The sequence below is a fragment of the Amphiura filiformis genome, chromosome 6, assembly GCF_039555335.1.
Source record: "Amphiura filiformis chromosome 6, Afil_fr2py, whole genome shotgun sequence".
Lineage (NCBI taxonomy): Eukaryota > Metazoa > Echinodermata > Ophiuroidea > Amphilepidida > Amphiuridae > Amphiura > Amphiura filiformis.
The window spans coordinates 16,877,343-17,021,521 of record NC_092633.1 but is presented as its reverse complement, the minus strand read 5'-3'; the positions used below and the strand labels follow the sequence as shown (position 1 = coordinate 17,021,521).

Genomic DNA, 144,179 nt, shown 5'->3' with positions numbered 1-144,179 from the left:
TGACCATGGCTTGACATTCCCTGAACAAGGAACTTACTGCCAATTGTGTCATTGTAACACGTACAAAACTCGGGTAGTTGATCCTGGCTGCGAATGTCTAGTGGAATGTGTGTGTTTAATGTATTGTGGAATACCTATGGTGCGTGCTTCTTAGCTGCAAGTTCCTGTGTTCTTGTTTAATGGTTTATGGAATGATGCGGGCCGTAGTGGTCAGTGACAACCTGTAACATACTGCAGTTACTGTCCATTTTCCTATACACAATACACAGTGCTCTCACCATTGACGCGTGACCTCTACAAACAGTGTATGTTAGAGGTATAGGGCATTGCCTAGTTACCGTCACTGTGTGAAAACTTACCGGCAAATATTTTTTGTATTCTCTGAAATTCTAGAAAATATAGTTTTATAACATGTCTTAAATATTTAGCTAATTAAGATGTTTGGAAATATTCGTACTTTTGTGTTTTAGTAAGGAAGGGCACGGCATGGCCTGCGAAATTCCCTGTGTAAATCGAATGCAACTTTTAGTGACTATCACTCGTTTTGTGGACCGCTCTCTTCCGAAGGGCATTAAAACTAAACCACTTGACGGGTATTTTTGGTACTTGCTGTCAATCAAGAATAATGTATACATTACATGTAGGCTAAAACTGAGTAGGTGGGGCATCTGCAAATGGTCGTACCTCCCTGAAATGTAAATGTCAGATAACAGCAAATATAACTCCTAAATCTGTCCATAATTTTGGTCAGTGGAGAGAGTCAGGGGATTTCAAGTAGGTGATTATTGATTGGCAAGTGACGTATTTGGGCATAAGTGCAGCCTACCATTCAATATGGAGGATGGACTAGACTTTATCGATTGATTTTGCTGGAGTAATTTCCTGTTAACCAGGTTTAAATACTGCAAAGGTCGAATCATGTTTGCTGTGCAGCATAACTGCACTATGGAGTGTGCAACGACTAACGTTGTGGCTGTGCGTAGCGCACTATAAATCACTACGCTTTTCTTCGTCTTTTTAAGGTTCGCTGGTCTGAAATGTTTGTTAGTACCCTAACCTACCCCTAAACCTTATCATAACCTCTAGCCTCACTTTCGCACTAGTAAACCCTTTTTATGTTTATGACTATCGAAACCTTTTTTCGGACTAGCGAACCATATTCCCGACCTTTAGTGCCTCATAACTACATCCCAGCAAACACAAAACGTTTTCGACATCATTCGCAAAAGGTTATAAAAGGTTGTCAGAAAACGTTTAAATGTCGGGTTATATAAAGGGTATATTAAGAGTATAAAACGTTTTCGTAACCTTAAAAAACTTTTTTGATAATCTACTGCTCAGCAAACAAAAATGTTTTACAGAAAACGTTACAATGTCGGGTTATATAAAGGGTATAAAAACGTTTTAATAACATTCTAAAAACATTCTTGAAAACTTGATACAAAACATTTTAAACAGAATGTTATTTTGAGGTTGAAAAAATATTTTGCGAAAAATGTTTGCCCAAAATATTTTCAATAACGTTTTAAAAACATTTTCATGACCTTTGTATAACCCGACATTTAAATGTTATTAAAAGGTTTTGAAAAAAAACATTTTAAGAACATTAAGCTAATGGTTTTTTTTGGAGCATACTTATTTGCATAATAGTTGGGTTCAGCGAAGTAAGAAAAGGAGGAAAATAGTTATACGAGCTACAAAGCTGAAAATAGCAGTAACAGAAAATCCCGAGAAATATCAGCTATACTCCAAGCCTTGATCGACCAGGCAATTGACACAATACTTGCATCAACATCATCAGCAATCTATAGTTGCAAGGGCACAAGTTTTTAACTGTCTGGTGCAGAGCCCTGGTCCATGACACAGAAGATGGAGCAACAACTGAGAGTAGCACAACACATTAGGAAAATGCATGTTGGGGATTACCAAGCAAAGCCATCTTTACGATTGGATTCATTAAGGTGTCATAGACTTTCAACTCGAACTGACAGACGTTTGCCTCAACAATAAAGCAGCCAAATTCGCAATAAATAGGCATATTGAACAGTCCTTTTATTGAAGTAAATCCCCGATGACCCGTCCTCATTTTAGCCTAGACGTGTAATACTTGGTCTGCACACGACGACGAGGAGACGGACTTCCCATTTGACGTCGGTAATAATTCCTGGAGCGCGTTTGTAAAACCAATACTTCCTTCACAAAAATCTGATTTATTGGCTCCTTATCAAGTAGTATAACGAAAATTAGGTTCACAAAAATTACCATCTTCAAATGCTCTGATTCTTCATTTCCATATTAATATTAGCTGCTCTTAGGAACTCTTAAAAACCATCTCCATCTAATCAAAATATGATATGTAACACTCACTAAACATCAGATAATGACGTATTTTTTCTTTTGACATTGAGTGAAATATGCCCGGGGAAATATGCAGTGAAACTAGAAATGTTTCCTACAAGAGGCATTTGCTTTACCATAATCAAAAGGCATGTTTGCATATTAAAGTACATTTATATATTTAAGACTTACATGTATGCGCGGTGTAAAGGCATTAGTTGATACAGCTAATACCAAGTATTAAAGAATAAGATAAGCATTTTAAGTTCATTCCCATAATTATGGTAGATCCTATTTTCGGCCAATTGACGTAGAATTACGCATCTATTTGCCCTATTTCCTTAGGCTGCACATTAATTCATTGTTGAACTCATTCAGGCCGTTGGAAAAGCCTCTAATTGCCGTGAATAATAAAATATGTAATTGTTCAAATACATTGTAAGATAATGCAACATCAATGCCAATGCAACATGTTGTTTACGAAAGAAATTGTGTTTTAATGTTTGAATTGTCGTGTACAATTCATAGAAATAATAAAGACTTGAAAAAGACATAAGCGAGACAATTAATTCAGATGCTTTGAGTATTTAGCAACACGTTATGCACCAACTTTTACAGTCTTGTTATTGAGGAGTCGACTCACGCGTCCTCTCATGGTAATGATGGTATACACATAAAGTGATGCGATCAAGCAAAATCAGTCGGAACTCGGCAATAATAAATTTTCAGTTTCCTATAGGATTGTAAAAAGTATTTATAAAGCTGGATTTTGCAGAAAATCCCATTGAAATTGAACAGCCAGTTCCAAAGATATGAGCAATTAAAGAGTTTCCAAAACAATAGGAAACATAAGGAAACATTTCCTTTGCTTGGCTATATCTCAAAATCAATATTTCCGAGTTCCGACTGATTTGGCTTGATCGCATCACAAATATCAACGTTGTACTTTTAATGTCAAAGAAAACCTGTCAAAGGCCGTACTGTACGTGATATTGTAAATGTATCGATTGATTACAAATTAAATACAATACTTACTAGTATATTCACGAGATACTATAGTTTATTCCGATGTTTATCCATTTGCTTCCTGCTCTCTTATCTCTTCTCCCTCTTCATCATCTCAATATGTCCCTCCCTTCTTCCCCCTCCCTTCCTTCCTTCCTTCCTTCCTTCCTTCCTCCCTCCATTCCTTCCATCCACCTTCCCTCCTTCTCCCTATCTCCCTCTCTTCCTCAGTTTTCGTCACTCGTTGGCATGCCTTCTTGCAGTCTCTCCAACACTTGTTTATAATATGATTACAGTTTGTATTTGGGTTAATAACAGTTGTTGAATAGCTATTTACTATGATTGTACAGTTTATTTACCATGTTTATCTATAATCTAATGATGAAATCATGTTATGAGGGTTTGATTTATTTTACGATAGCAAAGTACGGTAACTCGGCACGAAGAGATGAAAGAGATGGTTTATTACTGGAAAGAACATATTCACTCTTGTTCCAGTGCAATGAGCATATTAATATTAGCTGCTCTTAGGAACTCTTAAAAACCATCTCCATCTAATCAAAATATGATATGTAACACTCACTAAACATCAGATAATGACGTATTTTTTCTTTTGACATTGAGTGAAATATGCCCGGGGAAATATGGAGTGAAACTAGAAATGTTTCCTACAAGAGGCATTTGCTTTACCATAATCAAAAGGCATGTTTGCATATTAAAGTACATTTATATATTTAAGACTTACATGTATGCGCGGTGTAAAGGCATTAGTTGATACAGCTAATACCAAGTATTAAAGAATAAGATAAGCATTTTTAAGTTCATTCCCATAATTATGGTAGATCCTATTTTCGGCCAATTGACGTAGAATTACGCATCTATTTGCCCTATTTCCTTAGGCTGCACATTAATTCATTGTTGAACTCATTCAGGCCGTTGGAAAAGCCTCTAATTGCCGTGAATAATAAAATATGTAATTGTTCAAATACATTGTAAGATAATGCAACATCAATGCCAATGCAACATGTTGTTTACGAAAGAAATTGTGTTTTAATGTTTGAATTGTCGTGTACAATTCATAGAAATAATAAAGACTTGAAAAAGACATAAGCGAGACAATTAATTCAGATGCTTTGAGTATTTAGCAACACGTTATGCACCAACTTTTACAGTCTTGTTATTGAGGAGTCGACTCACGCGTCCTCTCATGGTAATGATGGTATACACATAAAGTGATGCGATCAAGCAAAATCAGTCGGAACTCGGCAATAATAAATTTTCAGTTTCCTATAGGATTGTAAAAAGTATTTATAAAGCTGGATTTTGCAGAAAATCCCATTGAAATTGAACAGCCAGTTCCAAAGATATGAGCAATTAAAGAGTTTCCAAAACAATAGGAAACATAAGGAAACATTTCCTTTGCTTGGCTATATCTCAAAATCAATATTTCCGAGTTCCGACTGATTTGGCTTGATCGCATCACAAATATCAACGTTGTACTTTTAATGTCAAAGAAAACCTGTCAAAGGCCGTACTGTACGTGATATTGTAAATGTATCGATTGATTACAAATTAAATACAATACTTACTAGTATATTCACGAGATACTATAGTTTATTCCGATGTTTATCCATTTGCTTCCTGCTCTCTTATCTCTTCTCCCTCTTCATCATCTCAATATGTCCCTCCTTCTTCCCTCTCCTTCCTTCCTTCCTTCCTTCCTTCCTTCCTCCTCCTCCATTCCTTCCATCCACCTTCCCTCCTTCTCCCTATCTCCCTCTCTTCCTCAGTTTTCGTCACTCGTTGGCATGCCTTCTTGCAGTCTCTCCAACACTTGTTTATAATATGATTACAGTTTGTATTTGGGTTAATAACAGTTGTTGAATAGCTATTTACTTTGATTGTACAGTTTATTTACCATGTTTATCTATAATCTAATGATGAAATCATGTTATGAGGGTTTGATTTATTTTACGATAGCAAAGTACGGTAACTCGGCACGAAGAGATGAAAGAGATGGTTTATTACTGGAAAGAACATATTCACTCTTGTTCCAGTGCAATGAGCATAACGAGAAAATATCTTCTTTATTTATCATATTTTTCAATAGGCGCTTAAACACTTATGACAGAGGAAGGCAGTAGTAATTTGCTTGAGTGATCTTATGGAATTATTGATTCTTTTCGGTGAGTGCACTGGAATTAATATATAAAAGGAAATGGTTACGCTATAATGATAATATAACACATTTTACAAGAATCGCACAATCACAAACCCGACTTGCGGAGAGGGCTTTTATACGAACTTCTACTATTATCTTAACAATAGTGATTTCCACAATGTGCAAAACATCGCTTCTCTTATTATGTTTATCCAAAATATACTAATTTACATGTATATTCAGTGTAGTGTATGAATTAAATAATGAAATGCTAGTTTGACATCGGATTACGGACGAGCTATGTCATGTCGCCCCTTTAAGCTACCGAAAATATTAAAATGTTCTCCACCAAAATTGATTATTACAATCAGTGTTACATTACACAACGTATGTTATGCTACACTTGATATTAAACATTATGACGAAGTATTATACATTATTTATAATCAAATCTTGTAATACATGCATTATGAATCGCTGTCCTAATTGCAATTCCTGGAGTGTATTTTGATCTAAATTGACCCAAATGGGAAATAAAATGTTGACATTTTTTATGACATTTTATATGTTAAAGCTAATTGACACGTGCATAATTATTTACAGTAGCAGTGTGACATATATGTTGATAGGCCCCACCCTATTATTCGGCAAAACTCAAAGGATCTCGTATTACTATAAAATGTAACTGGGCTCAAAAGGAAACTTATAATTTTTCACAAGGTCATATCTTCAAATCCTGTTCATCAAAATCCTGAAACAAAATTACACACATGATTACTTTAATACTCTACTCTAAACACCATTGCAGTAACCAAACAGTTGCCCAACAGCAAAATGCATTGACATGGAACAGCTTCCTGGACCACATGTCACAACCCATTTCATGTGTGTGTAAAAGCAATTGTGATAGCAATGTGGACTTTACTGTCTCAGGACTACGTCACAAGAACAACAATCGTACCCAACGAACATAAACACACCCCGACATAGACGAACACGGACACATACCACATACACCCCCTTGCGCCCCAACACTCTCTCACGAATACATACCTTCATTTGTTTTCACTACTTTCAGCCTGATTTACATCCTGTCAATTAGGACAATACCCTATTGTCCTGTGATGCTGCTTATTTACATATTGCTCCACAGTTTTCTCTCTGTAGTGAACTTGCTTTCATAGAGTCCAGTTGATCAGTTTTATAAGTCCAATTCAATAAAATGTTCTGGTATGTTTGAACGGGGTCGCATAAACAACCGTTTAGTCATAAAAAAATATATGAATGAACTCCTAAATCATGACGCTCTGGGCTACCTTTTATTCTATTTGATCAATTTCCAGCAAACTGCTGGGATAAGTTTTAAAGATAAAGTGCATTTATTTATAAGTGGTTATCCTGATTTGGCTACACATTTGATGTTGTTCAGTTATAATCTGCTAGCATAATTATGCATCGAGCCGATCTGGTAAGAAGGATACACACATATTTTCATTGAAATATTTTACGACTTTTTACCGTTTCCGGTATATCAAACATTTGGAAATGAATTTGGAGAAAACCTTCTGTTAATAAAATACTATGCAGAGCCACCAGCCTGGGTGACTCACGCTCCAGTAATTTCAGATGATTGAGCTCAGTAATACATCAAAGAATGTCTTCCAATTCATGAAAACAAATAGATAATCAGCTTATCGGATTAAAAGCTTAGAGGGAAGGTCTTGCTGCTCAGCGAGTGTTTGTAATTATCAGAAGGTTTTCTCCAAATTCATGCTCTAATGAATCTGATATTCATTCTGAGATCACCTACAAAAATCTGGAAAAGGTATAATATAAATTTTTAAGCAAGTAGGGGACATTCCATTGTATAATTACGCCAAGTTTGAAGAATCTACCATTTACAGAACCGAACTTATAAAGAGTGGAGGTAGAACCAATTAAATTACCCTCGTATATATTACAACGCCCACAATTACTTACATTATTGTTCAACACGCTTTCATAACTTATTTTCCACCCATAGAACTTGAATTTTGTATTGTCTTCAATATATTTTTAATAATCTCCTGACTATATATCATTATATCTCCTGACTATTTTGACTGATAACGAGGAATAATACCATGACATATGTAGGGCACAGAAAGGACTTATAAATGTGATGTATATTGCTTGCTTCTGGGTACATTTTCTGATTGCTAAAAAATGGACAATGCTTGGGGCAGTTATCATGATGAAATATATCACCCAAGCCTGCAACAAAAATAGTGTAATTTATAAACCCAGATAAAAATGAGATGTAAACATTTCAAATAGTTCCCACTCCCTCTTTATGAATCCTATCATCTTGGTCCTCCTGTTGTTTCTTCTCATCTTTCCTCTCTCTCTCCGTAGTGGTCGTCGTCATGATAATTGTCATCATCATTATCATCATCATTGTTTTCGTCGTCGCCATCCTCAATATTAATACCAATGTGCCGTGCTTATAAAATGTATAACATCCCCCATTCTTATACTCCTCATCAAAAGGAACATCAACTTCGCTCTGGGTATTATCACCTCCAAACGTCATGACAAACCACATCGAACTAAATAGACACCACATTGCTACATGAATCAATCGGGCATCTCGTATTACCGCCAATTGTGTTTTGAAAGAAGCGTTTGCAAATAACTGTTCCGTTTGTTGAGACAAGAATATACATTTCTTGACATTGGCATAGCTACAGGGTGTTTCGAATAGACATCCACAAAATTATTGCACATAAGAGGCCATAAAGATAACTATGTGTCGCCTGATAAAGGAATCCGATATTTTTAAGTGATACGGAGCCCTTAGTCGTGATTCAGTAAATGTGGTCAAGTAACCAGCATCATAATTTGTATGGTTAATACACAAGTAGCCGCAAGTGTGATCCTGAATACTAATGGATTGCAATGCATGCTGAAATTCCGTCGCCCATTAAACTGGTTCTATAGAGAGACATTTCACAGAAATGTTGCACGAAACGGTCTTTTGTTTATTTTGCATCAAAGAAAGATAATAGGAAATTAAATAGCGATTCTAGTCACTAACCACAAAGACCTTATTATATATACGGTACCCTTTGTCAATACGATTCATTACCTTGTCACAGACTTTCAAACTCGGGCACACACACACGTTTTGCCTCAACAATAAAGCAGCCAAATTCGCAATAAAAAGCCACATACATTAGTCCTTTTATTGAAGTAAATCGCTGGTGACCCGTCCTCATTTTTAGCCTAGACATTTAATACTTCGTCTGAAAATTACGACGAAGAAAATAAAGACAGGTTTCTTTATAATTTGTTTAATCGTCTTTCTATTTGATGTCGGTAATAAAGTTGTGGATAGAGTCGCTTTTGCGCCTTAAAATAAAGTAGGTATTTTTGAAATGAAACATTTGGCATAAAGTAAGGAAAACTGCAGTACTGACAAAGAAGTCTTATCCAAATGCACGTAGCTGATTTTTCTACTTCAGGGCTCTGGTATGAAAGTTTGGAAAGTATTTTTGTGGCACATGAGAGCACATTAGACATATCGAATCGCATTCTGAATACGAAGAATGTCCTTCTGATATCAAATAATTTTGATTTTTTTGTGTTGAAATTCGCAATGTAATGCACATTTTATGGCAAAAATTGACATTTTTGATATTTAACAGTCCTCGAACTTTATAAATCTAATGATATGTACTTCAAGTGTATGTAGCTGGGATGAAAAGCCGGCTATCAATTGAAAATGTGTTGGCCAATTAACTCATCTGCACACAATATGCAGGCTATTGGATAGTCCCTTAATGGTTGTGAATGTGTCGTGACAGGCTAATAAGACAATGTAATTGATTAAATACCCTTATGATACTTTATACATTTCATCTTGCGTCTGAAAAAAGTCCACTCGGGATAGCTATTCATTCTGTCCAAAAGTGTGCGGACCACACACCCAGGCAGCTTGTAATAAATGGGGTGATGAGAAGTGAAATTTAAATAGTTGTCTGTGTGTGCGACCAGTAGCTTAGAACCATCGGCTCTATCCAAAAAACTGTACGGATCATTGCTTTTCCAAAGCTGCAGTATACAGTCTAAGGGTGCTGTGGGTATAGCGTTTTGCTCCAGAAAAACCAGATACAGGTTCTCGACCAATGATAATGTCAACAATATGGTCACATATACGATCTTCTTCTGGGTGCTAGTGTGCCCTATATGTTGGTGTACAGAGTTGGATCGAAAAACATCACTCGGAAGAAAGCTATCGCCCAGGATGGTCAAAACTATGAATAGCACATAAATTGGAATATTCTATGCCTGTGCCCTCCAAACGTAGCCTACTTGAATTCAGCTGACGCCGGTACAGTGTTCGGACCTGGCGACCTCGGTCATCCGAGCATACACCCCAGCGTTCAACTTGTCAACGCTTACGCGCGAACTCTCTTTTGTGTACGCTCGCGCTATTTGCGCTATTTTTGAGTTTCAACAAACCTAATGAACCTCTTCAAGAAAACTTTGTAGCTATGTACTATGATTTATCTATAATGATGAATTGATGTTTCGGAGGATTGATTTATTTTTTCCGAGTACGGCAACTCAGCACGAAGAGATGAAAGAGTTTGTTATTATTTGAAAGAACATAATCACTCTTGTTTGTTCAAGTGCAATGAGCATAACGGAACAACATCTTCTTTATGCACCGTGCTTTTTGAAAGGTGCTTCAATACTTACAGCGTATGATACAGGAAGTGACTAGTGATTGGCTGAATGATCTTATGTAATTGAATATATGTATACAAAACCCACCCAAGTCCATACATTGGCCCAATTGAGTTAAGCACGGGAAAATGTTGCTATACATAGGCCTGTTATATGTATGAAAGAACAACTCAAATTCATCCTCTGTGTCTATTGAGCATGTGAAAAATAGCATGTTTGAAAGAACCACCCAAGTCCAGGATTTGAGTCTTGTAACACATTGATTGAAATCCAGTATGTATAAAAGTCCACTTGTAAAACATTTATTGCTGGAGAGTGACTTTTGAGAAAAAAATGGGCTTAATCGAGGAAAGTGTGTGGTTTATATTACATGGCATTATGCTTATCAACATTTTACATACCTGTGTGCTTAATTTTGTATTATCTTACTAGTGGTAATCTCATTCCAACATTGTTGTCTTTGTATATGATTAAAAAAAAACCCACACAAGTCCAGCATTTAAAATTAACCCCCACATAGTCCCTGAAATGCTAATCGTCATACCTAATACAGTTTAACCCACTCATTTGCACGTGAAACTTACCATATTGACCAGGTAAATCTAACTGAAGGAATTAAAATGATACACAGGTTTTTTTCTCAAAATCACTTCCCATGTACTTGGGTGGGTTTTGAATTAATGTATTCAATTGTTGAAATGAAAGTACACTGAACCTAATGTCTCTTCGGTGAGTGCACTGGCACCAAAAATGTAACGGTTAATATTACATATTTACAAGGCTCGCACAATAACAAACACGACTGGCATGGCGGAGATGGATTCTACGAAATACTATTACTTCATTATCTTAAAACCATAATGTACGATCTTACAATATGAACTTGGTAATTATGTTTTTAAACCTGATTTGTTGGAATCTTTGTAATATTTGCACATAATGTTCCAACTTTTATCTAAATGGAATCAGCTAAATTCGTTGTGTTTATCTGGTCAACAAAGCATAATGTCATATTCTGACAAAAAACGTTAAAGGTCCAATACAGTCAGAGGGGTTTCTTTCACTTGTTATTTCGGCAGAAATCTTTCCTGACAGTTATTACTAATATCATATCAACATTTTGAGTAAAGAATAACAAAATTAAGATGAAAATTGTCGTTATGACTTTTACAACTATAAATTCCACAATGTACAAAACGTCGCTTCTCTTACATGTTTATTCAAGTTGTACTAATTTACACGTAAACTCATTAGAGTATATAAAAGATATTATTTTGATATCGGATTTTCTTGGAGCTGTTTGTACTGAACCATGAAATGGTATCAGCCTATATAGTATTTACTTTACTCGCTCACGTTTTGGTCTTAAATGGACATATCTCCAAATGCCAAGAAAGTATATCACCAGCGTGATGTCAAATGAAAGAGAAAAAGTAAAGAATATAATTTAAAAAAAATATTTTCCCACCGAAGTGTGACACTCCTCATAATACCCAAGTCAATGTTCCTTTCAAAGTCCCGTCTCATATTTTCTACATTAAATATCTCGAAAACAAAACAAAAGCGTTGGTGTAACATGAAAGAGAAAAATTCGCCACTTTAAACTATCGCAAACATTAAAATGTAAACAACTCCATCATAATGAATCATTATATTCTAAATTACACAACGTATGTTATGCTACAATTTGATATTAAATATATTGTATCACATGAATCATGACAAAGAATGTATCCATTTTACAACCATATATTATATCACATGCATTATGAATCGTTATTATTCTGATTGCAATGCCTGTAATATATTCTAATCTAATTGACCCAAATAGGATACAATTATGTTGACTGACATTTTTATTATAAATCACATTTTGTTAAAGCTAAATGACACTTACATCTCACGATTTCAATTTACATACATGTATATTGAGGTAGGCATGAGTGTGACAATATTATTCGGCAAAAGTCAAAGGATCTCATATTAAGTAATACGAGATCCTTTGACTTTATATAGATAATACAAGAATCGGGCGCGTTACGTCAAGGCTGGGGTATATCAAGGCATACTTCTTAGTTACACTTGGATAATAATTATCTGAAAAAGACTGGTACAATTAATTCTTTAGTACATTATGATAAATTCTCATATGCCCTCAAATCAAAGTACCTTCTGAGGCAGTTACAAGAGCCTTTAAAAGAACAGTGAGCAGTGGTGTGTGTTGCCAGTTTGAGTAAACAAGCAATTTTTTTGCTACTAAAATAGTACAAAGAACCTTTCGAAATAATAATGTATAAAGACCAAGCCATATGAACTCGTTCAAAGATACAAATGTCGTTTAATGCTTCCATACCGTATAAGCTTTAAGTATCTGTTAATTAAATCTTGTTGTTTTAAATGTTGTCAGATGACGTGAAAACGTAAAAGGCACAAAATGGTCCCAAATTTATTTGTGCCCATCCATGTACCTGTTTTCATGGGATAGTATCTTGAGTGTTTACTTTATTCTCAACAAAATTGGGAAACAAATCAGTGGTATAAATGTATTGCAATCTTACACATTTTGGCTTCTGTACTGTTAGTCCCAGATTCTGTCGACATCATGTTCAAGTGGTCGAGTGAAGATGGGAGAACTCACTATATGCTGCTGGGTGTTTTAGTTTTCGTTAGTGTGCGGCAAATTCTTTCGTGTGATTTGTTAGTCGAAGTACAATCAACCAGATGCCTCCACAAGCACTGACAAACCAAAACGAATGATTCAGCTAATCTTGCCGTAATCTCACCGAAACAGGATCACGCTTCTATGCGCTATAATGGATAATCATGTCAATCTAATATCGGAAAGTGTAGTAAATCAGGGCAACTGAAAGTTAGGATATACGCAATATGAAAAATACTGATACTGGGATGTCTTTGAGGAAAAAAAGTTGTGGAGTGAACCGATATATCTGTTATTGTTGGGATCATTGTGAGATACCCTATATAATACTACCCGCAAAGAAAGCGCAAATAAACGCCGCTGTTTATTATAGCTATCAAAATCGGCTCATTTCCTTCTTGAGTGCAATAACCCTGTGCAATCTTGACGCACATCATGTCTGTATTTAATGTATATTCAAACAACACTGGGACGAATTTGAACAATCAGTGGATAACACACTAATCTGTTGATACTGATTGCGAACACGTTCATAACACATTAATAACGTTTTAAAAACATTCTTTTTGTTTAATGGGTACGTTGTGTATTATCCTAATTCATTAATCAAAATATCTTGGATGATGTTCTCTTTGACATTGAAAGTGTAAACCGTTGAAATGAAAAAAATAATAGTAAAATGGTTTTATTACATAACAACATTTATTAGGTTTATTGTGATTAGAAATAAGAATATCATTTTTTTAAATAAAATGTTAGAGTGAACAATGAGGAGTGACACAGGTCAAGAACTTATATAGGCACCTATACACTATAAAAGAAAACCACATGAATCAATCAGTCAGTGATTCACAGCAGCAGCCGAACAACAAGAGTGAAGGGGTGCAGTAAAGCATCAGACACATGAAATAAGATGCTTATGCACTCTACTCTTGAAAGATGTTGCGCCGTTGTCAGATATGTATCTGACCACTTTATCTGGTAGGGTATTCCAAACGTGAACTGCTGTGTGGGTGAAGGTTCTGCCAGTAGATATGGTTCTAGAAACTGGTACTGTGAGAGCATGACAAGACATGGACAAGCTGGAGCAGTTAGCTCCTCTGACTACATGAAGTCTTTGGTGGAGAAATGTGATGTTCAGCTCTGCACTTGCTTCCTCTTTGCTCACGCCTATGATTCGAATTACCTTCCTCGGGAGTTTAGTAATCCTAGAGTGGTGGCGCTGAGTGGTGACTCATTCAAGAGAGTGAGGCGTATTCCATCACACTGCGAACTTGTTGCTCAGCCTCTGATATCAAGTTTATTTGCAACTCTCCTCATAGCGCCCAGCTTCTGCCCTGCTCTGCTCTGGATTACTGGCCAGGTAAGACAATTGATGGAACGATCTGTCAGGTACCTCCTAATCCAGGATACTCCTGGGTAATCAGACGTACTTTGTTGTCTCGAATGGTAAGAATGTCGGCTGTGCTGTTGTGGGATTTAAATCCAAACTGTCTATCTGATATCAGCTGGTTTCCAAGGAGGTACTGAAGTACAAGAGCTGCAGAATAGAGGTACTGCAGAACAAAGATATGGGACGGTACATAAATAAATTAGACTTCGAATCTCTCTTGTGAATAGGGATGACAGATGCAATCTTCCATTGGGTTGGGAAAACTCCTTCGTAGAAGCAAAGCTCAAAGCTCCTTTGTAAAAGCAAGGCTGAGTGGTCTTGCAAGTTCTGTGCTGTACTCTGGTTGCAGATTCCTGAGAAGCTTCCTGACATCTTTGACCTTGAAGGATATCCTTTCTATTGAGCATGTTGGTGAATGCTGAACTTCATTAGCAGATTCCTCTGCCCTGGTAAGCTGACGTTTAGCGGCAAAGGTCTGGCAAAATTGTTCAGCTTTGTCTTTTGGTGTAGTGTAGACTTGACGGCACTCTATTGGACAGGCTGTTAAGAGTGTTCCACCATTTTGTTGATGAGGCTGCTATCTGAGTGTTCTTTTCTCAACTTGTTGTTATTGCTCATTCTTCTGCATGGTTGTACTCCTTTTGTAAACTTATCCTTATTTTCCTTGGTGAAGTTCTTTTTTAGCTTCTTGAATTAGCGGCGCTTCTTGGTTACTGCTAGTTTGCAGTGGTCATCAAGCCATACCTTGTCACCAGTCAAAATCTCCATTGCATCACTGATAATAGTGGTGATGTACTGCAAGCTTCTTCTGGGTCATCAGATTGGAGTGCAAGAGACCAGTCAGCAGATGCAAGAAAACCTCTCATTCCCCAGTAGTCGGCCTTTTCGTACTGCCACACTTTGCGATTGTAGGGTTCATCTCTGTACAGCGGCACGTTCAGTCTAACATGAACTGGACCGTGGTCTGAAGTATCTAGTGTTAGATTAGTGATGACCAAGTCAAGAATATGGTCTTCCCAGGTAGGTTATTTGACAAATTGCGTTAGACCAAGAACATTACACATCTCAAGTGTGAGGTCGTCCAGCAGCATCTGCTGTACAGCTGCCAAGCCATTCCTTGTGGTGGACATTAAAGTCGCCAAAAAGAACTACTGATTGTGCATTGAATTCAGAGAGCTTTGACAAGGTGGTGGAGTTCAAATAGCTGACATTACTATCAGCACTAGGTGGTCTATTATAGGCAGCAGCAAAGAGTATTTTCTGTGACTGAGATAAATTATCTAAATAAATTACAATATTTTATTTAGTTTGTTGTATTCACAACCATTAGGAGTCTATCCAACTGCTTGAGTATTTTGTTTGAGTTCAATAATGAGGTAGGCCTAAATATGTAGCCTAGGGAAATAGGGCAAACAGTTGAGTAATTCTAGGTTAATTGACCGAAAATAGGATCTACCTTAAAGGATTAAACTTAATGAAAGCTTATCGTAGTCTTTAGTACTTCGTATAAGATGTATATCTAATGCCTTTACACACTCATAGTCATATTGTAAGAATAATAGCATGCGATACTTTAAAATGTAAACATACATAAGAAAAGTGCCCTTGTTGGAAACAATTCCCGTATCACCGCATATCTTACTCAATATCAGTAGGGTTTGTGGACTTTGCTTGTGGCTGAGTTACGGCACTCTTGAACTGTGAAAGAATTACTTGAAGTTGGGTAAAGTGGCATATTTGTTAATATTCTAACACAACAATATCCAAGACTTATAAGATGTTCAATGGTAATGATCATAATTAGCATTTTCTAGAAGTTGACTACGCCCTTGATTTGACTTGATTTTTAAATACTACATGAAATTTGTAGGTCAGTTAAAATCTGATGTTTATTGAGCGTTACATAACATAAATGGACGGATCAAATGATAAACTTGTGAAGGTGTTTTAATCCTTAGAGCAGCTAATACGAAGGATCGGAGAATCTGACTAGTTTTCTTGAGTATGTATTTCATTGGCCATACTTTATCAACAGCCAATAAATCACGTTTTCGTAAGCTGGTAAGGAAGGATTTTTTTACAAACCCGCAAAAGAGATAGTGGTCCAGGAATTATTACTGACGTCAAATGGAAAGATAGACGATGTGCGAACTTATAAAGAAATCCGTCTTTATTTCTCCTCATCGTAATGTGTAGACCAAGTATTACAGTCTAGGCTAAAATGAGGACGGGTCACCGGCGAATAATCACAATAAAAAGACTGTTTTATGTGACTATATTTGGTTGCTCATTAATTTTATTGTTGCGGCAAATGTGTGTCTGTTCGAGTTTGAAAGTCTGTGACACGGTAATGAATCGTATTGACAAAGGGTAGTCCGTATTATAATAACGTATTTGTAGTCGGTGAGATTTAATTTCCTATTCTTCTTTGAGAATATGGCTGTTCCTCTTTACGTGTAATATTTTTTGTGAGCGACCTCTCTATAGAATCGCTATAATGGTCGGCAGAATTCAGGACCACACTTGCGGCTACACACATTATGATATTGGTGACCGCATTTACGGAAACATACCTAAAGGGCTCATACCCGATTGTTTCATCTGATAACACGTATTTGTCTTAATACAATATATGGCCCCAGCAATTCTAGGGCTTTTTATTTGAAACACCCTGTAGCTATCATGTATGTCGATGTCATGAAATGCATAGACTTGTTTCAACAAACGAAACAGTTATTTGCAAACGTTTTTTTTTTTTGCCTGTAATATGACGCCCGAAGTAATGTGCTGTCCTTAGTTCAATATAGTTTACGACGATGTCCGGATAGGTACAATACCTAACGCAAAACCAATGTTATTTTTGATGCGTATAAAATGTACTTTGCGTCAAATACAGAGCGTTTTATAGAAAACGTTTAAATGTTATAAAGTTGTAAAGGGTATAATAAAACGTTGTAATAACATGCAGAAAATAGTTCTGAACATTCTAACAAATTATGTAATCAGGTGCTACAAACGATAATAACCTTTGACAACAATTAAGAAAGTTGTTGTACTGTTTTTCGTATAAAGCATTTTAAAATGTTTTCATGACCTTATTGTAACCCGAGATTTAATTATCATTTAAATGTCTTGACCAAAAACGCGTATATCACGTTAATATAACGTTTGTTTTTAATGTTTGTGCTTGCTGGTTTGGTAGTGATATTCCTTTATTACGTAATATGACTCTGAAAATAAGGGTAATATCCATTCTATAAGCATGACACTAGACCTGGTGAAAATTTGATGATATCCACTACCATCACCACGACAATGACGATAATGATGATGATGATGATGATGATGATGATGATGATGATGATGATGATGATGATGATGATGATAAATGATGATGATGGTGATGCTGATGATGATAAGGATGATGATGATGATAAATGATGATGATGGTGATGCTGATGATGATAAGGAGGATGATGATGATGATAAATGATGATGATGGTGATGCTGATGATGATAAGGATGATGATGATGATAATGACGATAAGAACATTGGAAAAGGGTTAAGTAATAAAATTCAACATTACTTTGTCATCTCATATCTTATCTTGGTTTATAAATTAAGATATTTTTTGTTCACCCATTGGTGATATATTTCATCATGACAACTGCTCCAAGCATTGTCCAATTGTCTATAATTCCTTATAAACCCTTGTTGTGTCCTACATACGTCATGGCATTATTCTTCCTTATCAGTCAAAATAGTCAGGAGATGATTGAAAGCAATTGCTGTTTTGCAGACAATACGAACCTTTCTGTAAATCAATAATTGTGAAATAATAATGAATTTTACGGCCATAAGAAGCACAAATAATACACACAAACAAACCCAGCACACCCCCACATACACACCCCACCACACCTTCGTAGCGCACACTATCAAACCTTTAAGTTAAATAAATATATTGGTATGGTTTTTGACACAATTTGCCGGGGGGAGGTCTTCAAAAAATTTTGTACGGGGATGTGCCACGTAGACCTTCGGATGCTGACTTTCTCTATCTACTTTCTGCTGTTTTTGCTACCCATCAGTATAACAATTTAAAAAAACTACCCAAAAATCACCCAAATTTGCCGTAATTGGGCGCTTTTAAGGGCACTTTGGCCAAATTGGTCTTCACTAAAAACCTACTCATCGATAATCTAAAATCGCTGAGAAGGCATCGCAACACCGTGGCACATCCCCGTATACCTTCAACCAGAGAGAGAGAGAGAGAGAGAGAGAGGGGGTGTAATTTGTAATGTGACCCTGTAAAGTTAGATGAACTTTTTCCGCCAAACGTTACTCCGTTTCAATTGCTATTATCGATTTTTGTGTACCCCATGATGTCATTTACTGCTAGTACCAGTGCAGCTTTATCCTCCCTGTAGTACCTCACAACCCGGGCTCACAACCTCCATGGCTCACTCACTAATACGGGTTTGGTCAGAATAAATCTGAGAAGCAACATGAGGGTGCTGAAGGTGTTTCTCAAATTCTTTAAAAGCATCTGTTTTATTGAAACCCTTCGAGCCTAAATATCCATTTCATGATTTAGAGAGTCAAATGGTTAACGTTTGCCCATCCATAATCATATATCGAATACTTCGCAAGTGTCAAATACCTTACACGTGTCACTTGAACTACTGAAATATAAAGACAAGACATTTTTGTCAAGATGTTGCTACCTGTCCTTTGCTCAAACTTTATTTTACTTGAAATTGGCCAAATAGAATAAAAAGTAGCCTAGAGCGTTAAATATGATCAGAATGTTATGTATCCCTTAAGTTGATATCGGATGGCTGAGACTTCGATAATCTAGACGAGTGTGATAACAGTTTCCATAATATTGAATCTGAGCCACCAGTGGTCATTATGAAACCCCTCCAGGATTGATTGATTGATTGATTGATTTTATTCGATTAAAGTGAATGTCAAAAACCGGCTAATATTAAATAAGACATTTGTTTTAAATCACCCCTTCATCAATATAGAAGAGAGATAGCCTACATCGTACTGTATCATAATCAAATGAAGAGAGACACTACAATCATATGTCAAGTAGTAAATAATTGCGCCTTTGAAAGAGTCGTTGACATTTCAACTTCTTGCGACATTTCAATATTACACAAATTTAGTCAGGAGATTATTGTCAATAAACCTGTTAAGGTTATACTAAACTTTGCAATGATCGATCCAGAATGAGACTGCATGTAGCCCCCTTTAAAATTATCTATTTCTGGAAATAAATATCGTAGAGAGAAAACGCAAACTACGTCTAAAAGCTGAAAGTGTAAGGGTTATTATTATGCTTGAATTTTCCACTTGGCTCAAAAAGAAATGTACTTTTCAAACATTTCAATTTTTTTTCAATATCCGGAGCATCAAGATTTTTGGGAATACGGCCATAATTTCTCAGTGGAAGTGGCGATTTTGTTGGGAACTACGACGCACATTACAAACAAGTCAATAAAAGAATGTGCATATTCATTCTTGATATTGCTTGTCTCGATTTGTTTTAGTAAGCTTACATGTTTGCCGAATTTGAAGTAAAATGGCCTCCACTTGTATGTCGTTTTGTAACCAGTAATAACAATTCCGTGCACGATTTCATAGACAAAATTCTGACCTACATTATTTCTATAAACCCTCATCTATATGCAGGTGCTATTTAAATTTTTATTTCGATAGCAGAAAATTGAGATATTTGCTATTTTTCCGACTCGCTGCTGTCAAATTGTCTAGTTTCGCGATAAAAAGATACAGCGAAATCAATTTTTTTAGAACCATTTCACCTCGTTTCGGCTTGTGCTTTGAAGTACAAACTTCAAAATTGATATAGTGATTCTATATTTCAAGCTGCGTCATACTGTGTTTTTCTTACCTCTGATTGTCGCTGCTCAAGGCCAAAATTCGAAATTTTTGGACAAAAGTGACACTCTCATTTTTTTTTAAACACGCTGTTTACGTATACGACGGGCTCTATTTGCCCGATAAAGTGGTGTTGCCGAGTTTGGATTTTAAAATATTTAGGTATTTTCTAGCTTAAAATCTAGCGCCAATGAACCTGGTGCATGGGAGGGGAAAATGTTGGGGGGGGTAGTTAGGGCGCGAAAAAAATGTGCACATTTTCATGCTTGCTGCGCTTGCAACAGGTAGATATTTAGAAATCCATTTAAGGTATGGGTATGAAAATTGGGGATCCCAAAAAATTGGCATATAGGCCTAGGCCTAGGCCTATGCAAAGGGGGTGGGGCATTTTCGGCAGGCCAAGGGGGAGGGGCCACAAAAATTTGGCAGTCCAGGGGGGGTGCGGACAAGTGATTTTTGGCTGGCCGAGACGGGAGGCAAGCGATTTTTAGCGAGTCGCTTGGAAATTTTGGCTTATAATTAGTAGGCTAATACCGGTACTGATTGCACAGCCTTTTGATTTCGAGAACGCAATTTTTTGGCAAGCCGGGGCCGGGGAGGGAATAAATTTTGGCATGTCGAAAGGGAGGAAGAATGACTTTACCTAGCACACATTAAATGAGCATTTCGTGATCCACAACCTCATACAACCCCATAGGCCTACGTCCTTTCTCACAAGTTAAGATTTTTATACCACTCATCCCGCTCTGGCCACATGTTTAGGAATTTTCACGCAGATCAATTCGTTAAGCAATGGAAAATATTGCCAAATTTGAATTTCGTTTTAAAAGCCTACTCCCCATTAAAAAAAACCCACTAATTTTGGGGGATTAAAAAAAGTTCTGTAAAATGAAACAAAAGGCTGCCTCAATCTTAATTATTCATTTAAGGCCAGGCCTTCATTTCTGAAAATAGCGGGAGCTTAGTTAGTCCCTGTACTCAGGAGCTTGACAAGGAGCTCAATTATATAATATCAATATTAAACCATAGGAGCAGCTCAATAAATGCCATTGGTAAAATTATTAGGCCTACGATATTTTATTTGACTGTGATCCGTTTTAATAGGCTATATACACTGTATATACCTTTAAAATTTCTAAAATTGGTGGAATTGAACAAGCTCTAAATTTCTCATACGTCCAGCATAACCAAGGGCAACTGGGGGTGGGTGGGAAAGCCCCCTAGCTATGGCCATACCCGTAGTGGCGGAACCAGAATTTTTTTCGCGGGGCATGGGGGGGGGAAGTGAATTTGAGACGGGGCACTTGGAAATCATTGCACTAAATTGCCGCAAAAAGTGGAAAATTACATAATTGTGGGGATTTTGCCTAAAAACTGGGTGGGAAAGAAAAAATATTGGGGGAAATACTGCCCCCCCCTAGCAGCGCCACTGCATATCCATCCATGATGCTAGAATGACGGAAGTTCTGGCGCTGAAATTCAATTTCAATATCACGAGTTTTTATCAGGGATTTTACCAAGGGAAGGCGATAGGTGTAGGATTTTGCTGATATACCAGGCAACCCGAGAAAGGAACTGAGGTGTGGCTAAATAAGGGAGTGTTCATTATAAATATTTGCCATTATCATACTTTCGACGCCGAGAGCATAATTATTTGAAGCGTACATCGTGTCAGTCACATGGTCACATATTTTCTGTTGAAAGAGAAACGCACATGTCTCTGATTAGCTCGGGGATTCAGCTACTGCGCGCTGCGTGCTGGCCTGTTGTTGTCCCGGGTTGTTGTCGAGTGGAAATGGAAAATTTATGAAAGCTTATGAATGAACTTCCGCAACTTTGCAACATCATCACGCAGCGGCGTAGCTGGGATTTTTTCCAGGAGGGGCAAGACTGTAGGCCCTATCGGGGCGGGGCCCAAATCCACCAAATTTCCCACTGGGGGCGGGGGCCCAAATAGACAATTTTTTGCCAGGCTTATTGATAATAATCGTATATGGTAGGCCTCTTGAGCTGTATTTCATCTCGTTTGGATTCCCCATCTCTCTGCCCCTCTCACCCTCTCTTTTTTTCCTCTTCCCGCCCCTCTTTCCCTCTTTTTTTCCTTGCACTAGGGGGCGGGGGCCCAAATAGGCAATTTTTGGTTTTGGTAGGCCTACCCCAAAACTGTGGCACATCCACGAACCCGAGGGAGAGACCTCCGCGGGTAAAAACACACCTCTAGCGGGACCAGATTTATAATTTAAAATAGGCCTACATTTTGGAAGCCAGTCATCACGACAAAACGGGCCATGGTAGTGTTAATGGTATTAACACTTTGATTTTAGGCTTAAATGATGAGTGTAGGCCTATAAATTGCAAATTTGCACACACCCCGGGGAACATACTCAAGTTGGTTTGGGTAAGGATGTGAGGCTGTGACTCCGAAAAACTACGGTACGATTTTAAACCAAATTTGAATAAAACAGACCCAAAATTGTATCAACTTTTGGACTGAAAGTTTTCGCAAATTTTACTTTTTCGAGAAAATCATTGAAAAATACCCTTCTTAAACCTAATTTTCAAGACACCGAGGGTCAATAAAATCATGGCTAAAAATACAACAGAGTCTAAACTAAATGGCTGAAAATGCACCCCAAATCTGCCGCACATCACGACACCGTATTTCACCTTATAGATTTTGAAAATTGTCGCAATAAAATAGGCCCGAACTTATCCCAAATTAAAAAAAAAAAAATATTTTTTTGCAGGTGAGGTTGGAGTCTTATTATTTTTATTCTCAGAGAGGATAGGGGTTGATATTTTTAGCAGGGTACAGTTTGTCTTGTTTTTGTTTTTTTTTTTGACGTTGAAGTTCCAGATTCTTTTTTTTTTTTTTTATTATTCATTTATTATTTATACCCTGTACGTGGGGAAAAAGACACACGACAGCTACAGAGAAGCCACGAAAAAACTCCTGTGAAGTGCATGAAAATGACCCGAAAATGTGCCAACCGAAACACCCGAACAGGAAGATAAAATAAAAAAACAAAACCAAAAACCCAGGAAATTTCCCGAAATGCCCCCACTAAAATATATTATGAACACTCCCTTATGAAGTCTGCCCTCTTCCGGCTATTCTGGTAGTAGGCGTTGACAATTACCTTACGCGATTACCATATTTTTGAAGCATGTTTGAACCCGATTTGTTCTCTATTCACATTTTTAACGTTGCAAGTAACATTTCAAGACCTCTATTTGTGACAGGTATTTAATTATCTTGCTAGAGATGTGCCTAAAGTTGAAATTCAATATTTCGGATCGCAAAGATCGAGAGATATAAAGTTGCTGAATATCAGTTTAACACCATGGATCATATGGGCGTCGTATATGAACGATTATGATAGCTAAGCAAAATGGCTGGGATACAGGTTGTATAAATACTACATGAATATTCATGAACTATACAGATTCCATTCTTCTCTAATAATAAAGATGTCAATCACTCTCCTAGACGACAGTTGCTTGGCGCTTGTAAACAAATCGAATAATAGTGCTTGACAAGAGCTAAAAAATAGGCTAAAACACATTTTCACACATTTTTTTCCGGATTTTTTTATTTCACATGATAAGTAGACATATTTTCTTACGTATAAGGTAATAATATATTTTTTCTGGAGGTAAAGCCCTTCAACACTTTGTTTAACCTTAACAATGAACAAATAGTAATAAAAATGATCGTTGTAATTTAAACTGTTCAAATATCCACTGTTTCAAATACCCATTGTTCATCCTGTTCAAATACCCATTGTTTTAAATACCCATTGTTCATCCTGTTCAAATACCCATTGTTTCAAATACCCTTGTTGGTAAAGAAAGCGTATCAGCATCAATCTTCAGTAAGGTGAATGTCACCAATGTTCTCATGTAATTACAAACTCACGGAAAGATGGAAATACGGTAGCGGTCTCTAAGGAACTCTAAATTGTTTTTTTCAATTCACTACAAAAAAAGCTTCTTTTATTGTCAAAGCTATTATATGGGTTGGAGCTGATTTACTTTAGCATTCATGGTATACACGGCAATGGGTTTGATTGGCATGTGCTATTGAATGCATCTTTCTACATCTGTTAATATTGTATTTACTGGTTACCAGGGTGCATAGAGCTACTAGCCTCGTTGCTCTGGATTGTAAAATTATGTTAAGTATCTCCAGATAAATATTTTCTTCCTCATTTTTCTTCCATGTTTGGCTCCTTCTTTACTCTTTTTACTTCATTATGTGTTCATTTATTACTTCTTTTTTAAAACCACTCATCCTTAATAAATCACTTAGCCTGATTCCTTACCCTAGCCTCAAACTTGCCTTACCCACATGATGCGAATGGTATGACACATTTATTCTTATTCTAACTGGGGGAAGCTCAAGATTAGGAGGGTAAATGTCCCCAAAGTCCTCCCTGGCACTTAGCATCTACTTAGTATTAACTTAAATGGCTACATTTGGATGAAAAGCAAAGAATTCAGACCGATATTTCAAAATGGCTTTCGTCCTATCCTATACCTTTGCCTGATTCTTCTATTTGTAAATCACTCTGATGTAACCTGGTTTAGAGCCTTAATATACGATATCAGCCAAATTTTAATTTGGTTATTCTTTGCCAAATATTACACAATATTATTAATAACAACTGTCAGGAAAGCTTTCTGGTCATTTTAAGCCAAAGAATGAGGCAAAATAAAAGAAAACTCATTTACTATCGTAACCGCTTAACTGTGGTGTTCTATGGACATGGGGGGTTTAAAGTCATAAGTATTACTTGCTCTGTTGCAGTGGCGTAACTAGGGGCAGGGGGCAATGTGCCCCGGGCGCCACCCTTAGGGGGGGCCAAATTGACCAATTCAGCCGATTCTGCGCCCTCCAAGCGATGAAAGTCTAAATTTTCTGTTGCCCTAAAACACAATGAATTTGGCTATATCCAATTTGGTGTAACATTGTGACATGTGTAAACATTACAAATATGCCAAAAAATCAGGTTTGAAAAAAAATTAACAAACTGATTTTAAGTAAATTCAAGGCGTGAGACATTATTATTGAGAAACTACTGACAATTTGAGTACCACCCTTCCAGTATCTGTACAGTATCTGCACTTGAACGGTGCATTTTGATACACGTTTTTACTTCTAACATCCAAACTACTGGATCTTCAATGAAGGTCTTTGATTTAATTGAAAGCTTGGAACCAGACCGATTTGGTATGTTAGTGATAAATTGGTTCTGGCTTTATGTCTCCAGACAATATTCCTAGAGTGACATATCTTCTGTCTTCGCATATACTTCACCATCCTCTTCATAGAGTTCAGAGACAAATTAATCCAATTATATCTTCCTTTGTTATTTATCATACCACAGAGGAGATTGTATTAGATATTAAGATGCAGCTGTATGATTACATAGATACCACTCTCTCCCCTTTATTTTGGCGCGACAATCATTCAACTCGGACTTGCGATCATTTGGAATAGAAAGATATCAATTTTAACGTTGAGAATGAAATTTGAAGAATTTATTTTCTCACCATAGCAACATGGATTTTGAAGTGAATTAAGGGGGTACTACACCCCTGCCCAATTTTGTGCCTGTTTTTGCATTTTTCTCAAAAATTATAGCGCATTGGTGACAAGTAAGATATGTATATTATAGGGGCAAGGACTACAACTACTGCACTGGACATTTTATTTCAGTTACAATCAAAAATGCCCGCAAAAATGACGGAAAACCAATATTTGATCAATAAATCAACAACTGCTTGCCTTGAGTTGCTGAATTTTCAGGGGTGTAGTACCCCCTTAAGCAGGGACGAATAGCGAGATTCATTAGATAGGTTGAGCTGTTTCATGTTTCATGCGCCTAACGCCCATTCATACGTACGTACGTATCTCATGAGGCTGTACCGTAGCGATAGGTGAAAACAATTCTTGAATGTATTGCCCTGGACTAGATGTTGTAACTCTCCATTGCACCATTGAGACATAAAGACAGTGTATGTTTCACTCGCACCTGTACGATCAGACTATGCCATAGTCGATTTTTGATAAATAAAAATATGGTATTAATCATGATTAACGCATTCAGTTGAACTCGAAATTATACTGATATTTATTACATCAAAATACTCGTATAAAATGGTTATGAAAAAGTTTATATAATTCTATTTGTGACAGTAAAAGTAAAGTATACGTAGGCTTATATTATTCAATGCAACATATCATAATGGCATAACTACAATGGCACTTCAATACTGAACAAAATTATTATCCGAGTTAAAAATCGGAAGCTAACAAACAGAGGGGGTACGGTGACTGATAAGATCAGTTGTGAAAATCTATCAATTGTGCACACATTAATTAAATCAGAGTTTTAAGCTTAAATGTAATAGCCAGAGTATGCACAATTGGCAAGTGGACTACGGAGAAGTCTACTGTACGATTAGTGTCTTTCTCACACATACACAGAAATAACAGGTGACGAGTAGGCCTACAGCGTACTTATAGTGCAGGGTAATACATTCAAAAATTGTTTTCACCTATTGCTATGACAATTAATCCTGTTACATCAATTCTTCTGCGGGGAATGCAACCAATGATTTTGCATACGGCGTTCAAGATCTAAAAAAAGTCTATTATATAGTCGCCCTCTTATGAACCCAAATGCTGTGACAGGATGGCGACTATACAATTATTCAGCGGTTTCTACTATAGCTTTTAATTAGTCGCGTTGCAGGAACCGCGTGACGCAGTACAAAACTGTCCATGCGTTACACGTGGCAGTTTGTATCAAAGATGCAAATCGAAGTCTTTTTATACAGTCAATCTCACAATCTGCACGTATGAACCACACGTATGAACCAAGTCAAATTTTCACACCTCACTGTTTATTTTAATGATTTCTTACAAACAAAGTGGATCATATTAATAGTTAGACTTTCTTTTGTATGTTCTATATCCTTGACTGTCTTTAAAATATTATAAAACGAATAATTTCTACGTTGTCAGCGCGTTCATTTTATACGTGCAGAATATTAAATACTAGCTAAATAAGAGACATCGCTCCGTCACAGGAAAGTGACTTTTTATAGTTCAACGGGCGTACGATCACAGCGTTTTGGAATCACTACCTCTCCCTTGCTCCGGGTAGGCAATATTATGTACATTTTCTATTTAGTGTTATTTATTTATTTATTTTTTATTTTTTATTTTTTTTTTTTTATTTATTTATTTATTTATTTATTTATTTATTTATTTATTTATTTATTTATTTTTTTTTTTATTTATATTTAGAAAACCGAATATGTATCATTATTTATTCATTTATTTTTTTATTTACTCATTCATTTATTTATTTACCATAATTAAACAGGGCAATATACTCAACAAATATTTTAAATATTGATTTTCAGTAGACCCATCACCCCAAAATTTATTTGGTTGCTAGTCTGAAGAAACTGATAGATTATCCGAGAAACGTCACTGAAAACATGTGTAAACACGGCATTTTTGCTGACATCTTTAATAATGATTTATTAGTGCCAATCCATGTCACTGTTGTCATATGATTATTATCTTGAAGTTTACTCTTTATCCCGCCTCAACATGATCGGGAAACAAATTAGTGCTGTAAACGTATCGCAAACCTTACACATTGGACCTTTTCAAGTTTCAATTCTGCTTAACAGTGATTTTGGCTTCTGCACTATTAAGTCAAAGATTTGATTGACATATTCAAATGATGGAGTGAAGGTGTGAAAGCTCCTTTTGTGCTGCTGAGAATGAGATGTTCACGTCTCAATTATATGACGTATTGATTCCTGTTTCTCGGTTGCATCACAACTTAGCTAGGTAACCAATCAACGCAATAGATATTTCCTTCACAAACCAAAACGAATAAGCCACGACTAAGCTGACTGATCTGATTCTCATCTCGGCAAGGGGAGTCTGTAAAACGGGGCCACCTAAAACGGGGACTCCAAAAACAGAGGGTCCCCGTTTTGGGGGTCCCCGTTTTCGAGGTTCCCGTTTTCGAAAAGAGAGGATTTCACGCTTGCTTAAAGGATAATCATTTCAATCTAATATCAGAACACTTACAAGGAAGGTATATGCAATACAAAAAAGATTTATTTTTTTAAAGCCATGTATTGGACGTCACTGATAGTTATTTATCATTCTGAGACACCCTGTATAATAATACACGTCATAAGCACGCAAGCAAGTGCGGGTGGGTGCCGACCTGCGCAGTACGGCATTTTCTGTCTTGTTGTCAGAATTTCAGACGCGAACTAGTCCTTTTATCTCTGTCTTTCATCATGTTTGTTATAAGCCAGTACATACTTTTTGACATTGTGAAATTCCTTTTGCAAAGAGAAGAATCATACAAATAAAAAGCAAATAAAAAATCTTTTGAACGCATAGATTGTAGGAAGTAATTTAATAAATTATAGACCACCCTATATTATCTTATAGAAAAGCGCAATGATGACAAAACTCAGAGTACTATCAAGTAGATGCTTTCTAAACCAAACAAAGTATATCATTATAGATAAAGCACTGTAGCGTATGTCGAAAATAGATTTTAAAGACAGACATATGATCAACTTTGAATAATAAGTGATGCTATCAATACCGTGGTTTAGATTTCGGTAGTCGACTGCCTTTAGGATCATTTTTCCAACGGTTAGCATAGCTTTCTTATGGTACTTGTTAAGTAGGTCTACATAAACACGATCAAGGGAATCTTACAATAAGTACCTTCTGATCTATTATACTTCTTAATATAATTCCTTTAGCGCATTTAAAAAGGTGTTAAAATAACATAACCTAAATTTGCAAGGCTTTGAACGCTGCTATACGCTTATGGCTAGTTTTATCTTGTTATGAAATTTGATTAGCGCATTACAAGAATTAATTTCAAGAAGTCGATAAATTTCAGGGGAAAGGTTTGTGTACAAAATACCACGTTTGAACAAGGCATTCATATCAATATCATGAGCAGAGGTACTTTAATTTCGTGTTTGTAATTCAGTAAAATGGGCCATGATTTCCTTGATCACATCATATAAAGACGACTTTCGAAATTATCTTCAGAAGTGAAATATGATCTTTCAGTTATTACGCACATTTTACACATGACATGCGCTTCTGACGCTAATGTCGGACCTTTTATTGGTAACTGCATATCACTCCTGGCTCCTCTGGGCTAGCCTGCATTTTCATTTCTTGCTTACTGTGTTGTTCAATATTTCTCTCATTTCTGTGTCAGCCCCGTAGTTTGTAAATAAAATAAAATAAACAAATATATGAATTAAATAAATAAATAAATAAGTAAATAAATAAATAAATAAATAAATAAATAAATAAATAAATAAATAAATAAATAAATAAATAAATAAATAAATAAATAAATAAATAAATAAATACTTCGATCCCGGAGCAATGAGTCTCTATACATCTCTGCTTATTTCACTTATTCCAAAAACCATATTAATTTGGAGAAAAAGAACGGCCTTAAAGTTTGACTGCTTCATATTTCATGATCAACGTTAGAATTAATATTCATCTATTTGATATTCAACTTGTCACAAGTCTGATTTGAGTGACTGTCGCGCCAAAAATAAAGGAAAGACAGTGATATTTATGTAATCATAAACCTGAATTTTAATATCTAATACCATCTCCTCTTAGGTATGATAAATAACAAAGGAAGATATAATTGGATTAGTTTGTCTCTGAAGTCTTTGAAGTGAATATAAAAGTATAAAGGAAATCAGAAGAGATATCAGTCTAAGAATATTATCTAGAGATATCAAATTGAAAACAATACAACACATTCAAATGAATTGAAAGGGAGATTTGTGTATAACAATATGCTGATAACGTCCTTATATGGAAATGTGCTTAAGGATCCCATATAAATAATAGGGCTGATAATTTTTATGTTTTGATTTTGTAAGCCAGAATATATCTAACTAGAGCGGTTCTCGGCTTGCGCGGTTCTCGACGCAAAGCGTCGGCCGCAATGCCTCCACCTTGAGGCGTATCATTTTAACCGGTGCAATTTCACTAGGAGATGGCATTCTGTAGATAACAGTGTAGGTTTTTAGGAAAAGTGTAACAAATGAAAGATCCTTGACCCGATCGATAGCCTCGATAGTGGAATGTAAGGCCAGAAATATTTATCGTTGTAATGGTGGGAACAAAAATGTAGTGATTTGTGGTCACCACACCGGAAGTGTATGTACTATCCTATGGGGCATTGTTATACACGGTTTTGCTTTTATTTGACTTCAGATGGCCCCTGGGTGACCCCAGATGACCCTAAAATGACCTTCAAACAATTTGGTTCTAAATGTTTACAGTACCCACCAAGGTTCATGCCCATATGACGGTTTTTGCTAATTTGACCTCGGATGACCCCGAGATGACCTTGGGTGACCTTGACCCACTAACCAAACCTACTGGTGACCCCGGATTACCCCCAAATGACCAACAATTTAACTCTAAAATGTTGACTGTACCCACCAAGTTTCATGCCCATACGACAGTTTCCTGGGTGACCGCGGATGACCCCAAAATGACCTTCCAAGAATTTAACTCTAAATGTTGACTGTACTCACCAAGTTTCATGCCCATACGACAGTTTTAAGTTATTTGACCTCAGATGACCCCTGTGTGACCCCAGATGACCCCAAAATCACCTTCAAAAAATGTGGTTCTAAATGTTTACAGTACCCACCAAGGTTCATGCCCATACGACGGTTTTTGCTAATTTGACCTCAGATGACCCCTAGATGACCTACCTTGGGTGACCTTGACCCCCTAACCAAACCTCCTGGTATTTGAAGACTGCCAACGACCATCCTTCCACCAAATTGCATCACTGTACACCAAGGTTCATGCCCATACGACGGTTTTTGCTAATTTGACCTCATATGACCCCTAGATGACCTTGGGTGACTTGACCGCACCAAATTGCATCACTGTACATATTACCAGTTCCGAGAAATTGCACCCGCAAGCTCGGACGGACAGATGGACGGACGGACGGGCGGACAACCAGGAAACAATACCTCCGGTGGAGGCATAATAATAATAAACTCATTTATTATGTGATTCCTCTTTTAATTCTGCGTATGTCACTTAAAATACAACTCTTGCCGATGTCTTCCACTCGTCTGTTACAAATCCTGTTTTTGAACTCGATTGTGCACATTATATTCATTGTATATACTAGTATTTGCTTTTACCAATTTTTATCTGTTGTTGTTTTTAAAATTGATGTTTTTTAAATCTTGCCATGCTGTTAATGCTTTTTATCCACTGCCTCGATCCACTTGTGTCTTTTGCTCGTTTCTTGAGACTGTTGGTTTTTAAATCATTATCATTTATTTTGTTTGTTCTTTTATAATTTACTCTTTTATGCATATTGTAGTGTAAGTTAAGTGTAATGTAAGTTGTTCAGCGAATAGAAACCTTTCAGTATTATGCGCTATATAAATGCATTTTATTATTATTATTATTATTATTATTATTATTATTATTATTATTATTATTATTATTATTATTATTATTATTATTATTATTATTATTATTATTGTAGTTATACTATATTTCATATCATAAAAAGGCAATGATGTGTTTCTCCTTTGTTGGCATACCTTTTTCTCAAAACAAATAACATTTTCATTCATGACATTTAATGCATTGCCACTTTTGATGAAAATAGTCACAGTTTAGCTGGCATAAGGAAGCTAACCTTGAACGTTTGTTTTCATTTTGTAAATTATGTCTACAAAAAGATATGGAAAATGTTGCGTTAAAGAAAATAAATTTAAGTCCGTGGGTGTATCGAACAAATATTTGACACGAGGGCGCTATTCAGTTTGCGCACCACAGCAGGGCTGCACCACAGCTTGTTATAATCCAAGACCGATTTAAAAAGACTAGTTTGCGTGTGACGTCAGGACAAAGGCGTGGTGTAATTGGTTGCTGACCTGCGCATTACGGCATTTTTATTCGGTCTGTGATTATATCTTCTAGTCAAACTTCCAGATACAGTCACAGTTCCATTGAAATAATCTGATACCCATTGATATCATAGAGCAAACGAGTAGACTGTATTTGTTAATAACAAAATCTAATAAAGCAATAAACCATTTGAAGGCCCTATTATTGTTAGAATGAGATTTGGTAATCAAAATGTCTGATGGTCGACTTTTCCAAATAACAGAATGCAGATTGGCTCTGAATAATTGTCGTATTCCTCTCGGTGGGTCTTTTCATGATATAATTACTTTGAATTCAATGAAACAACCTCAAAATTTACCTCTGAATTCAGGTTTTGTGGCTGCGTTTTAGCGCAGAAAGGTAGTTGGTTCAGTGGTTCTATCCCGTAAGGTACTGGGTTCGATTCCCGGCTATGCCAATTTTTTTTTTCAAGACTGGTAAAATTATTGCTGTAAGTTTATTTGGCGCGCGATCTCAGTTAGTCCTTTTCTGATGGCGTGCCTTTAACAGACACCCTCCCTCTGGAATCCAAGCTACAATTCGCTCTATTTACAGCCCTATGTGGTAAGAGCCATGCTTAAATAGATTACGGTATCCATCCACAAGCCAACTATCATGGGGCACATAAGTATACTTTACCCTTGTCGTTTCAGGCAGGCACAAAAACTCTCAACTCAAGTGATCAAATGCTTCGGTTAATTTAAGAACTATCTCTCGCGCTCATTTTAGCGATTTTTTGACCTTCCACCAGGGTGGACAATCAAACTTCAAGGGTGGTGCCTCCTCTGCAACCTGGCTGGGAACATATATGGCGCAGTTCTGACCCAACCACCTTTTTTTAATTTTTTTTAAATAGGGGGAATTGGGTGCCGATAGTCTCGTCTTCCCTTAATTCCCTGTGCGAAATTTCATTTCAACAAAATTGATACGAGCAAGGGTAAAACGAAATTTTTTGTGTGAATATTTTTTCTTCAAAACTGTATATTCATCGTCGACATGAGTTGCCACAGTTGCCTGAAAGTCTGAACAAGTTTCGTTAATTCAATCTCTGGTAAATCTTGCTCTATATTTCGATTCAGATTAATGTATAAACATGAATTAGACAAGAATCACCCGAAGCAAAACTTGCTTATAAATCAAATTGTTTCTCTATTTACTCATTAGTTGTTTGCATTATCTCCTACTTCTCTTGACTATACTCGCGGGTTCAGTAAATATTTATCATGTTAATGAATACATAATATTCGTTCGCATGTATAAAGTCAATTCATTAAATAAATAATAATCCTACTCACAGCAATTCATCTAACATAATAACGTGATGTTATTGCAATCTGTCTAATGGTGACCTATCCCTAATTGAACTACTTTTGACTATTTTTAATCCTGTCTTAACCTTTCTCGACGGTGGATATATAAATGTGTAAAATGAAATGTCTTCAACATTTTTGTAAACAGGTTTTGGAGCAAATGACCACAATCTGCAGCCCCTGTGATCTTCTCTTTCCTTTTCATGGCAATAAACTTTTAAGTAAATCTTCTTATGCTTCTTATGCTACTCGTATTAAACTGAAACAAGATGTTAAACCTCAATATTAAAATTATTTAATCATTTTCTATTATTCGTATTGAAGGTACCTTAAGTGCATTTGATAGTTACATAAGAGCAATTGATTGGCCTATTGGGTCTGGTCTATTACTTGTAGTTAACTTTTTTGAAGTCGTGAGAAGGAGCGCACGCGGAACTGTCAATCCAAGTTCCGGATGTTATTGGGTCACTCGTTAAGTGTCGGATAACTATTTATATTACACAATTTACATTGATAAGTTGTTGAAAATGAACTAACAAAGACCTTGATCGTAAGATTTTATGTGACATGTTGGAAAGGTAAAGGTCGTCATGTAACTTACCCGGGTAACTTACATGCCGGAGTGTAAAACACATATTATGTGTCCCGTTGTTGAACCAAACTCGGAACATGGCCGTATGCTTTTGAGATAAAGACCATTAAAAGATACATATCCCATAAAAATTTTTGAATATTTTTGAAATGAATCTTTTAGGGTCATTGGTCGAGATACCCGAAGTAAAGTAGGTAATCATGGAGCTACGTATCCCGCACAAGAACAAATAAACACAATGGGGAACGATTGCTCGTTACCAGAGGAAACTGAATATAACTAGTAAGAAAGAAAGAATAGTAACCACCCTAGACTATGCCATAGTCGAATTTTGATTTAAATAAAAATATGTTATTATTAATAATGATGAACGCATCCTGTTGGAGCTCAAAATTTTACTGATGTGTATTATAATTAATAGTAAAATGGTCATAAAGAGTTTATATAATTAGTGACAGTAAACGTAAGTATACTTATGTTATTGAATGCAACATATCTTGAATAATGGCTCATTTTAATACTAAACAATTCTGATTTTGGAATCTACCCGTTTATTCGCGATCGCGAGCGCGAAGGCCTGATTAAAAAATTGGGAAGCTAACAAACAGAGGGAGTACGGTGACTGAACTAAAGATCAGATGTGAAAATCTATCAATTGTGCACAAATTAAATATTTTGGTTTTGTTCAAATGAAATCATTTATAATGTTTACCAACAAACCTGATGAATCTATTTAGTGAATTAAATCATAGTTTTAAGCTTAAATGCAATAGCCAGCATATGCACAATGGGCAAGTGGACACTACGGAGAAGTATATAACCAACGCTCTGCAGGGTCTATTGTTCTATTGTTTCCGATTAGAGCGCTGACATATTGGAAAATGTTGCCAATCAATATTCATGAGAGCAAATGTTTGTCATGGAATCAACTTGATTCCAACCAAATATTTAATGAATCCTTGACAATTATACCATGTCTCCAAAAATATACAATTGTAAGGCCAATTCCAAGAATACGTGTGGTCCAAAATGATGCAACTTGAAAAAAAATGGAATCTTTGAGTGTACAAAACAACACCACCACCACCATTGACATAAGGCATAAAAATATGCAAAATGACATTTTTAGGCCGATTTGATTTCATCTTTAAAATGTGTTCAGAAGCTCATCCTGCATCAAATAAGCTGGAGCCTTGCGGAATCTAAAACACCACCCTTCTTACCCCTGTATATAGCTTACCACTATAGTACAGACATCAAAAGAATAAGGTACCAGTTGTGTTTTACCTCTGAATACCCTCGATATAGACATATATGTCATAATTAGTGCAAACAGACAATACCTGTATCTTTTATTTAAGACCTCATTCGTTGAAATCGGTCAAGAAATAAAGACACGGTGATCCAAAATCCCAAGGAAAATGCAAGTTCAAAAGTTGCAGATTGCTCCATTGATGCCCCAAAATACTACGCGTTCTCGAACAACCGTACTTTTTATTTATTACAACATTAAAATGCAACTTTGATTTCGTTCCTTCCTTTTCGATCACCGTTTCTGTAATTCTCAACAAATTTCAACACATTTTTAGATATTTGTCTTTGTTTGTTTAGGGGTGAACATAACTGATATCTTAATTCTTTTGCCGTCTGTGTATAGTCGAATCCAATTTCACGCATTCCTACACCTCAATAGCAGCCATAGCTGGGTCCCCGCCGGGTATATCCCACCTAAAATATGTTACACATAGTAATAGAATGATGCAAGTAGTACAACACAATACCACATAACAGCGGCTTTAATCCACCCAATTGGACAGACACAACACCAGTTTGGTGCGCCGGGGACCCAGTCATGGCCGACTAAATTCTGACCATCACTTGGCTATATCAAGATTGAGATGTTGGTGTCAGGAGACTGCTGTTTTTTTACATCAAAACGCCTGTAGCAATTTAATTCCAAACTTCTAGTAAGCAAGCTTGGGTCATGGATCGTTACTTCAGATCAGGATCTTTTCAGGATATTTTCATCATTACAAGAGGTAGACACTGGTATGATGCCATTAAAACATTAGAAAAAGAGTAACAAATAGCAACGAAATTTTCAAAAAATGTTAGGAACAACTTATATCACTTGACTAAATTATATTTAAAAAATATGTAAATAGCGCCCTCAATTTTCACACAAATATACAGTTTATAGAATTAAAAATGTCACAAAAATCAGAAAAAAGATACAAAAGTCTGTGTTAAAAAGAGCTGGAAATATATGTACATACTAGTGTGATAGTTGTTGGTAGTTGTTCCAGTTCTAGAATTAAACATTAAATAATGTTTGATTAGAAAATGTAATAATGATCACATCATATTATATTGTTTCATTCATTTATGCATTTATTAAACAAGTGGACAGTCTTGTCCGTGGACGCACGTCTGTACTCAGATTGTGTATATCCATACAGCACCATGGGTTAAAACTGGGGTTAAACTCTTCTGTTTTCGCAACTGTCTGCGAGCTAAATGTAGAAGTACATGGGGCCGACGGCTTTCCTAATAATCAACTGTGTATGTACCATGGGACATGCAGCGGACTTCCAAGTCAATACCCCCAGCTAGTGTCCACCCTCAGGAATTGAAGCGAGTATTCTGACCGTTGAACCTCGCTCTTTATTTCTTTACAATGCGATCCAATCGCGTTAGCACCAGGCCCTTACCAGGGACATTTTGTATACTTTTGCAAAATTGGGGTGCGGCCGGGCCTGGTCAGTACTATTTCTGTGGATTAATGCAACTGTTCAAAAATAAACAGTATAAATCCACATTTAGAGGGATGTCCTTTATCTGAGGCAGTAAGCTCCATGGTGTGTATGTTTCCAAGTTGATAATAATGAAAATATAAATGAAAATTCGGCAGAAATTAACATAAATATTTACTTAATAAATTCACAACATTACCCTACTAATGTAATAATGTTTACTCACACTTAGATAATATAGTTCTCAATAGACTATTTCGCCTTATTCTAAGTTAATATATAGTTCTGGTAATAACACTGGTAATAACAAAAATAGAAATTATTGTAATACAGTTCTTTTTCTTTTTCTCCTTCTATCATCTTCAACTCTTCTTCATTTTGTGTCTGTTCCGAGTTTACTCAGACTCATTACAGTGTGTGATTAGTTTCTGAATTAAATAGTAAACAAAGCATGAAACTTGAAAGCAATTCAAGTAGGCTAGCTTTAACTACTTTTGAGTCTAATGAACTCGCATAATAACTCTTTAATGCTGGCTCTTTGGTAGCTATATCGCCCACATGCATTATTTTAATGTAAATAATAATAAATACAGCTTGTCAAAAGCAGATGATATTAATACATGCATTTAATTCGAAAAATTGTAAATTTAAGAAATACGAGTGTACATATGAATTAATATTTAGACACGGAATAAAACTCGTAGCAAATTATGGTTGAGTTGGCATTTTTAGTGTATCAATTGAATACCTAAGAGGAAGAAGCGCCCAACTCCATCAAATCTGTTTTTGAGATATTAAGAAAAAACTTTATATATTTGAAAAAGGTTTTATAGACATAATGATTTCATCGTCAGGGGACCTTTAATATATTAATATATATTAGGCTAAAAAACAAGTGTGTTGGCCGTAATTTTTGATATTTGCAGTATCGTAGAGTCTTCCTTATTTGCAGTTTGGTTGTTGTTTTTTGTACACATTTCGCCATGATTGTAAGAGTTAGAATTCTAAAAGAAGGGGTAGTTTTATTCCGAAACTAGGCTTTACAAAGTGCAGGGAGTGGTAACTATGTTTCTGTTTTTGATACTACAAAGTACATAAACATTGTGCCTTGACTGTAAAAAAATCCCATATCGCATAGCTCATATTCTAAAAAAAGAATAGCACTTTTTTGGCCTTATTACATACATTCGAAATGATAGGTGATGTTTTCATGGCCACGGCTCAGGTCTTAATACGAGCCGGTGTTGGGCCCTTCTCCCACTATTAGACTATACTGGAAGTACCAGTTCCGTACGTAAATGTGTTTTATAAAATAGCTACAGAAATTTGGTGATTATCTATTATTTGCAAAAGTAGAAGCATGTAATGTAATATGTTTAGTGTAGTGTGGTGAAAAGCAGCTTTCAAGGATAAACAAAACCATGATTAAGTGTACTTTGGAGAGATGATTTTACCCGGGTGATTTTAGCCCTTCTTTCACACACAAGGAAGAACAGTCTGCTGGCAATAAAATGCTGGGTCTAACTCATTTGTGTAAAATGGTGGAGTTCGGCCCTTCTTCCACTTAGGAATTTAATTGTTATGGTTGTAAATGGCTCTCCATAGGAAAGTATATTTTGTGGAATCAGGAAAAAATTGATTTGTTTCTGTTATTCAAGCGTTGCAGTCAGTAGCGTAGCCACCGGGGGAGTGTCCCTCTGACACAAAATGAAAGAATAAAGTGTCCCTCTGACAAAAATGAGAGAGGAAATCGGGAAGGGAAAGAAAAAGAAAATGGGCAAATAAACTGGTTTAACCAAAATTCATCTCGCCTATCATGAAACAATTCAGAACATGAGTTTTGACATTACTGTCGGATGTTCACTGAACAGTTTCATCTGTAGGATTGGTTTGGTTATCAAAAGATTATTAGGTAGATAAATCCAGAATAATGGCTTTCTCAACCTTGATTTCTCAATCAATTATTACATGATCTATCGTGAAACTACCTACGTCCCGATTCATGGTGTCAGCCCTCTTTCACCTGATCCACATTGCATCCCAGACTTTTCTTTGGAACTGGTTTGATTGGGATGGAGCTACCATACTTGACAAGGAGGCAAGCCAGTTCAAAATAAAAAGTTAGGGGGGCAATATGGATCAGGAGAAAGGGGGCCGACACAATGAACCGAGACGTAGGTAGTTTCACGTTAGATCACGTATTGGATTCACTGCTTGCACCATCTCACTCTAGAATGAGGCTGCAGCGAACCAAGCAGTGATCCAAACCACTTTTGAGAACGCCATCATCCTAGATAGCGAAAGCTAAAGATATGAGTAGGCTAATGTTCGGGATTTGTCTAGCTAATAATGTTCTGATATAGGATGTTTTTTTCTAAGCTTTAACACCCACTTTAATCCATGTAACCATATCTCCACTCACGGAGACACTGCCTGTCTAAAACAAGACCCACCTCAAATAACTAGGCTTAATTGTTTTAGTAGGATTCATCATAGCACATATTTTCTTAGGGTGTCGAGTATCCCATTGACACTTTTATCAATATCTTCATCTTGTAATTCAAGTCAGCTTCCGTTTTATATTTTTTAAACTGTTTGGTGTCATTATATCTGAAAGAAGAAGATTTCTGTACATGATGATACCTAGCTTGATAAAGTTGGTGGGATTTCTGAAATGTGTTTTTTTCTACCAACATTTGGAATAAAGGAATACTATATAGGGCTCTTTAAAACTGGTATTCATGACCTTTATAAAGGAAACGTGTTCATGACCTTTATAATCCGACATTTAATTTTATTAAAACGTTATACCCAAAATCCCAAAATATGATCTGTTTAAAACGTTTTAAAAACGTTTTGTGTTTGCTGGGAAGTAAACCCATTCAGGATATTAAAACACCTTAACCGCCAAACGACTTGGGGGTAATTATGCGACCATCTTTTGCATTCATTTTAGCGATATATAATTGACCTGCCATCTTACTTGGAGTAAGGGTGACCATCTTCCCGAAATTGTAGAGGGGAAGGTTGGTGCAACTTCAGCATAAGCCGTGTTACTCTTATGAAAATATGTTATTGGTTTCAAATTTGGTATTTAGATTAGAAAATAGTGATTTCCTTTCATATTTGGTCAAAATTTGGTAACAATTGCATGTTTGTAAGATTTGCTTAGTCACAAATCAATTTTGGCCCGTGTACAAATGGGGTTTTATTTTCAATATTTCTGGAGGGCGCACTAACATAATGACGTCATAATAACATAATATGGGAACTATTGGCTTAAATTTCTGTGTGAAACACAACAAGATAATATGATTACTATAAAAATTCAGAGAGATGTTGCAACAACCGAGATCATGACAAAACCTTTGGCCCTTTTCTTGAGACTAAATCGAGTAGTGAACCTCTTATACGAAATTTGAACCTGAGTTTTTCTACCCTTAACTTTAATTAATCACAGACATTGACCACGTCAGGCGTGAGTGCTTGACGGTTTCTCTGTAATCCTGGTATGGAATTTAGCTTGTATTGATTTAACTCAAGTATTACCTTTCTTATGGTCATTTTGGTGCATATTACTGGAACAAGGACAAGGTTCTGATTTGAGTCACGTTTGTAACGTGCTTAGCCATATCGTGAAACGATATCAATCTGATTGTTTGAGAAAAAATGGTTATCCTACATCCATCAAAAATGGGTTTGTTTTAATAGCTTGTTGCTCCCAATATTTTGTTTCGATGTATAATTTCTGATCTTGTTAACATACCGTAGTATAAAAACACGTAAAAATATTTCTTTCTTTTTAAATTGCTTCGAGTTTGGTTACTTTACATTTTTGATATTTTACCGAGCATTTTCGTTTCTTCGTTTAAAAAAGGAGTTGAAGTAGGGCGGAGTTTGGAATATTTTGATCAAAATCCCCGCTTTGGTTTCATACTTCGTTGATAAATAGGCGATGCTGTGTTGATAAATAAGTTTACCCCAAACTAAAGCATGGATGGTCAAATACCGTATTTTAAAAATCTATGGGCCATTCAAAATCTTCATTTTGATGGAAAACAGTTGCAATGAATGATTTGGGATGAGGCTTTTAGGGACCGTTCACAAACACTTGTTAGGGGGGCCTGATGCAAAAAGGGGGGCCCTGAAATTTTTTGACCCTCCAAAGGGGGGGGCCTGAAAAAATGACCACAAATTTTCCTGGAAAAATTAAGTTTATATGCTTTTCTATGGGATAGGATTTAGACCAGAATTATTATAATATTCAGCCAGAGAGATGACAAAGCAGGAGAACAGCTGCATGAAGAAGGAAGTCGGTTTGACAGGAAAAGTATGGAATCAAGAAGTTAAAAGTTATGGTGCCGGTACTGGTTAGAGATATGTATTAAAAGCAGCAATCTTTGCACAATGAGGAGACAATAGTGGTTCTATTTGTCCCCAGTGACACCAAGCGTTCTTGGCAGGGAGTGTTATTGGGTAGTCTTATTTCCTGTCTTTGATAACCATGATATTAGCATTGATGTAATCACTCGCAAGAAGCAATCAAAATTACTAGATCAATGGATTTTTTTAAATGAGGTTAGCATATCCAAGCTGTAATGTAAACTCGTGACAAATCTAAATCGCAAGTTAAAGGGTAAATGTATAAAGTTCAAAATCACATAAATGGAATGAAAATTAACTGTACCAATCTTATGGCATGAACGCACAAGTTTAGATGAAAACAGAACTGAAAAAATATTGTAGGTGGGCTTTAAAGCATGTTTAGATAGATCAACCCTTGGGCTTTTTTACGCGAGAAGATCTAGAATAGACATTGTTAATAAATTGGTGAGAATTCCCAGGCCCATTATATTGTGATATATGAGAGAAGTGCTAATTCTGTAAACTAAAGATTCATTTGATTAATTCATCGCCATAGAGCGAATTGTCGGTTGTATTCCCTTAAGGAGTAATCAGTTGATCTTTAAGTGTTATATTTAGAGATAAATGTAACTGATACTCAAAGAGCTGTTTAAAATATAAGCTAACAACGAACGACTCTAGATAACAGATACTGCGACGCTCCTTTCTTTAAAAATCTAATAACGCTTTAAAAGTTCAAGCATTGTGGCTCTCTTACAAAAATGCTCAACATCCTGAGTGACAAGCCAAGGTTGTCGGAGATTTCTGAATGGCCAGTAAGGTTATCATCGAAGATACGCAATCTTACACAAATGCACACAGCTTGCAACCGTCTTTCTATTTTTATTCGAATACACAAGTTTAAATTAACCAAGCAATTTAGTTTTATATTCTTTAGATCTTCAGTTTGCTGTTTTTATTTGACACATGATATAGAAAGATTTTGACAGTTCTCGTATTCAAGTTACCAATCAAATTATGTCTCTAGTCTGGTCATACACTCTCTAAAACAACACGCTAATCATATTTGATAGAAATAATGTCACTGAACTGCTGCAAGGCAGATGATTTGTTGAAATAAAACCAAATTTGACCCATTTTAGTCACGTTTTTTGATAAATTTGCAGATTAAGTTTCACACTGACAATCCATTGCAAAAACAAATCAGTCAACCTTTTCCAATAAATCAATACTTCATAACTTTTAAGAGACGTTTAGACAAATAACAATTAGAAACTAGAAATGACAATGACATAAACAGTGTGTCAAAAGAAGAAATTAATGTCCGAATTGTGTTGGTTCGTAAAAATGAAAAAGTAAATAAATCAGCCACCGCCGGCCAAACACATTTTTTCTACACAAACTCTACTCGTTAGTAAGACGTAGCTTGTGAATTATAGCCTATATAGAAGGAAAGATAACAAAACAGACCACATACACATATCCTACGTAGCCAAGATTATACAGATATGGTAAACATTTGTCCGAATTCGCAGTTGTGAATTCGAAGTAGTAATATAACAGGATTAATTGCCATAGCGATGAGCCAAACAATTTTAAGGTATTGCCCTGCACTATAAGCACTGTTTAAGAAGCAGGCTGCACTCATCACCTGTCAACCATGCATGTGTATGTATGTAATCATACCGCTCTTTTCAAAGACACTAATCGTACAGGTGCGAGTAGCGTTGTTGTGGCTCCTGCGTATGGCAGGCCGAGTGTCCAATATCCTCTTGGATTTTTAGCAAAAATCTTGGATTTTCGATAATCAAAGATTTTCGAATAAAACTTCGACTTTCATCTTAGATTTTCACTTTGATAATCCAAGATTTTCGAACTATTGTACATTCCAAAGTGTTTCAGCTTATTTTGAAAATCTTGGATTATCAAATTGAAAAACTTAAATTTTCACTTTGATAATACAAGATTTTCGAGTTATTGGACTTAACAAGTCGAAAATCCAAGATTTTCCGTCGAAAATCCATGTTTTTCTACGCCAAATGTCCAATAACTCGAAAATCCAAGATTTTCAATATCGATCTATCGGAACTTCGGCGAATGAATACTGGTGTTTTAAAAACTGGGCCGGGAGGCGGAAACGGCAAGTTTAACACAGGTGGTAATGTGCGTTTGTACACCAACACCTTTGTCATTGTTGCTGTTGTTTGAAAACTTCAACGTTGTTTAAAGTAACAAACAAGAAGTAGAGGGCCCCTACTAATTTCTATTTTGTAATTGATGTTGATCACATCGAGGATTACTTATATCTTCAAGTTCCACACCACACCATCGCGACAAGGACGAAAGGTTACAGGTCACACAACAATATAATTGATCGATAAAGTAGTTCCGTCGATAATCCAAGATTTTCGACTTGAAAATCCAAGATTGTCGAGTTATTGGACATCGGCGCGTGAAAAACTTGGATTTTCGACCGATCATCCAAGAATTTCGAGGTTATTGGACACTCGGCCTGCCATACCTAGTAACGGTTACCAGCTGTATGGTGTTTTTACTTTTTGAGAAATTAAGTTATCGAAAAACTTTTCAGAGAACGCTCCTTTAATGCGCCCATTCCATATGAAGAAACTTTCATAAATGGTACCAAGTTTAAAAGGGAATGACACGATATAATGTATAACCAAGGAGGTTTAGTGTATGACAGAGGCTCATAAATAACAATACCATTAGTCTCTAATTCAACGGCCGCCGGTTCAAAGGATTTGCGCTACAATCTCTGAATCTCATCACATCACTTCAATACGTTACCAATGGTTACTTATATTATTCACTGGTTATATTGACACCGCTGAGTCAAGATGAAGAGAATTTTAGATTTTTGTTTTGCTTATTATTTATGATAGCGGATAACAACATTGAACTCACGAGGGCACAAAGACTTATAAAAGATTAGAAATGGAATACACTGAATGCGAAATATATCTTTAACGATCTTCACCTTTACACCTTGCAAACAAGCAGTGATAATAACAATCTGATAATATGAATCAATACTTTCATATCTCACATTCAATACTTTCATTTCCTGCTTCTCCACTTTATTGTCCAGTGGTTTTCAGCAATCAAATAAAACGGAAATGTACCTTGATTAACATCAGTCGGACATGGAGTTGATTATATAGACGTTATTAACTGAGTGCAAATGAATCAATCCAATTTATCTGAGACAGTTGGTCGTATCATATAAACTGAGCTTTCAAAGAAACTTATAATTTTTCACAACTTGTGAAGTAAGGGTCATATCTTAAAATCCTGTCCATCAAAATGAACTAAAATTACACACATGATTACTTCAATACTCCACTCAAAATACATGTCAGTAACCAAGCAGTTGTTCAACTGACACAACAGCAAAATGCAATGACACGGAATAGCTTCCTGTACCACTTTCACAGCACAATATTTGGCACCCAGCATAAGAAATCTGTAAGAATGCATTCATGATCCTTGCATATATGATGAAACGGTGTTGCGTTCTGCTTTTCACGCACTTTCTTCAAGAAAGAGGTCTTGTTCCTTACTATTCCACTTACTCTTTGGGAATTATCACCTGTGCAAGGATCTTGTAATCATTCTCACAGATTTCTTGTGCTGGGTGCCAATTATTGGGCTGTGAACGTGGTCCAGGAAGCTATTCCATGTCAGTGCATTTTGCTGTTGTGTCAGTTGGATAACTGCTTGGTTACTGACATGTGTTTAGAGTAGAGTATTGAAGTAAACCTGTGCGTAATTTTGGTTCATTTTGATGGACAGATACGACCTTGTGAAAAATTATAAGTTTCTTTTTGAGCTCAGTTTAGATTGTCAAAAAACATTGCCAATCTATCATGGTCGTACGTTTCATTTGATTTATTCTGGTTTGTTTGTTTGCTTACCTAGGTTGGCTCGTTGGGCCCATTGGTGGCAGACCTATGTAAAGCTAGGCTAACTATAACCTATAAAAAGCATGCTGGCCCATATTGGTAAAAGGAACAAAAATAGCAACAAATAGAAAGAAACAAAGAAGGCACTCCCAACAATGAATATAATAATAATAATTGTTCTTCGCTCTTGGGTCGAGAGATACGAAATTGGAAATTCTTATTCTTTTGCGAAACTTATTTCCATCAGTGTTCATTTGAACATCTAGTTTGGCGGGTTGTGACAGTTATTACTCTACTCTTCTCGAACCTGACTGCGAGCTGCAAGTACAGGTACGGCCTACCGACGGTTTAACGTCCCCTCCGCAGACTGGAATTCTCTTATGGTTTATTTATCCTCCTCTAAATGCACCACACCCCAACCCACTACCCCCATCACACCCTACCCCCATGCTATTGCTATACCCTTTTCCCACATCACCACGCACATTCGCAAATCTATACCATGTTTACTCCACCCTTACCACACCCTACCCTACCCTACTCCTAACCCTAATACTCCTACGTCAGACACGTGTAACCCTTACCCCCACCTCACCACTGCCCTTTCAGTGTGATAGATATGATGGTTTGTTGTGGTACGTTGTATTTAGTCATGGTAGTGGAGACTTCAGATTGAAATTCTTACAATCATCTACTAGTGTTAAATATATTTTAATGTATTCGCAAACTCTCCCAAATGAAATTTCCATTTTGAAACTTTGTCCAGTATGAAATAGGTTAATAAAATGCAGATCTTTTGTTGTTCAAGAGATTGGACACAATAATGCACTTGCGCTGAATGTACATGCGTCCAATGCACTCCCCCTGTGGGCTTGTATATTTGCCGCATCAACATCTCAGCGCCCATGTACTATTGAGTCCAATTTCCTTTTTAAAAAGTGATACGCATATATTAATCTATATAAAATTGTACTTGTTTAAAAATATGTAGCTATCTAAAAGGGGTCATTTTGAAGACGGTTTCAGAGAATATCACATTATTAAACTCAAGCAAACAACACTAACAAAATAAGCTTAAATATTAGTACAGGTAAAGCCAAGAATTGAACGGCAATTGCTGCGTGGGTAAGTTAAAGGCCCATTCAGTGATTTGCTCATCCGGACAATCGTAAAAATCATCAAAATTCAGATTTTGGTACCTTTGTCATTGTCAAAGATGTGCTAACATAGCCTACTATAGCGGTACAGCCGAAAGCGGTGCATTTTTAAATACACGGCTTAAAAGCCAAAAAAGGCATTTACACGTATTTGTAATTTATATACTGATAAATTAGCTACATGTATTTGGCTTCAACGTCGTCAATACTGCTGTTTTCTTTGTTTTTTGCCAAATTTTCACAAATACCAAATGACAATTTGAATGACTTATCCTTCACTTTTAAGCAATTTATAAACATTTTAATTCTTTTACACTTGCGCTGGGATCACTGAATGGGTCTCTAGCATGCAAATAATCCGCATATTTGAAGTATTTTGTCGCGGGAAGCTCGGAGATGACCTCCCGTATTTCACGTTATTAACCTATGTCAGTACCGAAAGCAAGTATTTTTCATTAGTGTTTAAAATGGACCCAAAGCAAGTACTATGCGGTCGTTTTCCTACAGAAAGTAAAAATTTTGTTGTAAGTCACAATGATTCAAAAAGTTTTGAGGATTTTTTGAGTACAATTTTTGAGTTTAGCTAGCCTCTTCGAGTAACATCTGTACGATTAAGGTCTTGCTGTTTTTGATACTCGTCTATCGCGCCCGGCCGTGGAAAAAGACCCTATAACTTGTTTTGTACGCAACTTTATGTCTCCAACCATATTTTGTATGGTGTGGTATAGTGAAAACAACACTCATGCCAGCAAGTTCTTTACTTGGAAATTCATCGAAAAGACAGATAATTGCAGTGGCTATGCTATAGTACTGATATCACAGAAAGCGCGGACAGAAAGCTGCACCAAAATATTTCACTATCAATGGCATCTATAGCGGCAATTATAGTGTCTGTGAGCAGTGTAGCGAAATCACCTAATCATTCTTAAAATAACTACATTGGCATGTATAATGTAATCAAATAAGCAGACAACAATATCGTTTGTTCTTATGTAACCCTTGGCTGAGGAAAATTGCACTTAATTGATAGTTTGAGGCAAAATTTAAATCTCCGCGTGAAATGCAACAGAAATAAATGTCACTTTACCTGTTTATTTATTCTTCATAAAACTATATGTGCATAAAGAAGCCAATTTGCAGTAGTATGGCGTCACCTGGCTGCAAAATCTTCCGAGATATACATTTCCTCAACAATCTGAACGAGGTGGTAATTTACTGGGATTTCATCTTGCTTTTGTTTTAAGAGGGTTATCAGAAAAATCAATTAGCCTCTGAAATAAATTATTTTCAGTATATCCCCTTTTAAGCTGATACCCAGCACACATATAAATATTTTTAAAACATGAATGTGTCATAAACATTAATGTCTTTAACACATTCGGGTTATATTAAGGTCATGAAAACGTTTTAAATGTTACTTTAAACAAAAAAAAACGTTTTAAAAATCACTACGACAACATTTTTAAACAACATTTTTACATTACATCAACCAATACTTGATAAAGCACCTTAACCCGGGGAATGAAAGCGCTAAATATAAAAAACAAAGCAAGGTATTCTGAAACAAGTATGTACTTGAAATGCTCAGCAGTGGGACCATTGCGTATATAAATTGGGAAAGTGTTCCATAACCCTGGGGCCGGCCACTGAGAAGGCTCTGTCTCCAGCACATTTACGTGTCTTAGAACCTGAAGGTTCAGACCGTAACCTGAACTGGTGTTTATCCAAACAGACGAGAGTTTTGAACTTGAACTCGATCTTCCATACGAAGCCAGTGTAAGTCAGAGAGCAGAGGGGTGGTATGACATGATTTTGTTTGTTGTTAAATCAGCCAAGCATATTTTGCTTCAGACGGTTCAGTTCTATTCGTTTGATACCATTGAACAGAATATTTCAGCAGTCTTGACGGGAGATGATGAGAGTCAATCATAAGAGATGTAACAATGTTGACACACGTGTCAACATCTATGAGTCTGCGAATCCTGAAGATATTACGAATTTGCCAGTTAATGTATTGACTCAGGCTAGTGACATGTTGACACATACTGCAGTTAACGCAATGTTATTGTAAAATATTTATGCCATTAAACATTTTCGCAAAATATTCTGTCAACACTTTCACAACATTATCTTAGTTTTGCAGCCAGTTCTCAAAAATGTTTTGAACGTTATAAAAACATTTTATTATAATCATTTACAAAGTTCTAAAATAAATCCAATACAAAATAGATGATGTTGACATACCTCAATGACGTTTCGTGCTGTAACACAGCACTTTCTCAAATTGAATGACCAGCTTTGACCTTGGACGTCTGTTGCTTCCTGTTGGTAGCTGACGTAGTTGGCGCTGTTAGTAACTGGTCATAGATGTGCGGAAGGAAGTATATAGTTACCACAATCCCTGTTGAGTGTATTAGCCTGCCCCTCTTTCTTATCCAAATAGATTCCTTTATGTGCCTTCTTTTCCTGTTGGTTTCAATGTCTCTTATTTTGGGTTCTTCCCATCCGATCACGTGGTTGTCTTCGGCGACATGGTCCGTATGAGCGGATTTCATAGGGGCGGTTTTTACAGATGTTTTTCTTTGTGCCCTGGTGTAGGGTTTTTCCGAAGCTACATCTGATTCAGATTTGTGCTCTTTCATTCTCGAAACCAAAGAGTCTTGAGGTTTCACCGATGTAAGATTTGGGGCAATCAAAGCATGGAATTTCATCAACACAATCTGCTGTAGTTTGTATAATGTATACATATTGTTGTATATATCGCAACGTATAAATCCTCAGGAATACAGACTTTATAGTCTCGTGCACATAGAAATGCCTTTTATGATATCAGTCACTGTCTAATTATTTTTTAGCAATGCACGGCCACAGAACATTAGTTTATTTCACATACTTTGAACAATTGGAGACAAAGGCGTTGATTGTCATAGTCGAATCCGGGAGTCGAATACCATCAGAATAGCAAAATATCGAAACATCTCGGAAGAGCAAATAGATATTGTTGAATTATTTAAATATCGGGTTATATAAAGACCACAAAAAAACTTTTATATAAAAAACACTTAAACAACAGTTTAAACAACATTATAAAAATTAACATTACATTACATCAACCAATACTTGATAAAACGCCTTTAGTTGGGGAATGAAAGTATTTGATGGTCGAAGCAGTCAAAAAAATCGATTTCCATTATCTAAATTAATGTATTATTGAAAAATAATTCTACAAAAAGTTCATTCTACAAATCATATACTTGCTCGATTTATTGTTGTTAATGAGTTATGTGCGTTTTACAAAAGTGTTGTTGTTTCAGCCCTCGTTACAAAATGATTCAAGAACCACAGGACCTACAATAGTATATGTGACCCGGCAGCACAAACGAGCCGTAAATTCCCTAAATTGTATTCTGTGTTACGGTGTAAAATGTGTACGAAGGTCGTATTCATCGATAACTTAAGCTGGTCCGACATCCGTCTGATTTTGATAGTCAAAAGCTAATCAATAATCCTATTGTTGAAGTGGATAATAAGCTTCTACCTTAGATGGCCGGCTATAGAACTTTTAATAGCTCTGGTCTTTGTTTGCTTTTGCTAAATCCTGTCCAAGTGGTGGGTTACCAGGCATTGTATTTTGTACAGGTATGCATAACCAACAATTAACAATGAGAGAACTTTCTTAAACCTCGTTGACTTGGTGATGATTTGAAATGACCGCCAATTATGACTGTTTGATGTGGAAAAAGCCACTGCCAGCAATGTGGAAAAAGAGACACATGTAAAAACGTAAAAAGCTATAATTTTATTGAAGGAGCAAAGTTTAACAAACCATAACCCCGCTTCTGGATATCGTTTGAAGTCAAATGATATACCATTTTTAAGTTTATGATGTTTATTTGTTGAACACGAAATAAAACAAAATGGACCGGGGGAGGAATTTACGGCTCATTCGCCGTGGACGGTCACATATTTGAATTCTTCTATAAATCTATGAATCTGCGAATCCTGAAGATATTACGAATTTGCCTGTTAATGTATTGACTCAGGCTAGTGACATGTTGACACATACTGCAGTCAACGCAATGTTATTGTAAAATATTTATGCCATTAAACATTTTCGCAAAATATTCTGTCAACACTTTCACAACATTATGTTAGTTTTGCAGCCAGTTCTCAAAAATGTTTTGAACGTTATAAAAACGTTTTATTATAATCATTTACAAAGTTCTAAAATAAATCCAATACAAAATAGATGATGTTGACATACCTCAATGACGTTTCGTGCTGTAAGACAGCACTTTCTCAAATTAAATGACCAGCTTTGACCTTGGACGTCCTGTTGGTAGCTGACGTAGTTGGCGCTGTTAGTAACTGGTCATAGATGTGCGGAAGGAAGTATATAGTTACCACAATCCCTGTTGAGTGTATTAGCCTGCCCCCTCTTTCTTATCCAAATAGATTCCTTTATGTGCCTGAACGGTCCGTATGAGCGGATTTCCTAGGGGCGGTTTTTACAGATGTTTTTCTTTGTGCCCTGGTGTAGGGTTTTTCCGAAGCTATGATCTGATTCAGATTTGTGCTCTTTCATTCTCGAAACTAAAGAGTCTTGAGGTTTCACCGATGCAATCAAAGCATGGAATTTCATAAACACAATCTGCTGTAGTTTGTATACATATTGTTGTATATATCGCAACGTATAAATCCTCAGGAATACAGACTTTATAGTCTCGTGCACATAGAAATGCCTTTTATGATACCAGTCATTGTCCAATTATTTTTTAGCAATGCACGGCTACGGAACATTAGTTTATTTCACATACTTTGAACAACTGGAGACAAAGGCGTTGATTGTCATAGTCGAATCCGGGAGTCGAATACCATCAGAATAGCAAAATATCGAAACATCTCGGAAGAGCAAATAGATATTGTTGAATTATTTAAATATCGGGTTATATAAAGACCACAAAAACTTTTATATAAAAAACACTTCAATAACAGTTTAAACAACATTATAAAAATTAACATTACATTACATCAACCAATACTTGATAAAACGCCTTTAGTTGGGGAATGAAAGTATTTGATGGTCGAAGCAGTCAAAAAAATCGATTTCCATTATCTAAATTAATGTATTATTGAAAAATAATTCTACAAAAAGTTCATTCTACAAATCATATACTTGCTCGATTTATTGTTGTTAATGAGTTATGTGCGTTTTACAAAAGTGTTGTTGTTTCAGCCCTCGTTACAAAATGATTCAAGAACCACAGGACCTACAATAGTATATGTGACCCGGCAGCACAAACGAGCCGTAAATTCCCTAAATTGTATTCTGTGTTACGGTGTAAAATGTGTACGAAGGTCGTATTCATCGATAACTTAAGCTGGTCCGACATCCGTCTGATTTTGATAGTCAAAAGCTAATCAATAATCCTATTGTTGAAGTGGATAATAAGCTTCTACCTTAGATGGCCGGCTATAGAACTTTTAATAGCTCTGGTCTTTGTTTGCTTTTGCTAAATCCTGTCCAAGTGGTGGGTTACCAGGCATTGTATTTTGTACAGGTATGCATAACCAACAATTAACAATGAGAGAACTTTCTTAAACCTCGTTGACTTGGTGATGATTTGAAATGACCGCCAATTATGACTGTTTGATGTGGAAAAATTTACTGCCAACAATGTGGAAAAGAGACACATGTAAAAACGTAAAAGCTATAATTTTATTGAAGGAGCAAAGTTTAACAAACCATAACCCCGCTTCTGGATATCGTTTGAAGTCAAATGATATACCATTTTTAAGTTTATGATGTTTATTTTTAAACACGAAATAAAACAAAATGGACCGGGGGAGGAATTTACGGCTCATTCGCCGTGGACGGTCACATATTTGAATTCTTCTATAAACTCGCTTTGAAATGATCAATCCAATTTTTGCCAAAGCTCACTACCATTCGCAAAATGCTGTGAACTACCAAATTGCAACAGTTTAAAATAGTTGCTAACCTTAATATAAACAAACAAGCAATTCTGAAACAATTATGTACTTTAAACTCTGAACAGTGGGACCATTGCGTATATAAATTGGGAAAGTGTTCTATAACCCTTGGGCCAGCCACTGAAAAGGCTCTGTCTCCAGCATATTTACGTGTCTTGGAACCTGAAGGTTCAGACCGTGAACTGTTCAGACTGTGATTATTAAGCAAAGACAGAGTCTCTGCACCACAAGACAGTCTTTCACGTACTATTATAGGGACAGGCCCCATTCACTAAGTTGTACAAACAGAAGTTTTGCACTTCAACTTAATGCGATCTTCCATACGAAGCCAGTGTAAGTCAGAGATCAGAGGAGTGGTATGGCATGATTTTGGTTGTTGTTAAATCAGCCAAACATATTTCTTTTGACGCTTTTGCAGACGGTTCAGTTCTATTCGTTTGATACCATGAACAGAATATTACAGTAGTCTAGACGGGAGATGATGATAGATGTAACAATGTTGGCACACATGTCAACATCTATGAATCTGCTAATCCTGTAGATAATAGTCATATTGTAGTCAATCAGGCAAGAGAATACATTTCAATGAAAAAAAGGAAAATTCACGGAAATGCAATGTTTTATATATTGCAAAATATTTTTACCAAACATTTTCGCAAAATATTTCGTCAACACTTAAAGAAAATTATTTTAGTTCTCACTTCCAACTTGGTAACAAAACATATCCCATGCAGCAGCACATGAATAATTATTTTCCTTATTTTGTAACCTTCTTCGTATTCAGAGCGATAAATTGAACAAATAAACCACCAAATGGCTTGACATAATCGTAGAACCAATGGCAATCCATTTTACTCATTTTAATCAAACTACCGACCATGAAGCCTTGATATTGGTATGTGGAATTTGGCCTATAGCCTACTTTGTGTATCTGTTATTTCAAACTTTGATCAGGCGCACTGACATTATGACGCAATAGCCACATCATATGCATAATGTTGGTACTTAATTTGGTATCACTGGATAGATGAGACCCATATCTATACATTGGAATTTTCACTGTAGAAAACACAATAAGTGACAATAGGTGGTTGTGGCAATAATGCCAGACAATTTTACCATCAGAGTCTTTTTTCCATGTGACACGAATTTCTTTGCATCGTCTCAGTACAAAGTAGCAAATTAATATGTACCGATGCATGTTGATAGATGTGGCCCTTCTGGCTTTGCCACAAGTCACTGCAGGTTTTGCCACACAGATTCCAGCAAGTTTGATTTCTAAACCCCTTGCATTTATGTCCCCTCTTTCCTGGTCTCCTCGTTGTATTGTAGTTCTACAAGAACTTCTTTTTCTGTCATGTGGTGATATGTACAGACGGGTGGTCACGTTAATGATCTCAACCCGTTCACATGAGGGTTCTACTTACCTCCTTCTTATATACGTGCTGTACCTCAATGTTTGAGTATTAACGCATGGGCTTTACGTGCACAATTTACTTATGCGCGATCACGGAACCTATATGATTTATTGTTGCAGATATCAGAACCGGGGATGGTCCCCTTTTTCTTTTCGATCAGCTCTGACACTTAAAGCCATATTGTAACATTTGCTGAGGAGGCGCCCTCGAAATTATTAATCTAATATACCCTGCATCTATCAAGACTTTAGGTGCTGTGGTTTTGTCAATACATGTATCTGAGATTTTGAACAAAGCGCAGGAACCGTCGTTAAATAATTATGATAGAAGTAATATTGGAACGCGTACGCTATGTTCATACACAGTACGTACATAGCGTGCGGGACGGTTATGTAACACATCAAAGGACCGTGTCGTAGCATAACCGACGGAGTGACACGCATTGGCGGCATCGGAGCTAAAAGTAAATTCTCATTTTCTTTGCTTTACCTGTTGTTCGGCTCGAAATCAAAAGGGGACATCTGACAGTAAAAGCTAACATTTTATGGAAAAGAAATACTAATGCATTTTATATGGAAATGTTGGCTTTACTTGCGTAGGTGTGACTCTTCCTGAACACAAGTTCATTAGTTTTACGTGACTTACGAAGTTGCAAACCACGAGACGTCGCACATACACTACCTATATATAATTGCAGGAATCTGCAGGACAATTTTGGAAAAGGAAGAAAATTCTCGAAATCTCGCAAATTATTTTCTCCCAACCAATAGCGCAACGCCTTTTAAACCGCTCGGCCACCTCCCTTTAGTTTTACCGAATTCATTACTATTTTGCCTCTTTTATTAAAATCTGATGTTACAAATCTTAACCTGTATTGTTATCAAAATGGCTGGCAGACATAAATTGTAAAAAATATTAACATGATTAATGTGATGATTTGCAGGAAATACTGTGAAATAAGGGGAGTATTGGCTCTATTTGACTGTTATTTAACTTGAGCTATACTATTTAAAAGCTTAATATCCTTGACATAACAATGACACCATTAAATTCGACAATCAAGTACTACTAAATTATGTATGACTAACTTGAGACTTTAAATTATTGATTTTACAGCAAAATATATGCCAGCTATAACTGGGTAACAAACGCCTACAATTTACAAATACAATGAAATGCTGCGAATTTTACTTCTATTACACTCTTATTTCTACTGGGTCAAATTTCCAATTAATGACTCCGGGCGTAAAACACTCGGATTTCCGAGTCAAGTGCTCAAATGTACAAATTGTATTCTAGTGTATTTTTACGGTATTCTGTAAAACTGATATGCATTTGTTGGCCACTTGTTACTTTAAATCCGGGACATACATGCGTTGACAAACAAGTAAATCAGGATAAGATCCCAGCTTTGGATTATATCTAAACCAATCCAGGGTTCAGAGGACGGGTAAGTAGGCATTATAAGACTTCTCTTTTAAGACGCAGTAAAGTTGATTTATTTTCCAAGAAATATCAATACAAGGGCAATGCCGTTATTTCCTAAACCCAATTCACGTAGAATACAATTTAAATCCCTTTCCATGTAACCACGAGGGAATAAAGAATGGGAATATATAGTGTCTGCGTTGGAAATCAACTTGACATTACGTGGATTACCATGGTAAACGTAAATCCCAGCTAAGATTACCAACAGCAGAGAAACGACTTGTTGAATTAATAGTACAGATAATGAAAACAACACAGACCTATATAATTTTATATGATGCAGTGTGTACAAGGAAAGAGAAATTAGCACATCTATACTGCGCCAATAAGTATCCTTACACTTGGAAAAATAATCACAATTTCAAAACTGAACAATATTGGGGTAAATTTGTTTTTTTAATAGATGCATTATCTAATCCAGCACATTATGACACCACATTGAATCCGATGTGACCTCAAGAAGTAAAGTTACAAGCAATTGAATTGACGAAGGTCCAGTTTTAAAAGTGACAAACTGGCCTATACAAGACGCAAACAAGCGAAACAAAGACACAACACAGTTTCTTCAATGAAGCGTTATTTAAAGCAGTTTTTTCAGTTTTTACTTCTCTGTACTTTTCATAACTTTCATTTTATTTGTCAGTTCTTTTGTTTCAGTTTTCTTTTGTTCCTTTTGTTTTAAATCAAAGCCAAACGCATAAATCAGCCATTCACCACTCTCAAACCAGATGTCTAGTCTGTGGAGTTTTGAATAGGCCAGTTTGTCACTTTTAAAACTGGACCTTCGTCTGATCAAATGTTTGTAACTTTGCTTTTTTGAAGTCACATTGGATTCAATGTGGTGTCATAATGTGCAGCATTATAGAGTGCACGTATGTACTACTCAAATTACAGACACGAAGTCATGTCTCCTCTCTTACTTGAAACAATGAGAAGAGTAAAAATCACTCCATATAGAGTACAAATCACAGTAAAAGACTAAAACCCACTCCCAAATTTGGTATAATATAAGGGACATTACACTTTACACTCTTATAGGAATGGTTTTGACCCCGAGGGGTTCTTCCAATATATTTTTGCCTAAATTGGGTGTTTTAACTAGGGCACTTAATTAGTCGCCATATAGACCCACACATTTATATACCAAAATCGCCGAAAAGGTACCCAAAACTGTGGCATAACTCTATACATCACCCACAACCACACCACACCCCCATCCCCGTACACAATCACATCCAGCCACAAGTTTTCATAGCATTTTTCCAACGCTCTCTATAATAATTCAGTTGCGCTACTTTAAGGTACACTTTTAAGGTATATATAAAATGTAACAATCGCATGTCTCATACATGCCCAGGTATATCCCTTATTTCCTACGACCCCGTAGCAGCTATAATTGAAGACAGAATTAAAAAGAGCAGTTTGCGTATGACATCCTGTCAACCAGACCAAAAATGCCGTACTGCGCTGGTCAGCAACCAATCACGTCGCGGCTTTGCCCTGACGGCAATGTAGACTTTCCAAGGTGTGGATCGCCTCGGGGGATCGCCTACCCTGATAGGTCTCATACCAATATGTTCAGCATCGATATAGTTTGGGCACAGGGAAATACCGTGCACTGACCGCATATGTCACATACCATATCGACGTTGAACCCAATGACGTTATATCATTCATCCAAGTGACATTCGGCAGGATTCAATACAATTGACATTTGTGAATTGAGATTTTGATGAATTTTAAAAGAGCACATGAAAGCATAAATTTTAATTTCAAATCATATTTTAATTTGTTTAGTTGATTACTTATGTTTTAATTAATACAATAATATCGCTAGCACAGTTTAACCAGTGTAGTTTTAATGTTGCCTGCATCTAATCTAAACTGTCTACAATAATTCAATCCTGCCACTAAATGTAGACTTTACAAATTACGGATCACTTTGCGCGAACATAACATATTCTTCATACACAACATTAACATCATACATATACATTCAATCGACCTCTCTTTCGCTAACAAATATCCCCATTCACCCCCCCCCCCCACACACACACACACCCCGCACATATCCCCACCCTTCACGTACATACAGCGTCTAATCCAAACGCAACATTGTCTCTAATGATTAATTTCTGCTACTAAAGTAGACTTTCAAGGTCACGAATCTCTTAGTACAATGTAACAAACGTAGCAGAGTGTCATCGCCCCGATATCTTCATGGCAGAAATCGCCATGGTAGGTTGAATCCACAGCCACGCATTGCCATTTTGTTCCGACCTTTCAGACGCATAATGAGCCTAGGGACATCCCGACTAAGGCTACTGTCAATACCTCGGTAATTCACTTCTCTAGTGTGTAAGTGAGCTTGTATACGCCATGTGAGTGAGTGCTCACACTACGCTGTGTGTGACCTCTGTGTGGGGGGCAACCTGCCCACGCCATGTGAGTGAGTGCTCACATCAGAAAATCATAATATTTTTGTCAGTTTATGAGTTCAAGACGCACGCTTTTTTCTCAAGAAGCAAGCTAACGACTATCATATCCATTGAACATCTGGTTTCTTTATACGAAATCATTTACGGGAGATATTCATCATTTTCTACCCCGGTATCCAAAGATTTATCGTCTGAATATCAATGTCTCTGGCTGTATAATGTAATTATTAACCGGGCGATGTCGGTGTGCGTAGTACACAACTGCGCCCACACCTCCTCTCACACACATCCCACATACGCATTATACACCCCACACCTCATACCCCCACCCCTGCATATAGCATCTAATCCAAATACAACGCTGTCTATAATAGTTCAATTCTGTTACCAATGTAAACTTTCCAAGTTACAGATCTCCTTGCACAAATGTAACAATCACGTGCCTCATACATGCCCATGCATATTTCTATAAGGATCACGTACATATACATACACACACCCCAACACCCCCTACACACTAACCTCCCCCCCCCATCCCAAAGCATCAAATGCAAACGCTGCACTATCTATACATTCGATCCTGCTAGTCATCACGACGGTGTGGGTGTATTATTTGGTGCTTTATTTGTATAGACACGTTATAGCTTACTTAAGGCAGCTGTGTACTCTAGACATTGTTTCTTTCGCAAAATTGAGGTTTTTTTGATATATTTGTACTTTGTTATGTTTTTTATAAATACAAGGAATGAAAATCCAGATTTGTAAACTCCAATTGCAATATTTTAAGGATTTTATTTCACTATTCCACTCGTGTTTGAAATTTAAAAGGAAAGAAAATCTTTGTTGTACCAGCAAAAAACCAGCACAAAAACCTAGTGGTCAAATGGCTCCGTTTTAGCTTATAAAATGTGGGTTTTTCAAGTTCTTTCCCCCGATTTAAATATCAAGTTATGAATGGATTTCGCTCAAACTTCTCAAGGGGCCGTGGATTTACCCGATGTTTATGTAATGTAAGGTAGAAAAATAAAAACTGCCGCATTCTCCTGCGAGGTTCGATGAAAGTGCAAAATGTGACCACTTTAAACTTCAACGGCCATTATTTCAATGTTCATTTTCTCGGTAAAATGACGATTTAGGTACACGATAACTCAATAAATACAGCATCTATAGGTAAGCAAATATGATCATCGTAAAAAGCATGATCGACTCAAGAAACGGTTTTCTCATTTTTTTTATATTTTGATCTATTTCCGATTTTAGGCATCATTTTGTGCAAATAGACGTTTGTGAATTTTAAAAAGTTCAATTTGATGCTTTATATGGTCAATATCTCAAAAAATAAGGCCAATATCAAAAAATAAAAAACCGTTTTTGGAATGGAGCCTCAAGATTGAGCTAAAACAAAATAAAATATTTTGGAAAGAGTATTTTTTGTTATGATGTACCTAACAAATATTGCCAAAAACTCACTTTTTGTGATTTTCTTCATAATTGTTGTTTTTACCCCAAATCTGTATTTATATTAAGATTTATTGATGTCTTGCCTTCATAAAATGTATACTTTTATATGTCTTGCGCGAATAATTACAAAGTTATTGCACTTTTACTACATGCATGTCTGAGAGTACACAGCCTCCTTAATTAATTAAACGATTTGGGAAAACAATTTCAGAGCATCGAAATACTATTATCTTAACATTCTTCGGAGGATTAAGGTAACTAAAAATAAAAATTTATCTTTGCAAGAAAATAATGAAAAACCTGCTACTTCGCTGAATCATTACTTCGAAGAGAACAGCTACTGTTAGTGTGCGCTATAACAAGTGAGCCCTCATGGAAATAATTTGTACTCTTAATGCGAAATGTTGGCGACATTTTAGATCAGATTATTTGTAAATCAGGGAGCCGACACTTCTGTCCGCTGTTGCTCATACAACTCCAGTGAAGGGAAATTATTCCATTGGAAAATTAACACTCGAACTCAATACAAAAGGAGTGTCACGTCACTATATACCACCCGACCAGTTGCGACGCGTCCTAAACCCATTGTAAGTCCCAAACACTCTTATGTTAGGTTCGGACTTACGATGGGTTAAATGAAAACCATGCGTCGTAAATGTTAGTGAAATCCGCGTATTTGGATACCTTGATTGTGAATATAAAGTATACTCTTTCAATTACGCTCTAAATAATTATAATGGGTGTCCTGTGGCTTGACCATGCAAAGCGTTCAGTATGTGCACACACAATGGATTCATTCGGATTTCTCATTAGGCATGTTTATGGCGTCTTGTGATCCTTTTCAAATTGAGATAATCCGAAATATACTTCATTGTTAATGGTTAAATTCGTTTAAATTGCAAGTTAAAATAGCGCAAAGTAAGTGACTTACGGTACCTAGTTTGTTTGATTTTGATTGTGAACCCTTCATGAACATTTGTGACGTGTCATGTCAAAAGGAGATATTTTTGGGCAGGTTATCAATTTTGAGGTTTTTACATTTCTTAAATAAAGAGATATTCTGCTCCACAACGCCGTTTTCTCCAATAAAATCGGACATTTCTAAGCGCAGATATTGAGTTCGTAAGTTATTGTATTATAAAATTGGAAATTGAGATATCGGCCTTTGAAAATATTGTTGACAATGTTGAGAGTAGGAATTACCTTGAAAAATGTCTCAAAAAATACCAGATGCCAGTTACATTCCGGTCTGAAACTATCAGACAATATTGTAAACATTAATAACATCACAAATTCGCAACAAACCTAAATTGTGAAAAAATGACCCCGGGCAGATTTTTGGCTATATCTCCATTAACGATCCTGCCCAAAAGTGTCTCCTTTTGACATGACACGTCACATTTGATTCATTGGAATTAGCGGTACGAAAAATTAATTGTCTCAAATGGACCTATACTAATACGCAAGCAAAGTGTTATGTGAAATCCGATTATCACTATATCAACTGGATCACGCTATTGAGTTCTGCACCACGATCGAAATGATCGCAACACAAAGTCTATGACATATCAAATCCAAAAGGTGCGTGATCCAGTTACCAGGAAGTTATGTAACCACTTAGCTGGCAAATACTTGGCCAGAGATGCCTTTGCTTTGTATGTTTGTCTTTCTTTTGCCCTTTTACCTTTTTTAAAAAAATAGAAAAAAGAAAGATTAAAACCTTTCTTTTTTACGACTATATCTTTTTTGTGATGCACGTCACAATACCGATGACACTTGGAGAAAAAGTGTACTGAGATAAGATATAGAGAGTAGTATTGAGATAAGCATAATTATATTCGCTGATTTTGTACAACGATGCAAGTAAAGGTAGTATTCCATATGAAGTTCTAAGCTGAATTCGAATACGGTACGGACCAATATCTTCGACGTCCTTCGCCGCTTTCATGCACTTCTTTTACATTGCAAGCGCACATCCAACGAATAAATTAATATTCCTTTCGTTTTCTGTAGCTTATTTCTTTCTCCCTTCGTCCTTACACATTGCTAATCTTCATGCTGAATCCATACTCTTCACGTTGTTGTATAGTGCAATTTCTTCCAGTCATTGAGATTTCCGATGCTGGGGTATCGTGTAAAGACAGTTTGGTTAGACTTTCTATGTTGCGTTCCATCTTGTCGTCGCTTTCAGTTCTCTCCTGAGAACTTGAAAATGATATTGGAGCCTGAAAACCAGAAAAATAGCATGTTTTTTGATCAACACACCTTGAGCTTTGAGATCAAGAATCAAATTTATACCCTGCAAAAAATTGTGTCTAGCATGGAGACATGTCTTCAGAGGACATGTCTTAATTTAGCGTCTTTGGGCAAGTCACATATCATAACCACGTATCTTGTGGTTAGTCATGACTTTAAGCATATGGGTCATGTCTAGTTTAGAGACATAGGAAATTGCGATAAGACACGACTCGAAGGATTAGTGACTTGTTAGAAGTCACTTATTTAACAATGTGTCTTTAATTAGGACATGAAGTAAGACATGTCCCATTCTGATCCTATAATTAAGACATGACTTAAGGCTAGCTACATACTTTGTTGATGTGTTGTAGCTAGTCATGTCTTGGATAAGGACATAGCTCAAAGTCCTGTCTTTAAACAAGCCATGTCTCCATGCAAGACATGACTTGTATAAGGACATGGCTAAAAAGTGACTTCAAAGTCGCATCTTAAAATAGTGTCCTTAGGTAAGACACAATTTTTGCAGTGTATCATCATGTTTTGAAACACTATCAACACTAAACATTTTTCTTACAATTTTTTCACACAGTTACACACTCATTGATTCCAATAAGTTGCTCAGTAATCTTCAAAATACTGTTATGTTTCATTGTTTTATTATATAATGTAATTCCATTATTAAAGATAATTGCTTTAAATTGTTAAGCAATGTGTCACTCTTACCCGGTCATGCCATCTTTTAGCCGACTGCCACCAGTTTAATTTCAAACACTTCTTCACTATAGGGACGCTTTTCCATAAGTCCATTAAACATCTGATGCATCGATATGAACGCCAGTGGTCGGAATATTTGCATCTGTTGATTATTCCTGCAATTAAATAATTTAGTTAAAAGTCATTCTTCGCAAATGAAACATCGTGAGAACTACTAACGTAAAGCTAAAGTGTCAAATCTCAAATGATATAAGATAACTACGTCTTAAACAGTAAACAAATAAGATACAATGAACGAAAAAACAGTTGTTACTTGGAAAGCTAACAAACAGATGGAGTACACGGACTGAAAAGATCAGATGTGGAAATCTATCAATTGTACACAAATTAATACAAATCGGAGTTTTATGCTTAATGTAATAGCCAGATGTATGCACAATGGGCAAGTGGACTACGTAGAAGTCTACATCTTGCGATGTTAGAGATTCTGCAAGTAAACCATTTTGATGTAAAGTATGTGAACGAAGGAAAAAACGAAAATTTTAACAAAATTCCATTAAAATATGGACAATAATGAATGTGTAGAAATTCTTACCGTTCGGGATTTTGCCGCAAGACGTATTAAAATGTTATACCAAACGAGTCACACTGGAGCTGATCAAACAAAAACACTTACCAAGCAAACCGTTATTGTCGTCAAGAACCAACTTTACTCTGGTTTCCAATAAACAGTCTTCAATCAGCAAAAGTTGTTTAAGCAACTTGAAAAGTGCATGTCCTTGCTTTGCTAGTGGACATGTTGCTATCTGGCACTAAAAGGTAAATGGAAATTAAAGTCGCCTATAGTATTAGTTAATAATCGTAAAAGCAATAGAACTTGTTCAAACTGAATGAAACATTTTTTGATGTCATGCTATTAAAGATAATCCTATTGTTTGCGCAGGGTATTCTGCTATATTCTGCTACGCCAGGCACAACGCCTAGACGTTGATCCACAAGCCTCAGCACACTTTACAGATTGTCGCTGACCACTACGGCCCCACATCATTCCATAACCATTTAACAACAAGAGCGCACACCCTAGACAATCCACAACAAACCAAATATCTACAGGGTGTCATGATGTATTTCATAATCCTCAAGTCGCAAAGTGACCATACAAAACTAACACTAACATTTCTCAAAATGACCATTTATGGCATTTAATGACTATGTTGTCAGTAATATTATATCGAATGTGTGTAAATGTAATTACATACCATGATTTCTGTAATCGCAGCCACAGAAAAGTTAGTATTACAGAATGACAGATGTTGCAACATATCGGAAACAGGTCTGCTTCCACATTCATAGTACGTTTGCACTGCCTAAAAAAGAAAAACACCAGACGACCAATTTACTTTTTGAAGCAAATGCTTTATTTATGCCTTTTTAAAATTCAATGACAATCTTAACGTACCCATAAGTAAACCAGATAAACAGCACAAAACTATTTTGAACCAATTCGGCACATGTCCTTGACTGTCATTGGCTCTACAACAATAATCTTTGCGCGATTGAAATATCGCCACCTAACGGTATAACCCTGATTCATCCCAGGTACATCTAGAGACCTTCAATCCATAGTTAGTGGTCGCTTATGATTTAAATAGTGCTATTAAGGGATCCAAAATGAGCGTTTATTGCGTGTCGACAGTATTTTTTGTGGGACATGAGAGCACCTCAGACCTATCGAATTGCATTCTGAATACGAAGCATGTCTTTCTGATATCAAATAATTTTAATTTTTTAAAATCACAATATAATACAAATTTTATGACAAATTATAAAAATTTGATATTTTTCAAATTTTGATATATAACAGTCCTCGAAGTAAATTATATAAATCTAATGATATATTCTTAAAGTGTATGTAGCAGGGAGAAAAAGCCGACGGTCAATTGAAAAATTTGACCTTTCATATTGAAGATATGGATTTTTTTCCCAAAAAGACCTAATTTTTTTTTGGTGTTTTGGGAAAAAAAATCCATATCTTCAGTACGAAAGGTCAAAGTTTTCAATTGATCGTCGGCTTTTCATCCCACCTACGTACACTTTAAGTATAAATCATCAGATTTATAAAGTTTACTTCAAGTACTGTTAAATATCAAAAATATCAATTTTAATGATTTGCCATAAAATGTGTATTAAATTGCGAATTTCAAAAAATCAAAATTATTTGATATCAGAATGACATTCTTCGTATTCAGAATGCAATTCGATATGTCTGATGTGCTCTAATGTCCCAAAATAAATACTGTCCAAACGTTTATACCCCAGCCCTTAACCGCGTAGAACATTTTGTTACTTTTGGACAGTGCTTTATATGTGATTGATTGCAAATCGATAATTCGCGGCTTGGTGACTGATTGTAGATCATTATGAATCGAATGAGCAGTTGACCCCGAGTTTATTGTTAAAATATTATAGACCATCTATTACGTTTCCGTGTCAGGCTAAAAGGATGTATTCTATGTGTCAGATGTATGTACTGTACTTCTTTTGTCGTGGTACGAAATCATAGAAACAACGTTCCGCACTGGATAGAAAAATTACAGATAAAACGCATTCTTTTGTTTTGCCTTTTGAGACGAGAACTAATTTTTGTGCAAAATAGGCTGAAAACCGTTTTCTTTTGAGTATTGAAATTCCTTGTAAATCGTCAGTTTTACCGATGTTTGTTGTAATTTTTCGTTTCCATGAAAGTGGTACCAGAAAAAGGTCAAAAATATCACATTTTTGGCCAGCAAATTCAAATGTCATTCAGCCTATTTTGTAGCTTCGACTTTGAAGTAAAGATATATATTGGACAATTCATATTTCACTGAGGTAATCAACGCATCACTGACCAGTCTCACGCGATGTATAAACGAACATTTATTATACCAATCTCTTTGTTTTCTTCTCCCAAAAACCATCTTCGCATGCATCGGCTCATCGCTATCTTTATTACTACATGTACATGCTTCCTTTATCTCTTATCAAATACCAAGGTATATTGCTACATTTCCTTACCTCTTTGATATACAGAACGTAATCTCTGTCACTTGTCAACAGACTTTTCATGTCACATGACATCTCAAAAAGATCATCATTCTTCTCAGCAGACCCTGTGGTTTCTATAATTCAATTAAAAAATACAGATGTCAGCCCTTGATCGCTTTAACTCTCCTGGTTGATTAATTAGTTGATAATTAAATCTGGTCAACTAGAAAAAATCACTTTTGGTTAGATGGAATCACCGACGTTTCAGCCAAAACCTTTGGCCTTCAGCTGGGTGGCTGATTTAGGGTCATCCGAGGTCAATCACACAGTGATTCACCTGGTTGATATTTTAAATGATGATGATGATGATTATGATGATATTTGATGATAAAGAGGATGATGAGCAGACTGTTGATGTTTAAGGTCCCGTTAAGTGCTTTCGAGGTCCCAGATAGGTCGTCCGAAGATAAATTTGTTGACGGATACCCCCCCTCCGACAGACTGCCGGACACAAGCCTCGTGATGCCATAAGGTTGTTTTTCCAAAATGTGATGTGAACAAACTTTACAGTGATTATACGATTTCAAATTAAAGCAAACATCGAAACAAGCAAACCTATGTCTCTCAGTGGTGACACATCAGAATGTAGGATTAGAGTTGCAAGCATTGAGTGCAAGTATCTTCTTGTCTCCTTGAAGTTATCGTACTCCTAATAAAAATCAAGACGTAATAGTTGCACATTAGGCCGACCATAGTGTTGTATTCTACAATGTTATACATTTGCAAATAAGTAAGATTATTGTGCATTTTGTATTTCGTATAAAACAATGGAGAGTTTGCGGAATGCCGTACCAATTTGATTTCAACTTCCACGCCCGGCTTCCACGTCATCTTCTAGACGGTGAAGTAAAGTACATTTTGGGAATGTACTTCTAGACGGTGAAGTAAAGTACATTTTGGGAACTCATTAGGTACCAAACACCTACTATAAGTGATTTGCTATCATGTGATTTATAAAGTGCCACAACTTTTAAAATACTATATAGTTTAAGACAGTATTCACACTTTGATCGTCTATATAGTTGTAATATTTATGGGTCGATTTGTTTTAGCAAGTAAACCTCATTAAATCTTTTGTCTTGATTTTATGCTACATAATGAATTCTGTTTCTGCATTTGGTTGCATCTTAAAGCAATAATTTGCCTCCAAAATACAAAACAAATCAGCCTGTAGGCTAATCTCAACAAAGTAGGGGTCCTATTTGGGAGTTCATAAAGCAGAAACTTAAAGTATTGTTAAAAACCTACAAGGGTCCTCTACACTTACTTCCTGGTTTTTGATGTCAGCAATCCGGAGAGAAAATGCCATCAATCGCCTAAATGCATCATGACTTAGAACTTGCTGGATGCACGATGGGGCCTAAATTCGACAGCGAAAATAAAAAAAAAAGTCAAGAACGTTACAACTATACTTTCACCCCGAGTTTGGTATGGTGACGGCAGTGCTTTTTATTTATGCTGTTGCGCCACGAGTGCAACCGCCCTTTATTGTATGCGTGTTCTGTATGATAAAGCGCGCGATTCGGTAATTTATATGACCAGCGAAATACTTATAAAGTATGAAACAAAATAAAGAAACAATAATGAAAGAAATAAAAGTGTGAAACCTTTCAATTAATGAGACCGTAAGATCGCTCACTTAGCGAAGGAGTCATACCAAATGCACTATCATCGTTTTGTAGAAAATAATCGTTTTCTCATCTTACGGTACATGTAGTAAGTTACACACTTAGTAAATTTACGATTTTTCCAACCACAAATAACTATTTTTGCAACGTATATTAATATCAATCCTTTCAAGAATATTTAAATTTGAGACGATTTTGCCCTATTGATTTATACGTGCAAAATGTCTTTGAAGAAATGTTCGCAAGAAATATACGTTTTCCCAACACGCAATTACACTCCCTGTGGCTGGAAATCTGCACATCCCACATCATAGATTGAGCCGAGGCCACATAAGTGTATAAACTGGAAGGCGTATTTTGTAAACAAATCTGCTAGTATATCAAAGTGAGTGGGAAATCTTAAATTTTGATATACCACGAGCAATATCGACACATGATTCCGAACACTTTCTTTTGGGGAAAAAATGAGCGAAAACAAAATCCGAATTCCGATCCAATTCCACGTGCTGTGAGTGAGTCTCAAGAATAAACACTCGCAAACCAGCGACTAAAACTACATTATCCAATTGCAACTAATTCATATTTGGTACGAACCCACACTTTTCGGAAGGAAAAAAAGGGAGACAATACTGTTGATCAGACTAAAACTAGAAATCAAAATAAATGGATTCGTTTACCATGTTTACAAAAAATAGCATTAAGAAATGCAATAAATTGTAACTATACTTACAAAGCTCAAATACCTGTAGAGTATCGACAAGAATTGATTACAGGTTTGCCAGTTATCCAATATTTTGTCGTTGTCAAGCAAAGATAACAAGTCGTCAACAACAATGTCAAGATGTTGTGTTGTACCTAGTTGAGTTGTCTTGTGATGTTGGAAGAAGTGCTCAAGTGTGTAGGAAATCATGCGAGCACATACATTTCTGATATTTTCATCGGGATCTTCTAGGAAATATGGTCTAAAAATTCAGAAAAAAGTGATAACCAATATGTAAGCTAAATAGTTTAAACAAAGTGACATATTCTGGGTGTCTCTTCATATGACATTCAACTTTAAAACCTATTTTTAACATTAGCGCTTTTAAAAGGACCGCTGTGCATTTTCGATGTCTTACAATACATGTCTTAATTAAAATACAAAAGCACTTGTATCCAAAGCAAACAGGTTTTGCAGTTTTGTAAAACATTATTTTTAAATGATAAATAAATAGTACAAACAATACTAAACAAAATTGCCATATTCTTTTCGATGACTTACACAATCAGACCAGACATATGGCTAATGAAGTACTCTAGGGCAGATTTGCATGCTGGTTCACTGCGAGAAACAAGGCATTTGATGGTCCCGCTCCATTCTTCCAACATATCTTTAAGTTGATCTCTGTAAACAATTATTGAAATGAAACAGAATAAGATGGGTTACATAATATCAGGTAACACCCAATTTGTCTAAAGGTAGAGGCAACAACAATGAGAAGTTCATGATTAAAAGGAAATGTCGAAACAATACGCCACAAACAATTGATTTAAATATGCCGCATCGATACATCAAAAGTCACCATCATTTTTGATCAATTTAATATAGAATAGTTCGTAAACTGTAGTTTGTATTTAGTAATTGGAAAACAGTTAACACATTTATTTTTGTACCTATATAATAATTACAACACACGTGAATAATAATTTAGGAAGAGCCTAGTGACTTAACCTTTAAACATTGTCCTCTGAACTCTCATCCCCAAAATGGCGCCTATGTCAATTTGTCTAGACTTTTAAAGGTAAACCGTATAATCTTTTCCAGTAAACAGTGACGAGAGCTCGAGAGCGTATTTTAGTGTACTCTGATTGGCGAGGCGGTCTGCTGTTGCTGAGTGGAAAATTTTATGAATGAACTTTGCGCCGTATGTGCAAAGTTGTTAGCTCTGTCTTTGCAACACCGAATGTTGCATCATCAGTGTAGGACGCGCTCGTCAACGGTTTATAGAAAAATATTATATACAGTACCTCATAGGTACATACAAATTGAATGTACACGTGTTTTCACATTCCTTTCCCATAATGCATCATACGTTTCCTGATAGAACACAAGTTATAATATTCACCTATAGTGAAAGACAAAATTCTGACAACTACATGTAGACAGAAAATGATGTACTGCGCAGGTCGGAAACCAATCACGGCGCGCCTTTACCCTGACGTCAGACGCGATTTAGTTTTTTTATCTGTCTTTCATTATACACCTTTCATCATCGTCCACCTCAGAGAAATTATCTACTGATGATTCCAGGAGAGGGCCTAAAGAACTATTTATCACGGCCTTGTCTCCTGCTAATGTTTTAAGGGACATAACTAAAAAATACACTTATGTTGAACGTACATATACCTTACTCCACCTTGTAGTCGGAAGAATGTATCTAGCATGTATTCTAGAAGTTTGGCTTTGTCTTCTGAACTCACGTCCTGAACAGAAATATACAAAAAATGATATCGGCTATGTATAAACGTAATTTATAATACCGTACATCTCTTTTGATAGTTTCTTACAACACTGATTTTAGGTAGCATTTGCTTGTTTGTTGCCTGTTTGTAGAAGTCCAATTTTGTCCTAAAGCTGGCAAAAGCTGATAAGCAGGAGTCTATTACAATTAGCAGGCAGTGGCTGATGCATACTTTCTGCTCTTCTACTAGCAGTTCTAACTTATCTCTTATTACAATATATGGGTATATTTGATTATAGTAATACTTAAGTTTTTAAAATGTTTATCTTCTCGTTTATTTTCTTAATTCCTTATACATAAGACATCTCCAACCTTGTGCATATAGAATCAATTGAGATACGTTCACTCACGTAAAACAATGTCAATGAAACTGTATTTAATCTGTTATGGTTTACAGCAACACGTTCCTATGGTGATTCAATTAGCTTAAAATGTAGAATGTCTACTGAAGTTCTTGAAATATCCTACCTGATCATAAGCAGCCTTTCTAATGACTTTCAAACGGTCTTTTCTGACAATACCTCTATACTCAAAAAATCTTTCTAGCTTCTCCGTCTTGATAGCTTCCATCATTTTTTCCAGCGTTTGTGTCTCCAGAATGTCGTGCTGCATATACTCTGGTGGTGTGCTGTATCCATCACATGATGTTGATGGGGATTGTTCAGATGTCTGTGTCTGTTGTCTTTGAGACAAACCCCTATAAGAAGCAATACGTGATACAGACGGAGTGATTTTATAAAGGTATGTACTTTTCAGCAGCTTTTAATATTGGGCATGAGAATTGTCTATGTGCACTGCACCCTTACTGACTTACTTTTTATTGTCAAGTGATGAATCATGTATTGGCGGTAGGGTGAGATTCTGACGAATCGGTTTTTCATGGCTGCGTTTCTCCGTTTTGGATATCTTCTGATAGAAAAGAATGTACGCATTGCTTGATCGTTCCGTAGACCCTAAAACACAACAATTGTTCTAACATTTAGTCGACAAAATACAATTGATAAAGTCGTAACGGATATGTAATATAAATACAGGACAATTTTCATTCCAAAGAGAACCTGGAAAATAAATGGTATACGCTCCTTTTTTCGTATTCTTTGTCACGCCAGTAACATTTATTTTGAATAAGCCATACCTGATGGCATAATTGTAGCTTTGAGTTGCCATTTTCTTGATTCAACATGCTTATTAATGTAATTATGGTTATTACCATAACCAAATTTGGAACCGATTTCTAAACTTTGTTGCCAATTCATGTAAGTGTCTTGGAACAGTGTTGTAAAATTGATGAAAAAGAAGATTTCCACAAACAGCAAAGTTGAACATTAATCTAATATCCTATTGATTTCACATGACGTTCAGGATGGAAATGTTCTTTGCATGAAATAAGTAAAATTAATAACAAATGGAATGAAATATGTGTTGATATCATGCGCACCATTACAGGGCTTACAATGGCGACGAAACTTTAGTCCACAAGATGTCCCGATGCCTTTAAAATGGTCGCCAAATGCTTTAATTAGTTTCTGCAAGGTATCAGGAAAATGGTGACCGAAGAAATTTGCACGGAAGTGGTAATTGGAAGAAAATAACAGTAAAAGATGGCAGCAAGGATTGGGGGATGCGGGAATTTTAATTGCAATAATATGGTCACGTGGTAACTTCATAAATGACATAACGGCATTTAAACACGTAATGAACACATAAGACAATGTATTTGGTGCAATTCAAGGTCATCCGGTGCCTTATTGGGTAGCCACGTGACCTTTCTTTTTTCTAAGTCCCCCAGACCTTGAAGGAGCTGTCTGCTAAGGCTGGTAACTTCTTCCATCCAACCACCATATTCCTGATACCTTGCAAGAAGCAATTCGGTCGATTCATAATACGATGCGCCTCCAGCAGTAGGCCAAAATACCCAGTGCATCATCGAGATCTAGTAAAGCTCGCGTAATACGAATACCACACAGGAACATGTCATTGTGTGTTTAAATGTCAATATAATTATGTTACATGCGAATGTACACTAAACAGCAGTCTACCATAATTGTAGTAGATCCATTTTCGATTTATTGATCACACGGATTTTTCAGCATTATTATTATCACACTCGCGTAAAACCCAATGGGTGCTAGGAAGGAGATGTCGTCCCTGGAGGTAAAAAAAAACACTAGCAAGCACAACCGTTGGCGGCGCATTGTATTGTGAATCACGAGAATTAAACCATTTGGTGACCATTGCAAAGGCATCTGAACATTTTGTGTACTAAGTTTCTACGTCTCTGCATTCAAACGGATTTCCGTCTTTCAGCCATTGTAGCACTGGAATAAGCGCATGATGTCAATACAAGTGACACATTCCATCTCATTTATTAGCATAATAATCTTACTTATTTGCAACTTAAATTTGACAAAATGTAAAATTGGCAGGATATTGGATCAATGTTCAACTTACAGTTTGCGGAATTCATCTTTTTTCAGCAATGTTGCAATATTCATTCATTCATATTTTATTTTCATCAAAATGCATGTAATACATAAAAGCCAACAAAGTAATACAAAATATATAGAGCTAGAATATTAAATACAATCAGGAATCAATAGTATAATCAAGCTTACGATTAAATCAATATAATGTAAGTCAATACAGTAATATAATAATGCATGCTTAAGCAGACTACATTTTAAATGACAGTAATGATAATAATAATAATATAATGATGATAATAATAATAATAACACAAATAATAATAATAATGATAATACAATATAGTACTGCATGATTAATTATTAAGCAAGATTAAGCAAGCATTAGATTATACAAAATATATGAATGATCATTGATATAATGAATAGTCAAAATTAATATGAAATATGAGGCAATAATTAATGTTATAATATATCGATACAATCAATTAGTAACAATTATATCAGTATAATATAAATAAATACAACAACATAATAATGCATGCTTATCAGAATACATTTTAAATGGTCATTGATACAATAAATACAAAGTATAGTAATACAATTCTAAACTAGGTTGTTGAGCAAAGGAAATTGAGAGGGAAAAGAGATGATTGACGAGGACTCTGCTAAACGCGGGGCGTGAGGTGCAGAGACCTCATTGACACACAAACATACACATACACAAAAAAAAAAGAAAGAAAAGAAGAGAAAGGGATATGAAGGGGAAGAAAAAGAAAAGAGAAAGAGAAGAATAGTGAAGGTCATAGCTACTAATTACGTCAAGAGCATAATGGAAACAAACGCCTACGGTTTCTGATGATGATTCTGATGATGCAGTATTAATGTGAAGTTCGGTGGCTACTATTGTAGGAATGCAAGCAGTAGAGGATAATTAAAGCACACAAAGGGAACACAGGGGAACACAATACAAAGATTGGATAGCAGCTAAGTAGAATTAAAAAATCAAGCGCAACTACCGTAAAGCTTCGAGGGTAAACATGTAGTGTCTATGCCAAATCATATTCACCGATGAAACATTTTTTCAGCCTGCTTTTAAAGGCAACATGTGATACAGAGTGTTTGATGTTAAGAGGAGAGAGTTCCAGAGAAGTGGTCCTCTGGTTTTAGAGGTGTTACCAGCAAGAACAGATTTAGTAGGAATGATGAATGGCTCATTAGCATGTCTGGTGTTATAGGGGTGAGCAAATACATCAATGTTGAAAAAATTGTCATGAAGAAGATCAGGAGGGAGTAGACCATTATAAAACTGAAACATAAAAGAACCAAGTTGAAGCTTATAGATATCAATACTATTGTGTAGTGTACTATGATAGCTTTGTCATCGTAAAAGAAAATATATCTTACATGCGTAATTCCTGTAACTTCCACCAAAGCATTCCGCTTTGAGACTTTCCTGACTCATGCGATGTTGACTAACTACAGAATCATTGCATGTTATCCATCTGGCATGAGTAGGATCAGATAAATCTCCATCTCTGGAATCAAGAAAAGACAATGAGGAATCAGTGATTGATGATAAGTTAACTGATCGACAACAACAAGATGGCAATATGATCGCGACAAAATCTAAATAAAAGCTAATACAGGTGAATCAGATGATGATGATGATGATGATGATGATGATGATGATGATGATGATGATGATGATGATGATGATGATTATTATTATTATTATTATGACCTCTCGAATTGGCAGTGTTAAAACATCCACAGCTGCTGCATCATAATGTGTTACTTACCTTCTATCTCTGATGATGGAATAATAGTGACCTCCATGTACGCTTCCACTGTGGACAACGACACCAACTAGACTGTACTCTTGAGGTTCAGGTACAACATCATCCTCGGTTGTTGGGAAGTATGATGCGCATGTAGCACCTGGAAGAGGATCCTGTAAACTTTGGTCTTGGAAGTACTCTGCGCTGCTTTGGTTGCGGTGTAAAAGACCGTATTGCGTATATGGTGCCATGTCAATTACCCATGGAAACTAAAATAAAATCGAAGAAATGGATGCACAATATGAACAAACAAGACAAGGTAGTTTGTAAAGGAGTACTAAAGCTGTAAGTTTATGACTTTATTATGATTAATATAAAGTTGACATAGTTGACATGATACATAGGTTACACTTACAGTGAAATAGTTGTTAGTCTTAACCACTCTTCCATAGGCATCATGTCTGAATCTCTTGAGTTGTATTGTCAGCACAGATGGCAGTGTTTGTATGCAGGTTCTTTTCACTGCTGTTCTCTATGGTAAATGACACAATTAATACATTCACACTTCTTCAGTTGATTAGGTAATACAAATTACATGTACATTAAACGTATTACCGATAGTTGTAGGTAATACCACAGTTCAAGGTGCACCGGTACAGATACTAAATTTATTAATGACCGATCCTGGCGATAAACCAGGATCTGTGTATTAATTGATCTGGTCAAGATGGAATTTCCGATGTTGCAGCCCAAACCTTTCGCCTTCAGCTGGGTGGATGACCTAAGGTCATCCGAGGTCAATCAGCGAAGAAGTTGACCCGAAACACTGATACTGAGAGAATGCGATATTGGTTGACCATGTTGACAGCAACCAAGCAAGTTTATTGTCTATCAGACCTTCTTGTGTAAATTTAATGTTATCGTCTACATGGTTGATATGCGCGAAAAAGTTGCCAAGTTCTGTGGTTTTGACTATAACTCAGGTATCATCGACATATCGGTACCATTTGGACAGAGGCGAACTGGAGTAAGATGACAAGGCAACCTGTTCAAATCGCTCCATGTGCAAGTTGGAAGTAATAGGCAATACAGTGGACTATGTAGCCTATCTAACAACCATGGCATTGCTGATGAAACTTGCTGACATAACTGACATGACTGAAGTATGCATTCTCCAAACACATACTCAAATGTTGGTGCGTTCCGTCAAGTTAATTTGTCACATGGGTGGAATCGGGTCATCAAGCAACTTCCTCGCCAATTATTAATAATAATAAATAAGCATTTATAATGCGCCATTTATCTAGGACATTAAATCTAATCCAAGGCGCAAAAAAACAAGATACACGTACAAGTAAACATGAAAACAGAGTTAACAAAAAAGTATAGCTGATTAAAACAAATCAGCTTAGCTCAATACAATTTCATACAAAATACAATCAACATGAATCCTTAATACATGTAATACAAAAATACAGAGCAGTATAAAAGCATGATAAATCAAACACTGACATTATACGCAGCATTGAATAAGAAAGTCTTGAGTCCAGATTTGAAGTGATCAACAGAAATTGATTGTCTCAGATTATAGGGAAGCGAGTTCCAAAGTTTTGGTGCAACAGTAGAAAAAGCACGGTCTCCCTGAGAAAAATTAGATCGTGGAATTTTTAAAAGACCTAAGAGTGCGTGCAGGTGTGTATGGGACAAGAAGGTCCGTGATGTAAGAAGGTGCAATGTTGTTTAATCCTTTCCATGTGAGAAGAAGAGTTTTAAATACAATTCTTTCACGTACGGGAAGCCAGTGCAGGTTCATAAGAATGGGTGTAATATGATCATATTTGCGAGTATTTGTCAAAACGCGTGCGGCAGAGTTCTGTACAAGTTGAAGTTTCCTAATTCCATTTAGTAGAACATTTACATTGTCTAAGCGCGAGGTAATGAACATGATGAAGGCGTGAAGAAGTATTTCGAATTGAACCTCGGACGACCCTGGGTCATCCACACTTGGCTGTAACGTCGGTAATTCCATCTACCCAAAAGTGATTTTTGGGGGGTGACTAGACTCAATTAATTACAATTTGAACGTTTCCCAGAAACTGTGAGCATAGTGTTAATACAATAATACTAATTTCCGATAGTTACCTGGGCAAAAAACAACACATGAACAAGAAATTGATACTTCTTTCCGATTAATCCGATAATTAACTTGGTAACAGTACATAAACAATACATTCACATTTTTAAAGGCATATCAGTTCTGACCAACACAATTTTAACACAAATACAAATTACCCAGCGATAATCTCACCTTTTCATTTGGTAGTTTATCTCTATGTTTGTATTATAACCTACCTTTTCTGAGCATAGTTCACAAAGATATGCATTGTCGTCTTTCAGTTCTACCTCTTCAATCAATTGGTATAAGGATGCTTCGAGACTGGATGATTTTACCGATACAGTGAGTCCATAGAACTCCTCTTCCCTTTCAAATCTGATAACAAGAAAAAGGAGTCGTAAAATATTAAACACCATGCATCGTAATACCATTGAAGAAACAGAACCATAAAACCCGAGAATAAGAAAGTGCTAGAAGTAAGAATGTTTTTTTTTAGCTAAAGAAGGTTCGTAAGAAACAATTACAAATTCCGGTTACATACAAGATCTGGTTGGCCCATAATTTCCATGCATCTACCTGTGATTACATCCATAACTGGTGTCTTGACATTGATATACATCTGATAGTACTCCTTGGAAAGTAGCCTTGAATATTTCAGGTTGGTCGTTATTCTGAAATGTAATTAAAACAGCTTGCTTACTTTTCCAAGTAAGAGGACAATAAATATCAACTTCTATGGTTTATTTCGCTCACAACCTGAGTTTATTTTTTTCTAAATGATATTGACTGTTAAAAACAACCTCCCTCTGGAAAATTAGTATCACCAAAATTCATTATTTTGGGAAAAAAATATGTTCGTAATGCAGCAAACGCATATTCAATTGTAATACCTGACCAAACAATCATTTTCCATTCTTACCTTCAGACATTCATCCAATTGGTTAACCAAATCTGTATAGAATTCATACGCGTCTTGTTGCTCACAAGTATTGATTGATTGGCCCCATAGTTTAAACACATTCCAGAAGTCTCTTGGAGTGACAACAGTCGAACTTGTTTGTAATGCACGAAATATCCTATGGATTTGTTGCAGAACTTCTTGGCGCGCTTTTGAAATTGCACGTGTGCACACAACCTATCACGGTAAAAAAGTAAAAGCATTAAAATAAAATGTGCCCTTAATATCTAATCAATTAATGATAAAGACTTGAACAACTTGGCTGCCAACGGTATGGTAATAAGCAGCTGGTCACCTCTTGGCAATGACCACAGTAGCTCACAGTCTTGGAAATGTCGTCGTAGGTCTGTCGCAATGTGGAAAACATTTCTTTAGATACCAAGGGAATTTGTATTCATTCGAAGCCCTCCGTTATCCTCACCATGGTGTTTGCTCGGTACAGTGTCGTTCTGGTCTATAGGGCACCCTGGTTGCTTGATGCATGAACACGGATTATTGTAGATCTTTTGAAGTAATGCATGAGTGAAATACTTTTGCAATTTGTCACATGCCTGACATGGCCCTTGATATTGTCACCTCCCCTCAGTGCTTCAGCTCTAGCTAGCTCTGTGAGGAGACAATTGATGTCATCATTATCTAGAAGTGCGTCCTTCCACTACTATCCTAGATCCACATCTAGATTGTCAACACTTTGAAATTGAGTATTTCGCCTTTGCATTTCTCATCATAAAGCTTTGGTGGGTGTGCGCCCCCGGAATTTGAGGTATATGGGTCTTTGGGAGCTGACGGCGTACCGGTTAAAGGGTGTCTTTGGGAGCTGCGAACAAGCAAAAGGGGTCTTTTGGGACTGCGAAAAGTAAAGATCAAGGGTCTTCCTTGACTTTCTAGTTGAAAATCGCCTGAAAAAAGTGATGTGAGGAATGAGCAATTTAGATGTCTTTTAGAGCTGAAATTATCAAAATCAAGGGTCTTTCGGAGCTTTATTTTGGTCAAATTTAGGGGGTCTTTTGGAGCTGCGAAATCCAAAATGTGGGCTCTTTCCGGGAATAATATTTGAAACAATAAGATCTTGGGCCTATTGCTTTACTCACCTGCTTGATTTCAGGTGTATGATAAAGCTGTTGGATGATAGAGTTCATATAACAAGTTGCTCCACCATTCCTCAAACCCACATGTCTTCCTTGATATTGCGTATTGATTCTGGCTGTTTGGAGTGTCTGTGATAAATATACATAAAAAGTGATCATTTATAAGCTGGGACCTGTGATTGAGTTACTTCCGAAATCCTCTATAATAGTGCTCGAGTCATTATAATTTTATGCTAATTTTTGCTTAAATTTTGCTTTACTGAAGCTAAAATGATGAAATCTGGTGCAAAAGTGGAATATATTCGCAAAAGAAATTGGCACTTTGGGGGCTAAAATGGCCAGGTATGAGGTTCATTTGGTCAGAGGCGTCAACATTGGGGGATGATTGTATGGACCATCCCCCCTGGTAAAATATTGTGGGTTTTTATTGCTCCCGCTACCCCCGGGATCTACGCCTATGTTTTGAACTGTTTAAGAAGCTCCGGAAGAGCCATCTATTTCAGGATGCTTATCAGCAGTTAGTGTTTGAGCTATTGAGCGCCGTTGAACATTTTGAAATGAATTTGGCGCTATGACATAAATGTAACTGATTGGTGATGATTGATAATGTGCTGTGTGTCACATGTCAGGATGAACATAAATAATCACTTTACTATTCTAGACCCTGAAGAAAGTGTAGAAATGATGCACCACATGGCTTCAATTTTCCAAATCCTCCTTTTTGCTTCTGCTTTGGACACCCAAGACTATATGTTTAAAGCAATAATTATACAATAATATTGAAACCTTGTCCCCGAATGGCTTCAATTTAAGAATTCATTTAAGGGGGTACTACACCCCTGCCCAATTTTGTGCCTATTTTTGCATTTTTCTCAAAAATTATAGCGCTTTGGTCACACAAGTAAGATATTTATATTATAGGGGCAAGGGCTACAACTATTGCACTGGAAATTTTATTTCAACACATACAACAGTTGTGGAGTTACGGTCAAAAATTAGGGAAAACCAATATTTGATCAATAAATCAATAACTACTTGCCTTGAGTTGCTGAATTTTCAGTGCAGTAGTTGTAATCCTTGCCCCTATAAAATACATATCTTACTTGTCAGCAATGCGCTATAATTTTTGAGAAAAATGCAAAAATAGGCACAAAATTGGCCAGGGGTGTAGTACCCCCCTTAACGCATTGTTGGATATTTCAGACTAAAATTGTACACAATAATAGTGCCAAAATGGTCCACCAAATGGCTTCAATTGTGCCTTCATTTTGCAAAAGTTTCTCACTTATCCAGGGGGAACATCCCCTCAGACACCCCCTACGTATGCATAAACAAGTCGTCAGTAGTAAGAAGGTCTGTAGTGACGTCCCTACTTCCGATTCGGGTTACGAGGTCAAAGGTTAACCGAGGTTAAAGGTCACCCATGTCACTTCCAGGTCATGGGCCACGAGGTCCGGCAATTTCCTGGTCAAAGGTCAACCGGAAGTGGTCAAAAGTCAATCAAAAATACCGGCATAGTAAAAGGTCATTTATGGTTGACCTTTCAAAATGGCGGTATTTCCGATTGACCTTTCACTTCCGGTTGACCGTTGAGAGGGCGCAACACTAAATCACTACGCATTTTATGTAAGAATTCGCCTAATATAGTCCATAGTGAATATGAGATTGTAGCGACCATATCTACCGACATGTTCACTTTAAATCACTCAATATCAGCTCATATGAATTCGAGAAGTGTCTTCAATGATAACATGCAGAAAAAACCGGACATTTTATCTCAAAAGCAATTCTCTGTGGCGGATTAAGACAACTTCCGATTTTGAAATGCGAGTCGTGAGTTTAGTGTATTTTTAGGCAATATTTGTTGCACCGCGAAATAGCGAAAAAAAGTCAACGGTCATCGATATATGCCGACAAAAGTTTTGGAATCTACAGAAACAGAGCTTTAATTTGATACCAAATTTATTTTTTTTTTTTTTTCATGGCTGCAAGGAATGGCGCTCGAAGTAGGCCGAAATCACATGTTATCCTATGGGACGCTTATTTAGTGTTGCGCCCCCTTGACCAAGAAGTGTTCTTTGACATCTTAACCTTTGACCTCGTAACCCATGACCCGGAAGTGACCTGATTGACCTTTGAGCTCGTGACCGGAAGTGGCGACGTCCCTACAGACCCTCTTACTACTGTTATCCTTTTCGTTTCTGCTTTAGACACCCGACATTTGACAATAATTTATACAATAAATAATAATGAGAACTTGTTCGCGAATGGCTTTACTTCGCCCTTCATTTCACCAATTTCGGCTTATTCAAACTGTACACTATAACTGTACCAAATTGGTCCACTAAAGGGCTTCAATTGGGCTTTCATTTCGCTAGAGTGTCATACTTCTGAGGGGGCGCGTCGCTCAATCAATTAGTAAGTAGCTATAACGAAAAAAACATAGGTCTAATGCATGGAAAGATTTTTGTATTTATCAATCAACTTACTGGTAAACGATTTGATACGTAGGAACTAGATGTTGTAGTATCTAATCTAGATGCTCCATGAGGATGTTGTCTTGGCCTTTCTACGTCGACAGATGAGACATTCTCCGTCACAGCCTAGAAGGCAAATCAATTTGTAAGTAACCTACGCTATAACGGAAAAACCAAACATAATACATGCAATGAAAGATTTTTGTATATATATTTATCAATCAACTTACTGGTAAATGACTTGATACGTAGGAACTAGATGTTGTAGTATCTAAGCTAGATGCTCCATCAGGATATTGTCTTGGACTTTCTACTTTCTCCGTCACAGCCTAGAAGGCAATAAGGCAAGATATAAGATACATATAGTATACGCCTTCAAGTGGTGTAGCCAAGGAGCAGCTATCTCCGTGAGCAGTCTTTCAACCTCCCTCCTCCCCGTGAGATGCTGTCGCCCTGATATTTACCAGTTTTACTCCTTGTTGTACTTTTTAGCCCATTTTTGACCATGTTCGTCAAATTTTGCCCCTCTGAAAAAGTCCTGGCGACGCCACTGAAGTCTACGACTTTTGATTTCAACATGATAGTGATAAATTTATATAGTCAGCTACATTTCTTGGATTTGATGTAATGATATGATGTGATGTCCCGGTATGCGTGATAGACGCCATGTGAAAAATGGTAGAGATAGGGACAACTGGGACATTGTTAATGAATGAATTAATAAAGCTGTGTTTGTTCAATGATTTTAGGAGAAAATTAAAGACTTGAGACCAATCGTAATAATTATGACATACCTGTTTGGATCTGTGCTTTGAATTGGTATCGTTAAAATGGTTAGGTTTCTTTCGTACTTTTGCTGTTGCTGGGCTTTTCTGTGTAAAATAAACCGATATTGACAGCATTATTTTTTTATAATCAGAAAAAAAAATATAAGGGCTCCAACCCGACTCATTTGTCAGAATAATTACTTGAACACAATGGCTTTTACCCCATCCCATAAAGCATCTACGTGCATCCAAAGATATGGTGATAAATTATGAAGAGAATATCTAGTTGGTCCACTTTTCCCCTTGAATGTTACTTCAAACCAAAAGCTCTAAAGTGGGTCTAAATCACATGCAATCTATGCAGATACCTAGATATCTACAATCTTGGAAAAAAAAGTACTTGGAACACTTGGTACACGTTGTCGTAATTCCGTGCAGAATTTGCAATGATCATGGGAATGACGTGTATTTTGGTTTTGAACAAACATGACATCTACAACAATAATTTCTCTTCCCCTCTCCCCATCAATCAATGTTGGAACACTATGGAAAACTGCTGAAGACATTGGCATTTCCCAACATTGCACAAGGGAGATGGGGTGTCAGTTTTTAATTCTGGACAAAAAAAGTGTTCCAAGACTTATTTCCAAGATTGTAGATACACGCTGTACTAAAACTGGCTCCCAACCCGGGCCTACGTTCCATGCCTGTAACAACATTTTAAACAATGAATAGTTTGACATATCTCGTGTATTTTGTTATAGGAGATGTCTTACTTTCAACTCAAACCTGGTCCCATCCCATTCTAGCCATGGGTTAAGCATACAAATAACGTTTATGTTCAAATTTTATCTAGGTATACAGGGCCTCATTTGAGAGGCGTACTTATATTTGATTTCCATGGAAGGGCATGGCAATTCCCGCCCAACTCCCATGTCCAGGCCCGTAACCAGGGGGCGGACGCTCCCCAAAAGTCCCATTTGCGAGCGCAGAGAAAAAAGGCGCAAATTTTGAAGAAAAAAAAGGTCCACTTTTTTAAAATCAGCCCTCCCCCAAATAAATCCTGGTTACGGGCCTGCCCATGTCCCCCTGCTGGTTGACAACCCCTGCCATAGACTTTGTTTTTTGAAGTTGTCACATCTTACCGTTCTTTTTTGTTTCTTCGTTTTACCATTATTCCGCGATCGCTTTCGTGACATTGTTTCCTCACAGTAATGGCTACTTCTTTCTGGTTTGATTGGTGTCACTTTATTGGATGAAATCTTGTCAGCTTTTTTGAATTTGGATTTTTCATTGGGTCTAGTTCTCACCTGAAAGAAAACCACGAGATTCATATAGTTAGTTGACATGGACCATTGTACATAAGCAACAAGCCAACTATTTTCGTATAAAGAGAGATGTTGGAAGAGAGAGGGAGAGAACCTGGGAGGAAGAGGGAGATAGACAAACGACTGTTTGTATCAACATGGTTAAAAATGTGTTTTTATGCATCTTTATCTAGCAATTATTGCACGGGAAGTTCTTATGGGTCCTAATAATAATAAAAAAAGTGTCAAAACTGGGGGTGCATGTATTGGGGAAATTTGGGAAGGAACGTGAAAAAAGAAATATCTAGAAAAAAGGGGGTATCGGTTGGGGAACACAAATTTTCTGAACAAATGCGATGGCCGCGCCATAAATTTTCGATCAAAAAATTGTACTGGGTGTCTCTAAGAACACGAAGAAATGGGAGATGAAGATCAGCTGAAAATGTGATGTAATATTAATTTTATTATTCTTTACCTTACAACTGTCGGGAATATTTTTGGTCATTTTTAAGGAGAAATAATTAAGTGAAATGAAAGAACAGATTTGCAATTTTGAGAATTGGCCATTGCTCATTCTAATGAGGCTAGTAATAATAATAATATCTGTCTGAGGCTAGTATTTATAAGTGTGCTCTTTCATTTAATGACATAAAATATTGTAAGGAACACTTGAGGTTTTGACATTTAAAATTCACATTGAATTGCGTCATCTGTTGTCCTAATGAGAAAGTGTTTTTAGGGGGAAGTGTTAACTTTCGTTCGATATAAAAAAAATTCAGATTGGATAAAGGGAATACTTGAGGTTTTGAGAAAAAACAATCGCAGAGCCCTATTTTCCAGCTAGAAGCTCACACAGCTCATAATGATGCTATGCACTCAACCGTATAGTGTAATGAAAGACTGTATAGAGACAATTCACTGCTAGCTTGGACGAAATTATGTGCTCAAGTGTATCGAGGGGGAAACTGTGCATAGATGGTTTATAAGAGAATCGTTTTTGTAGCCAAACCATTCCACATGTCTTTAATTGTAGTGTATGGGGGGGAATTAATGACTTGAATTAAAAATGCTCTGTTGTCCTACTAACGCACCCCACTAGGCCAATTGCAGTAAGTGGGGACATTTGTAAACATTACAAAAAAATATCAGGTTTGAAAAAAAAAAACAATCGTTAAAATATATCGCACATTATGCCTTTAAATAAAAGGGGATACAGGGTGAGTAAAAATGATCGGTGCCGGACTTAACAATATGCATGGTGTGTATGTTTATTCTTATTAAAGTATACTTGCCACACTGAAACACTGTCCCATCAGAAAATAGTGTTCCAAGGCCAAGGAAAACGCGTTCCAAATACATGTCCACAGATTCAATGCTGTTCAAACTGAGGTTGAAAGATAAATTATTATTATTACTATTATTATTATTATTATTATTATTATTATTATTATTATTATTATTATTATTATTATTATTATATCATTATTATTATTATTATTATTATATCATTAAATTAAATATAATTTGCATGGAACAGGTAAAAACAATTAATTATAGGCTTAGGGGCTGGCATTTTCTTCGGAAGGGAGGTCCCAAATTTACAAAAAGTCGGCGTCAATAAAATTGCGACCCCTCCCTAATTCGGCAACAAAAAGTTTATGATCCCCCTACCCAGGCGGCATAGGACACGCAACACGGACGTACGAGGCTGGCGAAGATACAGGGCTGACAGCCCCATTCACAATACACGGTTAGCGATTATAAATGGACAATTAACATACTTGCAGTGGGGTACTTTGCAGAACCCCAACGGTTTTAGAGTAAGATAATTTTGCTTTGACACCACATAACAAATTTAGAATTGTTTGTGAAGATTTCATGATTATGTGTTAATCCAATGGCGACGTCAAAAATAGCGATATCGCATCCACCATCATCTGCCCCTACCGATACACCTTACACCCTATAGCTAAAATTGTATTGTATCTTTTTGAATAAAATAAACACATGATCTTGAGACTCTCTACATTTTGGTCATCAAAATTTATGCCCCCCATATTTCTTTCCAAAATGTATGACCCCCACAGTATATTTGGGACCCACCCCCTTCCGAAGAAAGTGCCAGCCCCCTTACATTAAATCAAGGGCAACCTTTTAACTCAGCGGCCGGCCACAATCCATGCACCACTGACGACAATCTCACAAATGGAGGTGCTGTTTCCGGAATCCGTTCAAGAGCGTCTAGACAATTTTTACGTTTTACATCGAAATTTAGCCATTTCAAAATTGGGGACTAACATTTTGTGGGGTAAACAGGGTTCAAAGGATTTTGAACTTTTTTGCCACCTTACCAAGGTAACAATCCACCTGAGATATGGCAAACTATTCTTTTTTTTTTATTGTTTTTGCAAGCAGAGCAATCGGAGACCATTTTTATCAGGATCAGATCAATTTTCAATTTTTGTCCCCCTATTGAATCTAAATTTTGACATTTGACCTTTTCCCCGGGTCTTTTCACCTGGGACTATAGCTCAACATCTGTACATCGGAGATAGGTCAAACTATACTTTTTTGAATCTTTATGATGAGAGGAATACATTGGTATGGTTTTTAACGAGATTTTACCAACTTCAAAAATTTCACCCCTATATATAAGCGGCCATTTTGTATTTGGGGGCTGGAGAAAAGGTGAATTTTGCCGCCCCCTTCAACAGCCCGAAACGGGTTGGTCCAATTTTTTACGATGGTTTGAAAAGGTGAAGAGGCAAAACACACTAGAGCGGTTATCGGATACCGAACCAAAGCTGAACCATGGCTTCGGCAGTATATTGTGGTATACCATTGTCACCCGGGGATTCATACCTTCTTGGGATATGTGAAAATGACCCAAAATTGGAATATTGACCTAAGGAGTGTCACCCCCGGTGGGGACATTATTTTAATTATATAATCAGTTCTTTTTTCTCTTTGATTTGACACCACTCAGCGGTACGGGTCATACTTTCTTGGCAGTTCAAGATATGAAAAGGACCCACAATTATGAATATTGACCCAGGTCTTCAATGAGGAGTGTCGGTCGGGAAATTATTTTAATCGGGAAATTATTTTAATTATATTCTTTTGTCTTTCATTTGATACCACTCAGGGGGTCACACCTTCTTGGCATTTCAAGATATGAAAAGGACTGAAATATGAAATAGGAATATTGACCCGGGTCTTATGAGGAGTGTGACCTCCGGTGGGGAAATTATTTTTATTGTATTCTTAACTTTGTTCTCTTTCATTTGACACAACTCGGGGGTACATACCTTCTTGGCATTTTGAGACATAAAAAAGGACCCATTTGAATATTGACCCAGGGCTTATTATGAGTGCCACCTCGGGTGGGAAAATATTTTTATTATGTTCTTTATTTTTTTCTCTTTCATTTGACATCACTCACGGGGGTCATAACTTAGTGGCATTTTGATATAGGCCTGTGCCCATTTTAGCGTAAAAAGTTAGTCAGTCTTCAGGAATAGGCCTAATATAAAAACAAAATCACGTATCCATTTTTATAATTTTGTTGGCCCTTTTTTCTACAATAATTCTTTTTGCCGCCCTTCTTCTTCTTCCGCCCTTCCCTTTGCCTCCCCTGCTTTACCCCCCTCCCCTCCCCCCCCTCCCCCATATACGCGAATGCTACCGGTATACCGTATCTGTTCAATGGCGAGCGTTCAGAAATTTTGAGCCATATTATATGTTTATGATATTGTGCTACTATACACCCATGGATAGGACTATACCCCCCGGCCTACCTCCACACAATTATGCACCCAAACACCCGCGACTCCCCTCTCCTAGGCGGCATATTTCAGACACAATATTGAAACACATAATCATTTTGTGAATCACAGGAAATATGAATTACACTTACCAATATAACAGTAAATCGTTCCGTAGACCATTTTTGTGTATACTACATGACCATAGCAAGTCAATTACAATCTTTGTGATTGCCTGAGCTATGACGATTTACAAACTTCCCCGGCCCTGCATATTGCGTTGACTGGCACGGTATATTCCCAGTTTAATCGGGAAAAATTGCGAAATATGTTGTTTCACCTCGAAAGGTTTATTGCGTATTTGTGCAACAGTAGTACTAATCAAATACATAATCATAATGTAAACAGTGTATTATTTAGACATATAATAAATATATTCACGGGATTTATCATAATTGTATGTTGATTTTAATAATAAAAAGTCCATTTAGTGTGTAGTAATTACCATGATGAGCCTATATAAATTTGCATGATTTCACCGTCTGTTCTGAGATTTTCAATAGTCGCAATAATAGTATTATTCTTCACAATTTAAAAAAAAAAACCGAGGTAAAACGAAAAGTTTGTCATGCGAAAATTATTACATCTAAATATAGGCCTACCTTTAGGGAGTGTTCATAAGTATTTTGGTAGGGTACCTGCAGGTAATATGGGACCATTAAGGACGTTTAGCTTATTTGCATAAAAACTAAAGAAGATATGCCCACAAGAGATTGTTATGATGAACAACCTGTCCTTTAAGATTAATAAAACAGGCAATGTTACCTTGTTTTTATGTTTGTTTGGACGCTATGACGTCAAAATGACGTCATCGTCAAGTGTCCCATATTACCTGCATGTGCAGGTAATATGGGACACTGTGTTATCTTTATGGTGAAAATCAAAAAGTTCAGAAAATCACTCTTTTGTTCTAAAAACATTTTTGTTACATGATTTTGAATGTTAAATGCAAATTTCTACAAGAAAATTCAATTTTCTAAATAGTTTTGCTTTTCGCATTGACAATGCACACAATTTCCTATGTGTCCCATATTACCTGCACCCATTCAGTTGAAAATCAGAGAAAATAATCATTTATAAAGGAAAGTGCCACTTGTCAGTGGAATTTTACCTGCTGATAAGCTTAACCCATCACCTAAAGATCATAAAAATGACAAATGCCCCTCAGTACCAGAGTTTTTGGATACACAATCATAAAATGTGACGTCATTGATTTTATATCAGGCCAAAAAAACGACATATTTTTTTGGGCAATTTCACTCTTTTTGGCATTGATTTCCAAGAGTTTGATACACAGACTCCAAAACTGCATTTCTAGAAGCACAATTGATGTCTCTAAACACTTAACAAATCAACTTAAGGGGGTACTACACCCATTGATTTTTTTTTTGCATTTTTTTGCATTTTGTGAAGAAATTACAAAAAAATTGGACAAAGTGGTATGCAAAATGAAGGGGCAAATCTTCTCGTTTTATTGGTGGTATCGGTATCAATGTAGCTTACATGCTTTTACAGATAGAAGCCAAAAGGAGGTACATCACTGATGATTTAAATTCACTTCATTTTGGAAAGCTTACACTGAAAACTTTAATTGGTCAGCTTGACTAACGTAAAGTTAGTCCAGATGGTGCCCATCTTGACTAACGTAAGGCTAGTCAAGCCTGCTTGACTAACGTGCTTGACCAACTTGACGTTAGTCGAGCCGGCTCGACTAACTTGCTTGACTAGCTTGGACGTTAGTCAAGCCTGCTTGACTAACGTTAGGTTAGTCGCTCGACTAGTTTATGACTAACTTTAAGTTAGTACAGATGGTGTCCATCTTGACTAACCTAACGTTAGTCAAGCAGTTCTAAGCTAGTCAGGCAGCTGCTTGACTAGCTTGCTTGACTAGCGTGCTGCAAACCACGTTACTGATAAAAAATTGAAAAAAAAGAGACAAATGTGGATGTTTATCTTGTCTGGTGGGATTTATTCTCATAGTTTTGCGTTTTGAAACTGATATATTACTTGAAGAAAATCCTCTTACCTGGTAATCATGATGACGACACATTTATGACCACTTACCTTCATTGGGAATTGAACTCGGACCTGGAGATTACAAACCCTATACACTCACCACTAGACCACGGAGGCACTTACAAAATCATGGAACATAATATTAGTACTTATCATGTTTAGTATGCTTACCTTAGATTTTAAACTCTGTAATCGCATGTGAATATCCAAAATATCACTAAATTACATTAAAAACCATCAGAAAGCTTTTACAAATATAAACAGTAGTGTTGTTAACACTGATGTTAGTGCCAGGTTGTCAATCCTAAACTTTCCATTCCGATGATATTATTTAACTATTACTAGACAACTACGTATAATGGGGTAGCCATTTCAAAGCAATTTCCTATGTGTTGAACATGCACGTGCAAAGCGGTTGCGCAATTTAGTATTGTGAAATGAAAGTTACGAACGTCATTGGCTTGACTAACCTAAAGCTAGTCAAGCAGGCTTGACTAACCTAAAGTTAGTCAAGCAGGCTTGACTAACCTAAAGCTAGTCAAGCCGGTTTGTATCTTCAAGTTAGTCAAGCCATCGATATTGTAAGCTAGTCAAGCACCGCATTACACGTTAGTCAAGCAGACTTGACTAGCTTATCAAAATTGCAAGCTAGTCCAGCAGGCTGGACTAGCTTGAGCTACGGGCTTGACTAATGTTAGGTTGGTCAGGCAGGCTGGAATAACCTGCTTGACTAGCTTTAAGTTAGTCAAGCAACTGCCTGACTAGTTTAAGTTTTCAGTGTACTATCAACGGATTTCGTTAAAATTTTGGATATGTGTTGCTAACACATTAGGGAAATAAAGTTGATATGTAAAATGGGAATAAGTGGTTCCTGATTTCTTTTATGACTTCATGAACTTGGTGCTCCACAACTATCAAAAAAGGAACTGGTTAAAATGCTTCTATTTTCAATGTTGAGCTATATTTTGTATTTTTAACTTGCGACATTATTGCACTGAAACTTAATTAAGCCATAGGTAACAGGTTACAACAACCATACTACAGCAATGATGAAAAAAATTGTATTTCTTGTCACCTATACAACCATATTGGGTAGTTTTCCGTAAGCTTACCTTTTGTGATTTTGGTAACTATTTTATATTTATTTGTGAAATCCGTCTCAACTAGGCATTCTAAATTGTACTCACCATTTACATCCCAAGGTATATTAGTATATCCACCATGCACTTCTCGATATATATCCAGTTAAAGACAGAATATCAAAATTATGTCTCATATGATATCACAGACTCTCACATGTGTATTCAAAATTGATGCTTAAATTTGACCTGAACCAATTGACCTATAACCTGACATACGGTGACCTAATAGCCTTTTCTTCTCCTAACAACTAATGACTATACATCCATTGTATAAGTGTTTATTTAATTTATTCAGTGTTATATCATGGTAGGTATTTTGCATGCACCACTATAGATTTTCTATAGAGAGTATAACAAAGGATTTAATGTATTCTATTTATGTACCCTACTTGAACATTTTGTAAAGAATAAATTATGGTTTGTTATGAAACACAGATCTGAGTTACTAGGTTACAGTAAACAAAAAATATATAGGGTTAAAAATGACTTACTAAAATGGTTGAAAGTCACTTTATATGTAGATATATTTTATAAGTTAAGGACATGAGGTGATAAACATATATATGTACTTAATAAATTTGCAAGAAAAAAAAGCAGAGGGGTACTGATGAAAATCGGGGTATTATATCGCCTTAAAGTGTTTACCTTCTCTAAGCTCCTTTTTGTTAAAATGAAAACAGGTGTCCCATATTACCTGCTGTCCCATATTACCTGCACCTACCCTATATCATGTATATAGGCCTGGGGAGGGTGGAGAATCTGGAACTTCCCCGTCAAAACAATTACTGACCCCCCTCCCCCCTCGTGGAAGATTGGCAGAAATTAAGCTGGGAGATTTTGAAAAAACCAAAAACTTCCCCTACTACATGAGCAAAAACAACCTTCACTATATATCACTAAAAAAAACTTTCCCCATAACTGTGTATAAATAATGCATGAAAAATTTAAAAAACAACGCCTAGGCAATATTGTGCAAAACAAGCAAACAAACAAGCAAACAAAAAATCTTGCCGTCTTTGGCCCCCCTGGAAGTCAAATGGTCCGTCCCTGAATCGTACCACTGGTAGGCTTTGATCCAGGAGTATGTTGACATATAGGTGGCGGCCAGAAGCGGGGGTGGGGGACAGGGGACACATCCACTGGGGATGTCCTCCCTTAATCATAAATAAGAGAAAAAAATACAAGAGTTTCTCGGGTACACCCGTCAGTCCGAACCACCGCTAACGCTAAACCTAACCCTAACCCTTACCCTAAACTTAACCCTAACCTAACCCTAAACCTAACCCAGGCGGCGAGTGGCATGATCTAGCTGGTAACTTTTTCCCGTGTTATGTACACGTGTGCATCTTTATTTTTAGTTCGATAAACACTATGTTTTCGACCAAAATAGGGTGAAATTGCAGCAATCATCATAATTCATCATCAATTATGAGCTCTCGCACTCCGCGCCCAATTATGCCAGCGAGACCACTGAATGCTGACGATCTCAAATATCAGTGTTTTTTTTATAATATGCCCTATTTCGGGCAATGGTTGCAGTAAAATGCTCTTTAACCTTTTCCCAAGATCATTTGGAATCCATTGTGATTTAATTATGTGGAGCGAGCGCATCGAGCATGAAGTTTTGCATTATATACTTTGAAGATTTTGTCAACGTATAAGGGACCGTTCACAAACACTTGTTAAGGGGGCCTGATGCAAAAAAAAATCATCGCGAAAAATAATTTTTCGGGGTCCCCTTTTCAGATCTCAAAATTTCAGCCCTTTTTTTTTTTTTTTGACATGAAAATTATGGGTCAACAACACCATAGAAAAGCATATAAACTCAATTTTCCCAGGAAAATTTGTGGTCATTTTTTTTCAGGACTTCTAAGGGTCCCCTTTTTGTATCAGGCCCCCCTAACAAGTGTTTCTGAACGGTCCCTAATGTTTAAAAAAAGTGTGCCAAAATCACTTGCTTGCCCTAAACCTTCAAACTGTGAGCAGGTCAGGAATAGTTCAGGAGCTTTCAGGTATGTTCGGCCCTAATAATAATATAATACATTGCGATATCAGACCATTAATGATTATTAAAAAAAAAATCCCAGCACTCATGCAACTGCAAGCACAACGGAAATTCCCTTAATTCTGTATTGCGCAGCAAAATTTATGTCACTTTTCGGGTTATTTCAAAGGCTGCGCTGACTAAAAGAGGTATTGGCCTACATCAGAAAGAAATAGCAACAAAATTTCAAACCTTCAAACCTGCCTTTGTTTTCCAGCGTTTTCCATAACAAAAATGGCACCAACTCCAGGAGAAGAAGAATGCGATGCTTGCTGTCCAATTTGTTCCGAGTTGTATATCGGTGCTTATACTCCTAAGCAGCTACCTTGCCGGGGGTCACACACCATATGCGTCAAGTGCATTACAAAGATCAAGGACAGCTACTTGTTCTTCAAATGTCCCATGTGTTTAGACAGATATGATGTTCCACCGGGAGGACCAAGTGCATTGCCAACCAACAGAGCTATCCAAGAGATAGCAGAGAAATACCACGCCGCTAGCATCAAGAAGGGGCGTCCTCAGCCCAGGTCACAGAGTGGCGGAGGTAAGTAATGCAAAATTACAGGGTCTGGCAAAATTACTTTTTTTATATAGTCTCATACACTCTCTTTGCAAAAATGAGTTTGGTAATTTTTTTCAAATTATCATATTTTGTTTGGCATAAATATTTTGTAATGTTTACACATGTCCCAACATTATATAGCTAAATTCAATATGTGTTTTATAACTTGACAACAGAGCATACATGTAATTATGACCAGTGGCGATGGGTTGTGATGCCCGGGCGCGATTATTTTTGTTCACGGCAGTGAACATTTCCCCCACTTGAACCCATATCTCATATGCACAGTTTATCCCTTACATACACTGTGTCTTGAATAACTATTGTAGCCCATCAACCCTGTGATTATGAGGCGAGGAAATAATTCCTAATGCCTCATTTATTTATTTGTTTGCCTTTTTTCTAAGCATGTTTACTATTGGATTGAGCCATCACATGATTATAATAGGCTTTACTGATTGATGGGTAGGCCTAAGGTCAATGCTATTGTTTATTTTGTGATAAGGCTGAGCATATTACTGCATATATGAAAAATACACTGCTAATTTGATACAGGCGATTTACTCAATTCCTTCCAACTGACAAAACTTAATTCCTGTTATCTACCCAGTAATGTTTGCTTATCTTAATTGGATCCCAAATAATTATTGGGCCAAGGTTATTATCTGCATGGTATATTAATTGAATTGCAATAAGCCTATGATAGTGATAATGAGTTTCTTGGTGGATGGAGAGTTATATAGCCAGAGTCAGGATGTAGGAGTCATTATGCCTCAAATCACTAATTTATTGTAAGATCAGTGCAGAGTAGGTTAGATATGAAAATGGAAAGTTATAGAACAAATTACTATACACCTGATCCGTGAACTGTGTCTTTTTGAAAGACTCTTCTTGTTTCATATAATTTGTAAATTTTTGATTTTTTCCCCTTTTTCATAATTTAACACCGAATAAAGCAAAACTCACTGAAAAAATAAGATTTTCTGAACAATCAACTGATACACATGCGTTTGGCCGTATAAAATTAATGTTTCGGTTCTCGTACCCCCCCCCCCTCTTCAATTTCTAGGATTTGTCAGATTTTTTCAGACTTTGGAATACTTTAGGAAAACCAAAAAATATAAATAAGAACATGCCCTTCCCCGCCCTCACTACTGACGGTGGACATAAAATTATTGCACAGCGCATGTCCCGTAATAATTATGATCGATCATCTAAAAAAAGAAAATTCCTTTGAAAAGGGAATGCCTTTTATTGTACATTCTGAAAGTATTCATCGAAGGGTTTAATATAATATCATTAACTAGTGCACCTGCAGCTGTGATGGTTCTGTAGCTATTAAGGCACCAGCTGCATGATATAGACACGGCTTGACCCCTGATGACCCTTTTTGACTTTATGACATGTTCCTGACATATCAATGATTCTTTTTACCATGTTTAAGCCCAATTGGGCACCCACCAAGTTTAAGCCCAATAGGGCAAATTTTGAATTCAGCCCCTAGATGACATTTGACCTTGGTTGGCCTCAATTTTGTTTCGAACATATATTCCCCTCATATCAAGAATTCCACCCACCAAGTTTGAGCCCGATCGGACAAAGTTTGAAATTTGACCCCTCCGTAATGACCTTTGACCTCGGTTGACCTCGATTTTATTTCGTGCATTATATTACCCTCTTATCAAGGATCACACCTACCAAGTTTGGGCCCGATCGATCTATGTCTGAAATATCGGAACGATGAGCCAAAGCGCGGCGGAACGCATAGCCGGACAGACAGACAGACACACAACGCTTATTATTTTAGTAGTACTAGTGCGCCTGTAGCTGTAATGGCCCTTTAGCTATTATTGGGTATGTGGGCGCTTAGTGGGGTGTGTGGGCGCTTATTGGGGTATGTGGGCGGTTATTGGGGTATGTGGGCGCTTATTGGGGTTATTGGGGTATGTGGGCGCTTATTGGGTACGGGTGCTTATTGGGGTATGGGCGCTTATTGGGGTATGGACGCTTATTTGGGTTTGGGCGCTTATTGGGGTATGGGCGCTTATAGAAATTATTTTCAGCAAGTTTGGGCCCGATCGGACAAAGTTTTAAATTTAAAAATCATTTGCAGCAATGCATTCTGGGTAGACATTACAGTGCATTTCAAATTTGGCAGATAGCCAAAAGCTGAATGAAACATGTTCAGAGTTGTCTAGTACACATCTGTGTATCCACTTGCTGCTGTTTTTGCTATCCAGTTGGGGTATTTTATTAGGGCACCAGGTGCATGATAGAGATACTGCTTGACCCCTGATGACCCTTTTTGACTTTATGACATGTTCCCGACATATCATTGATTCTTTTTACCATGTTTAAGCCCAATTGGGCATACTCTACCATTTGACCTCATACGACCTTTGACCTCGAGTGACCTCGGTTTGATTTTGTTCATGCTCCCGTGACATGGAGAATACTTTAAACCAAATTGAGCGAAGTTTGAAATTTTGACCTCAGATGACCTTTGACCTCGGATGACCTCAATGTAATTTTTTTTAATGTTCCCCTCGTACAAAGGATTCCACCCACCAAGTTTGAGCCAGATCGGACAAAGTTTGAAATTTGACCCCTCACGATGACCTTTGACCTCGTTGACCTCGATTTTATTTCTCGCATATATTCCCCTGGTATCAAGGATTCCACCCACCAAGTTTGAGGGGGATATAATGTGCGAAACAAAATTGAGGTCAACCGAGGTCAAAGGTCATTTAGGGGCTAAATTTAAACTTTGCCCTTTTGGGCTTAAACTTGGTGGGTGGAGTCCTTCGTATGAGAGGAGCATGAAAAAAATTACATCGAGGTCATCCGAGGTCAAAGGTCATCTGGGGTCAAAATTTCAAACTGGACCCAATCTGGCTAAAAGTATTCTTTATATCACAGGAGCATGAACAAAATCAAACCGAGGTCACTCGAGGTCAAAGGTCGTATGGGGTCAAATCAGGCGCGTAGCAAGCGGGGGGGGACAGGGTGGACGACGAAGTCCATGGGCCCCAAGGGTTCAGGGGCCCCGAGCACAAAAGCGAATATTAAATAAGGGCTGATAATGGAGAGCAGGGCCGGATTTTTATATCATTGAGCCAGGATCCAGGGCAATTTTGGGCCCCAAAAGTCCTCGGCACGTGAGTTCGGGACCTCAAAATGTTGGCCTGGCCCGGGCCCATAAGGTAGGCTAAATCCCGCCCTGGTTAAAAGGGCCCGTACTGTTCCTTGTCCATGGGCCCCTTATGCTCTTGCTACGCCCCTGGGTCAAATGGGCTTAAACATGGTAAAAAGAATCATTGATATGTCAGGAACATGTCATAAAGTCAAAAAGGGTCATCAGAGGTCAAGCAGTATCTCTATCATGCACCTGGTGCACTAATAGCTACAGGGCCATTACAGCTGCAGGTGCACTAGTTATTTTATATAATTCAGTGTGGTATTCTTTATGATAAATCAATAAGATTATAACTTATCTTATCATCAATGTGTATGATAGTTTTCCAGATAATCATCAAAACCCTCACCGACCAAACAATCACCCTTGATGTAAGATCAACAGACACCATACCAGTCGTAAAGGGTAAACTCTACGAGAAAGAGGGCATCGAACCACGCTATCAGTATCTTGTATACAGAGGGAAACCGCTCAAAGATGACACACCGATTAATCGGAGAAAGACACTAGCAGATCTGAATATTGGCCGAGATGCTGTTATCCATAACATGCATAAGATGAAAGGAGGTTTTGAGATTCATCTACCCAGCTGGTTTGTGCAGGCAGGTAAATTATAGAGACATTCGTTCATTCGCTTGTTTGTCTCTTCATTCATTCATTCATTTATTCATTCATTCAATCATTCATGCATTCATTCATTCGTTCATTCATAATAGTGATAACGCGATGGCGCAGTAGTTTAATACGGTATACTCACCTATCTGCGTACAACGTTCCCTGGGCGGCGTCTTTATAGACGAATCCAATTTCACGCATTCCTACTCCTCAATGGCAGCCATAGCTGGGTCCTCGTCGGCTCCATCTCACCTAAAATGTGAAATGACGCGGCCTTGGAGGGTATTTTAAATTGCATTCTATCACCAGTGTTACACGTAGACAAAAGAATGATGTCAGTTTACAACACAAAAGAATCTAACATCGAATTTTAAGCGGCTTTAATCCACCCAATTGTACAGTCACAACACCAGTTTGGTGCTGCGGGGACCCAGTAATGGCCGACCAAATCCTGACCATGACTTGACTCGTTGGAATCGTCTAAAGGAGAGGTTGGGGCGCCGGATTCACCTGAAATAAATTATGTTATCCCCCCCCCCCCCAGCGTTGCAAATCAAACTTTTCGCGCGCTTCGTGTGCATTTCAACAGATAGGCCTATAGTCATTTGAAAGGCCATTATAACTTTGAGACCAAAATTCAACTTGATTATAACCATTAACCAAATTAATGGTATTTCTGCACATTTTCGCGCCGATATATATTTGGGGTGGGGAAATTTTATATCATTACCCCTATGCCACAACCCCGTAGCTACTGCACTGCAAATTGGCCAGAACACATGGAACGCGTTCATTAATGTAACGGTTTTTTAACACATGACACGTGTTCAACTTATTTTTAGAGAACACTAGTGTTAATGTAGAGAACACAGGTGTTATTACCTCAGAACACTAGTGTAACGTGTTCTAATCCTTTAAACACTGGTGTTCAAAATTACTATCTATGAACACCTCGGACACATTAAAGAAATGTAACGGTTTTTTAACACATGACACGTGTTCAAACATTGATTTCAGAATGCTGGTGTTCAACCTTTATTTATACATTTTAATCTCATTACTCGACAATAAACAAATGCATGGTAGTATTATAAACAAGATAATGGCGGTGTTCAGAAGAATTCCGATGAAATCCGAGAGTTTTCACCTAAGGCAAGCCCAATGCTCGAACCCTCGCCAATCGTATCTCCCGGCTGACAGCGCAACGCCTCCCGCTCGGCCATCTCGCCCTCTTGTGTCTCTCCGATGCTTGTTCATCACTGTCAACAGATACGGACTCTCAAAGTTGCCCTGAATTTCATTCTTCCCGAAATCCTTCGAATTTACTCTCACTATCATCCCATTTGTCTTGAAAAAGACATAGCGTTTCCACCCGGGGTTTCCACGTTGCATCGCCATTGTTGTTGTTGTTACTTATATCCCTCCTTCAAAGGAGCACCTTCTCGCTGACACGTCGCAGCTCTCCAACGCCTCTATCTGCTCATCCACATCGGTATCATTACCTCATGCGTTCCATTTTTGAACACCAGTATTCAATATAATCATTCAGAACCCTTGTGACACGTCTGATCAATACTGTGTGTTCTACATTATACTAAAAGAACACTAATGTGCTAGGCTTATCATATTTTCAAAAACACTAGTGTTCTAAAGAGACCATTATGAACATCCCGGACGCGTCTGAGAAGCGTCATGTGTTCGGGAAAATTTGCAGTGTGGGTGCACGAGGTCTTGTAACTTCCTAGAAAAACGTATCCAATCCTGCCAAAACAACAATGATTATGGAATATTACGGTGTACTATGAGGGACATGCAAACTTCAATCAGTTTTGGTAAACTTAAATCAGTTTTGGCAAACTTCAATCAGTTTTGCAAACTTCAATCCGGGACTTCAATCTATCTACTTACACACCCACACTCGCCACACCGCTGTATAAATTATTATGTTTAATCCCTGTGATATTTTTTTTGACCTACAAGTAATTTACATGATTCTTTTATATTCCTTTGCATATTTTCCCATACAGCTTGATGCGTCACGTTAACATGGTCAACAGTGTAGAAGAAGATGACCTGATATTAAAGAAGTCATACCGCCATTCCATGCAACTCCTTTGTGACAAGTCCACAGGATGGTCCTGTGTTTGTCATTTCAATGTCGGTTTTTGATATAGTTATTCAAAGATAATGTTATATCATTTTAGTTGTTTTTGTGGTCACTACAATCAAGCATTATAAGTAAATATGTACACATAATTGTAAATGGGTGGCATTTCATTCCCCTTCAAATAACGTGAAATTCTTAGACATAACATTCCAATTCTTTTATTGCAAGCTGTGTTCTTTAACATTTCCGTGGAATGAAAATTATGCTACATCCTATCATGCCTATAGGGAGGCCCATACAACCTTATTGGCAATGGCCAATGGAATGAAAGTGCTTTTTCAGGCACAATTTTCTTGCAATTCGTTGGTGACTGTGGTCCATGTAGCCTATATTATTTTTCCGAAGTTCAACTTGTATAACAAAAATATAGTCAACAATGGCTGATGAAAATGTTGGCCATTTTTTTCTTTCAAACAGGGTCAAGACATGTATTTGAAAGAATTGATTTTTCTGTTGTTTTAATGTCCATTAACATTCCATTTGGCATAATTAAAAAGAAAAGTTTTCATTTTTTTGTTGAAAAAAAAGCCAATTTTATGATTTTTGCAGAATTTGCCGATTTTCATGATTTAGCCTTAAAAATTCCACCCTATTGGTTTAAATGATGGATTGCCCGTTACCGTTATGATCCTTCAAGAAAACACATTTGTACGAAATTAAGCTTATTTTGCATTTTTTCCAAAAAATCTGTTTTTTAAAGACATTTTATCTCACAGAATATCCCCACCCACATCCCTTTTCCTCTCCACAACAGGTACTGTACCCAACAAGAAAAAACAAGCAAAGTGGAATCAAAGTTTATGGAAACTCTAGTTATCAGAAAAAAATGTGCCAAAATGGCACTTTTATTCAAAATGTATACTTCTACATTTACCATTTTGGTGTTTTTTTGTCAATTTATATTTGGAAAGTGCTTTTAGGTATTCATCTAATCTAAAAAGAAACAATTTATTACTTTCACAGTTCAAATGATGACATGTAAATTAAAATTTGCATTACATTAGAAATGGCTTTAAAAATGGGCTAAATAATGAGATTTGATGAATTTTCCATTTTCCAAAAATATGATTTTCCAAAAATGGTATTCAATTTATCACTTCTGATAATATTTTCTGTAATTTGGCAACTTATAAATACTCTCCACCATATCAAAATAATAGCAAGAAGTTAAAGTCACTTGCCATGAAAAGTCACTTTTTAAGGCTGAAAATGCACTTTTCCTCATTGCAAGCAATTGTTCCCCCAAAATGTGATTTTTAAAAGTCTCGTATTTATCTTTTCTGATTACAATTTCAGCAATTTTTATCTTTATAAGAACCCTCAAACACATATTCAATCATATCAACAGCAGTAATTTAAAGTCACTTGCCATTAAAAAACACTTCAAATCTAAAAATGCACGTTTCCTCAATCCAGGTTATTTTTTCCTAAGTGGTTTTTAAAATAATCGTACTTATCTCTTATCTACACTGCGTTGGGATTTCAGTGGTTCAAGACAAGTGGTTCATTATGTATGTCATAAATAAAGTACCGCTTGTATTGAGCATGTTGAGTCACTGAAATTCCAGTGTAGTAACTGGATTCCTTGTTCCTTTAATATACATAACTTTTTACCAGTGTGTTATTATTTTTTTGAGAAAAATGCAAAAATAGCCACAAATTTATCAAGGGGGTGGCACCACCTTAAATTTGGCTCACGTAATGTTTATGGTCACATTTTGATAGTGCAAGATTTAGCATTATTGGGCACAGATCCCGGGCACAGATCTGCAGGTTAAGATTTGGGATCCCAACCTCGTCCATAAGTTGCTTGATTTTTCTTTATGACAAAACTTAGCTTACTTTAATCACATGTTAATGTAGAATTTTAAAAACATAAATGTTTCCTTCGATCAAACATCAATAATAATGTATAATCAGGTGCCTAATTATTTGAAATAACCTCATTAAAACATGACCCTTTACACGGTCCTTAATAGCATGTTACCTTTAGAATCTATATTTTGTTTATTGGTAGGCCTAAGTCACGTTCAGAAACAAGTTTCTAGTGCTTTTGATTTCCATATATCGGTGTTTTAGGGCAAGAAACCCCTATTTGCAAAAGCTGCCAGATACTATAGTTTGAGATTATGCACAATATCCAATTCAGTAATTGTCAAATGTCTATAGAGCAGCAATTGCAGAAAGGACTTTCTTGCCCTAAACCCCAATGGAAATCAGAAGCACTATTAAACCCCTCGATATTGAGGTTGCATTACCATGACTACCGCTATACCAGATTAAATCCGTGTTCATTACATGTAGCAATGGTTATTCTATTGGCTATATATTTTGCTAATAAACACAACCGACTTCATAATTTGTACCTTTCTGTCTTAAAGTATTTGACTGTTTAAGTTACTACATAAGTTTAGGCCGATGTTGTTATTTTTATACGGTATATTTTATATGGATATCCATAAAACACAGTAAAAATACTAGAATGCACAGATTTACTACAGTTGCACATTAACGGCTCTTTTCATAGCCACTGATGTGTACCAAAAAGCTCCAACTTTCCCGCACTCAGGAACAAACTTTGACGTCGGACGCATATGGCATATGATTCAACCATGTTTTCTCATAATGAAAAAGCACGACAATTCTGATCGTCTTAAAGCTACCATGGCAAATTAATAAAAATTTGCTATGAAAAATTCATTGAATTTACAACCGTATGACAAAACAGGCGAAAATAGTAACTTTTTGCACAAGATTTGCAATTTAAAGAGAATTGGCCATTGCTCATGCTAGTGACGATAGTATATGGACAATATAAGTGTGCTTTTTCATTTAATGACATAAAATTTGAAAAATATTGTAAGGAACACTTGAGGTTTTGACTTTTAAAACCTACATTTTGGTCAAAAAACGTGCTTGGATAGGAAATTTTCAATAGATTTACTACATTCGCCTTGCTATAACATTATAATTGCGTTATCTGTTGACCTAGTGACGAAAGGTGTTTTTAGGGGGAAGTGCTAGCTTTCGTTTGATATTTAAAAAAATTCTGATTGGATGAATGGATCACTTGAGGTTTCGACAAAAAACAATCAAAGAGGCCCATTTTCAGCTAGAAACTCCACAGCTCTTCGATGCTATACACTCAACCGTGTAGTGAAATCAAAGACTGTAGTGGAGACAATCACTGCTTGTGTGCTCATGTGTAGGCCTATCGAGGTGGAAACTGCACATGATGGTTTATAAGAGAATCGTTTTTGTATAGAAACCTTTCCATATACGTCACTGCACGGGAGATATCATGCAGTAGCGTATGATATCCTAGAGTAGCATCCCGGGTAGCATACAGGGACAGGGGCAGTGTTCGACATAGTGCACTTATGTCCACGGCAAATTCACCGTGACCTTTCCAGCCATTAACCCGCTTAGTGAAGATTAAGATAAGGATAATGAACTGAGTGCAATGCATTAGTCAAGATAATCGCACGCGCCGTGGAGTTATTGCATTTAGCTCGAGAGCCGATAGGCTCGAGAGCTAAATGCAATAACTCCATGGCAAGTGCGATTATCTTGACGAATGCATTTGCACGAGTACATTATCCGTCATATACTTTGAGTGTATTAAAACAATAGGCAATATTAATTGCTGCATTCATTATATTAGTTTGAATATTAGGTAAAATATCTTAAATTTATAAACACCGTCAGGTCATTGACCAGGTAGCATTTACTAGTAACTGGTCAAGAAAATCAATCACTGTATAAGTTAGCTATCAATGGTATCGATTGCTATGGGCGGCCGTGAGGGCCAAAAGGGTCTCAAAACCACACAAGGGTCTCAAAAGTACAATAAGGTCTCAAAAACACACAAAGGTCTCAGAAATAAACACAACAAGGTCTCAAAAGTATAATAAGGTCTCAAAAACACAGAAAGCTCTCAGAAAAAAAAACCACAGTAATGTCTCAATAGTATAATAAGGTCTCAAAAATAGGAAAAGGTCTCAAATACAGAGAAAGGTCTCAAAAACAGAGAAATGTCTCAAAAACAGAGAAAGGTCTCAAATACAGAGAAAGGTCTCAAATACAGAGAAAGGTCTCAAATACAGAGAAAGGTCTCAAAAACAGAAAGGTCTCAAAAACAGAGAAAGGTCTCAAAAACAGAGAAAGGTCTCAAATACAGAGAAAGGTCTCAAAAACAGAGAAAGGTCTCAAAACAGAGAAAGGTCTCAAACACAGAGAAAGGTCTCAAAAACAGAGAAAGGTCTCAAAAACAGAAAAAGGTCTCAAAAACACGTTGTGGTCTCAAAAACACGTTATGGTCTCAAAAACACGTTATGGTCTCAAAAACACGTTATGATCTCAAAAACACGTTATGGTCTCAAAAACACGTTATGGTCTCAAAATCACGTTATGGTCTCAAAAATACGTCAAGGTCTCAAACCAGGTATTACAACCGACCGTTATATGTGCAGTACCGCATGCTGTACTGCACACATCAGCTTGCAGTTTCGCATGCGAAACTACACATTCTGTCACGCACTTCCGCATGAGGAACTACATATCCCAACTTGCATTTCCGCATGCGGTGATGTAGGTCGGGATGTTTTTGCAGGTCGGGAATATTTTTGGTGCATTTCCGCATGGGGAATAGCAATATTTTTGGTGTGTTTCCGCATGGTGAACTGCAATATTTTTGGTGTATTTCCGCATGGGGAACTGCAATATTTATGGTGTATTTTCGCATGGGGAACTGCAATATTTTTGGTGTATTTCCGCATGGGGAACTGCAATTTGTTTGTGGCATTTCCGCATGCAAAATTAGCTATGCGCATACTTAATTTTTTTTAGAATTAAGCAAATATGTGATTGAAAATGCAAAAACTAAAACAGTCAATACATTTCAACAGTATACATGCCAAATTTTAACTCTGTAGGTGGTAGGGTTGAGGAGAAATGACGTCCCAAAATGTCTAATTGCCCTTCCGGCGGCCATATTGGACACCTAAATTGCATAATTGAGTGAAATCGCTTAATTTTTGTCAGTCATCTAATTTGGGCCAAGAAAGAAAATAACCAGGACTTAAGATAAAGAAAAAAGTTTTTCAGGGGTTTTCTATTACTCGTCATAATATACCGGTATCATAATTATTGGTTTAGATGGTCTGTTTATCATATTTATAATATGAAGACCGGTGGCTATTGAGACATGCTGACGATTACCACTGATTACCGTAAACATCGACCCTTTTCTGATCTCACCGGTGCTATTGATGTGCATCATTTGAGATCTGCGTGAATTGGTAATCGAGAACCGTTGGACCTATAATAGAATGTGGTCACAATGTCAAGTTGATCATTATTATTTTTAAAACATGATAACCCAGCAAACACAAAACGTTTTGACATCATTCGCAAAACTTTATAAAAGGTTGTCAGAAAACGTTTAATATAATGTTAAGTGTTCACAAAATATTTGGCAAAAAATGTTTGCAATAAATAGTTAACAATACAAAACGTTTCATAACGTTTTCATGACCGTTATATAACCCGACATTTAATGTTAATAAAACGTTTTTACCAAAACCCAAAATATAACTTGTTCAAAACGTTTTTGTGTTTGCTGGGAATGCATGTGTTTTGGTTTTAGTTTAAACATTTTGATATCATGTTATATGTTGATTTATATAAAAACGCCTTTTTTTTAAACGTTTTACATTGAAAAGAAATAATACAACAACATTTTAAACAAAAATTCGAAATGTTATTGTAAATTATAATTAGGCATATCATATTTGGGTCAGTCCATATGATATCAAGGAGGTCCCCCACCTGACCCCCTTAGATTTGCTTTATATTTTAGTATTATGTTGTACCTGTAAAAATATTAAAAACCTGCAAATTTGAGGTCTGTAGCTCTTACGGATTTTCTGTGGCAGCCATTTAAAGTTGGAGTCGAGAGGTCTAAATTTGGACCCAAAAGTTGCCCTTCAAATAAATTTCATCTTTGGGAGTCTGTGCCTTCTTTATAAAAAGAGCGAGAGAGGTCTGAAACTTTGTATACACACTAACTGCATGCCTAATTTGTCAAAAAATAAAAAATAAAAAATGTCTGTAATTGCGCTTTGTGTCACAGGGTCATTATATGCAAGAAAAAATGTAATGTTTTGTAAACTGGCAAGTTTAGCCCCCCTAAATTCACATTTTTGTCAGATTAATTATTTTTTGTTGTCACTGATGCTAAATATAGAATAAATACAATGCATATCCAAAAATTAAGCTCACAATTCATTTACATTTCGAACAGCGCCCTCACGAAGATGAAATTTATTGCAAATTCAACATTTTCAGGGGCCCAAAGTCGATGTGGTCCACCTTCAAAATTTATAAAACATCACTTTTATATGACTACTAATCTTATATTACAACTTAGCTAAGTCCCAGTAATAATGTCTAGGTTGACTTCATATAAAACGACAAGCCCAAAGTTGACCATTTTCTTATGATTGCATGTACTGCAAATGTGCCGAATTTGGAAGGCTTAAAAGTCAAATTGGCCACAATATTGAAAATAAATGATTAGATGCGTAGTTATTGGCCCTATTTACTTTTATTTCCATTTTATTTTCAATATACAGATTTTCTGTGGCAGCCATTTAATGTTGGAGTAGGGGAATCTAACTTTGGACCCAAAAGTTGCCCTTTGAATAAATTTCATCTTTGGGAGCCTGTAACCTTCCTAATAAAAAAAGAGAGGGGTCCGAAACCTTATATACACACTAATTGCATGCTCAATTTGTCAAAAAGTAAAAAAAAAAATGTCTGTAATTGGGCGTTGTGTCACGGGGTCATTAAATATGCAAAAAAAATGTAATGTTTTGCATACTGGCAAGTTTAGCTCCCTAATTTCACATTTTTTGTCAGAATAATTGTTTTTTGTTGTCACTGATGCAATATATAGGACAAATACAATGCATATCCAAGACATAGAGGTGACAATTTATTTACATTTCGAACAGCGCCCTCGCAAAGATGATATTTAAGTTACAAATTCAACATTTTCAGGGGGCCCAAAGTCAATGTCAAGTCAAGGTCCACCTTCAAAATTCATAAAACATCACTTTTATATGACTACTAGTCTTAAAGTACAACTTTGCTCAATCCCACTAATTTTATAGGTTGACTTCATATAAAACGACAAGCCCAAAATTGACCATTTTCTTATGATTGTATGTACTGCAAATGTGCCAAATTCGGGAGGTTTAAAAGTCAAAATAGCCACAATATTGAAAATAAACGACTAGATGCGTAGTTATTGGCCCTATTTACTTTCATTTCCACTTTATTTTCAATATTGGGGCCAACTTGACTTTAAGCCTTCCAAATTCGGCACATTTGCAGTACATGCAATCATAAGAAAATGGTTAACTTTGGGCTTGTCGTTTTATATGAAATCAACCTAGACAATTACTGGGACTTTGCAAAGTTGTAATTTAAGACTAGTAGTCATATAAAAGTGATGTTTTATAAATTTTGAAGGTGGACCACATCGACTTTGGACCCCCTGAAAATGTTGAATTTGCAATAAATATGTATGTGTTTATCCTATATTTAGCATTAGTGACAACAAAAAATAATTAATCTGACAAAAAATGTGAATTTAGGGAGGCTAAACTTGCCAGTTTACAAAACATTACATTTTTTCTTGCATAGTTAATGACCCCGTGACACAACGCGCAATTACAGATTTTTTTTTTTTACTTTTTGACAAATTGGGCATGCAGTTAGTGTGTTAGTGTCACAGACTCCCAAAGATGAAATTTATTTAAAGGGCAACTTTTGAGTCCAAATTTAGACCCCCTACTCCAACTTTAAATGGCTGCCACAGAAAATCCGTAAGAGCTACAGACCTCTAATTTGCAGGTTTTAATATTTTACAGGTACAACATATGACTAAAATATAAAGCAAATCTGAGGGGGTCAGGTGGGGACCTCCTTGATATCATATGGACTTACCCATTTATATGATAATGGGGGTTATTTCTTGTTATTCGAATAATACACACCATGACGATTACTTCCAAAGCAATACCAAACTTTGTTTAGCTTAAATAGCATACAGCCATACACGTGTGAACAATCAACGCATTGCAGGGTTTATTGTTCTATTGTGTCTGATTAGAGCGCTGACATATTGGAAAATGTTGCCAATCAATATTCATGAGAGTGTATATTCAACGTCCAGTTTTCAAAATTGGGTGACTTCTGTTTGGAAGGTGTGAAATACATAGGTGTTTTAATCAGGGCTGTTAACTCTCACGCATTGGGGGTGAGTCTCACGCATTCTGTCACGGTCTCACGCCAAGGTAGTATAATCTCACGCCTAGGTAGCAAATCTCACGCAAGGAGCTGTCAAATGACTGAAATCTCACGCATCGTAAAATACTTTGTTATCCCCTCCCTCCCCACCCCACATACACACTTTTTAGATTCTTCTCGAGCACCGTGGCTCAAATAATCATGGGTCAAAATGAATCATTGAATGGCTGCCTAGTGCCCCTCATTTGGCCAAAAGCTGCCAATGGTCAACTAAAGGGCAAGTCCAATACATCATCATATGATTTATTCTGATAAGATATATATCACACATTAAAGGTTGGTTGAATGTATTGTGCTGAAAGTCAGTTTTAACTTTTAGAAACATAATAATAATCAATACAAGAATATAACAAAGAATATCAAATGAGCATTGACTAGTACATATACATGCATACAAACCCCAACACACACCCAAGCACCCCCACGCACATTCCACACACACACACACACACACCCCTATCCATGCACCCCAACATACATCCCAAACGCACCCCTAAACCACAAACTCCCAATTCAACTCCTAGGATCTGCGACTTTGGGCAAAACGGTGGAGAGATCGATATATCCGCTTGCCGCTGGTCATCGCTAGCGTTTCTGGTGCGACTGTGCAGTAAAGCAAAATCGTCGTCAAAACGGCAAGCGCCAGTAAAGTATGAAACCAGAATTATTCTCTATCATCGCTTGAACTATCAAACATATTAAGGTAAATATAATTATTTTTAGGCTTTCCTTCAAACCACAAATTTATTTGCCCATGTTCGATTCAGAAGTGAACTACTTATAAACTTGCACCTCCCAACGCGAGGAAAAATTACTGGATTCACTCACTACAAATACTTAATAAACTCCGATACACGAAAGTTTTTTGTTTCGATATTCAGTTTGCCACACACTTTGCTCAGTTTGTGTCGACACTCGTCGACATTACGGCCCTTGACGGCGATGTTCGCGAACGGCTTTTGGCATTGAATGGGTTTGAGCTTAGCTTTATCGATCTCCGGAACGAGCATTGACAGAATCACGTCACCGCTAGCTTGAAGATCATCAAGAAGCATCCGCAGTTTGCTGTTGGTCATTACATGCCCGTGTAATGACGGAATCAGATTCACGCCCAAGAGAAAATCCGCCGAGGGCAGTTTTGGAATGTAGGGTTTGATGCCACATGAGATCACCATAGCGCACTTCATGAGATCTACGCCGTACAGACGTTTGACCCAGTGACGTTTGAAGCGGCCGGCCATCCGGGCGTTGATTTCGAGCAGTTTGGGTCCTGTGGGAGTCATTTTCATCTCAACATTGTACACACCGTTGGACAGACCTAGAATATGATAAGATAAAATGTATATCAGTTGACCGCTGGTCAGTGATCAGCGTCGTAAGACATGAGGAGATTTAATACAGGCAAGCGGAGCCTGTCATAACTTATGCATATTCTTAAAATATAACAGACAGGTGCTTGGTCCCGCCCGTGGTAAACATCACGCATAATTCATAAACATCAATTTTGAAATCAGCGCCGGAAAGAAAATTAGCCGTTTTGAAGCATGGTGTACACAATAGGAGGGCAGTATTCAATATGGGTAAAACCCGCCAAATTCAAAAGACTTTACCCACTTCGTACGGCGCCATCCTTTTGTGTCCGTCATACCTCTAAAAGGCTAATGTGATCAGCACCGGTTGTAAAATATAATCAACATAACGTACAACTCATGTCTTGTATTGTCTTGCAGAGTATTCTTAAACACACGAGATAGTTCCTGCAATCTTATTGGTTCCTATAGCCGTGTTACATAAGACTATATAAATAACATGGTTTAGCGTATGCGCGTTGATGCGATACGAGTAGGATTTAATTCGGTATACTTATGATTAATAGATTTCGCGGTTCTCGGGTTGCGCGGTTCTCGTAATAGGCCTATCTCTAATTGCTCAACACCCGTTACCATACCTGCCCTGACCTATTAAACTACTATAGGCCTCGCCGTCTCTCAATGATCAAGATCCAACTTGACACAACTCTGTTTTGTAGCTGTGACACTTACTTCGGTACCATAATCTGAAAACCCATCGTTCGCCTCTTCCAAGCTCTGAGTGTCCTGCTACTACATTGAAGGTCCCTGAAAATACCCCGAAATTAGTATCCGGATTTGATGTAGGCCGTTACTAAAGTAATGAAACTTACAATCGGGAGAAATGTCAACCCAATAAGGCCTACTATTACGGGCTATATGCCTTACCTGATTATTTTATTAACAGATTATTTTTATCATAATGTTAACCATTCTTGAGGACCCCGGGAATAGTCATGTTCTGCTGAAATAGGCCAATGCACGCGTTCCGTATTGAAATGTGTTTAGAGAAGGAGAACCGGGACTCCCTATACCGCCACGTACAATCGCGCCGTCAGCTACGGGGAGAAAATTGGGGGTATTTGGGTCCTTGCCGACTGTGCGCGGAGACGAACGAAAACAATTCTGCGTCTCATCTGAAGCGTCTTGTTACTCGCGTTCAGGTCGCATCAAGTGCGTCTCTCAAATGCGCCCATCATCCATGTCGCGCTGCATGACAACGAATGCTTCGACCGCATTCCGAGGGAAACCGAATACCCCCAATTTTTGCTCCATGCCTGTATCAAGATGGCGGTTGAGTCCTGGTTCTCTGGTTTTAATTCTGTGGTATCGTCTAATATATAACACGGGTGACGCCTTTATTTTTGGCGTAAAATAACACGGGTTTCGCCTCGTTCTATTTAAAATGATGGTAAAACAATAGTGTCTCCCGTGTAATATGACACGATAGATGCAAGGCAGCGGCTAAACGGCTAAAACTTATTCTCTAACTGTCCCACTCGGGAAGTATTGTGAATACTGAAACTCATGAAAGTATGGTGAATACTGAAACAGATGGAAGTATGGTCAATACTGAAACTCATGAAAGTATGGTCAATACTGATAGCCATGGAAGTATGGTCAATACTGAAACTCATGAAAGTTTTCATGAATACTGCTACAGAGTCGAACAGACTCAAGGCCAAAATCACCTCTTACCCAAATTAACACGATTGCACAACACAAATACACTGTTTGATTAACAAAATCAATAAGCTAACAAAATCTGAGTCTTTAATTGAAAGCAAAATATGATTGGTACAATATATGACAACAAATGCATATACAAAAATAATCACACAATCACAATAATTAATTTAAGTACTCAGTACTTAACCAGCAGTCTTCCTCTTGATGATTATCTTGTTCATTTACAATGTTCTTGACGGCTGATCCTGGTGTTCACTTGTCCTGCGAAAATCAGCGAAGTTCATTGTACACTTGCGTATAAAATCCTCACACGAAAATGGTGCTGCTTTCTCGAAATATTTATCTCCTTGCGCAGTTCTCCAAACACTTAACTCCATGCGCCGTTATCCTAACACCGAACACTTAACTGCTCGCACCGTTATCCTAACACTTAACTCCTTGCGCGGATCTCTAAACACTTAACTCCTTGCGCCGTATCCTAACACTTAACTCCTTGCGCAGATCTCCAAACAGGCTTCTTAAACACTGCTTTACTTGACAGATGTGTTGTTTAGCCCTAACGTCCCAGTTGCTTTTTGGCGAGGGCAAGGAAAGAAGGAGGAAAGAAAGAAAGAAAGAAAGAAAGAAAGAAAGAAAGAAAGAAAGAAAGATAGAAAGAAAGAAAGAAAGAAAGAAAGATAGAAAGAAAGAAAGAAAGAAAGAAGAAGAAGAGAAAACTTTTTTTCTCGGTTGCGGTTTTGAACCCCCGACCCTTCGGGTGCCACGCTCGTGCACTGGCCTACCTCGCCACGGGGGAGTAGTTTGCCCGGCTAAGCTTTCCGTCGCCATATGACTGTTCGCATGATGACGCAATAGATCACGTGGGATACCTGCTTGTGCCTACGCTGTCTGAATTGAGGTTTTTTGATGTTTGGTACGGTTAGGGTTAGGGTTAAGGTAAACATATGTGACCTGCTACCACGAAATCAGCGTAAAGTAGCCGCGATTTTATACCCATTTCGTTGAGTTGATAGTTTCGAGATATTCGGTCTGACTAAGTTGATGTTCTTTGTTTGCCGCCACCTGTACAAGCCAGTATTATCCTTTGCGAATTGACCATTGTGCCCGCATGCACAAAGGACATACAGACATACTTTGTGGCTTTAACAGGTGAGTGAACACCAACGCAGTGGCCAGGGCGTTTAGAGTGACTAACACCTTGCGACTTTACGCTGATTTCGTGGTAGCAGGTCACATATAGGAGGAAAATAATTTAAGGTGGTTATTAGCCCTAACGTCCCAGTTGCTTTTTGGTGAGTGGGAAGGAAAGAAGGAGGAAAGAAAGAAAGAAGAATAAGAGAAAACTTTTTTTCTCGGGTGCGGTTTTGAACCCCCAACGCTTCGCGTGCCACGCCCGTGCACTGGCCTACCTTGCCACGGGGGAGTAGCTTGCCCGGCCAAGCTTTCCGTCGCCATATGACTGTTCGCATGATGACGCAATAGCATCACGTGGGATACCTGCTTGTGCCTACGCTTTCTGAATTGAGGTTTTTTGATGTTTGGCTATGTACACTGGTTTAAATGTACCTCTTTTGAAGCACAACAATGACAACACGTAGAGAGTTTACAATCTCTCAACATTCTGCCAAGAACAAACTCACTTCTCCTTCCACATTTGTATTCCTCAAAAAACCCATGATCTATTATTAGACCATTCTGTTACATTACAACACTTCCTGGGTGTGATTCCCCATAATGTCATCTACTTTATATTCTTGGGTTTCCCAGGATTAATTATACACATTAACCTTTGACATTACATCACTTCCTGGGGTTTTTTCCTAATGGTGCAATACACTGAACTGGTGATTTCCAAGTTCCAAACATAGACCTGACTTTGTTTACAGTAACTTTACACACCAACTCTTGCAAGTGCAAGGCGGTTTCCCATCTCATGAAATACTTTCAGCTTGTAAACAAAGTTAAATAATTAAATTAAATTACTCAGAGCACATCACAATGCTGAAACTCATGAAAGTATGGTGAATGCTGAAACTCATGAGAAGTATATGGTGAACACTGAAACTCAAGATAGTATGGTGAATGCTGAAACTCATGAAAGTATGGTGAATGCTGAAACTCATGAAAGTATGGTGAATGCTGAAACTCATGAAAGTATGGTGAATGCTGAAACTCATGAAAGTATGGTGAATGCTGAAACTCATGAAAGTATGGTGAATGCTGAAACTCATGAAAGTATGGTGAATACTGAAACTCATGAAAGTATGGTGAATGCTGAAACTCATGATAGTATGGTGAATGCTGAAACTCATGAAAGTATGGTGAATACTGAAACTCATGAAAGTATGGTGAATGCTGAAACTCATGAAAGTATGGTGAATGCTGAAACTCATGAAAGTATGGTGAATACTGAAACTCATGAAAGTATGGTGAATGCTGAAACTCATGAAAGTATGGTGAATGCTGAAACTCATGAAAGTATGGTGAATGCTGAAACTCATGATAGTATGGTGAATGCTGAAACTCATGATAGTATGGTGAATGCTGAAACTCATGATAGTATGGTGAATACTGAAACTCATGAAAGTATGGTGAATACTGAAACTCATGATAGTATGGTGAATGCTGAAACTCATGAAAGTATGGTGAATGCTGAAACTCATGATAGTATGGTGAATGCTGAAACTCATGAAAGTATGGTGAATACTGAAACTCATGAAAGTATGGTGAATGCTGAAACTCATGAAAGTATGGTGAATGCTGAAACTCATGAAAGTATGGTGAATACTGAAACTCATGAAAGTATGGTGAATGCTGAAACTCATGAAAGTATGGTGAATGCTGAAACTCATGAAAGTATGGTGAATGCTGAAACTCATGATAGTATGGTGAATGCTGAAACTCATGATAGTATGGTGAATGCTGAAACTCATGATAGTATGGTGAATACTGAAACTCATGAAAGTATGGTGAATGCTGAAACTCATGAAAGTATGGTGAATGCTGAAACTCATGAAAGTATGGTGAATACTGAAACTCATGAAAGTATGGTGAATGCTGAAACTCATGATAGTATGGTGAATACTGAAACTCATGATAGTATGGTGAATACTGAAACTCATGATAGTATGGTGAATGCTGAAACTCATGATAGTATGGTGAATACTGAAACTCATGATAGTATGGTGAATGCTGAAACTCATGATAGTATGGTGAATACTGAAACTCATGAAAGTATGGTGAATGCTGAAACTCATGAAAGTATGGTGAATGCTGAAACTCATGAAAGTATGGTGAATGCTGAAACTCAAGAAAGTATGGTGAATACTGAAACTCATGATAGTATGGTGAATACTGAAACTCATGAAAGTATGGTGAATGCTGAAACTCATGAAAGTATGGTGAATGCTGAAACTCATGAAAGTATGGTGAATGCTGAAACTCATGATAGTATGGTGAATACTGAAACTCATGAAAGTATGGTGAATGCTGAAACTCAAGAAAGTATGGTGAATGCTGAAACTCATGAAAGTATGGTGAATGCTGAAACTCAAGAAAGTATGGTGAATGCTGAAACTCATGATAGTATGGTGAATACTGAAACTCATGATAGTATGGTGAATGCTGAAACTCATGATAGTATGGTGAATACTGAAACTCAAGAAAGTATGGTGAATGCTGAAACTCATGATAGTATGGTGAATGCTGAAACTCATGAAAGTATGGTGAATGCTGAAACTCATGAAAGTATGGTGAATGCTGAAACTCATGATAGTATGGTGAATACTGAAACTCAAGAAAGTATGGTGAATGCTGAAACTCATGAAAGTATGGTGAATGCTGAAACTCATGAAAGTATGGTGAATGCTGAAACTCATGAAAGTATGGTGAATGCTGAAACTCAAGAAAGTATGGTGAATGCTGAAACTCATGAAAGTATGGTGAATGCTGAAACTCAAGAAAGTATGGTGAATACTGAAACTCATGAAAGTATGGTGAATGCTGAAACTCATGATAGTATGGTGAATGCTGAAACTCATGAAAGTATGGTGAATGCTGAAACTCATGAAAGTATGGTGAATGCTGAAACTCATGAAAGTATGGTGAATGCTGAAACTCAAGAAAGTATGGTGAATGCTGAAACTCATGAAAGTATGGTGAATGCTGAAACTCAAGAAAGTATGGTGAATGCTGAAACTCATGAAAGTATGGTGAATGCTGAAACTCATGATAGTATGGTGAATACTGAAACTCATGAAAGTATGGTGAATGCTGAAACTCATGAAAGTATGGTGAATGCTGAAACTCATGATAGTATGGTGAATACTGAAACTCATGAAAGTATGGTGAATGCTGAAACTCATGATAGTATGGTGAATACTGAAACTCATGAAAGTATGGTGAATGCTGAAACTCATGAAAGTATGGTGAATACTGAAACTCATGAAAGTATGGTGAATGCTGAAACTCATGATAGTATGGTGAATGCTGAAACTCATGAAAGTATGGTGAATGCTGAAACTCATGAAAGTATGGTGAATGCTGAAACTCATGAAAGTATGGTGAATGCTGAAACTCAAGAAAGTATGGTGAATGCTGAAACTCATGAAAGTATGGTGAATGCTGAAACTCATGATAGTATGGTGAATACTGAAACTCATGAAAGTATGGTGAATGCTGAAACTCATGAAAGTATGGTGAATGCTGAAACTCATGATAGTATGGTGAATGCTGAAACTCATGAAAGTATGGTGAATGCTGAAACTCATGATAGTATGGTGAATACTGAAACTCAAGAAAGTATGGTGAATGCTGAAACTCATGAAAGTATGGTGAATGCTGAAACTCATGAAAGTATGGTGAATGCTGAAACTCATGAAAGTATGGTGAATGCTGAAACTCAAGAAAGTATGGTGAATGCTGAAACTCATGAAAGTATGGTGAATGCTGAAACTCAAGAAAGTATGGTGAATACTGAAACTCATGATAGTATGGTGAATACTGAAACTCAAGAAAGTATGGTGAATGCTGAAACTCATGAAAGTATGGTGAATACTGAAACTCAAGAAAGTATGGTGAATGCTGAAACTCATGATAGTATGGTGAATGCTGAAACTCAAGAAAGTATGGTGAATGCTGAAACTCATGAAAGTATGGTGAATGCTGAAACTCAAGAAAGTATGGTGAATGCTGAAACTCATGAAAGTATGGTGAATGCTGAAACTCAAGAAAGTATGGTGAATACTGAAACTCATGATAGTATGGTGAATACTGAAACTCAAGAAAGTATGGTGAATGCTGAAACTCAAGAAAGTATGGTGAATACTGAAACTCATGATAGTATGGTGAATACTGAAACTCAAGAAAGTATGGTGAATGCTGTAACTCATGAAAGTATGGTGAATACTGAAACTCAAGAAAGTATGGTGAATACTGAAACTCAAGATAGTATGGTGAATGCTGAAACTCATGAAAGTATGGTGAATGCTGAAACTCATGAAAGTATGGTGAATGCTGAAACTCAAGAAAGTATGGTGAATACTGAAACTCATGATAGTATGGTGAATACTGAAACTCAAGAAAGTATGGTGAATGCTGAAACTCATGAAAGTATGGTGAATACTGAAACTCAAGAAAGTATGGTGAATACTGAAACTCAAGATAGTATGGTGAATGCTGAAACTCATGAAAGTATGGTGAATGCTGAAAATCATGAAAGTATGGTGAATGCTGAAACTCATGAAAGTATGGTGAATGCTGAAACTCATGAAAGTATGGTGAATGCTGAAACTCATGATAGTATGGTGAATGCTGAAACTCATGAAAGTATGGTGAATGCTGAAACTCATGAAAGTATGGTGAATACTGAAACTCAAGAAAGTATGGTGAATACTGAAACTCATGATAGTATGGTGAATGCTGAAACTCAAGATAGTATGGTGAATGCTGAAACTCATGAAAGTATGGTGAATGCTGAAACTCAAGATAGTATGGTGAATACTGAAACTCAAGAAAGTATGGTGAATGCTGAAACTCATGAAAGTATGGTGAATGCTGAAACTCAAGATAGTATGGTGAATGCTGAAACTCAAGATAGTATGGTGAATGCTGAAACTCATGAAAGTATGGTGAATGCTGAAACTATGGTGAATACTGAAACTCAAGAAAGTATGGTGAATGCTGAAACTCATGAAAGTATGGTGAATGCTGAATCTCAAGAAAGTATGGTGAATGCTGAAACTCATGAAAGTATGGTGAATGCTGAAACTCATGAAAGTATGGTGAATGCTGAAACTCATGAAAGTATGGTGAATGCTGAAACTCATGATAGTATGGTGAATGCTGAAACTCAAGATAGTATGGTGAATGCTGAAACTCATGAAAGTATGGTGAATGCTGAAACTCATGATAGTATGGTGAATACTGAAACTCAAGAAAGTATGGTGAATGCTGAAACTCATGAAAGTATGGTGAATGCTGAAACTCAAGAAAGTATGGTGAATGCTGAAACTCATGAAAGTATGGTGAATGCTGAAACTCATGAAAGTATGGTGAATGCTGAAACTCATGAAAGTATGGTGAATGCTGAAACTCATGAAAGTATGGTGAATGCTGAAACTCATGAAAGTATGGTGAATGCTGAAACTCAAGAAAGTATGGTGAATACTGAAACTCATGATAGTATGGTGAATACTGAAACTCAAGAAAGTATGGTGAATACTGAAACTCAAGATAGTATGGTGAATGCTGAAACTCATGAAAGTATGGTGAATGCTGAAACTCATGAAAGTATGGTGAATACTGAAACTCATGAAAGTATGGTGAATGCTGAAACTCATGAAAGTATGGTGAATGCTGAAACTCATGAAAGTATGGTGAATACTGAAACTCATGAAAGTATGGTGAATGCTGAAACTCATGAAAGTATGGTGAATGCTGAAACTCATGAAAGTATGGTGAATACTGAAACTCATGAAAGTATGGTGAATGCTGAAACTCATGAAAGTATGGTGAATGCTGAAACTCAAGAAAGTATGGGGCCCCTGTAATAGCAGATTTATCTGAAGGGTAGCCCTGTATAAATATGGTTTAAATAAATAAATAAATAAATAAATAAATAAATAAATAAATAATATGGTGAATACTGAAACTCATGGAAGTATGGTTAATACTGAATTGCATACCTATTTCAGTACAGCACTGGTATGCAGCTGTAACCAGTTGGGCCTGTTTATCCGAGGGCAGGTTTGACGGCATCAAGCATGTGGTCTCTGCAATTAAAGAAATACCATTAGTAAATATACAATTACAAAAATAAAGTTGAAAACATGCCGAAATTGTGCAGATATGATAGGATGTTTACTCCACTTGAGTATCTTACAGGAATAAATCGATTTTGTCAGTATTATTACAGTAGAAAAGACAGTTGAATCAGTGCATATTCTATTTAGAGGTTAATAACTGCGCATCGGTTATTTGGAGGGCATTGTGAAAAATCTAAACATTTTGCCTTTGGAACCGAGGAATATCCCGAGGGACGCAGCCCTGAGGGATATTCCGAGGTCCAAAGCAAAATGTTTAGATTTTTCACAATGCCCGACATATAACCGATGCAAAGTTATTAACCTCATTCATAACCGTCACTTTGATCTTCTAACTTTACAAAATAACACAAGTTTGTAAAAATAAACAATTTTTACATCTTCCCTTTCCCAAAATCGATCAGGCTAAAACAAAACGACCAATAACACAATAAGCGCAATCCAAATACGGCAGACAGCGCGCACAGTTCGTTGGACGCACAATACGGCGCACGCAGAAGTCAATTGTGTGCGACATTGGAACAATTACGCATTTTGCGGTCAATTGTGAGATATTAATGACCTCGATTTGCGTTCGCGTTTTCACAAATAATAAAATATGATTGGATCGTACGCATCGCGTTTATTAATGAGGTTATGAATTAATTTTTATTAGCTTGAAATTACCAAATACTACTTCCCAATGAAAGCATTACGCTGATTGTTCTTTAAAACATTTGTGTGAGGATGCGCCACGCGTACACTGGAATTTTGATTTTCTCCATACCTTTATAAAGTAAATTTTAGGGGGATTTCCCATTCTGTTTGCCCTACTTTAGCCAGTTTTATTATTAATATTATTTTTTATTTTATACGAATCTGGTCTTAGGGAGCGATCGTTATTTATGGCAGGGGGGAATGGGTAAATTTAGGGGGGAACACGAAATTTTTTTGTGGTCTTGAGGGGGGAACCTGAAATTTTCAGTTGAAGAGGGGGATTGTTAAATTTTAAATGGAGAAAATTGGAAAAACAAGGGGGATACGAAAATTTTGAGCGGACGCGAGGGGGGGAACGCGAAATTTTTTGTCGATATTTTTGCCAAAACACCCATTCCCCCCTGCCGTAAATAACGATCGGTCCCTTAGAATATCAGCAAGTTATGCCATATAGGCCTACCAATAAAAGTTGAACCGTTAGTTGGGCCATTTTCGTTCAGAAAGGATGCGACCAGTTTCCTATCAAAGATGACAACGTCAATATCGTGTTCAGAGCCGTCCAGGTAATCCATGAGTATCATGGTGTTGTTGAAACCGACGCTTTCTCCATCGAAATAATCGTTTGGGCGGAGACTGCTGGTGATTGCGGTGTACGCGTTATGTACGTCATCCCTGGTCTTGCACATGGTCACACCGAGGGCTCCGGTGGAGTACTCGAGTTTCATGATCGCTGGGAATTTGACACTGCGGATAGAGGACGAAGAGTTTAAATGACCATGTATTCAGTGGTTAACCATGTTAACAAATAAAATATTTACGCTTCAAAACCTGATTTAAAGCTAAGCATTTATTTTACCAAATAGCCATAGGATTACATAATCACGGACATTAATGAGAACAACAAAAAAAATTCGCCCGTCTGTCCAATGCTAATAAAAATTCCTTTAAAAAAGGAATGTGGCGCCCAATGTGAACTTGGACGTGATATGGTGAATTCCATGGTGTGTAGATTTGGTATTATAATGATTTTTCTAGGAAGAGTAGAAGATGATCAAATGCAAGAGAAATGTGTTTGATTGGGGAAGGTGTTCTGACAATCCAAATATAAACTTAGTACACCTCAAATGACCTGTAACAATTTGTGATCGACATTACTTAATTCACCTCGGATGACTTTGATCTGACATTCAACATTTTCGCGCTTACACCAATCATATCCATAACAATTTAACTCTTACAACTTCCTGTCAACTCTCTAATTTAAAACTCTAAATTTCTGTCTGTTTGCCTTTTCTGTCTTGTACCATTTAGTACACTACAGTTTGTTACAATTATTAAGATAGGCAAACATTGCTGGGTAGATAACAGGATTTAGTTATTTACTTAATCCAATCATGGAGGTAGTAGCTAGTACTACCTCCATGATCCAATCATGGCATTAACGTCAATTTTGGTCTTCAGAGTTTTAAAATACAACAATGTAGAACATGTACGGTATAATTAATATGCTGTGTTGTTTGCATACAGTTTGCCGCCCAATTGTGCCACCATATTGCAACTTTGGCAATAACCACTATATAGATTCTATGGTAATTAGCAAACAAAAGCCATCAGTTTAAGAGGCCTCGTTAATTGATCTTATCACTATGGACCACAAGTGTCTCATCCCAATGGCATAGTCCAATAACCTTAATTACATAATCATAGTGCAAAATTTGACCTCAAGTTGCAGAGTATGTGTTTGTGTACCCTAATTTTCAAAGGATGAATGTACAAATGTATTAGGGTTTAAGAACTGTTCCCATGATAGATGAGCATGTTGTGGATCCTAGTGTATGGTCAAATGTCACCGTCTATCGGGTTCTAAGGCACACGGTAAACTGGTTGAACGCATACAAAGGTCAGGATTTATTTGGTGTTTTTATAAATCCTAATTTTGTATTTTAAACAAAGAATATACGCTCACCATTTTATCCCGTGCATATCAGAAAACAATAATAAAAGTCACGTTGAATGTACACTCTCATGAATATTGATTGGCAACATTTTCTAATATGTCAGCGCTCAAATCGGACACAATAGACCATTCAGTGCGTTGGTTATACCCACAGCATCGGAGGTACCTAAATTCTATTGACTCCATAAAGTCCATAAGCCTTCTTGTCCTTTGAGACCAATAGTAGCCAGCCGCGGTTCGATCACGTACAATACGGCTAAAATGTTCGCCAATATTTTGTCACCGCTTGTTAGCAAATCTGATAGATATTTAACAGCAGTGAAGATCTGGTGAACAAATTATCCAAGTTCACCCTGTCGGACAGTGAGTGTTTAGTTTCATATGACGTCACAGCATTATTTACCAGCGTCCCAGCACCAGCAGACGAACTCTTGGTATCATCAAGACCCTTCTCATGAATGATTCACTCGGTCGGACATCCGGGAACATTGTCCCCTTCGTCCTCTTTGCACAAGCGCGCGCATAGCAACCAGCTCGAGAAAGGGGAACTGCACATGCGCACACTGGATTTACAAGGTTATTTTCCCTTTGTGACGTCAGCCCGACCAAGAAAATTGCACTCTTGAATCCAGGACGGACTTGAGCCCCCAACAGATCACCGACTTGATTATTATGTGCTTAAAAACACATACTATGTGTACGAAGACGACTTTTACATATAATCTGAAGATGCCGCGATGGGTTCCCCTGTGAGCCCACTAAGGCCTATAGCTAACTTGTTTTTGAAGTCATTCGAGGAGAAAACCCTTTCGTCGTTTCGCAATCCACACCGATATAGGGGGAGATATGTGGATGACACTATGGTTATCATCCAATTTGAATTCCATCCATGATGTCATCAAGATTGAGCATGAACTGAACAATCGATTGATATGTTGGACACTCTTATCATCCGAGTTCCGAATGGCAAGCTAAGCTTTAGTGTATACAAAAAAAAATACACACACAGATCAGTTTTGCTGGCCACCAACCTCTGGAGCACAAACTCAGTGTCATTCGCACTCTCACGCACAGGGCAAGCAAGTCTGGACAAAGAAGTCCTACACGTGAAACGTTCCTTATCCATTTACGGGTATACTAAATGGGCATGGAACGGGGGCGTTGAACACACCGCACAGCAAGAAGGTATCGCCAAAACCCAAACGGCGCACTGATACCCCCCCCCCCTAAGAACAACTTACCCTTCCTTATGTTCAGGGGGTAACGGAAGCGATAAACCGAAAAATCAGTCAAGCGGGTGTGTCAGTGCACTTCAAATCTGCAAACATCATCCATAGCATGCTTATGTCACCGAATAAAACCCAGAAACTTGAGCGGACAGGACAGGATTTACAAGATCAAATGCGGAGACTGTACCTTCACGTAGCCTATGTTGGGGTGTCTGAACTACCGTTAAAGAAACGCGTGTCAGCACACAAGCGTGAGTCCTCCCCAGTCGGTGCGCATATGAAAGCCCACAAACATTCTTTTGACCCCAAGGAGGTCAATATTCTGGACACTGATCAAAAATGGTATCAGAGAGGGGTGAAGGAGTCAATCTACATAGCCACCAACAACCCGGACCTCAACCAAGACAGAGGCCGCCACACACCGACATCACCTGGTTAATACATCATTACATTGTACAGCAGATACACTAAAATTAATACACGGGATCAATACACGTGAATGTGCTATGCACGATTTGATATTCAGGCGATAAATCTTTGGATATCGGGGTAGAAAATGATGAATATCTCCCGTAATTTTTTTGTTCTAAAGAAGCCATATTTATTTCCTTGCACTTGAACATATGTGTTGAAAGGATATGATAGTCGTTAGCTTGCGTATTGAGAAAGAAGCGTGCGTCTTGAGCTCAAAAACTGACCAAAATTCTGATTTTATATGTGCCGAACTATAGTGCAGCGTAGGCTAGCTGCAATCAATAGTGGAGGCAGTCTAAAAGCAGATGACCCCCATGGCGTATACATGCTCACTCACACACAGAGAGGTCAATTACCAGGCTATTGTCAGTAGCCTTAGTCGGATGTCCCTCGGCTCATTATGCGTCTCAAAACTATTAAAAAGTTCGGAACAAAACGGCCATGCGTGGCTGTGGATTCAACCTACCATGGCGATTTCTGCCATGAAGATATCGGGGCGACGACACTGTGCGCCACCACTTTTCTGAGACCTACGGAAGGCTTCTGGAATCCATGGATCGATATCACATGATCGATCACGTGACTCCAGAACCGCTAACGTCAACCAGCATTCAAAACAGCTGAAGAAGTGAACTCGGATAATCTTTCAAATTGCTTGTGTGAATAAGTAAAAAAATTCCAATAATTAGGATTGCATAAATTCTAAACTTTTAAATATTTCATCTATATCGTCAGCCCAGACGGCAAAAGCTAAAGTTTGAGCAATCAATTCATTGGATTTTCAAGCAAAAATATTTTAAATATTACAGATGCATTTATTTAATCTAAGTTGAAATTGTAAAATACACTGAAGTACAAAATATAGGTCTATAGTTCTCTGAACAACTGCTGGGTTCTATTATTCTATATTACTAAGCAAGTAAAGTGTGTGACGTTTCAAAGCTATTATCTGATTATGATAAGCAGCTTCTGAGAATAGGCCATATTCATGCAAACGTATGACGCGGACGCAGCCGAAAGGGTGACCGAAACAGCTCTCACTATTCTTCGGACAGCCGAGCAAAAAATGATTACTTATGCTTCAAAGCATTCGCTAAGTTCGATCGATTCGAAGTTAGATCTGGTTAATGAAAATTCTCTAATTTAAAACAATTTAGCTTAACGTTTTAATATTTCATTCGACATCATGTGTATTTTTGCATAATTGAAAAGGTTTGACTGATGAAGGGTTTTCAATCCTAGCGAAAATATGACTAAGATTAGAAATAAGAATTAATACTCACATCTTGCAAGCGTTGTCAATATCAGCCTCCGAAGTGATGGGACAGGACGCAGCACTATACAGGTTGGCAATGGGCCAGTGCGGAATGCGGGCATTACGTGAACGTATGGTGGCCAGTGTGTAGCTCTTCTTCTTTGCGATAGAGGCGGACTCATAGCTTATACCTAGAATATACAGTAAGCCAAAAAAAATGAAGGTACCAGTCACGTTCACCCCTGTATATTCTAAATAAAGGCAGATATGCCATAATTGGAACCACCAGCCAATAGCTGCATCTTTCAGCTCAAATTTAAGACCTCATTCGTTGAAACTGTTCAAGAAATAAAGACACGGCAATCCAAAAACCCATGGAAGATGCAAATTTAAAAGTTGCAGTTTGCCCCATTCCATGCCCCATTGATTTGTACACAAAGCGTTCGCAAACAAGATAACTAACGCCATACTTTCATTGATTAGCACGAAAAACTAGCGTCGTGCTTTCACTGATTAGAACACAAACGTGCAACTTTTTATTTTGTATCTTCATTAGGTTTTAGATAACCGTTTCTTTAATTCTCAACCAATTTCAACAAACAAGGTCCTAAATCAGAGCTAAGGAGTACAGGCATTGACTGCTTGTTTTCATTTGATACGTTTGTCTCTATTTAGGATATACAGGGGTGAACACAACTGGTACCTTAATTCTTTTGCTTACTGTATATATGTTATGTTAGATAGATAGATATATTTAGTAGGTTCCAAGTAGAGTTTCTTCCACTGATTCGGAGACATGCCGCAAAATATAGTTGATATAAAGAAAAATAATTCCCAAGAGTCAGTACATTTTCAAAATGGCGCCCAAAATGACAGCCAAATACTGAAAAAAAGACTAGTATAAGTTATCATATAACGGGATTTTTCTGAACCAAATTATAACTCTTTGGCTTGATTTACCGCCATTTTGGACGCCCTCTTGGAAAAACCCACTTGGGCCAGTTTATATTTTTGGGAACATCCTGATATGTTTTGGGGTCATCTCAGGAACCTAAAAAAGTTGGTTTGGTTTAGTGCTGGGGGATGAACAGGGTGTGCCTCTAGCTCCCCGAGTATATCTCTAGATATATTTGTCTCAGCATAGCGTCACCATGAGCTTATTGCAGGTGTGTTTGGATGTGGTCTCGGTCCAGATTGTATGCGGCTATCACGGACATACTAGGAACTCGAGCGTTAGGAACGACACAAACTGGCTGTGTAGGAGACTAGTTTGGATGCGAACGGCACTATGACGTTCCACCGCACAATGTTGTAATACGTAAACCGTATGGCGTTAGCAGTGAACGCCTCTTCGCAATATCTCTATTGTCTCCACAATTTTGTTAAACTTTTTCCTATTTTCAGCTGAGGCAGAAGTGATTTAATTATATATTTATACGAGTAGGATAACAATTTGGCAAAACTTTTCCTCGGTTAGTGTAGCGAGCTGCGATAACACGTTACTAGCCCATACCTTTCGTCTTCAAGAGCTCAGCACACAGTGCGGTCAGTGGTCCACAGTCCTCCCAAAATGTGACACAGCCATCGACTGTGATATCTTTGTTCTGCAGGATCTTCACGATTTCCAGGGCGTGGGCTTGATCCTGTGTATGATCATCGACGTCCAGGTTGATAAACTTATAAACCTGTACAAAATATTAATTTTGTTTGCATATTTAAGAAGGCACCCAGTATAATACCCGATATATAATTTATCATTGTCACTCATTTATGTCTATGTCATTGTATGTTGACCACATTACCATAATATATATATAATTGTTTGGAGGAAAAACGCAATATTTAGATAATCTTTTGTGAAAGTTAATAATCAATGTATTCGAACTGGATTTTATTCCAATAATTACGATTTTTTTTAATGGCAACTTTAAGAATAAGTCTTAAATACCTAAACTCCGCCTACCCTTCCGAAGATAGCATGATGTCTGCATTTTGTGTATAGGAATTTAAAAATTATTTAATTGCCTTAGTTTGTTCTTGCAAAAGTCAAAGGGAAATTGGGGGCAATAAAGTGATTGGCAAATAATATGATTGGAACGCTGTCAGTGCAAGACTGACACAGCGTATTGTACGATAACTGTGTTACTGTGTTAATATTACAGCCAGTAGTTTGATTTTTGGAATTGATTGAGACACCCTACTGAAGGGATTTACGGTCAAATTCTGAGAAGCATAACTCTCGTCAGATCTCCAGCTGGGGTGAGAAGTGTAGTCATTTAACCATCAATAGAAAGAAAAAACTCTGACCTGGTCCTTTGCGAAGTGGTTCGGGTTAGAATCGACCAAGATCACCTTGACACCCAGAGCCGATGCAGCGGGCCATATGTACGCCTTGCTGAATTTACCAGCACCAAGGATCAGAATATGTTTTCCGTCAAGAACATGGTCCTGGGATCTCTGGATCATGGATCGGACCCATGGGCGGACACTGCGGCCGAGAATCGAGTCTTGTTTTGACGGTGTTTCACTGGCGTACTCGTTATCAGATCGGCAGAAGCTTTGTGCGTTGATCGGTGTGCACTGCTGGGTCAGGTGATACATGAAATCCACCACCTGGCTGCTGATCGTACAGTCGTGGCTGTTCACTGCAATGGCCACTGGAATGATTTCACCATCCTCGTCCGTAAGGATGAAATCAACGCCTGAAACAATGTGAATTTACGCAATATTGTAAGGGAGGACAGTTTTTATGGTCTACTTAGCTCAGCAATGCTTTGCTGTCTTCGATAATGGTTCATGTACGCTAGAGCGTTCGATAGGAACAAGCGAACAGTATACGAGTTTGCTGATATCTATCGGAGCGTTCAGCAGAGCAGCAGGATTATAAACACGGTCGATGGTAAAACCAAAATCAATTTCCTTTGTGTTCAGTAAGTACATAACGACCCACTTATCAACTACTCAAGTGGTCATTAAATAAGCATGTCTCTGGTCGTGTCTACGCTCAATAGAAAGTAAATAATGTGTGTAAGTTTATGTTTACATAAAGTGGTGTAATTAGGTTTCAAGGGGTTGTTAATTCAAGCATGGTCGTAAAATTGATTCGATCGATATTTTGGTCAATGCGTTGTATCGGAGCAGGGTTGTCAATTGAGCGGAGCCTAAAAGAGTTTGCTACAGGCTTTAATGGGTTTGGGCTTTGACAAAAGACAGGTACCTCTCCGATACAATGCGCTATCGAAGACAGCAAAGCATTGCTGAGCTCAGTAGACCATAAAAACTGTCCTCCCTAATAGATTAGAATAACTTAAATACTACCTAAAATGTGATCGCTTGCCGGGAGCGCTTTCACAGTACCAATTGCGTCCTCAGCCGGATGTTATGGCTGTGATGTTTTATGGCTTGACAACCCTGGATGACGTCACACTAGTAGATGACGTCACAGGTGGTGTCCTCGTCCCCCTGGTGGTCTTGGGAATGAGAAGGTTGTCACAAACTGGATCTATGTCCAGTCTAGTGTCTCTGTTCAAATTTGGTACTTTTTTCCTGATGTGAATGGCTTCTAGGACTCTTCTGGAAAATTCTTTGTGTTTTTTTCCAGCACATTTACGTCTTTGATGAGAGTTATTACTCCTGGAGATATGCTCATATACAGCAGATTTGGAACCGGTAGCCTTTGATTTATGTTCAGATAGTCGTTTTTCAAACTTTCTACCTGTTTCACCAATGTAAATAGCATCACAATCTAGACAGGAGATTTCATAGACGGTCCCTGACTGTTTAAATTTGTCTATCTTATCTTTCGGTGACACAAGTGTTTGCCGGAGTGTGCGATATGGATTAATAAAAGCTGTAGGAACACCTGATGTTTAAAAATGAAGCTACTCCGAAGTTCCTTCCAAATAAGGTAAAGTTATTGTGAGCCCCTTGGAAGTTTCGATATCCGGTTCGTCCTGTGAAGCAGGTTTTCCACGCTTCTCCTGGTCCAGTCGCGATAACCACAGTTTCGGAGTGCTCCTTTTACGTGTTCGATTTCCTCAGCTCTATCCTCCGGATCCGTAACAATTTCACTCCTATATAACAAGGTGTGATCACACTTAATTTGTCCTCTAGTGGGTGATGTGACGCGAAACTTAAATACTGGTCAGTGTGAGTCGGTTTTCTAAAGAGCTTGACCTTCACATTGTCATCGCTAGTCCGCACGATCAGAGTGTCTAGGAAAGAAAGTTACCCGTCTTCCTCTTCCTCTCTGTTTTATGTGATCTCTGAATTCATCCACGTGCGGGTTTTTTATAACGCAGAATGTGTCGTCGACATAGCGAACCCACATGCGCGGTGGATGAGGAGCGGATGACAAAGCTCGCTTTTCAAAATACATTACTCCACATACGCGTTGGCCACCTGGGGACTACAAGGACTGCCCATTGCGCATCCATCCTTTTGTTGGTAGTATTTCTCTAAACACAAAATATGCGGTGCTCAAGCAAAAGTTTAAGAGGCTAATGATGTCATCCACCTCCAGATTTTCTGCTGTCCCAGCTTTCCAGGTTTCGTTACTTTCCAACAAACTGCGAACGACGACGAGGGCTTCTTTCACCGGGATAGAAGTGAACAATGCCGACATATGGAAAGGTTTGGCTACAAAAACGATTCTCTTATAAACCATCTATGCACAGTTTCAACCTCGATACACCTGAGCACACAATTTCGTCCAAGCTAGCAGTGAATTGTCTCTACATAGTCTTTCATTACACTACACGGTTGAGTACATATAATCATAGAGCTGTGTGAGCTTGTAGCTGGAAAATAGGCATCTGTGATTGGTTTTTCTCAAAACCTTAAGTGTTCCTTTCATCCAATCAGAATTTGTTATATCGAACGCACGAATGTTTATAGCAAGGCGAATGTAGTAAATCTTTTGAAAAGTCAAAATCTCAAGTGTTCTTTACAATATTTTTCAAATTTTATGTCATTAAATGAAAGAGAATACTTATATTGCCCATATACTAGCAGTTGTAAATTCAATGAACTATGACTTTGCTAAAGAGCGCTTACTAATTGATATGCACGTCAGATGGTCAAAGGACACCATGAACTCATCAGGCTCTACTTTTAAGTCTTTCATCTTATTAACAAAGGCCTGAGAATTAATGATGTGATGTTCAGTTTTTTCTATCAAAGGTGATATAATGTCCGCTACAAATCGCGCAAGATTATAGGTCATAGCGCCGATGGGTCTTAAAGGTGCCTCGGCTTTATGTATCTTTATACATAAGACCATAAAGTCTGGGAACATCAGCTACGGTAGTCTTGCTAGTTAATATGTCTTGCTAGTTAATACACCCGCTTAGTTTTCACTACCAGATTATATGCCCTATTAAATGAAGCAAAACAAAGAAAATCGCCATTTAATTTGGTGGACCCCCAAGAAAAGTTGCGGTGTCGAAGCACCAAAAAAAATTAGAGTTGTCGGCTGACACACCAAGTTCACTTGTGGGCAATTTGAGAGTTCGTGGACGTGATTAAGTTCGTTTCAATTGACATGATTGAGGTGTCGTCCTACCAAATACAGCATGTCCCATACGGATTTAAATTGGCGTTTTTTAAAATGAATATCTGTGATGATTATATTCAATTTGGCGGATCTGGCTTGTATTTAGAATAATGATGTCGGTGGACTAATTTTGGCGCCAATAGCAAAAATGAATATGTTTACAGTATTCGTACCAATAACATCGGTGTATCCACCAATACCACCTCTCTGTTCTTCGTCTAGTTTATGTTCCTCCTCCATGATGATTCTCATCAGGTCCTCGCCCTTCTTGCGGATGTCACGATCCACGGCACGCCTGACGGCGGGGTTGGTCAAACCATAGGCCTGAAGGGTGGAGTCGAGGCCCTGGGGGACAGTATTGTCTCCATTGATTGGAGAGTCCTTACATGACAGCCCACAGTTGATCTGTTAAGTGAAAAATGGTCGATGATATAACAAAAAGATGAAAGGGTACGATTAAATGATGATCAAATGACTCAGTAATAAGTCTGGTCCGCAACGAAATACGTTCCCATCTGAAATTGACGGGTACACTGCAAATAATTATTACTCACTTACTGTTGAGTAAAAAGGGGGAAAAGCAACAAAATGAGTGAATTATACTCAATGTTGATTAAATTGTACTCATATTGCGTAATATTTAATCAATATAGAGTTCCATTTGACTCATTTTGTTGATCTGTTCCTTTTACTCAACATAGATAATTGTTACTATTTTTTATTCAGTGTGTAAGCGTTATTATTGACGGTTTCCAGGTGTATTGTGGGATACCAAGGTACAATGTATTTCCTCAGGTATTTGCATTTGGAGAACGTTTTCGAAACTCAAATTGCTCAAAAAGCATTACGATAGTATGCCCGGGATAGTATGTCAGCATATATGCTATAACCAATACCGAGCCTGTAAGGAATTCCCGACTGAAACCTGGGGCAAGACTTTCGACTTCTGGAGGAGGAGCCTGCTAGAGATATGCTCTCAACACACCAACTCATGGCAAAAGAAGACCGCGACGTCCACGCACCTCGTATACCTACGTTCAACGTGTACTAGAGACTCACCTACCTTGCAATACTTCACAAACAAAATCAACAACAGCAACCTACTGGATATCACAAAGGGCACTCTTTAAGCTGCTTTACACAGCGTCTACGCCCTTTTCTCTTCTTCTTCTTCCTCCTTTCCTTCCCTCGCCAAAAAGCAGCGAGGGCGTTAGGGTTAAACTACAAAAATATATTGTCTTTGTTATGCTCAGAGACACGAGCTGTGCCTGCTGCTGAATGGAGACATTGACGGGTTGGAATGTGAAGATTGTCACATTGTGAAGTAGTCCGGTGTCATCCCATTGAGCCATTTTGTACACTAGCACCAAGATCTTGAAGGTATAAATTCTATACTCAAGGGCAGCTAGTTTAGTTGATGTAAATACGGCGTCGCACGGTCTCGTTTCAACGATTCGCAAATATCTATCGCGGCCAGTTCTGTGCCCAGTATATTAGGTGTTTGTAAAGCGAAAGTACTAGGTTTATGTTAGGCAAAAGTACAAAAATGTATAATCAACAAATCTGATGAATCAATTCAACGCAGACATATTTTCTTTTATTTGCAAAGATCATATTAATATGTTTTTTGCATATTTATTTAATTAAGTTATATTATTTTGCAAATATTGTGTGTGTAATTACCGATGTTGTGACCAGTTTGCCGTCAAAATCTCTGCAGATGGTCGAGCGGGCCCGGAAACTGAGACTTTTATTAGCTTTCCACAACTCCACCGACTGGCTCCCATTTATGATTGGCCGTGGAGAAATGGGCTCCACGAACGTTTCGACGAGGACGGTGTTACCGCCTTCATGACCGTCGATTTTCTCGAACAGATTTTCAACAGCGTTGGTGATGGATTTGAGGTTACCGGCTTGATGAATGGTTACACCGATACCGCCGTAGGACTCATAGCTCGACGCCTTAACAACAATCTAAAGTAAAAAAGGTTATTAAAAAGGACAGTTTAACCAACTAATGCGTAGCAACAAACGAAATTAACAAGTGTCAGCACAAACTTCAGATAAAATGCGGAGAATGCGCTAACACGGGAATCGATCCAGCGACCTTCCGCGTACTGGACTACCGAATCTTCATGATAAACACTGATAAAACCGTAGGTAATGTCTGACAGTCAGTCGGAGTATAGCACAACAGACACAGGAACACGAGATCAATGAATGATGCTTTTAAAATCGCCATTCTAACAAATACAAGTATATTTTTAAAGTAGGAAATAAGACTTATGCATTGTGAACCAGAACAAACAAACAAACAAACAGCTACACCGAGGATCAATTTAATGCCAGAAGATGAAACTGAATATAAACATAACAATAAAAAATAGACAGTTAAAACCACGGAATATGTTACAATTAATAATGCTACAAGAGAAAACTAAATAAACTCCTCAAACAAAGTTTGGAAACTTCCCAAAATGGCTATATCAGAAATATTTGAAATCTATTTCCATATTGTTTCATATCAATACAAACATTGTTCTTTCCTGTCAAAGATGACACCAAATTTGTGACCATAACATATCCGTGGTTGATAAAGAAATATTAAGAAATGACCAAAATATTGTAACGAAAATGGATTTTCGCTCATTCTCTAAAAATTGGTTATTTGAGCTTGTGTGAGGCTTATGGTCTTATTTTTGTATTGTTACACGTACCTATCTCTGTTGGACTAGTTGTCATGATTTTTATAACCAAATTTGATCAATTTTGATGAGTCCTCGATTTCGATGTTCTGGTCATGCATTTTTATAAGCTTACTGAATGAAGAGTATTGTATTACTCACCAGTCACTGATTTTGTCGCCAGATTTTCAGGATCCAAATTCTTTTATTGTGCAAATTAATAAAAGTTTATAGCAAAGCACAGGTGGAAATACTACCTAAATTACTTTTATTGAAATTAATTGATTTAAAATGATGTGTTTCGTGCATATTTTCGATCTGGGAAAGTTTTGATTTGTTTACTAGTTGCCAGTTCTTTGTCGATTTGGGCTTAATTCTCTGAATCTAGTAAAGATTCTGTCAAATTTGTGGCCCTGGCAACTCGCTTTTCATTCTGGAGATCGACCCCGTCTGGGGATGTCTATGGTCGGATTCTCGCTTGTCTGGGTTTGCGCCGCGTTCGTTTTTCATGTTTTTTAGTCAATCAGAAACCCTTTTCGGTGAGTGAGTTCTCGTGAGCAGAATGTGCTATTTTCTTGCTCACGAGAAAGTACGATAAATTGCTCGCGAGCAAGGAAAAGTGATTTTTCTGCTCACTCAACTCTCGTTTTGTGCGTGATTTCGCGATAAATTGCTCACTATAAAAGCGGCTGCTCGCCAAAATTGCTCACTTTTTGGTTTGACGCTGCCAGGGGCAGTCACGCCCTGGTCAGCTCTGTCACAGCAGATTTGAAATGAGACTCATCGGGCATTGGAAGTGATTGCCACTCACTGCCGTAGCCTCGCTTTCCTTGACATTGATTCAGTAAACTTCAGCTTCGATGTGGAAGACATTTAATGCAATTTATGGGAACTTTCAGCCAAAAATGATGGTCAAAATGTAGCAGACGACATGCAGCCATGTCAGTAAAGTGGGTTGTCATCTTCGAGCCTTTTTCAAGGCTAGCCTAGCTTTCTCCGCTTCGTAATTTAATAATTTTTGGTTCCCATGAATGCTTAATTGTCTCCCTCGAAGATAGGCCTATAGAACTGCACCATTTTCAGCATCTTTACAGTCACAAATCGTCATAAATCGGTAAGCTTGGGTGGCCTAGGCTGCTTGCTGCCTTGCGACTTTTAGCGCCTGTAGGGGCTTTTGACTAACACACGCGTCGCGTCACGTCACGTCACGTCACGTCGCGTCACGTCGCGTCACGTCACGTCACGTTGATATCTTCATGAGCGAACGAACTTGCACCCGCTGGGCCTGTTGAAATCAAAAGAAATCTTTGCCGGGGGGTCCACTCTTGCAGTAATGTTCATGTCAAATCCGACCCCATTTAATGGGTTCTCTGGGTTCAAAAATCCCACTCAATCAGGCCCAGGAAACTCCACAAATTACCCTCACGGAGGCTCCCAATACCGTCTAAAAAGAACCCCAAGTGCCCCATCTACTGCAAGAGTGGACCCCCGGCAAAGATTTGTTTTGATTTCAACAGGCCCAGCGGGTGCAAGTTCGTTCGCTGTCGATATCAGCATGTGTGTATCATATGCAATAGAGCAGGCCATGGAAAACACAGCTGTATGGAATTTTCCATTGAAAACTCTGAGGTCGTATTCTTGAAGACGGGTCAACCTTAGGCCTGGGAGGCTCTTTGGCCATGTCAAGTGGGGTGGGCTGGGTGGTTACGGTTCGCTATCTCTAAGGTTCGCTATCTCTAAGGTTCGCTATTTCTAAGGTTCGATATCACTAATTTTAAATAAGGTTCGCTATCTCTAATTTTAAATAAGGTCCGCTATCACTAATTTATTGAAGGTTCGCTATCTCTAAGGTTCGCTATCACTAATTTCAAATAAGGTTCGCTATCTCTAATTTTAAATAAGGTTCGCTATCTCTAATTTCAAATAAGGTTTGCTATAGCGGTCCTTATTTAAAATTAGAAATAGCGGACCTTATTTGAAATTAGAGATAGCGGACCTTATTTAAAATTAGAGATAGTGGACCTTATTTAAGATTAGTGATAACGAACCTTAGGCATAGCGAACCTTAATCGAAATTAGTGATAACGAACCTTAGAGATAGCGAACCTTAATTAATTAGGGATAGCGAACCTTAAACAAAATTAGTGATAGCGAACCTTAGGTATAGCGGACCTTTATTGGAATTAGTGATAACGAACCTTAGAGATAGCGAACCTTCAATAAATTAGTGATAGCGGACCTTATTTTAAATTAGTGATAGCGAACCTTATTTAAAATTAGTGATATCGAACCTTAGAACTAGCGAACCTTATTCTAAATTAGTGATATCGAACCTTAGAAGTAGCGGACCTTTTTTTAGGTATAGCGAACCTTTTTCTCTATTAGAAATAGCGGGATTCTGTCTCCATAGACTTTACACGTTAGTGATAGCGAACCTTAGAGATAGCGAACCTTAGAGATAGCGGACCTTAGAGATAGCGGGATGTCACCGGCTGGGTCATGTTATTGCGCGGTTGTGTTGTTCATTGTGTTGTGTTGTGTTGTGTTGTGTTGTGGATCGGGTTGTCAAAAAGGCAGTAAATACAGGTGGTTGTCAAGCATTCTCAATTGGCAAAAGAAATACAAACTAAGTGGCGAAGGGAAAAAAGTTTCCGGGAAAGTTTTTATCAAATAAAAATAAAATAGGAGTTGAAAACAGAGAATTGAGGGACCCAACGGTACCCAGTTCGTTGGGCGGGGTGTTATGTGGCCCACCTCGGGTGCATTCACCCAATGCCCCCCAGCTTGATAGAGGCCAAGGTTTGTTTGTAACTTTTAAGAAGATATCAACGTGACGTGACGTGACGTGACGTGACGTGACGTGACGTGACGCGACGCGTGTGTTAGTCAAAAGCCCCTGTAGGTGGCCTGGAAAGTTTAAGCTTACTTAGGCTCTTGGGCCTTCTGCTTCTATTGGACATCTTGGTTCATCGTGACTGATAAATAATGGTTTAATCATCTTAATTTACTTACGATAGAATAAAAAAAAGGGGAAGTTCCTAGTCTTCAAGAAAGGCTAAGCTTAGCCTTGCATTTTGATGTGCATGCATGCATGCCATGCAGATGGTGGCCGAGAAAAATAGATAGAGAAGCGACACTCTCTGCAAACTGCCTATACCGTGCTATACCGCAGCTGAAGACATCTAATACAGCAGAGTGAGCAGACAGTACATGTACAATGTGATTCTTTCATTTATAATTAGGATTACGTCATTGCCAGAGCTTTGTTTTGTGAGCGGTACAAAGCGTATAAGTCCGCCCACCGCTGTCAATCATTCTAATGAACAAATAAACAAGCTCTGGCAATGACGTAATCCTAATTATAAATGAAAGAATCACATTGTACATGTACCGTCTGCTGTACTAGATGTCTTCCAACAAGTGCCGGAGTGTCGCGGTCCTGATGGTGGCTCTGAATTTAGGTGTTATGGATTAAAGGCACACTCGTCGTTTTATGAATTAAAAAAAGGAACTTCCTGTTTATTCTATCAATCGTGCAGTTCTATACTTCAAGGAAAGTACGTGGAAAATCTGCCAGTGACTTCAAAATTAATCAAATAGGCTGAACTTGCCTATTATTTTTGGATTTATTTATTGATTTTTATATCACAAAGAAATTTGACTTCTGATTGGCCTAAATTGCTCAATTGCCAAACTGATAGACAAGCTGGCATCAGTCGAAAGCTCCCGCCATGAGTAATATTTTTAAGAACCAGTGAAATTCGCTCAATAAGAATAGTTCACCATTTTAGATGGCATTTCGTACAGTTTGTCTTTTGTTCAGTCGTTCCAGGTTCCGGATTCTCAGTATTCACCCGCGGCCCAGCCGCGTTACAATATAGCCAACGTTAGGTTTTCATGACGACGGACGGATGGATGATTACCGGGTATGGTTACCAAAATAGAGGACTGACTCACCTGGCAATATATTGGGCATTATGCATGACTTTTGCTAGGAATGAGGACTCGATTTCAGCCCAGTAGACCCCAGAAAAGCCCCAAAACTCACCATCTTGCCGGTGACGCTAGGTTTGTCAAGGAACTTAGCGATCTCCTGCTCCATGGATATGGCATGTACACGCACTGCCGTCTTCTTCAATCTGTTTACTAGTATACACGAATGGGTTGTCCGCGTTCGTCTGGGCGGCCATCTTGGCTAGTGCTTCGATGCGACACGAGCAGTCCTGCTCCTGGCATTGTTTACGGTGCTGAACCTCGACTCTGGGTGGCTCCTCGCCAGATTTCTTGGTTTTCACACACTTGCCCAACACACAAATTTTGATGGCATCAGAGTTGGGCACCTAACAGGAGAGGTACAAATAGTAGTACATTCTTTGATCACCTTGACTAATGAGTGTCATGCGAAAATGTGTAAATGTGTTTTATATTGCAACTAGTTATGACCCGGATCAACCTTTACCATGTTTACGTAACCACACAGTCTGTGGAGCAAATCACACATTATGGCTTTAAAATACACATTTTCAAATACTTTGCAAAGCACACACACTGATTGATAATCATTGCTGAATTACATTTGTCAACACAAAATGTGCACACAAATTTACATCAACGATTTTAAACTTAAAAGTTTTAATGCTATATAGAGTGTACCTTGCGCTTGTCTTCAATCTTAAAAGCCAGTGTCTCGGGGACGGCAACCCCGACTTTGGACATAAGGTGCCGGGTCCAGAGTTTGTCGTGTATCATATCACACAGTGGTTGTGAGCTACTCATCTGGCAGTCCAATTTCAACTGCAACGACACAATAGTGTAAGTCCTATTAAATATATCCTTATATGCTGCAGTAAGCTGCAGCTTAGAAATACTTCGCCAATTTGGCATATATTTCACATATTAAAAAAACCCATCCAAATATCAATATTAGAGTCACGCGGTAGCACGACCAGCAAGTTTTTAAAAACCCGACTGATAAAGAAGAATAAACAGATGCTCCAGCGAGACTACAATATTGCACGTAACATAACCGCTATTGTTCGTCCGGCAAGGTCCGCAGAGCTGGCATAGTATTTGTTCGCGGGCAACTCAACCCAAACCTCCGCGTGGTATCGGATGGATAACGCTAACTTGGGCAATGGGGCACAGGCTTGGATGCGAGGAAGTCAGCTAGCGAAATACCATGTTCTAAGAGAGTCAGCAACTTTTTCAGGAACATGAACTAGTGCTGGTCTATAAATGTTGGTTTCATATAAATACTTTCCTGCCGCTTGCCGCTTTGCCATTCTGACGACGATTTTGCTTCACTGCGCAGTCGCACCAGAAACGCTAACCAGAGGCAAGCCGATATATCAATCACTCCACCGCTTTGCCCAAAGCGGAAAATCGCTAGGAGCTAAACTCTGACATGAAAACAGGATACGAGTTTTGGCCAATGAGCACAGAGTGGCGCTGAGTGGCAACATTGGCTTTTAGAGTCATACAGTTGACACTCAGCGGCGTAACGCACCGCTTGCAGAAAAGTTCAAGCGGCATGATGACACAGCAAACACAAAACATTTTCGACATCATTCGCAAAAGGTTGCCAGAAAACGTTTAAATGTCTGGTCATATAAAGGGTATAAAACGTTTGCCTAAATTCACATTGTACTTACAGTATGCACACTGTACTTACAGTGTGTCCAGCACCTCCTGGGAGATACTGAAGGGATGCTGTAGCCAAACAAAATATATAAATTATTTGAAGAGCCTGACATTTTGTAGGAGGATTTCTTGTTGTCGCTGGTGGAACACTCACTGAAATTAGTTCAACTGGCTTGGTGAACCATATGGTGACTAAACTAAACGACTAAACTTAGTTGAATCAATCTATAAAAGCAATGGGGTTGACATTAAAATCGCTCAAAATGTGTTAAATTGTCAATGTATACTTTTACCTCCATGTCTGAGCCCCAATCCGCGAGACCGTGGGTGATGCCACTGGTGAAAAAGTTCACCAGGTAGGTCACACGTCTGGGCGGCAAGAACTCGTCAATATATGTGGCCCCGCTCTTGTGGAACGTGATGGCTTTGTGCACATACACGCTATATAGCCCCGGGTGATCCTTGGAGGGTTCCTTGGACACCCAGGACGGGCAGAAGATTAGGTGCATGGTGTCAGACACCTGTTGTCCACCTGTAAGACACAATAAGAATCAACTGTTATATGTGAGCCGTGCAGTGAAATCTGTAGAGGGCATGGCGACCAGTATGAGATGAGACTCGGGTCAGTCTGCGCAGTGCCGCCGACAAAGGGTGTTAAGGGGTGCGTTAACCCCGGGCCCGGGGTTATGGGGGGCCCGTAAAAATAAAGGAAACATTTCTTAATGGGGCCCATAAAAGCAAAGAAAAGAGTTCATTCATGGCTCTCGGCGGCACTGAGTCTGCGAGTGACATACAGTCTGATTTGAATCTACAATGTTTGCTAGAAGATATTTAGAAGGAGCTTTCGCTCCGGGCACTCTGACCAAAAGTTACCCCACTGCTAACAAACAGAGGGAGTACGGTGACTGAAAAGATCAGATGTGAAAATCTATCAATACTTATTGCACACAAATTAATACAAATTAACCAAAACTCAGTGGATTATTATTTATTAATATATATATCCACGGCAAACCCCGGCTCAAGTACGGCCAAGTGCATAGCATCCAACGGCCCATAAATGCGGGCATCCTTTCAGCAAACCACGGCAATGTTCACGGCCCATTTTACTGGTTTAAAAACCCCGGGTAAGTTACGATCAAATCCGGCTCTCACCTTGGTAAAATCCCAGGGGTTTGGCCGATGTTAATTCTTATACCAGTCTTGGCCAAGACCCGGCTCCCCCGGGACAAATTTTAAGTCCGGGTCACATGATGTCAAGTCCCGGGTACCCTGGGGCCGGGATTGCAATTGACAGGTAAATCACCAAAACCAATGGTAACTTTGGTATGCGGAAAAGAGCTGCATCAAAAACAAAAAGGTTATGTGCCCAAATACTTGTGTTTGGGCCGGGTCTATGATGTCAAGTCCCGAACCACATGATGTCAAGTCCCGGACCATTTCCGGGTACCCTGGGGCCGGGATTGCAATTGACAGGTGCATTAGTAAATCACCCAAACCAATGGTAACGTTGGTATGCGGAAAAGAACTGCATCAAAAACAAAAAGATTATGTGCCCAAATACTTGTGTTTGGCATGACTCTTTCTGGAAATGCCATCCAAAAATATCAAATTTGGGTAAAACTCCTAAAAATTTAAACCAAACATGAGCCTTTCAAAATAAATATGCATTCACACTCGGTGGCCAGGTCATTCGTAACCTGGTACTATGATTTTGGGTAGGTCGTGTCTTTCCCTCTCCATGTACCAGTACTTCTTAGTTTGCCACTTACCCACCCCTTAATAAATTGATCTGCAGCAGATAAATGGTATATAAAAGGTCTACATCCGATAGTCTTAAGGTCCGATAGTCCCAAGGTTCTGTAGTCCTATGGGTCACTACCGTGACTGCGAAAATTTGCTAATACTAACCCTAACTTTCGGACTGAACCTTTTTCTTCGGGATAGCGAGCCTTATTGTCGGACTAGTGAACTTTTGGACCAGCGAACCATAGGACTAGCGGTCATACACAGATTATAGTAATTTATACAACATTTAGTGTGTGAGTCCGGGGTTGGACGGTACCATGGGGGGAAGCTGCATTTTACCATAGGTAGTTGACATCGTGGGCTACACAAAAATGGCTGATTGCAATTGAACCGGAGTAGCAAACTTGGCGGGAAAAGGTCATCAAACTTTACACAGAGTCAAATTTCAAATTTGCTCAAATTGTGTTAACGCCATTCTAATGCATTCCTCCAGTCACAAGGATTCAGAAAATGTATAGTTTGACCTATCTAAGACGTACTGCTCTTGAGTTATAACCGAATGGGTCACGTTTTTGGCTCTATCCCAGCTAACAATTTTTCGTTCTTACAACGTCGTATAAAAGTTATATAAAGTCGTATAAAAGTAGTATATGGACGTTGTAAGTACGTACATCTGTAAACTCGTATTCGTGTTGTGACAACGTTATTCCTGAACGTTAATGTAACGTCCTTATGACGTTGTTTCGACGTCAAGTTGTGAACGTCGAAACAACGTCACTATGACGTTATATCAAATTCCGAAAATAACGTTGTCACAACACGAATACAAATTTACAAATTAACGTAACTACGACGTCCGTAAATTACGTTGTATCGGGGTCAGACCATGACATTTATACGTCGAAACAACGTCATAAATTTGCGTACTCGCTGTCCGTAGATAACGTTATATCTGGGTCAGTTCATGACTTTTAAACCACGTTTTAACCACGTGCTTTATACGTTGAGACAACGTGATTATGACATAATATTAACATCCGGCAACAGTGATGCTCAATCCCAGAGGAAGAGCGTATAAAAATTCAAAGTTTAGAACTTCAGGAATGGAAGTCGTTACTCTAAGTTTCACGCCTAAAGGCGATCGTCAAATGACACGATGGAGAAATTTTGGCTGGACAACCATCTCCTTGGAATGGAAGAATTTACATTCCATGGTGTCAACCCCGGTGTCAACATCCAAACTATTCCATGTCGTTTCAGATACGTATTTGTGTAACGTTTTCTGAACGTATTATTCAAACGTTGTCACCAGGTCTGGTCAAACATTGCATCAACGTCGAAACAACGTCATTACAACGTCATCATGACGTTATATCAACGTCCAAAATTCGACGTCGAAAATAACGTTCACAGATTTACGTGTTTACAACATAAATGACAACCTAAGTCCAGCGTCAGCGAACGTCGTGAACACGTAGTGTGTAAGCTGGGATGGTGGTCAAAAACATCGAAGTGCTCCGATTTTGCCAAAAGTGGTGTCAAATTGTTTGTTTTGATCAAACAATTCAAATAAAGATAGGATTGCGCTATCTAGGATGTTTGTTTCGTTACCTAGTTAACACAGAAAAAAAAAAGGTCAAGGTCAATAGGCCTCAATGTTACTTAATGGTTTTTAACATAATTTGAGCAACTTTGAAATTTGACCCTGTGTAAAGTTCGATGACCTTTTCTCGCCAAAAGCTACTCCGCACACCGACATCGCCTGGCTAATAATTACTTTCTCTGCAGAGATACTAAAATCAATACCGGGATCGATACACGTGAATGTCCTATGCACGAGTTTGATATGAGACGAAAATCTTTGGATACCGGGGTAGAAAATGATGAATATCTCCCGTAAATGATTTCGTATAAAGAAACCAGATATGGTTCCTTGCACATGAATATATATTTTGAACAGATATGACAGTCGTTAGCTTGCGTCTTGAGATAGAAGCTTGCGTCTTGAGTCAAAAAAATTGACAATAATTCTGATTTATATGTGCCGAATTATATAGCGCAGTGTATAGGCCAATCGTGAAGGTAGTCTAAAAGCATATGACCTATGGCGTACATGTACCATGCTCGACTCGGCGAGGTTAGTCACCGGCCTAATCGGGGCTATTGTCAGTAGCCTTAGTCAGATGTCCTTCGGCCCATTATGCGACTCAAAACTATTAAACAGGACGATACAAAATGGCGGTGGATTCAACCTACCATTGCGATTTCTGCCATGAAGATATCGGGGCGATGACACTGTGCTCCGGTTCAATTGTTATCATTTTTGTGTAGCCCATGATAACTATCTCTGATAGCAGTGCAGCTTTACCCCCCCAGCTGGTACCAAAACCTTATCTGAGGGGGTCAGGCTCACACGCTATTGTATTTTGGTTAATTCAACATACATTCCAGCAACATTCCAATGCATTCATACGGGGTCGAGAGTACTGCTACGACGACTTGCTCTTTGTTAATGTTCCGTCTTGGCATAGACGTTCGGTCTACGGTCTCAGGAAATCCTGTCTCGTAGAGGGTGTATTGAAGAGAGTTGTAAAACATAGCAACCTTCTTTTCAGGTTTAGTTACCTATGTGAGACAAGACAAAATATTAACGTTTTTGTAGGATTTGTAAGAAAAGTTTCTGTGGAAATTTCTAATAGCCAGATTGATTGCAATTTGAATAGCCTATGCTAATTAATCTGGTTACATTACGGGTACAGGGCGTTGGTCCGACATGTCGCTAGTCCGACACGCCGCTAGTCCGAATTTAAAATGCACTACACCATGTACCAGTTCGACACGCCGTTAGTCTGAATCTAAAATACACTCTGCCAGCCCGACACTCCGATCTTCCGAAATATAATCCGAAACCCACTGCATTAGTCCGACACTGCGCCAGTCCGAATCTCTCAGCGCGGCAATGAAGAGTTCCAACATACATAATGCAGTTATTGTTGCCTACTGTATACACACAACACAGAGGCACTCACAATAGGTAATTGCCCTCTACTGGTAGCGCTGTGTTGTAGGTATAGGACGGCAACTAGTTAGGATAATAATATCAAAAAGTATAAGACCTATGATTTTAGTACTTGCTCTATAGTGAGATTACTTATTCTTTTTAATGTGTCTGCATTTTTTACCCGATACAAGTTTCGGTAACGGGGGACCATACATTTGTGTGAGAAAGGAAAACCCAAAATCTTGTCCAAAGTCCCGTGCAAATTCAATGCTAATTTTACCTCACCGAACCGGCCTGGGATTGCCGCAGTTGGAAGACGGGTGTCGCTAACCTGTTTGAGGTACAAATTTAGTACTTTCTGTCAATCAAGCTTGATCTATGCTCTTTATGCCAGCCTTTAATTCATTAGCATAGTCAATATAATAACGGGGGACCGCCTTGATAAATAAAATGACAGGAGATCGCATGAAACTCAAGTCAGAGAGAGCCCAAACCAGTGTGAAGCCAACCGGAAATGGTAACCATGGCGGTCAAGTAGTCTCCTCCGCAGCCAGTTTGGTTACGCTCCCTCCACACAAACAGTCTGCCAATGGCCACTTATAACGCCGTTTCTGATTGGCTACACGTTTGTAGCCGTAGAGCTGTACATACGGGAGCTTGATTGACCTCAGTCTAGCTGGCGAGATGGCGGGTCAAACTTGCTCATGAATAATAAAGTAGCCGTCTAGCCGATCGACCAATTGAAAGCTTTGTTTGACGTCAAGCTGGATGGCGTCGGCAGAAAACCGTTAGCGAATCAAAAAGGACCAGTTCGTGACCATTGGCAGACTGTTTGTGTGGAGGGAGCGGAACCAAACTGGCTGCTGTGGAGAATAGGCGGTCAAGTGGCGCATTCTAGGCGCTAATTGGCTGTGACTGTGGTAGATGAAACTAGTTAGCACTGGGTTATTGTTGGCACACACTTGACAAACAGCACTTAAACCCGGTAAATGTTATAAAGGTCATGGAAAATTTACTGTAGACATAACTGGACTATGATTGACAGAGCAGAGTGTGCCAACTAATTATTTCCTGGATTGTAGGTTCAAAAATGACAACAAGAATCGAATCATACGCATACACTTTCAAAGTCTAGGTTATTAAAGGTTCATTCAGTGATTCCAGCGAAAGTGTAAAAAAAATTAACATTTTTTATAAATTGTGAAGGATAAGTCTTTCAAATGTCATTTGGTATTTTTGAAATGAACGAAATTTATATATTGTTAGCATATAAATTACAGATTCATGTAAATTCCTTATTCTTGTCTTAAATACACAACTTTCGACTGAACCAATAGCATGGTATGTTAGCACATCTATGACAACATAGGCTTTGGAACCGGGGTGCTTGAGGGGGCTCAGCCCCCTCAATAATTTTGGTGCGGGGTTGGAATACCTTTCCCCCCCCCAATAATCCTAAGTGAAGTTAAAAAATGGTGATAAAATAGGGTGACCTATATTTTGCAACATTTTCTGACTCAGAGGGGGGAAACCCTCCTCGGGCACCCCCACGATTGCCCACCAATTGTGTTCCAATTTTGAGGCCCCCCATGTTGCAAATCTTCCTAATCCAATGGACAATGTACCAAAATCTGAATTTCGGTGATTTTACGATCTTTATAATCTTACAAACAACATGTTTGGATGGTGTGGTATTTTGATAGGCAATTCCCTGTCGTAGTGCACGTTAGTAACCATTGATTACTGCTCCAAGCCTGGAGCCTGTTCCGATTTTTGAAATGCCATAGGCTTTGTGTTGAGATCGTGACAAAGAAAGCGTGATCCAGTTGACCTAGCAACGGTCATATTCTAATGTGCACTACGACAGCGAATAATGACTTGTGGGGTTAATTTAACGTCTGTAAATAATCTTCTTTCTGTAATTCCAAATTCTAAATTTTATGGTTTCTTTACACGTCATACTCTGTAATACTAGTATTTAACTATAGAACTGGTTATGAAATTTGGGAATATAATCTGGTCATCTGGACTTACCTGAACATTCTGTTTCTTGGTACTTGCGAAAGGCGCGCCTAAGTTTTTACGATCTTTATAATCTTACAAACAACATGTTTGGATGGTGTGGTATTTTGATAGGCAATTCCTTGTCGTAGTGCACGTTAGTAACCATTGATTACTGCTCCAAGCCTGGAGCCTGTTCCGATTTTTGAAATGCCATAGGCTTTGTGTTGAGATCGTGACAAAGAAAGCGTGATCCAGTTGACCTAGCAACGGTCATATTCTAATGTGCACTACGACAGCGAATAATGACTTGTGGGGTTAATTTAACGTCTGTAAATAATCTTCTTTCTGTAATTCCAAATTCTAAATTTTATGGTTTTTTTACACGTCATACTCTGTAATACTAGTATTTAACTCTAGAACTGGTTATGAAATTTGGGAATATAATCTGGTCATCTGGACTTACCTGAACATTCTGTTTCTTGGTACTTGCGAAAGGCGCGCCTAAGTTCACGTCTGTTTCCCAGTCGATGTACGTTCCATGGGCTACAAAGACACCATTCTCTTCGTATCCCTCCGTTTTGGGTGTACAGCCGATCTGCATTGTCTCTGGAACTATCGAGCACTGTGTAATGATCATTCACATCAAGCGATAAGATAAACGGTAAATACGGAAATAACGAAAGTTAAGGTTAAACTATTACAGAATCCAAAGCTGCAATTAGAGATAAAGATAAACTTTAGACCGTTTCCCACCAGAAAGTTTGTTGTGGACCTTTTGGTGCACCAATTTAATTTTTGGCAAAACAGAGCAGTATATCTTAAACTTAGAGGTCAATTGCTCGGTTGAATGACGCTACTGAAATATCAAAGATGAACCTATTAAAAGTTAACTAAGTTCAAGTAACATATTCATACTATGTTCCAGTCTGGTGATTCCTACTAACATTCCCTGACCCTACAGACTTTTTATTCGACGTAAAATATTTGATGTAACATATCTACGTTATTTAATCCCAATAGTCCTAATCTATGGACAGTAATGTTAAAGTTCTAACGAATGTTTGATGACGTAAAGTCGATAATATATGTGACGTGTCATGTCAAAAGGAGACACTTTTGGGCAGGATCGTAAATGGAGATATAGCCAAAAATCTGCTGGTGGGTGATTTTTTTACAATTTGGGTTTGTTGCTAATTTGTGATGTTATTAATGTTCAAAATATTGTCTGATAGTTTCAGACCGGAATGTAACTGGCATCTTGTATTTTTTGAGACATTTTTCAAGTTAATTCCACTCTCAACATTGTCAATAATATTTTTAAAGGCCGATATCTCAATTTCCAATTTTATAATACCATAACTTCCGAACTCAATATCTTTGCTTAGAACTCAAAATATCTCTATATTTAAGATATGTAAA

The 144,179-nt window shown here is 37.6% G+C and overlaps 4 protein-coding genes across 4 annotated transcripts; 1 reads left to right on the top strand and 3 right to left on the bottom strand.

Moving 5' to 3' along the window:
• Window positions 1–59,171: 59,171 nt before the first annotated feature.
• On the bottom strand, window positions 59,172–86,343 carry LOC140155076 (ubiquitin carboxyl-terminal hydrolase 24-like). Its single transcript, XM_072177764.1, has 25 exons — window positions 86,132–86,343; window positions 83,508–83,599; window positions 82,054–82,218; window positions 80,936–81,013; window positions 80,372–80,470; window positions 80,154–80,267; window positions 77,668–77,793; window positions 76,538–76,753; window positions 76,195–76,289; window positions 75,855–75,993; window positions 73,918–74,034; window positions 73,524–73,771; window positions 73,129–73,259; window positions 70,113–70,251; window positions 69,767–69,995; window positions 69,184–69,260; window positions 68,059–68,181; window positions 67,528–67,759; window positions 66,437–66,529; window positions 65,725–65,818; window positions 65,140–65,243; window positions 63,345–63,452; window positions 62,762–62,897; window positions 62,095–62,240; window positions 59,172–61,358 (listed from the first exon to the last, which is right to left on the bottom strand). The coding sequence occupies exons 2-25, from the start codon at window positions 83,526–83,528 to the stop codon at window positions 61,170–61,172; spliced, it is 3,219 nt and encodes a 1,072-aa protein (XP_072033865.1). The 5' UTR covers window positions 83,529–83,599; window positions 86,132–86,343; the 3' UTR covers window positions 59,172–61,169.
• Window positions 86,344–91,317: 4,974 nt separating this feature from the next.
• LOC140155075 (uncharacterized) lies at window positions 91,318–100,144 on the top strand. The gene is made up of 3 exons (XM_072177763.1): window positions 91,318–91,785; window positions 95,321–95,605; window positions 97,642–100,144. The coding sequence occupies exons 1-3, from the start codon at window positions 91,476–91,478 to the stop codon at window positions 97,644–97,646; spliced, it is 600 nt and encodes a 199-aa protein (XP_072033864.1). The 5' UTR covers window positions 91,318–91,475; the 3' UTR covers window positions 97,647–100,144.
• Window positions 100,145–106,606: 6,462 nt separating this feature from the next.
• On the bottom strand, window positions 106,607–129,034 carry LOC140154379 (carnosine synthase 1-like). Its single transcript, XM_072176946.1, has 9 exons — window positions 128,951–129,034; window positions 127,856–128,087; window positions 125,556–125,843; window positions 124,436–124,830; window positions 123,642–123,813; window positions 122,157–122,319; window positions 117,674–117,957; window positions 116,380–116,466; window positions 106,607–107,475 (listed from the first exon to the last, which is right to left on the bottom strand). The coding sequence occupies exons 1-9, from the start codon at window positions 129,032–129,034 to the stop codon at window positions 106,985–106,987; spliced, it is 2,196 nt and encodes a 731-aa protein (XP_072033047.1). The 3' UTR covers window positions 106,607–106,984.
• On the bottom strand, window positions 124,684–143,387 carry LOC140154214 (carnosine synthase 1-like). The gene is made up of 8 exons (XM_072176818.1): window positions 143,224–143,387; window positions 140,200–140,380; window positions 136,300–136,538; window positions 135,020–135,160; window positions 134,415–134,706; window positions 129,366–129,656; window positions 127,856–128,087; window positions 124,684–124,830 (listed from the first exon to the last, which is right to left on the bottom strand). The coding sequence occupies exons 1-5, from the start codon at window positions 143,359–143,361 to the stop codon at window positions 134,449–134,451; spliced, it is 957 nt and encodes a 318-aa protein (XP_072032919.1). The 5' UTR covers window positions 143,362–143,387; the 3' UTR covers window positions 124,684–124,830; window positions 127,856–128,087; window positions 129,366–129,656; window positions 134,415–134,448.
• Between the last annotated feature and the right edge of the window lie 792 nt (window positions 143,388–144,179).

What these genes read in the sequence shown, in the direction of transcription:
- LOC140155076 (XM_072177764.1), bottom strand. Translation starts at nt 83,528, where the DNA reads ATGGGACAGTGTTTCAGTGTG. An exon ending in AGTTATGGATGTAATCACAG is followed by an intron (nt 75,994 to 76,194) that starts GTAGATGCATGG and finishes TCTTGTTATCAG; the next exon opens with ATTTGAAAGGGAAGAGGAGT. An exon ending in CATATGTCTGGTCTGATTGT is followed by an intron (nt 67,760 to 68,058) that starts GTAAGTCATCGA and finishes CTGAATTTTTAG; the next exon opens with ACCATATTTCCTAGAAGATC.
- LOC140154379 (XM_072176946.1), bottom strand. Translation starts at nt 129,034, where the DNA reads ATGGCTCAATGGGATGACACCGGACTACTTCACAATGTGACAATCTTC. An exon ending in TGGATACACCGATGTTATTG is followed by an intron (nt 125,844 to 127,855) that starts GTACGAATACTG and finishes TTGGTGAAACAG; the next exon opens with GTAGAAAGTTTGAAAAACGA. An exon ending in ACCACTTCGCAAAGGACCAG is followed by an intron (nt 123,814 to 124,435) that starts GTCAGAGTTTTT and finishes TATTTTGTACAG; the next exon opens with GTTTATAAGTTTATCAACCT.
- LOC140154214 (XM_072176818.1), bottom strand. Translation starts at nt 143,361, where the DNA reads ATGCAGATCGGCTGTACACCCAAAACGGAGGGATACGAAGAGAATGGT. An exon ending in CCAAGAAACAGAATGTTCAG is followed by an intron (nt 140,381 to 143,223) that starts GTAAGTCCAGAT and finishes TGTCTCACATAG; the next exon opens with GTAACTAAACCTGAAAAGAA. An exon ending in CATTGGAATGTTGCTGGAAT is followed by an intron (nt 136,539 to 140,199) that starts GTATGTTGAATT and finishes TGTGTCTTACAG; the next exon opens with GTGGACAACAGGTGTCTGAC.
- LOC140155075 (XM_072177763.1), top strand. Translation starts at nt 91,476, where the DNA reads ATGGCACCAACTCCAGGAGAAGAAGAATGCGATGCTTGCTGTCCAATT. An exon ending in CAGGTCACAGAGTGGCGGAG is followed by an intron (nt 91,786 to 95,320) that starts GTAAGTAATGCA and finishes TGTGTATGATAG; the next exon opens with TTTTCCAGATAATCATCAAA.